The sequence below is a fragment of the Tasmannia lanceolata genome, unplaced genomic scaffold, assembly GCF_043159265.1.
Source record: "Tasmannia lanceolata isolate RefF3 unplaced genomic scaffold, GAP_Taslan_0.1 ptg000020l, whole genome shotgun sequence".
NCBI classification, from domain to species: Eukaryota; Viridiplantae; Streptophyta; class Magnoliopsida; order Canellales; family Winteraceae; genus Tasmannia; species Tasmannia lanceolata.
The window spans coordinates 2,847,584-2,967,548 of record NW_027518697.1 but is presented as its reverse complement, the minus strand read 5'-3'; the positions used below and the strand labels follow the sequence as shown (position 1 = coordinate 2,967,548).

The 119,965-nt window shown below is 38.1% G+C and overlaps 7 protein-coding genes and 1 long non-coding RNA gene across 11 annotated transcripts; all 8 read left to right on the top strand.

Moving 5' to 3' along the window:
• Positions 1 to 22,259: 22,259 nt before the first annotated feature.
• Positions 22,260 to 23,233, top strand: LOC143855025 (uncharacterized). The gene is made up of 2 exons (XR_013237653.1): positions 22,260 to 22,740; positions 22,823 to 23,233. It is a non-coding gene; the product is annotated as an uncharacterized LOC143855025 (long non-coding RNA).
• Positions 23,234 to 26,242: 3,009 nt separating this feature from the next.
• On the top strand, positions 26,243 to 40,109 carry LOC143854440 (NEDD8-activating enzyme E1 regulatory subunit AXR1-like). Of its 3 annotated transcripts, none has more exons than XM_077364422.1 (16): positions 26,289 to 26,349; positions 26,883 to 26,939; positions 27,552 to 27,724; positions 27,808 to 27,971; positions 29,834 to 29,944; positions 30,042 to 30,121; positions 30,347 to 30,497; positions 30,588 to 30,681; positions 31,632 to 31,720; positions 34,380 to 34,453; positions 34,566 to 34,728; positions 37,627 to 37,712; positions 39,062 to 39,145; positions 39,236 to 39,416; positions 39,504 to 39,589; positions 39,945 to 40,109. In XM_077364422.1, exons 1-15 carry the CDS (start codon positions 26,312 to 26,314, stop codon positions 39,585 to 39,587), a joined length of 1,629 nt encoding a protein of 542 aa, XP_077220537.1. In that variant the 5' UTR covers positions 26,289 to 26,311; the 3' UTR covers positions 39,588 to 39,589; positions 39,945 to 40,109. The 3 variants fall into 3 exon arrangements, 1 of the variants encoding a protein (XP_077220537.1); XR_013237519.1 differs by having other exon boundaries at positions 26,291 to 26,349; positions 39,504 to 39,689; XR_013237520.1 differs by lacking the exon at positions 26,883 to 26,939 and having other exon boundaries at positions 26,243 to 26,349; positions 39,504 to 39,689.
• Positions 40,110 to 41,141: 1,032 nt separating this feature from the next.
• Positions 41,142 to 42,887, top strand: LOC143853678 (putative membrane metalloprotease ARASP2, chloroplastic). Its single transcript, XM_077363396.1, has one exon. It carries the CDS (start codon positions 41,227 to 41,229, stop codon positions 42,574 to 42,576), a length of 1,350 nt encoding a protein of 449 aa, XP_077219511.1. The 5' UTR covers positions 41,142 to 41,226; the 3' UTR covers positions 42,577 to 42,887.
• A 137-nt stretch (positions 42,888 to 43,024) lies between these two features.
• Positions 43,025 to 53,495, top strand: LOC143853679 (uncharacterized). 2 transcript variants are annotated; one of them, XM_077363398.1, is made up of 4 exons: positions 43,025 to 50,353; positions 50,454 to 50,532; positions 50,563 to 51,045; positions 53,097 to 53,495. In XM_077363398.1, the coding sequence occupies exons 1-3, from the start codon at positions 50,246 to 50,248 to the stop codon at positions 50,994 to 50,996; spliced, it is 621 nt and encodes a 206-aa protein (XP_077219513.1). In that variant the 5' UTR covers positions 43,025 to 50,245; the 3' UTR covers positions 50,997 to 51,045; positions 53,097 to 53,495. The 2 variants fall into 2 exon arrangements, with proteins under 2 accessions (XP_077219513.1, XP_077219512.1); XM_077363397.1 differs by having other exon boundaries at positions 50,454 to 51,045.
• A 3,730-nt stretch (positions 53,496 to 57,225) lies between these two features.
• LOC143854059 (uncharacterized) lies at positions 57,226 to 67,654 on the top strand. The gene is made up of 9 exons (XM_077363784.1): positions 57,226 to 57,826; positions 59,604 to 59,649; positions 59,756 to 59,837; positions 59,959 to 60,004; positions 60,101 to 60,199; positions 64,515 to 64,583; positions 64,696 to 65,008; positions 65,324 to 65,469; positions 65,546 to 67,654. The coding sequence occupies exons 1-9, from the start codon at positions 57,329 to 57,331 to the stop codon at positions 66,824 to 66,826; spliced, it is 2,580 nt and encodes an 859-aa protein (XP_077219899.1). The 5' UTR covers positions 57,226 to 57,328; the 3' UTR covers positions 66,827 to 67,654.
• Positions 67,655 to 72,397: 4,743 nt separating this feature from the next.
• Positions 72,398 to 74,887, top strand: ATPC1 (ATPase, F1 complex, gamma subunit protein). The gene is made up of 2 exons (XM_077364074.1): positions 72,398 to 72,910; positions 73,962 to 74,887. Exons 1-2 carry the CDS (start codon positions 72,533 to 72,535, stop codon positions 74,703 to 74,705), a joined length of 1,122 nt encoding a protein of 373 aa, XP_077220189.1. The 5' UTR covers positions 72,398 to 72,532; the 3' UTR covers positions 74,706 to 74,887.
• Positions 74,888 to 87,071: 12,184 nt separating this feature from the next.
• On the top strand, positions 87,072 to 89,040 carry LOC143854629 (transcription factor MYB97-like). Its single transcript, XM_077364677.1, has 3 exons — positions 87,072 to 87,403; positions 87,531 to 88,032; positions 88,644 to 89,040. Exons 1-3 carry the CDS (start codon positions 87,101 to 87,103, stop codon positions 88,853 to 88,855), a joined length of 1,017 nt encoding a protein of 338 aa, XP_077220792.1. The 5' UTR covers positions 87,072 to 87,100; the 3' UTR covers positions 88,856 to 89,040.
• A 7,986-nt stretch (positions 89,041 to 97,026) lies between these two features.
• Positions 97,027 to 111,724, top strand: LOC143855158 (aconitate hydratase, cytoplasmic). Its single transcript, XM_077365376.1, has 20 exons — positions 97,027 to 97,539; positions 98,287 to 98,391; positions 98,604 to 98,764; positions 98,841 to 98,933; positions 99,455 to 99,640; positions 99,842 to 100,003; positions 103,237 to 103,381; positions 103,497 to 103,639; positions 103,722 to 103,778; positions 103,867 to 103,946; positions 104,045 to 104,120; positions 104,541 to 104,726; positions 104,921 to 104,988; positions 105,095 to 105,213; positions 105,338 to 105,459; positions 106,911 to 107,009; positions 107,471 to 107,950; positions 109,757 to 109,855; positions 109,968 to 110,210; positions 111,317 to 111,724. The coding sequence occupies exons 1-20, from the start codon at positions 97,260 to 97,262 to the stop codon at positions 111,389 to 111,391; spliced, it is 2,979 nt and encodes a 992-aa protein (XP_077221491.1). The 5' UTR covers positions 97,027 to 97,259; the 3' UTR covers positions 111,392 to 111,724.
• The last annotated feature ends 8,241 nt before the right edge of the window (positions 111,725 to 119,965 follow it).

Below are 119,965 nucleotides of genomic sequence, written 5' to 3'. Positions count from 1 at the left end.
ACCCCATCAGTGACCAAACTCAACTTCTGACGAAGTCTTACCATCTCCTCCTCCTTAGCACCAAAAAAGTAGTCTAAGAAACGGTGTAACAAATAATTCATGGGACTGAGTAATTCACTTGTGAAAATGGGACTCAACAGCACTAAAAGGATAGTCTAACACCTAAACAAGTCGGTGTTTGGTGAGATGTCACCATAACCCACAGTGCACAACGTTACAACGCAGGAGTAGACTGCGTCTACATACTTATTCCCCTTTTCCCCAGACATCCCAGTCATGGACTTGGGATTTTGTGAAACCGCAACAACTCCAACAACTATGTAAATGAGGTAGGAAAACCGTAGTATTTTCTTGATAGAACAGCATGGAGAATATTTGCAATACAAAAGGACTTTATCCCCTGTGCTTGGTTTGATTTATTCATTTTCTAGATTTCCTATTTCAGCGCTATGTGGATTTTCGATTTCTGTGCTCTATGAATATTCGATTTCAGCAATTTCGTGCACTTCGGAAGAGAGAAGGGGCTCGCTCGACATTGGAAAAGATCTTTACGAGAGAAACCTAAAAATTCAAAAGAGAACAGAGGAATGAAACCATCTTTTTCGGTACGAGATTTTTATATTTCCTATTTGGGCGCGTGTGGAGTTTTTATGTAGTGTGAGCCCTTATAAGCCCTTATGGTCCGTCCTTTTCAGAAAGTACCACCCTATAAGATGATCCAAACCGTCCATGTGATGGGCCACAACGTAAATAGGTTGCACCCAAAAAATCATTTCCTTAGGATGATCCTGGCCCACCGATCTAATATTATGGAAACCTCTATAGATTGGAGGGCTAGGATCACCCCATGTAAAGGATTTTTGGGGCACAACCTATTTACATTGTGCCCCACTTTAAATTACACACGTTTTATTTCTCCCAGGCAACCCCCTGGCCGGGATAAAACACCCCCTTTCTGCTACAATATACCACACAACGCTGCAAACTACACTCGTCTTATTTGCCATTTCTTGGCGGATTTCGACAAAATTTTAAAGGGACCTAAATGGGATCCTAACCTACTATAGGGAAAAATTTATAACTCTGATGCACTAATTTATTAGGGTTTTTATTCAAAATGACGGGTTAAGTATTCGGTCAAAATGGGGTGTCTACAGACTCATGGCGGACCTTCCTGGGGCCACGTGTCGACAACTAATTAGCTGCTGTTTTTTGTATCCTATCAGTGACCAAACTCAACTTCTGGCGAAGTCTCACCATCTCCTCCTCCTCAGCACAAAAAAAGTAGTCTAACAAACAGTCTAACAAATAATTCATGGCACTGAGTAATTGACTCGTGAAAATGAGACTCAACAAGACTAAAAGGATAGTGAAATACCTAAAGAAGTCGGTGTTTGGTGAGATGTCACCATAACCCACAGTGCACAACGTTACTACGCAGCAGTAGAGTGCGTCTACATACTTATTCCCCTTTTTCCCAGACATCCCAATCATGGACTTGGGATTTTGTGAAACCGCAATAACTCTAACAACTATGTAAATGAGGAAGGAAAACCATACTATTTTCTTCATTGAACAGCTTGGAGAACATTTGCAACACAACAACACTTTATCCCCTGTGCTTGGTTTGATTTCTTCTTTTTGTAGATTTCCTAATTAAGCGCTATGGGGATTTTCGATTTCAGTGCTCTGTGAATTTTCGATTTCAGAAATTTCGTGCCCTTCGGAAGAGAGAAAGGGCTCGCTCGACATTGGAAAAGATCTTTACGAGGGAAACCTAAAAATTCGAAAGAGAACAGAGGAATGAAACCGTCTTTTTTGGCACGAGATTTTTATATTTCCTATTTGGGCGCGTGTGGAGTTTTTATGTAGTGTGAGCCCATATAAGCCCTTATGGTCCGTACTTTTCAGAAAGTACCACCCTATAAGATGATCCAAACCGTCCATGTGATGGACCCCAACGTAAATAGGTTGCACCCAAAAAATCATTTCCTTAGGATGATCCTGGCCCACCAATGTAATATTATTGAAACCTCTATAGATCGGAGGGCTAGGATCACCCCATGTAAAGGATTTTTGGGGCACAACCTATTTACATTGTGCCCCACTATTAATTACACACGTTTTTTTTCTCCCAGGCAACCCCTGGCCGGGATAAAACACCCCCTCTCTGCTACAATATACCACATAACGCTACAAACTACACTCGTCTTATTTGCCATTTCTTTGCGTATTTCGACAAAATTTTAAAGGGAGCTAAATGGGATCCTAACCTACCATAGGGACAAATTTATGACTTTAATGCACTAATTTATTAGGGATTTTACTCAAAATGACGGGTTAAGTGTTCGGTAAAAATTGGGTGTCTACAGACTCGTGGTGGACCTTCTTGAGGCCACGTGTCGACAGCTAATTAGCTGCTGTTTTTTGTACCCCATCAGTGACCAAACTCAACTTCTGACGAAGTCTCACAATCTCCTCCTCCTCAGCACCAAAAAAGTAGTCTAACAAACAGTCTAACAAATAATTTAAGGCACTGAGTAATTCACTCGTGAAAATGGGATTCAACAGCACTAAAAGGATAGTGAAACACCTAAAGAAGTTGGTGTTTGGTGAGATGTCACCATAACCCACAGTGCACAACGTTATTACGCCGTAGTAGAATGCGTCTACATACTTATTCCCCTTTTTCCCAGACATCCTAGTCATGGACTTGGGATTTACTGAAACCGCAATAACTCCAACAACTATGTAAATGAGGAAGGAAAACCATACTATTTTCTTGATAAAACAGCATGGAGAACATTTGCAACACAACAGCACTTTATCCCCTGTGCTTGGTTTGATTTCTTCATTTTATAGATTTCCTATTTCAGCGGTATGTTGATTTTCGATTTCAGTGCTCTTTGAAATTCTGATTTCAGAAATTTCGTGCCCTTCGGACGAGAGAAGGGGCTCGCTAGACATTGGAAAAGATCTTTATGAGGGGAACCTAAAAATTCAAGAGAGAACCGAGGAATGAAACTGCCTTTTTCGGTACGAGATTTTTATATTTCCTATTTTGGCACGTGTGGAGTTTTTATGTTGTGTGAGCCCTTATAAGCATTTATGGTCCGTACTTTTCAGAAAGTACCACCCTATAAGATGATCCAAACCGTCCATGTGATGGGCCACAACGTAAATAGGTTGCACCCAAAAAATCATTTACATTGTGCACCACTATAAATTACTCACGTTTTATTTCTCCTAGGCAACCCCCTGGCCGGTATAAAACAGCCCCCTTCTGCTACACTATACCACACAACGCTAGAAACTACACTCGTCTTATTTGCCATTTCTTTGCGGATTTCGACAAAATTTTAAAGGGACCTAAATGTGATCCTAACCTACTGTAAGGACCAATTTAAGACTCTATTGCACTAATTTATTAGGGTTTTTATTCAAAATGACGGGTTAAGGGTTCGGTCAAAATGGGGTGTCTACAGACTCGTGGTGGACCATCCTGGGGCCACGTGTCGAGAACTAATTAGCTGCTGTTTTTTGTACCCCATCAGTGACCAAACTCAACTTCTGACGAAGTCTCACCATCTCCTCCTCCTCAGCACAAAAAAAGTAGTCTAACAAACAGTCTAACAAATAATTCATTGCACTGAGTAATTCACTCGTGAAAATGGGACTCAACAGCACTAAAAGGATAGTGAAACACCTAAAGAAGTCGGTGTTTGGTGAGATGTCACCATAACCCACAGTGCACAACGTTACTACGCAGTAGTAGACTGCGTCTACCTACTTATTCCCCATTTTCCCAGACATCCAAGTCATGGACTTGGGATTTTGTGAAACCGGAATTACTCCAACAACTATGTAAATAAGAAAGGAAAATCATAATATTTTCTTGATAGAACAGCATGGAGAACATTTGCAACACAACAGCACTTTATCTCCTGTGCTTTGTTTGATTTCTTCATTTTGTAGATTTCCTATTTCAGCGCTATGTGGATTTTCGATTTCAGTGCTCTGTGAATTCCCAATTTCAGTAATTTCGTGCCTTTCAGAAGAGAGAAGGGGCTCGCTCGACATTGGAAAAGATCTTTACGAGGGAAACCTAAAAATTGGAAAGAGAACAGAGGAATGAAATTGTTTTTTTCGGTACGAGATGTTTATATATCATATTTGAGCACGTGTGGAGTTTTGATGTAGTGTGAGCCTATATAAGCCCTTATGGTCCGTACTTTTCAGAACTACCAACTTATAAGATGATACAAACCGTCCATGTGATGGGCCACAACGTAAATTGGTTGCACCCAAAAAATCATTTCCTTAAGATGATCCTAGCCCACCGATCTAATATTATGGAAACCTCTATAGATCGGAGGGCTAGGATCACCACATGGAAAGGATTTTTGGGGCACAACCTATTTACATTGTGCCCTACTATAAATTACACACATTTTATTTCTCCCAGCCAACCCCCTGGCAGGGATAAAACACCCCCCTTCTGCTACACTATACCACACAACGCTACAAACTACACTCGTCTTATTTGCCATTTCTTGGCGGATTTCGTCAAAATTTTAAAGAGACCTCAATGGGATCCTAACCTACTATAGGGACAAATTTATGACTTTAATGCACTAATTTATTAGGGTTTTTACTCAAAATGACGGGTTAAGTGTTCGGTAAAAATGGGGTGTCTACAGACTCGTGGTGGACCTTCCTGAGGCCACGTGTCGACAGCTAATTAGCTACTGTTTTTTGTACCCCATCAGTGACCAAACTCAACTTCTGACGAAGTCTCACAATCTCCTCCTCCTCAGCACCAAAAAAGTAGTCTAACAAACAGTCTAACAAATAATTCAAGGCACTGAGTAATTCACTCGTGAAAATGGGATACAAGTAGAGTGCGTCTACATACTTATTCCCCTTTTTCCCGGACATCCCAGTCATGGACTTGGGATTTACTGAAACCACAATAACTCCAACAACTATGTAAATGAGGAAGGAAAACCATACTATTTTCTTGATTGAACAGCATGGAGAACATTTGCGACACAACAACACTTTATCTCCTGTGCTTGGTTTGATTTCCTAATTTTGTAGATTTCCTATTTCAGCGCTATGTGGAATTTCGATTTCACTGCTCTTTGAATTTCCGATTTCAGAAATTTCGTGCCCTTCGGAAGAGAGACGGGGCTCGCTAGACATTGTAAAAGATCTTTACGGGGGGAACCTAAAAATTCGAAAGAGAACAGAGGAATGAAACTGCCTTTTTCGGTACGAGATTTTTATATTTCCTATTTGGGCGCGTGTGGTGTTTTTATGTAGTGTGAGCCCTTATAAGCACTTATGGTCCGTACTTTTCAGAAAGTACCTCCCTATAAGATGATCCAAATCGTCCATGTGATAGGCCACAACGTAAATAGGTTGCACGCAAAAAATCATTTACAATGTGCCCCACTATAAATAACTCACGTTTTATTTCTCCCAGGCAACCCCCTGGCCGGTATAAAACACCCCCCTTTTGCTACATTATACCACACAACGCTAGAAACTACACTCGTCTTATTTGCCATTTCTTGGCGGATTTCGACAAAATTTTTAAGGGACCTAAATGAGATCCTAACCTACTATAGGGACCAATTTTCGACTCTATTGCACTAATTTATTAGGGTTTTTATTCAAAATGACGGGTTAAGGGTTCGGTCAAAATGGGGTGTCTACAGACTCGTTGTGGACCATCCTGGGGCCACGTGTCGACTGCTAATTAGCTGCTGTTTTTTGTACCTCAACAGTGACCAAACTCAACTTCTGACGAAGTCTCACCATCTCCTCCTCCTCAGCACAAAAAAAGTAGTCTAACAAATAATTCATTGCACTGAGTAATTCACTCGTGAAAATGGGACTCAACAACACTAAACGGATAGTGAAACACCTAAAGAAGTCGGTGTTTGGTGAGATGTCACCATACCCCACAGTGCACAACGTTACTACGCAGTAGTAGACTGCGTCTACATACTTATTCCCCTTTCTCCCAGACATCCAAGTCATGGACTTGGGATTTTGTGAAACCGGAATAACTCCAACAACTATGTAAATGAGGAAGGAAAACCATACTATTTTCTTGATAGAACAGCATGGAGAACATTTGCAACACAACAACACTTTATCTCCTGTGCTTGGTTTGATTTCTTCATTTTGTAGATTTCCTATTTCAGCGCTATGTGGATTTTCTATTTCAGTGCTCTATGAATTTCCAATTTCAGCAATTTCGTGCCCTTCGGAAGAGAGAAGGGGCTTGCTCGACATTGGAAAAGATCTTTACGGGGGAAACCTAAAATTTCGAAAGAGAACAGATGAATGAAACTGTCTTTTTCGGTACGAGATGTTTATATTTCTTATTTGAGCGCGTGTAGAGTTTTGATGTAGTGTGAGCCCATATAAGTCCTTATGGTCCGTACTTTTCAGAAAGTACCACCTTATAAGATGATCCAAACCGTCAATTTGATGGGCCACAACGTAAATTGGTTGCACCCAAAAAATCATTTCCTTAGGATGATACTAGCCCACCGATCTAATATTATGGAAACCTCTATAGATCGGAGGGCTAGGATCACCCCATGGAAAGGATTTTTGGGGCACAACCTATTTACATTGTGCCCCACTATAAATTACACACATTTTATTTCTCCCAGCCAAACCCCTGGCCGGGATAAAACACCCCCCTTCTGCTACACTATACCACACAACGCTATAAACTACACTCGTCTTATTTGCCATTTCTTTGCGGATTTCGACAAAATTTTAAAGGGACCTACATGGGATCGTAACCTACTGTAAGGACAAATTTAAGACTCTAATGCACTATTTTATTAGGGTTTTTATTCAAAATGACGGGTTAAGGGTTCGGTCAAAATGGGTTGTCTACAGACTCGTGGTGGACCATTCTGGGGCCATGTATCGATAGCTAATTAGCTGCTGTTTTTTGTACCCCATCAGTGACCAAACTCAACTTCTGACGAAGTCTTACCATCTCCTCCTCCTCAGCACCAAAAAAGTAGTCTAACAAATAATTCATTGCACTGAGTAATTCACTCGTGAAAATGGGACTCAATAGCACTAAAAGGATAGTGAAACACCTAAAGAAGTCGGTGTTTGGTAAGATGTCACCATAACACACAGTGCACAACGTTACAACGCAGTAGTAGACTGCGTCTACATACTTATTCCCCTTTTTCCCAGACATCCCAGTCATGTACTTGGGATTTTGTGAAACCGCAATAACTCCAACAACTATGTAAATGAGGAAGGAAAACCATACTATTTTCTTGATAGAACAGCATGGAGAATATTTGCAATACAAAAGCACTTTATCCCCTGTGCTTGGTTTGATTTCTTCATTTTGTAGATTTCCTATTTCAGCGCTATGTGGATTTCCGATTTCAGTGCTCTGTGAATTTTGGATTTCAGCAATTTCGTGCCCTTCGGAAGAGAGAAGGGGCTCGCTCGACATTGGAAAAGATCTTTACGAGAGAAACCTAAAAATTCGAAAGAGAACAGAGGAATGAAAATGTCTTTTTCGGTACGAGATTTTTATATTTCCTATTTGGGCGCGTGTGGAGTTTTATGTAGTGTGAGCCCTTATAAGCCCTTATAGTCCGTCCTTTTCAGAAAGTACCACCCTATAAGATGATCCAACCCGTCCATGTGATGGGCCACAACGTAAATAGGTTGCACTCAAAAAATCATTTCCTTAGGATGATCCTGGCCCACCGATCTAATATCACGGAAACCTCTATAGATCGGAGGGCTAGGATCACCCCATGTAAAGGATTTTTGGGGCACAACCTATTTACATTGTGCCCCACTATTAATTACACACATTTTATTTCTCCCAGGCAACCCCCTTGCCGGGATAAAACACCCCCTTTCTACTACAATATACCACACAACGCTACAAACTACACTCGTCTTATTTGCGATTTCTTTGCGGATTTCGACAAAATTTTAAAGGGACCTAAATGGGATCCTAACCTACTATAAGGACAAATTTATGACTCTAATGCACTAATTTATTAGGATTTTTACTCAAAATGACGGGTTAAGTGTTCGGTCAAAATGGAGTGTCTACAAACTCATGGCGGACCTTCCTCGGGCCACATGTCGACAGCTAATTAGCTGCTGTTTTGTATAGCCCATCATTGACCAAACTCAACTTCTGACGAAGTCTCACCCTCTCCTCCTCCTAAGCACCAAAAAAGTAGTCTAACAAACAGTCTAACAAATAATTCATAGCACTGAGTAATTGACTCGTGAAAATGGGACTCAACAAGACTAAAAGGATAGTGAAACGCCTAAAGAAGTCGGTGTTTGGTGAGATGTCACCATAACCCACAGTGCACAACGTTACTACGCAGTAATAGAGTGCGTCTACCTACTTATTCCCCTTTTTCCCAGACATCCCAGTCATGGACTTGGGATTTTGTGAAACCGCAATAACTCCAACAACTATGTAAATGAGGAAGGAAAACCAAACTATTATCTTGATAGAACAGCATGGAAAACATTTGCAACACAACAACACTTTATTCCCTGTGCTTGGTTTGATTTCTTCATTTTGTAGATTTCCTATTTCAGCGCTATGTGGATTTCCAATTTCAGTGCTCTGTGAATTTTTGATTTCTGCAATTTCGTGCCTTTCGGAAGAGAGAAGGGGATCGCTCGACATTGGAAATGATCTTTACGAGGGAAACCTAAAAATTCGAAAGAGAACAGAGGAATGAAACTGCCTTTTTCGGTACGAGATTTTTATATTTCCTATTTGGGCGCGTGTGGAGTTTTTATGTAGTGTGATCTCTTATAAGCCCTTATGGTCCGTCATTTTCAGAAAGTACCACCCTATAAGATAATCCAAACCGTCCATGTGATGGGCCACAACGTAAATAGGTTGCACCCAAAAAATCATTTCCTTAGGATGATCCTAGCCCACCGATCTAATATTATCGAAACCTCTATAGATCGGAGGGTTAGGATCAACCCATGGGAAGGATTTTTGGGGCACAACCTATTTACATTCTGCCCCACTATAAATTACAAACGTTTTATTTCTCCTAGGCAACACTCTGGCCGGGATAAAACACCCACCTTCTGCTACACTATACCACACAACGCTACAAACTACACTCGTCTTATTTGCCATTTCTTAGCGGATTTCGTCAAAATTTTAAAGGGACCTAAATGGGATCCTAACCTATTGTAGGGACAAATTTAGGACTCTAATGCACTAATTTATTAGAATTTTTACTCAAAATGACGGGTTAAGGGTTCGGTCAAAATGGGGTGTCTACAGACTCGTGGTCGATCATCCTGGGGCCACGTGTCGACAGCTAATTAGTTGCTGTTTTTTGTACACCATCAGTGACCAAACTCTACTTCTGATGAAGTCTCACCATCTCCTCCTCCTCAGCACCAAAAAAGTAGTCTAACAAACAGTCTAACAAATAATTCAAGGCACTGATGAATTTACTCGTGAAAATGGGATTAAACAGCACTAAAAGGATAGTGAAACACCTAAAGAAGTCGGTGTTTGGTGAGACGTCACCATAACCCACAGTGCACAACGTTACTACGCAGTAGTAGAGTGCGTCTACATACATATTCCCCTTTTTCCCAGACATCCCAGTCATGGACTTGGGATTTTGTGAAACCGCAATAACTCAACAACTATGTAAATGAGGAAGGAAAACCATACTATTTTCTTAATAGAACAGCATGGAGAACATTTGCAACACAACAACACTTTATCCCCTGTGCTTGGTTTGATTTCTTCATTTTGTAGATTTTCTATTTCAGCGCTATGTGGATTTTCGATTTCAGTGCTCTGTGAATTTCCGATTTCAGAAATTTCGTGCCATTCGGAAGAGAGAAGGGGCTCGCTAGACATTGCAAAAGATCTTTACCGGGGGAACCTAAAAATTCGAAAGAGAACAGAGGAATGAAACTGCCTTTTTCGGTACGAGATTTTTATATTTCCTATTTGGGCGCGTGTGGAGTTTTTATGTAGTGTGAGCCCTTATAAGCACTTATGGTCCGTACTTTTCAGAAAGTACCACCCTATAAGATGATCAAAACCGTCCATGTGCTGGGCCACAACGTAAATAGGTTGCACCCAAAAAATCATTTCCTTAGGATGATCCTTGCCCACGGATCTATTATTATGGAAACCTCTATAGATCGGAGCGCTAGGATCACCCCATGGAAAGGATTTTTGGGGCACAAACTATTTATATTCTGCCCCACTATAAATTACTCATGTTTTATTTCTCCCAAGCAACCCCTGGCCGGGATAAAACACCCCCCTTCTGCTACATTATACCACACAACGCTACAAAGTACACCCGGCTTATTTGCCATTTCTTGGCGGATTTCGACAAAATTTTAAAAGGACCTAAATGGGATCCTAGCCTACTATAGGGACAAATTTAGGACTCTAATGCACTAATTTATTAGGGTTTTTATTCAAAATGACGGGTTAAGGGTTCGGTCAAAATGGGGTGTCTATAGACTCGTGGTGGACCATCCTGGGGCCACGTGTCGACAGCTAATTAGCTACTGTTTTTTGTACCCCATCAGTGACCAAACTCAACTTCTGACGAAATCTCACCATCTCCTCCTCCTCAGCACCAAAAAAGTAGTCTAACAAACAGTCTAACAAATAATTCATTGCACTGAGTAATTCACTCGTGAAAACGAGACTCAACAGCACTAAAAGGATAGTGAAACACCTAAAGAAGTCGGTGTTTGGTGAGATTGCACCATAACCCACAGTGCACAACGTTACTACGCAGTAGTAGACTGCGTCTACATACTTATTCCCCTTTTTCCTAGACATCCAAGTCATGGACTTGGGATTTTGTGAAACCGCAATAACTCCAACAACTATGTAAATGAGGAAGGAAAACCATACTATTTTCTTGATAGAACAGGAAGCAGAACATTTGCAACACAACAGCACTTTATCCCCTGTGCTTGGTTTGATTTCTTCATTTTGTAGATTTCTAATTTCAGCGCTATGTGGATTTCCGATTTCAGTGCTCTGTGAATTTTGCCCTTCGGAAGAGAGAAGGGGCTCGCTCGACATTGGAAAAGATCTTTACGAGGGAAACCTAAAAATTGGAAAGAGAATAGAGGAATGAAACTGTCTTTTTCGGTACGAGATTTTTATATTTCTTATTTGGGCGCGTGTGGAGTTTTTATGTAGTGTGAGCCCATATAAGCCCTTATGGTCCGTACTTTTCAGAAAGTACCACCGCATAAGATGATCCAAACCGTCCATGTGATGGGCCACAACGTAAATAGGTTGCACCCAAAAAATCATTTCCTTAGGATGATCCTGGCCCACCGATCTAATATTATGGAAATCTCTATAGATTGGAGGGCTAGGATCACCCCATGGAAAGGATTTTTGGGGCACAACCTATTTACATTGTGCCCCACTATAAATTACACACGTTTTATTTCTCCCAGGCAACCCCCTGGCCGGGATAAAACACCCCCCTTCTGCTACAATATACCACACAACGCTACAAACTACACTCGTCTTATTTGTCATTTCTTGGCGGATTTCGACAAAATTTTAAAGGGACCTAAATGGGATCCTAACCTACCATAGGGACAAATTTATGACTCCAATGCACTAATTTATTAGGGTTTTTACTCAAAATGACGGGTTAAGTGTTCGGTCAAAATGGGGTGTCTACAGACTCATGGTGGACCTTCCTGGGGCCACGTGTCGACAGCTAATTAGCTGCTATTTTTTGTACCCCATCAGTGACCAAACTCAACTTCTGACGAAGTCTCACCATCTCCTCCTCCTCAGCACCAAAAAAGTAGTCTTACAAACAGTCTAACAAATAATTCATGGCACTGAGTAATTCACTCGTGAAAATGGGACTCAACAAGACTAAAAGGATAGTGAAACACCTAAAAAAGTCGGTGTTTGGTGAGATGTCACTGTAACCCACAGTGCATAACGTTACTACGCAATAGTAGAGTGCGTGTACATACTTATTCCCCTTTTTCCCAGACATCCCAGTCATGGACTTGGGATTTTGTGAAACCGCAATAACTCTAACAACTATGTAAATGAGGAAGGAAAACCATACTATTTTCTTGATAGAATAGCATGGAGAACATTTGCAACACAACAGCACTTTATCCCTGTGCTTGGTTTGATTTCTTCATTTTGTAGATTTCCTATTTCAGCGCTATGTGGATTTTCAATTTCAGTGCGCTGTGAATTTCCGATTTCAGCAATTTCGTGCCCTTCGGAAGAGAGAAGGGGCTCGCTCGACATTCGAAAAGATCTTTACGAGGGAAACCTAAAAATTCGAAAGAGAACAGAGGAATGAAGCTGCCTTTTTCGGTACGAGATTTTTATACTTCTTATTTGGGCGCGTGTGGAGTTTTTATGTAGTGTGATCCCTTATAAGCTCTTGTGGTCGGTAATTTTCAGAAAGTACCACCTTATAAGATGATCCAAAATGTTCGTTTAATGGCCACAATGTAAATAGGTTGCGCCCAAAAAATTATTTCCTTAGGATGATCCTAGCCCACCGATCTAATATTATGGAAACCTCTATAGATCGGAGGGCTAGGATCACCCCATGGAAAGGATCTTTGGGGCACAACCTATTTACATTGTGCCCCATCACATGGACAGTTTGGATCATCCTATTATGTGGTTCATACAGTATTTTTTGAAAAATAGAGAAATAGTTCCCTAAGTAGTAGGCAGTGATAAATCAACCCCCGTGTATCTTAAATCCACCCCCTATGTGTCTTTCTCTCTCCTCTTTCTCTCCCTAACCCAGAGAGAAAGACACATAGGGGTCAATTTAAGATATACACATAGGGGGGTCAATTTAAGATATTTGGGGGCCGATTTATCACTCTCCTTTTCATATTTATATTTCTTCTTCCGAGTATTATGAGAAAAGGAAATTGTTTTTAAACCAATTTTACTCTATGGGGTGGTTTGGATGCGCTTAGATTACCTCAAAATCCTGGATAGAAGATGAGAGAAGAAAGGTGTTCGTCTGTCGTGATTTCACACCCTTTTTCCATCGAGCCAGGGAACAAGAGATCGTCCTGTTTCCAGGTTTTGAAAATCTCAGGATGTGGGAGAGATTTCTAAAACCTGGATTTCTTACTTAAAATCCTAAAATTTATTTGCAAAACATGATTCTCAATATACTGTAAGCTTACCCTAGCAAACAAGTTTCATAGTGCTCCATTTATTTATGCATGCAAAGCCTTGCTCTAGTGTTATCTTGCGTGTTTTCATTTTTTACTATTTCGACTTGCTCTACTATTATCTTGCGTGGGACCTATATGGTTTCCATTTTTTACTATATCGACTTGGTTCCTGGTAAAAAAAATAATTGATGGCACTTTCTAACCTAAATAAGCCCAATATTTTTGAGAAAATACCTAAATTGCTTTTTCAAAGTGAGATGGATCTAATTATTTCAACTACCCAAGTGTCTCACTTTAATTGAGATGATATGATGCATAATCACATAGAACAATGTTGTATGAATCCAGAGTGCATAAGAGATGTATATGCCAAATGTTATTGCAAACACAATATGTTCCAATACAACATGCATCCGTCCTACATTTATCAAGAGTATTGTGTCATAATAAAGGTTTTCCTAACTATGCGATGTCATATTTCTATATAAATTTCGTCTCAACGAGTTTATATAGCTAAAATATTCTTAATCATCATGGATATGTGCAACCTCAATCCGCACTTGCTTCAAACTAGCGTATCATTGTACTAACAACAACTACTTTTCTCATTTCTACAGAGTAATTACATGGGATTTTAGAAATATTCCGAACCAAATTGATGCAATCCCTACAGAGAGATACGAGCATAGGTTATGAGTGTTTATGTTGTCCATCTGGATATATAGTCAACCCAAAAAAACTCTTTGATATTAAAAATCCACATGTAATGGCCAACCCAAAGCGGGGTCACGTGTGCCACATGTAGGCCAACCCTAAAAAGAGGGGCCACACGTGAGGAATGTTAAAGTATAAAAGATTAAATATCGCCATCTCCAACAGCTCAAGCTTTTCGAGTGATTGGCCGTTTCACTTGGTATCATGGAATATCAAGGCAAAGGTCATCAGTTCAAAACTCCCTGATACCTAATGGCCAACCCAAAAGAGGGGCCACATGTGCCACATGTAGGTCAACCCTAAAAAGAGGGGTCACATGTGAGAGGGAGTGTTATAAAAGATTAAATAACGACTTCTCCAACAGCTTAAACTTTTGGAGTAATTGGTTGCTTTCACAATGAGGCCATTTGTTCCATAATTCAAGCCATTTATCTACTTTGTCTTGTTACAAATCTGTCATAGTTCTCTCATCAAACCATTCTACCAATTTGAATCGTGAAGGTTAAACCATTCATTTTTTAGATTTCCTATTTCAGCGCTATGTGGATTTCCGATTTCAGTGCTCTGTGAATTTTCGATTTCAGCAATTTCGTGCCCTTCGGAAGAGAGAAGGGGCTCGCTCGACATTGGAAAAGATCTTTACGAGGGGAACCTAAAAATTCGAAAGAGAACCGAGGAATGAAACTGTCTTTTTCGGTACGAGATTTTTATTTTTCTTATTTGGGCGCGTGTGGAGTTTTTATGTAGTGTGAGCCCATATAAGCCCTTATGGTTCGTACTTTTCACAAAGTACCACCCTATAAGAAGATCCAAACCCTCCATGTGATGGGCCACAACATAAATAGGTTGCACCCAAAAAATCATTTCCTTAGGATGATCCTAGCCCACGGATCTAATATTATGGAAACCTCTATAGATCGGAGGGCTAGGATCACCCCATGGAACCGATTTTTGTGGCACAACCTATTTACATCCTGCACCACTATAAATTACTCACGTTTTATTTCTCCCAGGCAACCCCCTGGCCGGGATAAAACACCCCCTTCTGCTACACTATACCACACAACGCTACAAACTACACACGTCTTATTTTCCATTTCTTGGCGGATTTCGACAAAATTTTAAAGGGACCTAAATGGGATCCTAACCTACTGTAGGGACCAATTTAGGACTCTAATGCACTAATTTATTAGGGTTTTTATTCAAAATGACGGGTTAAGGGTTCGGTCAAAATGGGGTGTCTACAGACTCGTGGTGGACCATCCTGGGGCGACGTGTCGACAGCTAATTAGCTGCTATTTTTTGTACCCCATCAGTGACCAAACTCAACTTCTGATGAAGTCTCACCATCTCCTCCTCCTCAGCACAAAAAAAGTAGTATAACAAACAGTCTAACAAATAATTCATTGCACTGAGTAATTCACTCGTGAAAATGGGACTCAACAGCACTAAAAGGATAGTGAAACACCTAAAGAAGTCGGTGTTTGGTAAGATGTCACCATAACCCACCGTGCACAACGTTACTACGCAGTAGTAGAGTGCGTCTACATACTTATTCCTCTTTTTCCCAGACATCCCAGTCATGGACTTGTGATTTTGTGAAACCGCAATAACTCCAAAACTATGTAAATGAGGATGAAAACCATACTATTTTCTTGATAGAACAGCATGGAGAACATTTGCAACACAACAGCACTTTATCCCCTGTGCTTGGGTTGATTTCTTCATTTTGTAGATTTCCTATTTCAGTGCTATGTGGATTTCCAATTTCAGTGCTCTGTGAATTTTCGATATCAGCAATTTCGTGCCCTTCGGAAGAGAGAAGGGGCTCGCTCGACATTGGAAAAGATCTTTACGAGGGGAACCTTAAAATTTGAAAGAGAACAGAGGAATGAAACTGTCTTTTTCGGTACGAGATTTTTATATGTCTTATTTGGGCGCGTGTGGAGTTTTTATGTAGTGTGAGCCCATATAAGCCCTTATGGTCCGTACTTTTCAGAAAGTACCACCCTATAAGATGATCCAAACCGTCCATGTGATGAGCCACTACGTAAATAGGTTGCACCCAAAAAATCATTTCCTTAGGATGATCCTAGCCCACGGATCTAATATTATGGAAACCTCTATAGATCGGAGGGCTAGGATCACCCCATGGAAAGGATTTTTGGGGCACAACCTATTTACATTCTGCCCCACTATAAATTACTCACGTTTAATTTCTCCCAAGCAACCTCCTGGCCGGGATAAAACACCCCCTTCTGCTACACTATACCACACAACGCTACAAACTACACTCGTCTTATTTGCCATTTCTTGGCGGATTTCGACAAAATTGTAAAGGGACCTAAATGGGATCCTAACCTACTATAGGGACCAATTTAGGACTCTAATGCACTAATTTATTAGGGTTTTTATTCAAAATGACGGGTTAAGGGTTCGGTCAAAATGGGGTGTCTACAGACTCGTGGTGGACCATCCTGGGGCCACGTGTCGACAGCTAATTAGTTGCTGTTTTTTGTACCCCATCAGTGACCAAACTCAACTTCTGACGAAGTCTCACCATCTCCTCTTCCTCAGCACCAAAAAAGTAGTCTAACAAACAGTCTAACAAATAATTCATTTCACTGAGTAATTCACTCGTGAAAATGGGACTCATCAGCACTAAAAGGATAGTGAAACACCTAAAGAAGTCGGTGTTTGGTAAGATGTCACCATAACCCACAGTGCACAATGTTACTACGCAGTAGTATACTGCGTCTACATACTTATTCCCCTTTTTCCCAGACATCCCAGTCATGGACTTGGGATTTTGTGAAACCGCAATAACTCCAACAATTATGTAAATGAGAAAGGAAAACCATACTATTTTCTTGATAGAACAGCATGGAGAATATTTGCAACACAACAGCACTTTATCTCCTGTGCTTGGTTTGATTTCTTCATTTTGTAGATTTCCTATTTCAGCGTTGTGTGGATTTTTCGATTTTAGTGCTCTCTGAATTTTCGATTTCAAAATTTCGTGTCATTCGGAAGAGAGAAGGAGCTCGCTCGACATTGGAAAAGATCTTTACGAGGGGAACCTAAAAATTCGAAAGAGAACAGATTAATGAAATTGTCTTTTTCGGTACGAGATTTTTATATTTCCTATTTGGGCGCGTGTGCAGTTTTTATGTAGTGTGAGCCCTTGTAAGCACTTATGGTCCGTACTTTTCAGAAAGTACCACCCTATAAGATGATCCAAACCGTCCATGTGATGGGCCACAACGTAAATAGGTTGCACCCAAAAAATCATTTACATTGTGCACCACTATAAATTACTCACGTTTTATTTCTCCTAGGCAACCCCCTGGCCGGTATAAAACAGCCCCCTTCTGCTACACTATACCACACAACGCTAGAAACTACACTCGTCTTATTTGCCATTTCTTTGCGGATTTCGACAAAATTTTAAAGGGACCTAAATGTGATCCTAACCTACTGTAGGGACTAATTTAGGACTCTATTGCACTAATTTATTAGGGTTTTTATTCAAAATGACGGGTTAAGGGTTCGGTCAAAATGGGGTGTCTACAGACTCGTGGTGGACCATCCTAGGGCCACGTGTCGAGAACTAATTAGCTGCTGTTTTTTGTACCCCATCAGTGACCAAACTCAACTTCTGACGAAGTCTCACCATCTCCTCCTCCTCAGCACAAAAAAAGTAGTCTAACAAACAGTCTAACAAATAATTCATTGCACTGAGTAATTCACTCGTGAAAATGGGACTCAACAACACTAAAAGGATAGTGAAACACCTAAAGAAGTCGTTGTTTGGTGAGATGTCACCATAACCCACAGTGCACAACGTTACTACGCAGTAGTAGACTGCGTCTACATACTTATTCCCCTTTTTCCCAGACATCCCAATCATGGACTTTGGATTTTGTGAAACCGCAATAACTCCAACAACTATGTAAATGAGGAAGGAAAACCATACTATTTTCTTGATAGAACAGCATGGAGAATATTTGCAATACAAAAGCACTTTATCCCCTGTGCTTGGTTTGATTTCTTCATTTTCTAGATTTCCTATTTCAGCGCTATGTGGATTTCCGATTTCAGTGCTCTGTGAATTTTCGATTTCAGCAATTTCGTGCCATTCGGAAGAGAGAAGGGGCTCGCTCGACATTGGAAAAGATCTTTACGAGGGAAACCTAAAAATTCGAAATAGAACAGATGAATGAAACCGTCTTTTTCGGTACGAGATTTTTATATTTCCTCTTTGGGCGCGTGTGGAGTTTTTATGTAGTGTGAGCCCCTATAAGCCCTTATGGTCCGTACTTTTCAGAAAGTACCACCCTATAAGATGATCCAAACCGTCCATGTGATGGGCCACAACGTAAATAGGTTGCACCCAAAAAATCATTTCCTTTGGATGATCCTGGCCCACGGATCTAATATTATGGAAACCTCTATAGATCGGAGGGCTAGGATCACCCCATGGAAAGGATTTTTGGGGCACAACCTATTTACATTGTGCCCCACTATAAATTACACACGTTTTATTTCTCCCAGGCAACCCCCTGGCCGGGATAAAACACCCTCCTTCTGCTACACTATACCACACAACGCTACAAACTACACTCGTCTTATTTGCCATTTCTTGGCGGATTTCGATAAAATTTTAAAGGGACCTAAATGGGATCCTAACCTACTATAGGGACAAATTTATGACTCCAATGTACTAATTTTTTTGGGTTTTTACTCAAAATGACGGGTTAAGTGTTCGGTCAAAATGGGGTGTCTACAGACTCGTGGTGGACCATCCTGGGGCCACGTGTCGACAGCTAATTAGCTGCTGTTTTTTTTACCCCATCAGTGACCAAACTCAACTTCTGACGAAGTCTCACCATCTCCTCCTCCTCAGCACAAAAAAGTAGTCTAACAAATAATTCATGGCACTGAGTAATTCACTCATGAAAATGGGACTCAACTGCACTAAAAGGATAGTGAAACACCTAAAGAAGTCGGTGTTTGGTGAGATGTCACCATAACCCACAGTGCACAACGTTACTACGCAATAGTAAAGTGCGTCTACATACTTATTCTCCTTTTTCCCAGACATCCCACTCATGGACTTGGGATTTTGTGAAACCGCAATAACTCCACAACTATGTAAATGAGGAAGGAAAACCATACTATTTTCTTGATAGAACAGCATGGAGAACATTTGCAACACAACAACACTTTATCCCCTGTGCTTGGTTTGATTTCTTCATTTTGTAGATTTCCTATTTCAGCGCTATGTGGATTTCCAATATCAGTGCTCTGTGAATTTCCGATTTCAGGAATTTCGTGCCCTTCGGAAGAGAGAAGGGGCTCGCTCGACATTGGAAAAGATCTTTACGAGGGAAACCTAAAAATTCGAAAGAGAACAGAGGAATGAAACTGCCTTTTTTGGTACGAGATTTTTATATTTCCTATTTGGGCGCGTGTGGAGTTTTTATGTAGTGTGATCCTTTATAAGCCCTTATGGTCCGTAATTTTCAGAAAGTACCACCCTATAAGATGATCCAAACCGTCCATGTGATGGGCCACAACGTAAATAGGTTGCACCCAAAAAATCATTTCCTTAGGATGATCCTAGCCCACCGATCTAATATTATGGAAACTTCTATAGATCGGAGGGCTAGGATCACCCCATGGAAAGGATTTTTGGGGCACAACCTATTTACATTGTGCCCCATCACATGGACAGTTTGGATCATCCTATTATGTGGTTCATACAGTATTTTTTGAAAAATTGAGAAATAGTTCCCTAAGTAGTTGGCAGTGATAAATCAACCCCCGTGTATCTTAAATCCACCCCCTATGTGTCTTTCTCTCTCCTCTTTCTCTCTCTAACCTAGAGAGAAAGACACATAGGGGTCAATTTAAGATATACACATAGGGGGGGTCAATTTAAGATATTTGGGGGCCGATTTATCACTCCCCTTTTCATATTTATATTTCTTCTTCCGAGTATTATGAGAAAAGGAAATTGTTTTTAAACCAGTTTTACTCTATGGGGCCGTTTGGATGCGCCTAGATTTCCTCAAAATCCTGGATAGAAGATGAGAGAAGAAAGGTGTTCGTCTGTCGTGATTTCACACCCTTTTTCCGTCGAGCCAGGGAACAAGAGATCGTCCTGTTTCCAGGTTTTGAAAATCTGAAGATGTGGGAGAGATTTCTAAAACCTGGGATTTCTTACTTAAAATCCTAAAATTTATCTACAAAACATGATTCTCAATATACTGTAAGCTTACCCTAGCAAACAAGTTTCATAGTGCTCCATTTGTTTATGCATGCAAAGCCTTGCTCTAGTGTTATCTTGCGTGTTTCCATTTTTTACTATTTCGACTTGCTCTAGTATTATCTTGCGTGGGACCTATATGGTTTCCATTTTTAACTATATCGACTTGGTTCCTGGTAAAAAAAATAATTGATGGCTCTTTCTAACCTAAATAAGCCAATATTTTTGAGAAAATACCTAAATTGCTTTTTCAAAGTGAGATGGATCTAATTATTTCAACTACCCAAGTGTCTCACTTTAATTGAGATGATATGATGCATAATCACATAGAACAATGTTGTATGAATCTAGAGTGCATAAGAGATGTATATGCCAAATGTTTTTGCAAACACAATATGTTCCAATACAACATGCATCTGTCCTACATTTATCAAGAGTATTGTGTCATAATAAAGGTTTTCCTAACTATGCGATGTCGTATTTCTATATAAATTTCGTCTCAACGAGTTTATATAGCTAAAATATTCTTAATCATCATGGATATGTGCAACCTCAATCCGCACATGCTTCAAATTAGCGTATCATTGTACTAACAACAACTACTTTTCTCATTTCTACAGAGTAATTACATGGGATTTTAGAAATATTCCGAACCAAATTGATGCAATCCCTACAGAGAGATACGAGCATAGGTTATGAGGGTTTATGTTGTCCATCTGGATATATAGTCAACCCAAAAAAACTCTTTGATATTAAAAATCCACATGTAATGGCCAACCCAAAAAAGCGGAGCCACGTGTGCCACATGTAGGCCAACCCTAAAAAGAGGGGCCACACGTGAGGAATGTTAAAGTATAAAAGATTAAATATCGCCATCTCCAACAGCTCAAGCTTTTCGAGTGATTGGCCTTTTCACTTGGTATCATGGAATATCAAGGCAAAGGTCATCAGTTCAAAACTCCCTGATACCTAATGGCCAACCCAAAAGAGGGGCCACATGTGCCACATGTAGGTCAACCCTAAAAAGAGGGGTCACATGTGAGAGGGAGTGTTATAAAAGATTAAATAATACCTTCTCCAACAGCTTAAACATTTGGAGTAATTGGTTGCTTTCACAATGAGGCCATTTGTTCCATAATTCAAGCCATTTATCTACTTTGTCTTGTTACAAATCTGTCATAATTCTCTTATCAAACCATTCTACCAATTTGAATCGTGAAGGTTAAACCCATTCTACCTATTCTCTTACCCACTTACATTTCCACTAAAAAAATATAGGCATCCATCATATAATCATGTAAAAAGAATATAAATTTGCAATTTTTTAGAAGGGGTCCATACTGTCACCCTCATTCTCTATCAGAACACCCCTCTTACGATCTTCAAGTCTTCATGCTTTTGTTGTTAACACCCCTTCCCCCCCCCCCCCCCCGTCTACCCTTTTTCACGTTTGATAGCCACGTATCCAAATTCAAAACAAAAAAGAGGGTGTCATTAATAACTATATAGGAAGCGCCTACAGTTCAAGAATTCTAAAAAAAAGGTACATAAGAACGTTTCATTGATGAATTCTTATAAAACATTCGACCCATATCATTCATACTTCATATTCATGAAAAAATATTTTAAAAATACCTTTATCTTCTAACTGCTTTAAATCCTTACTGTGAAGAAGAACATAGGAAACAGAAAAAAAGCAATATATTGAAAGAAGGAACCTTTTTATTTTTTATTTTTCAGAATTGAATCTAAAGAGTGCATTTCACCAACCACAACCCCTATAAAATTTGAATGCGGATGGACCTGTGCCAACATCCCCTCCCTCATACTATAAATGCAATTAAAAACCACGGATTTGATTCTCTTGGTAGGACCCACTGTATCAACTTTCAATAAATATTCTAACCTCCTCTTTTTCAGTTTGTTGTGGGGTCGTTGAGAAATTAAATGCCCATCTCCTTTTGCTCCCTTCTTAAGTCATGGATATCTCCTATACCTCTCCCCCTCTCTATCAGAAAAAGCCCCAAACCCCTTTCCTTTTCTTTATCACACTTCCTCATTTTTCACTTCTCTTCCACTTTTTTAAATCTTTTCTTTTTGTGTATCTTTGCATGTCTCTTTGTCGATTTTAGATATGTTTTGGTAGCGATAGAGAATGATTTGTTATCTAAAAAATAGCATACATCTTTCCTTGTGCTACCAAAACTAACAACCTTCTATGTGTTTTTACTAACAAAAAAGTTTATTTGTTTAGTTCATGATGTCTTATGTTCATGGCTTAAGGTTTATTTCTCTCCTTTTTTTCCTTTTTTTTTTTTGAACAGATGCTTCGGAGAAAAGGGAAAAAATGTGGGATGGTTTAACGGGATATTGGTCCGGTTCAATTAGAGAGCAGTGCTCAAACATACTGGGCTCTGTTATTTGATTGAGCCGTGCCAATATCACGTACCACTGGTCTCGAAGATTGTAACTTCCCACCATCTTCAGCTATTGATTTTGAGGTGATATTCCATTTTTGTTCTTGTTTTTATTAAGACCCATTTGCCATTTTTGTTGCTTTATACAATTTTCTTGTAATTGCAGTTCAACAGTGTCATTGGTGCAATCAAGGCTTATGGGTCCCATTCTTTCACTAGGCCAGTTTGTGACGATCACGACCGTTCATTTGCTAATCCACCATTTATCTGCGCTTGCAAAAATCAACAATTTCAAGTATCCATCTTTTAGACAAAATCAATGATCAAAGACCGATGTGCGGTGGAGATGCCCCGCCCAGAACAATGTGAAGAGAGAGGCTGAGCAGATGATGGAGCCCAGTTTTTGAGCAAATGCTAACGTCAGTTGAGGGGAAGATTTGCCTTTTGTCTTTCTTTTTTTGAGCAATGCTAATGTCATTTGAGCGGATGGTGTATTTTTCTTCTGCCATCTTTTGTAAGCCCAGCTTCTACTTGGCATGTGCAAATAGACATTGAGATTGTTAATTTTGTAGGATGAGAGGAGAATTTAAATAAATATACATCTCACACCAAACGGATAATCTTTTTTTTTTTAATCTTAGAGGGACATTTTACCTTTTAGCAATTTCTTACAAAAATTAGTTTTTTACTCATACATTTTCTACAAGGGCATGTTGATAAACATTCATCTCACACTAAACGGATAATCTTTTTTTTTTCCTTCATCTAAGAGGGACTTTATTTTTTAGCAATTTCTGACAAAAAATAGATTTTTACTCCCATGAGTAATAATTTTTGTGTTTGGTTGAACATAAGTCGGATTGCGCTTAGGGGTTTCGCTTGGCATTTGGGTGCCACGTCAGTGAACCCCTTTGTTTGGTTGATAATATTGCATTGAAATCCCAGGAGAGTACTACTAGGGATGTCTCCTGCTGCTGACGTGTCACCCCTGTCTCCTCCCAAAGAATCCAAGCCAAAAACCACAAAAAAAAGGTGGAATTTTGCTTGGATCTCACCATAACATTACAATCATATGGGAGTTAAATGGGGTTTGGTGATGTGGCATGGGGAGATTCCACTTCTATACAGGCTCTACCCCTCATTTCTCCATTTTAGAGAGATGGGCACACAAAGCCTTAGTTCAACAAATATGAAAAAGAAAAACTTCATCTTAGATAAGTATTTCTCCTATTTGGATGCTTGTTTTATGGGAAAAGAAAATTAGCATTTCACTTATAATCAATAATAATATTCTATGGTGAGTGAAGTCCATTAGCATTTCACTTAAGAAAATTAGCATTTCACTTAAAATTAGCATGCCTATGTCCCCATGTTGCTCACACATGCACATGCACATGCACGTGTCCAGAAACCCACACACCCAGGATTTCCTCCTTTTCTCATAGTTGGTAAAGAAAACTTTCTCAGAATTTCCTGCTTTTCCATTATATGATTACACATGAAAAAAAAGTAACATATGTAGAACGATGGCTTCAAGTTTTATATACATTGACCTTTACTTTACAATGATATAGCACTTTATTTTATGATTTACCTCTAAATCATGAAAAAAATCTTAAGAATTATCTTTCTTTCTACAATTTAGAGTGAAATGATGTGGTTATGGTTAATTTAGAGGGATATTATCATAAATTGAAGGCCCCTCTAAGTGAACATTGAATACTGTTGGTTTAAGTTATCTCTTTTTTCCAATTAATAAGTATTTTTCTTTCAAAACTTTTCCATCAAATTTCTGCAGTCCAAACAGGGTATGAAATACCTTCAATTTAGGATACTATTCCTCTATATATTAAGTTTTTAACCATAATCATACCGTTTTCCTCTAAATTAGGGAAATAATTCTCAAGAAAAAATTCCGTCAAAAATATTTTTCTTGCAATCCAAACAGGCTGTTATCTCATACATGGGACGTCTTCCAAAGATGGAAGGAACACCATGTGGGTGTCATAATGGTTTTGATTTCACATGGGGATTTTCTTCCCTTTCATTCTCTATTTGCAAAGTTAACCATATGCAGGAAATGATTTCAGCACTCCACTGTTTTCATAAGATGCGCGAAAGCATCTTGTCTTTTAGCATTTAGAGGGCTTGTAGGAACTTTAATATTCTTCTAATAGCCCTTTAAATGCTACACAAGATGTGTCTCGCATCTTATAAAAACATTGCAGTGTTGATATCATTTTTCCCTTTCTAATAGGGATGGGTTGGCTATTGTCCAACAAGGGACTCAAGCACGGAATTAAAGAGAGCATACACACTATTGTAGAAGCTTGAGCTTTTAAAACAAAGAGTGGCGCAGCCCGGGAAACAAAAACTTATACAAAAGACAAGAAACGTATAACACAAAAAATCTCATGTATTAAAAAAACGTGGATGTAGAATTTTTATTCAATCTCTAAAAAAACTCCTCCACCCATCTTTTACTTTCATATTTTAAATAGACCTAAAAACTAAACTTAGCTACGAGATTAGAAGACATTAGTATACGAAGTAACTAAAGTTTGCAAAAATAAGAAAGTGCTAAATAGCAAAACTAAGAAAACGATAACCTTCAGCAAATACTTTCGGAAACAAATAGTTTAGGAAAACTGTGTTTCCCAAAACTTCCAGGGGCCGTTTGGATAGACGGATTTTAGAATCTTGGATTTCCTCAAGATCGTAATTGGAAGACTAGAGAATAAGGAGACCAGCCGTCGTTTCCTGATCTCTCGCCCTTCTTTCCGTCAGCAAGGTAAAAATCGCAAAGGCTGAAGTAATTCAATATAGACGAAAGAACCAGGCCGAAGCTTATTCGTTCTAAAATTCCGAATTACCATTTGGAGCTGCTTTTACTCGCGTTCACCTTAAGTAATTCAATATAGAGTTTTGGAGACTAAATTAACCATGTGGCAATGGCCAGCATTGGATCTATCTGTCTTTGTTTCCATGTTGCTTTTGTAATATTAGATTTGATCATACACATTGTCTTTATTTTTGTGTGTAAAAAGCCTAAGAAATTTAAGAAAATTTTCTCCTTTTCAAACCTTTCTAAAAAAATTCCTACAATCCAAACGGAGCCTTATGAACTCACAAATTAAAGCTTTACAAATACTTAGTAATGATTATTCATTTATTAGTCCGTTGCGAAAATCCGCAACTAGGTTTCGTGAGATGAATCTTTTGATTACTGATATTCACACAACGATGTTTTAATAACTGCACAAAATAAGTTTGTCTTCTCTTTCTTAATTTAGTTCTGATAGCGCTTTTTGGAAACTGTAATGACTTTTAACAACTGTTTAGACAATAAAAGGCAAATTGAGTTCGTGTAATCATCAAACATCTTAGTGTCACTATCAATAACCTTGAATTTCACTTTTCAGCGTGGTAACTGGGAAAGTGGGTAATGGCGCAGAAAACCTTTTCTTGTGCAATCAAAACAGCGGGAAAAGGTTTTCCCTCTAAAGGACTGGAGAATGGAAAAAAAAATCCGATTTTAAAAGACCAAAATACCCTCGCTTGTTTCTTTTAATTAACCAGTGTCTCCTTTCTCTGCGTTTATAACAGGCAAACCCCTTCTCACCATTACCTCGAGCTGTTCTTTCTCAGTACATTCATGGCAGAACCTAAGAACAAATACGATCGCCAACTTAGGTATTTACCCCTCAATATTTCCATCAAATCACTAAACTCTCATTTTCTTTCGTTATTAATATCTCACTTGCCCTAAAATGTACTTCTTTATCCCTCTAAATTTCATACTTTTATACTATTCTTGTGTTTCCAAGGGAGCGATGATGATAACTTTGTTCTGTTTTTTTCCGTAAAATTTGATAATAGTGTGTGTGACTGCTGATTTCGTGCTTCGAACTATGATTTTTTGTTGTAAATACTAATTATCTGTTTGGATACATGAATTTTATAATCGAGGATTGTAAAATCCTGGATTTTATAGCTCAAACCTGAATTTTATAAGTTAAAACATGAATTTTGTTAGGTAAAACCTAGATTTTACAATCCTGAAAATGTACAATCCAGGTTTTAGTTTGTAAAGTTCATGTTTTAGCTTATAAAATCTTGATTATAAAATACGGGATTTTGTTAAGTTAAAACCTGAATTTTATAAGCTAAAACTTAGATTTTACAATCCTGAAAATGTACAATCCAGGTTTTTGTTTTTTTACCAGGAGAATATGGATTATAAATTTGCGGAGATGGTGGAATTTCGTTTACCAGAGATTCCTGTGAGTGAATAGTGACCCTTTACTTTGAAATTGTTCATCCCTTTCTGAAAATGTTCATCTGTAAAGTTGCTCAAGTTATTTTTGTACGAGTCCATCCATCAAATAGCCACAAAAGCTTGGATATTTGTCAGAAATAGGTTAAACTGCCTGATGTTGATCTGATTGTGCCGTTGACTCTACCCATTCTCACGTTTAGGCAGACAATGTCCGAGGCTCCTAGCCTTAATCGTCACTCGCTTTCCATTTTGGCTGCTCCTTAGGTTATATCGACTTCTTCTTTCACTATGTTCTGGTTTTAACTTTATTGATAATTCCATGTTATAGTTTGTGGCCTTGTTTATCCAGTTATCCTTTTTGAACGGTACCTGATTTTTGTGGTAACCGCAGACTTTTTTCTTTTTAAGTTTATTTGAAGAATGTTCGTTCTGTCAAGGTCATACATTTGGTTAGCAATATGTTACTCCCACGTGTGATATGCTCACTAGCGGTAACATGTCTGAAATATCTAATCATCACACACATCGATAACTTTGTTGCTGAAGATTTAGATTAGTTTATCCGATAAATATTTTCTAAACCTCATAGAAGGCTATTCTTTAACTGCGATTGCAGGATATGGGGAGAACAAGGACAGACAGCACTTGAGAAAGCTAGTATCTGCTTACTAAATTGTGGTCCAACTGGGTCAGAAACATTAAAAAATCTAGTTCTTGGCGGCATTGGAAGTATCACAGTCGTTGAGGGATCTAAAGTTGAAGAAGGCGATCTTGGAAACAATTTTATGGGCATGTTATTCCCCCTTTGCTCTCATGTTTTGTTATTGTTACCAATTTTGTTTCTGTACTAATGATGTTTGTGATATGTGCAGTGGATGCACAAAGCATTGGACAATCAAAGGCCAAATGTGTATGTGCCTTTCTTCAAGAGCTAAATGATGCAGTTAAAGCCAAGTTTGTAGAGGAATCTCCGGATGCATTGATTGAGACAAATCCTTCTTTTTTCTCTCAGTTTACTTTAGTAATAGCAACTCAGGTGTGGGACTGTACTAATAGTTGACATTGAGGGCTGCATTATCTTCTGTTTAATTATTATTAAAATTTATTTGCAAAACATCACTCAATATATTTTAAACTTATCCGAGCGAACAAGTTTCATAGTGCTTCATTTTTTATGCATGCAAATCCTTGCTCTAGTATTATCTGGCGAGAGACCTATATGGTTTTCATTTTTTGCTATTTCGACTTGCTTCTTGGTAAAAAATAATTGATGGCTCTTCATGACCTAAATGAGCCCCATATTTTTGAAAAATACCTAAATTGCTTAGTTTCAAAATCAGCTGGATCTAATTATGTCGGCTACCTAAGTGTCTCACTTTAATTGAGATGAAATGGTGCACAATCACATAGAACAATATTGTATGCTTCTAGAGTGCATAAGCAATGTACATGCCACATGTTATTGTAGCAACAATATGCTCCAATACAACATGCATCTGTCCTACATTTATCATGAGATTGCTCATGCTGTAAATTTTGTCTCAACGAGTTTATATAGTTAACATAGTTCTCAATAAGTTTTCAATCATCATGATTATGTTATGTGCAACCTCAATCCGCACATGCAAGTGATTGTTATCCAATTATCATAAGTTGGAGATGCCTCAAATTAATGTATCATTGTACTAACAAAACCAGTTTTCTCATTTCTGCAAGGTGTAATTACATGGGATTTTAAAATTATTCCGTATCAAATTGATGTGATTCAAGAAAATTCCTGACATGCTAAACTGGAAAGTTTTTATTACTATTTTTTTTTTAAATATAGGAATGGCAAGAAAACAATTCTGATGAAATTTTCTTTCTTGGGAAAATTTTTCTTTCCATGATTTAGAGGAAAATGATATGATTACGGTTAATTTAGATGGATATAATCATATATTGAAGGAATTTCTAAATAATATCTAATAGAGTTGGTTCGACTTATCTTTTTCAGTGTTAAAAAAGTTCGAAAGTTTAGAAATATTGTTTCCTTTCCAAAGTTATCCAGAAAATTCCTACAATCCAAACAGGTTCTAAATGCTCTTTTTTTTTTTGAATGATAAGTATAATATATTAAAAAGGGCAAGGGCCCGAAAGAATGTACGAGAGGGAAATACAGCTCAGAAAAACATGAAATCAGGGAGGGAGGAAATCAAATCCCTGTACACTATCCCTAGAAACCCCCTCCTTGGCTAGTTTGTCAGCAACACCATTAGCGGATCTTTTTACATGATAGGCTTGAACATGATAGTCACCGATGATGTCTTGAATTTCATCAAACCATGCAGCAAATCTCCATGGAATTGAGTGAGATCCACAAATCCATCTAATCATATTCTTTGAGTCCCCTTCGATTTTAACTTTAGCGAGGTCATCCTTTGATAATAACTTTATACCGGAGTGAATGGCTCGCACCTCAGCTTCATTTGCATCCGAGATCCCAATAGGACCCGAATAAACCCATATGACTCTTCCAAGATCATCTCTAAGTACGCCTCCAATGCTTAGTGTGATCAATTCCATGGTCATCATAGGGTCTATTGTCTAACTCACTCCAAGCTTGAACTGAATCTGATGACTTTCCTCCTTCCATCAATGTGGGCTCTTTCATATGGTTGCTTCTTTCAACTCAATTTTATGACACTGGTCGTATATGTTAGCCTCCATATTATCTATTTTATATATTTATACTAGACTTTCTATATCCGATCCTATTTAATCAGATAACTCAATTGATCAAATGTTTCGACTTCCATTTTTCTGTTTTTATATATCCCTATGGGTGATAGTTTTTAAATTTGAAATTTTAAACATCTACTTTTATCGTCAATGGAGCTTCTCATGTGTCATTTGCAGCTGTTGGAGAGTTCAATGTTAAAGCTGGATAGGATCTGTAGGCAGACAAATATAATGTTGATAATTGCACGCTCATATGGTCTCGCTGGGTTTGTGCGAATTAGTTTGAAGGTAATGTGATGTAAGTTTATAGTTGCATCACTCACAATTTTGGTTTGCAAAAGTTATTACATGCACAAAGCATCTAGCCACTTTTTGCAATAAGCAGGAACATGATGTGATTGAGTCAAAGCCTGACCATTTTCTGGATGATCTCCGACTTCACAATCCCTGGCCTGAGCTCAAGCGGTATGATAACAGTCGCCTTTTCTCTCTCTTTCACAACATTTATCGTTTTCTCTGGGCCAGTTATTTATACATTTTACGCCCTGTCCGTTTGTGATTGTGGCAGCCGATTGAGATTATTGGACTCAAAATTATAATTTTGAGTCCAATAATCTCAATCGGCTGCCACAATCACAAACGGACCGGGCCTTAGCTTGACATTACTGATTGTATGTTAAATGCTTCTAGATTTGCAGAAACTATTGACTTAAACACGACAGATCCTGTTGTTCATAAGCACACACCATATGTTGTCATTCTTGTTAAGATAGCGGAGGAGTGGGCTAATAAACATGGTGGTTGCATGCCATCGACTAGGGAAGAAAAAAAGGAGTTCAAGGTCTACAGCCAATTTCTATGATCAATCGACCCCTTTCTTCTCTTCGTGATCTGCCAGTGATTTCACGAGCATTTTTTTTTTCCTTTGTAGGATCTTTTGAAATCCAAGCTGCTTGCTTTTGATGAAGATAACTATAAAGAAGCAATTGAAGCCTCTTTCAAAGTCTCTACCCCTCGAGGAATTAGTAAGTCCATTGCTGTCTAAAAGAATGTATACTCTTTCCTTAGGAAGAAATTTTGTTGGAACTTAATATTAACGACAAAAAACTTACAAATATGATGGACCAAAAGGTCCATGCCAAAAGAATACCTAATTCAAATTTACAGGTAAATGAAATAACTAAAATGTGCTTTTCCTTTTATGTCTTCCTTTGATCATCATCTTATGCTTCAATGAATACTTATATGGGTTTGAAATGTGGGAGGAGGGGCAAATCTTTGGTGGCAACTTAATAGATTTTTTTGGGAGCAACATGATAGGGCTGGATCTTTAGTTCACTAGGCGCTTACACGTGATACTTAGATAGTCATAGTTGACTCAATCCAGTTCCTGTAGGACATATATGGATACTTACTGGGAAAAAAGCTGCAAGTAATAGTAGATAGTTTACCTAATTTAATAAAGACAATATATGGAGGATAGTGGTGACTAGCTGAATAATTTAGGATTGGGGGCTAATTCTGGAAATTTAGTTTGAGATCGTCAGTTCTTTTTTCCCCTCTTTATGGTATGAGATACCAACCCTTCCCCCCTGTTACTGATATTTATATATAGTGCTTGCATGTTTTTTTTTTAATGGTATAATGCCTGAATGTTCTTTGTCATGGCGAATAATTGTTATGGGTCCACTATTTATTAGCTTGATTAGTCTTGAATTGGAAAAGAGAATTTATTTTGACAAAATTCTTTTGAACATCAATACATTTGATTGTTATCTATACTTCATCCAATGGGCTCTACCTCTAATTCATCTTGACTGATTGTATCTCAGTCAGTACTGATGTTTGATGGCCTTATGCTCATACTTGGTACAATTATTATTTGTAAAACTCTTGGTAAAAGAGTAGTTGTGTTGATTATGTAGCTACTATTAGAAAAAAATCATTGACTGAGGACATTATTGTGGATTCCCAGGTTTAGATCTTCGTCAGATAGTTGAAGACAGCCTTGCAGAAGTTGATTCTGCCTCACCAGATTTTTGGGTGCTAGTGGCTGCTTTGAAGGTATCCACTTGCTGTTTTAGTCATTCTTAGAACATCCATTTTTGTGTTTCTAGTACTAGTGATATCCGATTCAATTGATTTGTGAGCATATAATAAAGCTCCTTTGCTAGGTATTAATATTTAAGCTTCAGTTTATGTCAATTATGAACCTTTTTGTATTCTTTAGCTCCATGGTTTTGAACATGTATTTAAGTTCCCATGTTCCTGTCTTTTCATCCATGGCTTTGTTACTTCTTTTTATCCACTTTGCTTCTTCAAGACTTTCTGATTCTCGAATTTTTCACTTGGGCCCTGTTTGGATTGCAACAAAAACATTTCTCGTGGAAAAACTTTTCATTGTGAATTTTTTCGTCTCCATGATTTAGATGGAATTGATATGAGTGTCTTATTTAGAGGGATATCATTATACATTGAAGGTCCCTGTAGATAAAGCTTGAACCGTTACCATTCAAATAACATTTATCATTTGTGCTCAGACAGTTGAAAAATAAAAAGTTTCTTTTAGCTCACTTGGTCAAGCTCTTGGCTAAAAATGATTTGAAGACACTCCTCGAGCTACTGAACTTAACTTTCAATAGTGTTTGCGTGAGCTATCCATCTACTAAGCCTGTCTAAGCCAGCCTTAGCCAGTGATCCATACACAGTAGATGATTCATAGCTTCTATACCCGGGTGACCCAGTGATGCAAGCCTCTCCTAGGCTTCTTGGACTAAGGATCAGGAGAGTGACAAACACACACACATGGATAGGGGCTGCATCACCCAGTCACATGTGCTGGCTTAGCCAGTGATCCATACACAGTAGATGATTCATAGCTTCTATACACAGGTAACCCAGCCGCATTTGCAGTAGCTCCAGATTGAGACCTCGATGCATCCCAACCACGTGATAGAAGCTTGGGGCCGCCTCGGCCTGGTGTTATTGATCAGTAGGAAACCAAGAGAAGGAATTGAAAAAAAAACGAGAATGTTTGTTCTTTCCGGGAACTGTTCATTGTTGAGCCGATCGAGCCTTCGGGAGGGATCTGATGCTGTTGGGGAACTCGGTTGAAGCGATTTGTCACTTCCGCTTCTCTAATAGGTTCCCCCTATATAGAATGCAAAATTTGCCTCCTCTCCTCCGAGAGAGAAACAAACTTTTCCAAGAAATTCCTTCAATCGGAATAGGTCCTCAAGGCATGATTTCTTATTGATAATTCATTGATGCTCTGAAACATTATAATTAATGAACAAATACTTTCCAAACACAGTCATATGATATTCTTAAAAAAAAAAAAAGGGAAATGACATATCAGCCCCTTTTGATCACCAGGAACACCCCCTGTCAGTGTATCAATGACTAAAGAGGGGCTGTTCTACTTATGTCAAAAGAATTCAATGCCCCTGATTGCCACAAACACTGATAGGGGGTGTTCGTGGTGATCAAAAGGGGCGGATATATCACTTCCCAAAAAAAAGTCATGATCTTTATTATTTTTTTCCCATTGAATTTCAAGTTTCATCTATTTCTGCATATAACACTTTATTAAGATCGCCTTAAGGAAATAAACCCATGCAAATTTGTGAAATCATTTGCATAAGTATTAAAACAAAACACCCTTTATAGGAATAGCGTTGGACCCTATAAATCAAAATGTGTTAAACCTTAAGAGGCGACAGTTTTAGTATTGCTAGAAGAGGAAAAGGTCAAGTGTTCTGCCAACTTATAGTTCATAGATATCCTGCTTGGCAATATACTTCGTAGACTACTGAAATGAAACATGACTGCGAGTCTATCACTGTTTGGGTGTCCTAATCTAAAATGTCAAAACTTGCAAAGTTGGTTGAGATTTATGCCATCCACATACAGGACAAGAGAACATGTACAAGTAGTAGCAAAATCTCTGTCAATGTTTAAGTAAATGTGTCTTCCACCTATCTTGATCAACCCCAACCCCCCACCCACCTTAATGGAAAGAGGACACTGTGAGCAACCATTAAAATTTTATCCAAAAACACCATCCAACAAAAGGCAACAACTCTTTGCAGAGCAGGCACCCTCCATACCTTCCTGTCTTCCTACCTCCTGACAACCGGATTTCCTTTTTTCGACATTTGCATCGAAGGTTGACGTCAAACCCTATACTCTGACAACTTAAATGAGAAGGCCAATACTTTTGATCAATTCATGACAATTATGGTACCATCAATTCTACATTTCAAAGGTGAGCAATGAGGCAATAAAATCTATCATTGATCTATTTAGCAGGTTTCTGTAACGCTCTTCATATTGCTCAACTCAACAACTATTTGGCTTCCTAGGCAGTCAGTGGATTACTGTATCTTTGAAAAAAGAGTTACAAATATCCTTATTTTGGTAACCTTGTGCTGAAAGATTATCAGATTCTCATTAATTTGTCTTTTATGTCTGACCATTTATGAATGCATGTGGCCTCAATAATAAGAATTTTCTATATCTCTAGCATTTTTCTTTCTATTTAACTAAAAGTAATCACTGTCTCAAGCTTTGAAAATGTATTGATAATTCATACCCTCCATATCTTTTTCCATTGGTTTGATGTCCAGTTTTTCCCAGTTAAGATCAAAGATGGCATTCAATGCTATTTATGCAACTTATTTTTAAACATGCAATGACCCCAGTTTTCTTTGGTGCTTTGTAGGAATTTATTGAGAATGAAGGTGAAGGAGAGCCGCCTCTTGAGGGTTCAATCCCAGATATGACATCTTTAACTGAGTTAGTATCTGGATTTGTTGTTACTGAGACTCATTGATATTTGTGGTTTTGGTTGCTGCTATCTTTTCTTGTGGTTGTGATGGATTATATTGTCATGTCAATTGTCATCCAGATACTATATAACGTTGCAAAGGATCTATCAGGCTAAGGCTGAGGCAGACTTTCTTGCTATCGAACACCGGGTGAGGAACATATTAAAGAAAATTGGTAGAGATCCGTATGCCATTTCAAAGGCAAACATTAAAATCTTCTGTAGAAATGCTAGAAAGCTCACTGTAAGTCCTCTAATCCCTTCGGAATTATAATTTGTAGTTTCCTGTGCAATTAGATAGACTAACAGCTATGACCAGTGAGTCCCTTGATAGAGATGGCAATTTCTTAAATTCGATCGGGCTCGAGTTTTCATGCCGTTTGAATTCTGAATAAACAATAGTTTGATCCATACTTCTCAATAAGTTATATGCAATGCCAATATGTAAAAGAATATCTGGCTTATGTATGCTGGCATTTTTATATGCTTGTGTCCTGATCAAGGTTTTTAATTTCAACCGAAATCCGAAATTTCGGGTTTCGGTCAACCCCGAAACCGAAATTGGGTAAACTCGAAATGTTACAAAATTTCGACCCGTAATTTAAGGAAAATCTCCAAAAAATTTCGATTATATTCTTTATTTAGTATTTTCTCGAAATTTCTTCCGAAATTACCGGTAATTTCATTCGAAATTTTGTACGAGATAAAATATTATTTTATTTGATTTCATTAGATTTCATCCGAAATTTCGGTTTCTGCTAGGAATGAAACGCATTATGAAACCGAAATTTGAAACCTTGGTCCTGATGTGTGAGAGTGAACCTTGTTGCTTGTGCCTGTGCCACCCTTCTGGAAAAAAACTTCTATACTTTTGTCTAACAGTTAATGTTGTTGAATATATACAGCAATGGTGCTTCTTTTTATTTAAAATTCTATGTCAACATGTAATTTAACAAAAAGCAGTATAGCTCTGCTTTCCTGATTCGGTCATTCAAAATTCTGTATGCTTTCATTGGCGATTAGGGTGTTTCGTAGGTGAGACAATTGATATTTGTAACAAGGTTTAAAATTTTGGTTTGTGTTTCGATCGCCATGGAAACGGAAGCATTTCCATTTCGGTTGGCAATTTTGGTGGCAATCCTGTAGAATCATTTAAACGTATAGAAACATATGCAAATGATCGACTTTTAAGATGAAACATCAGGAAATGATTTCTAAGCATCTTGAAATGCATATTGAAACCAATTATATAGATTTCTAAGCATCAGTTCAATCCTTGCTTTTCAATAAAAAATGATTTCAAAGATTTTCAAGGCTATCAGTTGGGTCTCTACACATTTCATAGAAGACTGGCAAAGTTTACGGCCAGCTGCCAACCTGACACTAACCCTCCTCCTTTATCTTGGCTTGGGACAGGCTGTGAAAAACACAGGAGGAGTTAGTTGGGTCTCTACAGGATGGGCATAAATATGGGGTTCTAATTAGTTCCAATGGTGCTCAGTGAGAATAGTGTAGGGATCTTTTTTTGCTCCTTTTCCAAGGCATTGAATTTTTTTATGCACGCAAAGTACATGAATAAGTCCATAATTTAGCAAACATGGTTTGAAAGAAGAATATGATCAGATGAAAGCCAATGTTGGTCTCAAAGTGACTGAAATGTCCTGCCAACATTAATAGTGAGCTCTTCAGGTCTCCATTGGTCATAAAAATTAGCAAGCTTGTTTTAACTACCTGAGGAAGGATTGGTGTTTGCAGTGATCATAAATTATCGTCTTGCTAGCAAGCTTGCTTGACTAAATTTTATTCCCCGGGCCACTACTTTCTAGTGTAAAATGAGTAGTCATAAATACACCAAAGGGGGTAGCCCATGGAAGAAAAAGGGGTGAATACATCACTTCCCTATAAATAATGATGTGTTTATGTTAATCTAAATGCAGAAAGTGATACTAAACCGAATGTAAGAATTAACATGGGTATTGAGAGAGTATGAACTCACTTCTAAAAGCTCTAGTTCTTTTTGCACAATTTATTTGGTCTGACCGTGTAAGTATTTAATCCTCTAGCAAGTTTTTTACTTTTGGCAAATTCCTATTAATTGCTTGCATCTCTCTCTAGCATAGTTAGCAAAACGTGATTCGGCAAAAAAAAAACGGGACGTCAAAAATTCGAGTTTAATACGGTACTGGTTCAAAAAAACGTAGGTAAAAAAAAATGGAAACACAAGAAAATGAGTTTAGAATTTTGTCATTTGCAAAATATGTTGACGGTAAAATTGGAAAGTTGGCAAAAAAAGAAGAAAGAACGTGTTTAAAACGTTTAAAATGCTTTTAAACGTGTTTAAAATGTTTCTTAAAAAAAAGGGAGTTTTATTCGTTGTAAAAGTTTTAAACGGCACACCAATAAAACACTCTTTTTTTTTTTTTCAAAAAAATGCCTTTTAAAACGGATTTTTGCTAACTATGCTCTCTAGCAAGTTTTCTACTTTTGGTGGATTCCTAATCACTCCCTTAGTATGATATTGGCACTGTTCTCTCTATTTTTTTTTCCTATGGTTTGTTGATAGCTCTTAAAGTATAAAAGATTAAAGCTATCTTTGTTCTGGTTTTAGCTAATCATATAGGGTGGAACATGTAAATCTTTCATTGTGAACTTTCAAAAAAAAGTATAAAAGATTAAATAACACCTTCTCCAAAAGCTTAAGCTGTTGGAGTAACTGGTAGTTTCACAATAGCTTTGAGAGAACTTTTTTTTTTTTTTTTTTCTGATGGGTAACCTGGGGTTTAACGGGGACCCTACCGATTTATTAGATATAAAAAAGATATAACAATAAGATCACAAACCAAACCGATTTGAGAGAACTGTAACTGCTAATGAGGAAAGTGTAAAATAAAGGTCGGTGTTGCAAGTGAATTTCAAGAAATCTATCACTAAGATAATATCGTAGCCTTGCTAGCAAAAGCCTTTTTTAACCCTTAATGTGTTAAGCTTTATGCACTGTTTATAAAACCTGTCTTATATGAATGATCTCTTCCCTATTGTTAGACTACAGGAGCACATTTAATATGAAAGAATAATCTTGAAAAAGTCCTTCCCTTTTTTTTCTGAAATAATTGTTTAATTACATGAGTGGTTATGTCTGCAGGTATGCAGATACCGTTTGATCGAGGATGAGTTTAATTCTCCAATTTTGCCTGAGTTCCAGAAGTATTTGACAGATGAGGATTACAGGTGATCCTGTATATCATTTGCTGTTTGCTGCTTCTAGATATGAATTCTCATGAACATTTTTCCTGGGGAAGTAGTTTGAAGAACCCTACTGTAAGATGCAACTAAAAACTTTTTGTCGGGAATAAGTCAAAGGTTGCTTAATCAAAGACAATAAGAAATACTCTACCAGTGTGACTATGAAATTGTAACATATATCATTAGGGAAACCTTACTTTCTTTCTGCCAGGGTTTCACATCTGAGGGATTGGTAATTCGTATTTGAAGACATGTTCGAATTGTATGTTTTTGTTTCGTTCTTTCGGAGTGAGTGTATACAAAAAATTAACACCAGGAGCTAATTCAGTGACTCCTTGCTCCGTATAATGCATCAATTTTCTTACTTCGGGAAAGTATTTGCAGTGTGGCACTGAAACTCATCCCATTGTTATATTTGTAATTGTATGGATATCAAATTGAACACATTTAGTTAATCATTTGACACTAAACTGGAGTATCCATTGGTATACTTATCCAAGAGCTCCATTTCAAAAAAAAAAACTTATACAAGAGCTAGATGTGTAACAAGTATACTTGCACCTCTCTCTCTCTCTCTCTCTCTCTCTCTCTCTCTCTCTCTCTCTCTCTGTGTGTGTGTGTGTGTGTGTTGGGGGGTGGGGTTGGTTTAGACATTGCCGTCACCTGCAATTGCTTGGGCATTTTGATTGCCTTGCGGGCAATCTTGTGAGATACAGTTTTGCCACTCAAGTTAAAGCATGACTCACTTTTAACCAGGATAATATTGAAACCAAAGTTTGAGATTTTTTTGACAATGCATCCATTTTTGCTCAAGTCTTGAAGTCTTTCTGTTTGAATTTATTCAATTCATATGAGAGCTAATTTTGTAGCAGCCGAGTTAGCTACTTAGGTGGTTTATGTGGATGTGCTGATTTCTACGCCTTGTCTTTCAGCAAATGAATTCAATTAATAAAGACAACTTTGGTTTCTAGTTCGTTTGGCTTTAATATGCATATTTTCTTTTTCTTTTTCTTAGCTTCTTCCATAGAATATCCATATAAGCTAAAAGGTCAATCAGATTCATCTTTATGCATGCATTTCTGGTCACCCCTGTCACTAATATCATTTTAAGATAATTTGATTTACTGTTAATAGAAGGTAATAATCAGGTCTGTCTGTAATGCTGTGACTACAATGCTCATGCATTTCAAAAGTTAATGTTTTATAGTTATTTTTAAACTGCAGTAAATGCATTAAGTTTTTTTTTCCCTTTAAAATAATAAATTCCTTAACACATCTGGTTTATTACCCAGCAATCTATTACAGTTTGATTCATTTATGTCTTTCTCTTGCAGTGTTGCTGCTGGGTTTTACGTTCTGCTTCGAGCTGTTGATCGGTTTGCTACTATTTACAATAGATTTCCCGGGTTGTTTAATGGGTATACCTCTGTTATTACCTGGTGCTCTTTTCTTGTTTAGTAAAAGAGAAGCATCTGTTTTTAACCTCACACTTTGGTCAAATCCCACAGTGAGATGGACGAAGACATATCCCGATTGAAGACTATAGCCGTTGGTATATTAAGTGACTTGGGTTGCAATGGGTCAGCCCTATCTGAGGATCTAATCAGCGAGATGTGCCGATTTGGAGGTGCAGAGCTCCATACAGTGGCTGCCTTCATAGGAGGAATAGCATCGCAGGAAGCAATCAAGGTCTGTTTTTCATACCTGCATGGGCTTGTAGTCTTGATTCCATTTTTTTTATTCCTGAGAATTTTCTCGTTGCCTTACTTTCTGTAGCTCATTACCAACCAATTTGTTCCAATGTCTGGGACTTTCATCTTCAATGGCATTGATCACAAGTCTCAGTTGCTCACAGTATAATGGTAACTCCAACAATTGTCTCTGCACAACTCCTTAGGCCTTTTGTTTGTGTTTCACCTTCAACGGCATTGATCACAAGTCTCAGTTGCTCACATTATAATGGTAACTCCAACAATTATCCTTGCGTAACTCCTTAGGCCTTTTGTTTGTTTTGGTTTTGGAGAACAGATTGCAAGTCCAAAACTGATTAGTAGACTCAAATTTACATTGCGAGTCCAAAACTGATTATTGGACTCACAATCAGTTGTCAATATCTAAATCAAACAGGGCCTTAGTTTCAGTGCTTAAAGGAAAGAAGCTTCTGAGTCTTCATATGTTCAATTGGGCTTATGATTCATTCTTGTGTTTTCTTTGCAGATCACTCATCTGCTATTGGGACAGTGAAACCATCCTTTTTCTTTCTTTCATGATGTATACATGTTGTCTTTGGTTTTTGGTCTTGAATAATAGAGGAGGGCTTTTAGTTGTTTACAACAGACACCACATCAACAATCTAACGAAAAGGATGCTAATTTTTTGGGTTTATACCAAAGCGGTGCTGAAATTGTTACAAAAACCGGATGCAGTAATACATATATGTGAGATTTTATATGGTTTGCGCTTGTGAAGTTCGTTATTTTTCAAAAAGTACAGTGAGGTAAAGCCTGTCTATAGAAACATCTATAGATCGGAGGGTTAGGATCATACTATGGAACTAATTTATGGTGCAAGTCCTATTTACGTTCTGGCCCAACAAATGAACGGTTTGGATCATCCCATGAAGTGGGACCCCACTATGTCTAACCAAATTCATCATTCAGTTTGGAAAAGTAAAATCCAAAAACAAAACAAAAAACAAAAGGGAACTTAGAAAGTTTCACCTTAAATAATTTTTGCCTAAACATGAGAAAATCATTTGACACAAACAGTTCCAAGAAAATTTATAAATGGTTCTTAATCATGTCCTAATTTAAACCAAACGAACTATGAACTAGGTGACAGTTTTTTACTTGGGTTTTTATAAGGGGTAAGCCCGTGAAGTCCAGTATTTACTGTACGCCTTACATTACAGGATGATACAAACCTGGCTTACATCACAGGATGATACAAACCGTCCATTTGATGGGCCACAACGTAAATATGTTGTATGGACATGATTTTTTTGGGTACAACCCATCTTTGTTATGGTCCATCAAATGGACGGTTTGGATCATGCTATGGTGTAAACAATACAGCACTTTTTGAAAAATATTGGGCTATACAGGCTTACACCATATAAAATCTCAGTGTGAACCACAGTTAGCAAAACACTTTTTCTTTTCTGTTTCCATTTTTTTACAACATTGTTTGGTCCAATACCGTATTACACTCGAATTTTTTCCCGTCCCAGTACTTTAAAAAAAATGCAGGCCCATACGGGCTCTAGGTCAAAGTTTTTGAGTGTGGTTATCATTAGGAGTGCGGATATCAATTAGTACAAATATGGAGATAAGTGGAGCCTTGTCTTTCGGATCACAATGCAAACACTTCCCCTCCATAGACTACGGATTATCCAAAATCTCTTCACCACAACCACCTCCTTTTTCCCTCTTCAACGGTATTATCTTTCCCACTCTTTTTCTCCAAAACCCAATCCAAATCTATCTGAACATAAACAAAAATGATAAACCTTTCTACTTCTTCCCCAACTTCAAGACTCTCCTTCATCGGATTAATCAACACAAAAACACCCACCTCTGATTTCCCTCTTAAACTCCAAACCCCAATCTCAAAACCCCTCTACTCTTCTCATTCATGTTCTTCTCTTCATTTCAAAACCCTTTATCCAATAAATAGGGGAAGAACATACCCACATAGGAAAAGAGACTCTTTTCGATTATGGGCATTCCGAGGAATCGAATTCCAAAGCTTGGAGAGTGCCCAATCTGTTCTTGAAGCAGTAGCTGTTCTTGCAACTATCATTATAGTTCATGAGAGTGGCCATTTTCTTGCTGCCTATCTCCAAGGAATCCATGTGAGTAAATTTGCTGTTGGGTTTGGTCCAATTTTAGCTAAATTCAATGCTAACAATGTTGAGTACTCAATAAGAGCTTTTCCTCTTGGTGGGTTTGTGGGTTTTCCTGATAATGATCCTGATAGTGACATTCCTGTAGATGATGTGAATTTGTTGAAAAACAGACCCATTTTGGATCGAGGTCTAGTCATCTCGGCAGGCGTAATCGCCAATGTAATTTTCGCTTATGTGATCATCTTTGTTCAAGTAGTATCAGTAGGATTACCTGTTCAAGAGGCATTTCCCGGCGTGCTTGTGCCGGAGGTGAGGGAATTGTCGGCTGCGGAGCGAGGTGGGTTGCGTTCGGGCGATGTTATTTTAGGTGTTAATGGGGTTTTGTTTGCCAAAACCGGGCCTTCGATAGTTTCTGAGGTTGTTGATGCCATTAAGGAAAATCCTGGTAGGAATGTGAGTCTTAAGGTTGAGAGAGGGAATCAGAATTTAGAAATTTATGTTAGGCCCGATGAGAATTCGGACAAAACAGGGAGGATTGGTGTTCAGTTATCTCCGAATTTGAAGATTTCTAAGGTTAGGGCGAAGAATCTTGTAGAGGCTGTTAGTTATGCTGGGAAGGAATTTTGGGGTCTTTCATATAGTGTCCTAGACAGCTTGAGACAGACATTTCTTAATTTTTCACAGTCGGCTAGTAAGGTGTCTGGCCCAGTTGCCATTATTGCGGTTGGGGCAGAGGTTGCGAGGTCTAGTACTGACGGGCTTTATCAATTTGCCGCTGTGCTTAATCTTAACCTTGCTGTGATAAACCTTCTACCATTGCCTGCTCTTGATGGAGGGACCTTGGCTTTGTTGCTTATAGAGGCAGCTAGAGGTGGGAGAAAGATTCCTCAAGAAGTAGAGCAGAGGATCATGTCGTCCGGGATCATGTTTGTTATCTTTCTAGGACTGTTCCTTATTATTCGTGACACGCTTAACCTTGATTTTATTAAAGAGATGTTGTGATGAGCACTTTGGACTTGATTTGGGTTGAAGAGAACTTTCATTGAAGGCAGTGCAATTTCTGATTCGATAAATGCTTGTTCTGTAATCCAGACAAATGGGAGTGACTTCTGATAGATGGCTTAATTTATGATTTTCGGAGCGGGCATGACTCCTCCTGAGGTGCTCTGTTGCAGGTACGATATGGCTTATCCTCGTTCATGGTTCTTTACATCAAGTGTGCTTCTTCCTCATTCTCTTGTAAATTGACAGTATTCTGGTGAACTACTGAAACTTATATTATTTGGGATACTGGGATACATTCTTTTTCCCTACCAGAATTGTGGCTGTGGCATTTGTCAGTGGCTCTTTTTCTTGATCCTAGGACATTGCATGCTGAGACACACACATACATATACATATAAAAGACTCACCCTTTTGGAATCTTTAGATATTAAGCTAGCTTGAGAATTATCTGTTGCAAAAATATCTTTCCATGAAATATTTTATTGGTTGAAGTCGTGGAACTTAATCAAAGCAATCTACAATTCTAAAATTTTCTACTGTTGTGTTTCTTCTGTTGTCCTTTTCTTACTCTTTCTCTTGCAAGTGAATGACTCAATTATGTCATTATTCATGGTCGAGAGCCAATCTGTTATTTGATGCACTCAACTGAGTAGATGGGAATGGTAGATAACTGACACTGAAAACCATTAGAAAACCATTAAGAAAAATGGTAGATAACTAACACTTTCCTGCTTCATACTATTCTTGTATAGGAGCACATTTATATCTGCAATATCTTGTTAGCATATTTGCGATGCTTACTATTGGTGGTTACATGTGTCATTGTCTGTTCACAGTTTTCACATCCCAGTTTATATGTAATAATATGCATTTTCATTGTTCTGCTTACCTTGTAGCTCATCACACTTGTTGTGGGCCATATGTAAGGTTCATTACTTCTTTTCTATCGAAATTTACAAATTCAAGCTATTTGTGAGGAAACAGAAGATATTTCTTACTGATAAATGATGGGAGATGATTTTTTCACCCCACTCCCCTGTAGGATTAGGCGCCCCCCTTTTAAAGGAATTGTGGGCAGACTTTAACGCTTTTTGACGTCAAATCACGTTAAAAGGGGGGGCGTATAATCCTACAGGAGGGGTGAAAAAGCCATCTCCCTAAATGAAAGCAGGATTGTAGGACAGGGATTTCATAGGCGAACTATTGCTATATTATCTAAATTTAATTAAAGAGTATAGTTTTTTTTATTGACGGGGATAGGTACACACAAAATCAAAAGTGCGAAGCTGAAGTAGTTGCATCCCCTATATATAACTCACTTTTTCATCCACCACAGCATCTTATAAGGTCTTGAACCAGTGATTTTGATTTCATCTGCACAGAGGAAATTTGAAACTCTCTAAAAGAGATGAGTGTGAAAGATCTCATTGGAGATATGGGACAAACAAACTCCTAAGAGGAACGGACTTACTTCCCAGGTTTGAAATTTTGGTTTCAGCCGAAAACGAAATTTCTGTGGGAATTTTGGTGACAATTTTGGTTTCGGTGTAAATCTTATAATTTCAGCCGAAATTTTAAATTTTCAGTTTCAGTTTTAAATTTCGGTCCTGGCCGAAATTTGGATTTCGGTATTTCAGCTGAAATTTAAAACCATGCTTACGATTTCCATCTAATCACATTCTGATTCTGGAAATTCCCTCTAGTGACTATGGACATGAGCTTGGACTTTTAGAATCAATTGTAAGACCTTCCTTATCCTTAGCTCTCACTCTCACAAGTCACAACATGGAACAATCAACAGCGATGGCCAACTACATGATAATTGTTGAAAGATGTTTCTAGCCAAATATTTACTAATTGTTGGGCTATAGAAATATCTCTTCTTCTTTTTTATGGGCAAGCTGGGGTTAGGCGGACCCCTACTAGATATATTAAGAAAAAAGCATATTACAATCTTTCATAGAGGGACCCCAAGGAGTCCAAGGACAAGACCTCTACAAGGGAGGGGGACAGAAAATTAGGGGGGAGATTATCACCCTTACAAAAATAATCCTGTTTAGAAAGGATGTCTGCTGCTGCATTTCCTTCTCTCCAAATATGGGAAATTTTCCAAGAGTTTAGATTTCTGAGCTTACTTTGGATCATGGCAAGAGTTTGGATTTTCCTCCAAGGGCATGCTTGGGTACCTTCGATCGCTTTGACGGCATGGATTGAGTCAGATTCAATCCATAAGCTGCGGATGCTGAGATTCTCTGCTAGATTTAGACCGTGAAGTATGGCTTCGATCTCCAGGTGATGAGTAGCTTCAAGGGGGACGATTTCCGAGAACAGGCCAATGGGACAGCTGTGATGGTCTCTAATAAGGCCCCCAACAGATCCAGAATTGTCCATGAGGGATGCATCTCATGGTAGCAATCTTACCAATAAGGCCATCCAAATCTATCCAACATGATGTGGTGTTTTTAGCTATCGGTAATAAGGTTCTTGTATGGATGTTTTTTGGCTGCTGGAGATTGGTTTGTAGCTGAAGGTTGTTTTCATTGACAGTGTTCACAAGTAATTTGTTGTCTTAATTTTTAGTTGACAAGTGCAATACCTTTTATTCCTTTCTTTTATGTCATTTTCCTACTGTCTTCTCCGCTCTTGTTGTTCTCAACCCCATTGTTTCCCTTTATTCATATGCACTCGAGGCCTAATTTTCATACAAACTCGTTCGTTCGCTTGAATTCCCTTTCCAGACTCAGATCTAGCCCAAAACCTTGAGTTGCAGGCCATACGGTTGTCCAAAATAGGACCTTCCTAAACTCCATTTTGCGCTCAAATAAAAATTCTTATAAAGTTCACCGCAAATACCAACGGTTAAAAATGCCAAGGTTTCCATTTTTTAGCCCGATCTAAAATGATGGACCCACCTTCGGTATCAGCAAGCATCATGCTGAGATCATCACTCCTCTCCTTTTCGGCCCCGAAATCCATGTTCCATCCATTTCTTTCTCCTTGTACATGTTCTAATTTCCGATTATGATTTGGGGGTTGCATCAATGTCAATTGGTAGTATGAAGTGTGTTTCTTTTCCATTTTTAGGGTAATAGATCTTTTACGTTTAAACGTGGTGTTACATCTTGCCTGTCACATTCAAGATCCGATGAATAACTTGTTACAACCTGTCAGTCCATTTCGTTTATTTCTTTTAAAACTTGTTGAATTTGCCCAGTTATTTGTTTATTCTACTGCAAAGAACCTGTTTTATCCTAAATCCAATTTAAGGAGCTCTGAACTTTATTTCCTAATCTCCTCCCCTTCTTATTCTGCATCAGTTTGGTATCAGATCTTTGGTAGCAGGATCTCTACTGGAAGGTTTACTTTAGTTCAAAGGGATGAGTTGCTATTAAAAAAGGCTAAGCAATTGGATAATCTGGAAACACCTATGGGGTATTTAAGGATACGAGAACATGGTTTTAAATTTTCTACGGAAACAACTACGAAATAACCAAAATGTATGCATTTCCATTCCCACTGAAACACATACTGAAACTAAAATTGTAAGTGTAATGTAGTATACTATATTAGTATGTTTTACATAATTATATTTATATGAATTGCATGTGAAATGTGGTATATGTATTATGCATAAATATTTATATAAAATACATGTGAAATGTGGCATGTTTTGAATTAGAACGATAACGCATGTCACTGGTTGTTCGCCATTGTTAAACCGTTATGGATAGTTGTCTTGCTTATCTGATGATTTCTAAGTGTGTATTTGTGTTTATTCGAGCATTTCTTGAAGTTTCATATTAAAATTCTATCATTTGCATATGTTTCCAGAGAAATTATATGATGCCCGACCGTCAAGTCACTTGAAGGTGGTACTTCAAAAGTACCACCCTTGATATTTGATCCAACAGCAGCAAAAAGTGGGCTGCTGTTGGATCAAATATCAAGGGCGGTACCGTTTTGACGGTACTTGACGGTCGGGCACCATATAAAAACTCATGTTTCCATTCATTTTCGTGATTTTATAGGATTTCCACCAAAATTTACAACCAATTCAATTTTTTTCAATTTCCGAGGCAATCAAAATTTGGGTGATCTTATGCATATTTAGGTCACTATAGTAAAGCTTGATGGTTCAAATTACCTTGAATGATCTCAATGTACCAAGATGTACATTGGTGAGGGAAACTCAGGCACCTGACAAGCCATGTGAAGCAACCAAAGGAAGGCGATGCACTTTATGATAAGTGACTACGCAAGAACTTGATGTTGATGCCATGACTAACCAGTTCTATCCACCCACATATTAGTGGAGGATATCAGTTCTTAAAGAGTGCTTGGGAGATTTGGAACAAGGCAACACAATGGATGAATTTCACACGTATATATTAGTTGAGACAGGAGATCAAACGTTTGCAACAGGGTGAGAAAGCTTGTCCACATTAGTCCATGCTTTAGAGTCTTTGGGAGGGGTTTTATCAGTATCAGATGTTAGAATGGGATACTGAGAAAGATGGAGAGCAGTATCGGAAATACGTAGAAGAGAACCATATCTTTGATTTTTTGGTAGGGCTAAATACAGAATATAAGATTACTCAGATGTAGATTTTGGAGAGATACTTCTCTCTCTTAATGATGTTTGTGCCTTGGTCTTGAGTGAGGAATTTTGAAAGAAACCTACACAACCAGCTCTCTCTCATGACCACTCGCCGCTTGTTTCATCATCCGTAGCCTCTAAAAGGGCAATGGAGGTAGAAAAAGAGTCAGGATTACATGTGATAATGGTAAATTGTGATGTAATCATTGTGGGAAGACTCGACATACTATGGAAACTTGTTGGGAGTTGCATGGAAGGCTTCAGAAGTTCAATAGGAACAATACAAAGGAAAAATCAGTCCATCCAATTGGCCAATACAGCAGCCTCTGAGTCGACAATACCACCTTCCCAATTCATTTGCTCCATCGTGTGCATCGGATAGTTTCTCTTCATCATAGTTGGAGCAACTTAGTCGCCTGCTGTATCAGTTGGAAGGATCTACAACCTCTTCTGCTTTTTGCTTAGTTCGGTATTCTTTCCACTAATCATATATGTTTGACCTCATCTAATCATTCATGGATTATTGATTCTAGAGCATCAGACCAAATGGATGATATGTCCAGTCTCTTCTCTTCATATAATTTATTTTCTAGCTGGAACAAGGTGCATATTGCTAGTAGTTCCTTATCCACTTTCTTAGGAAAATTAGACATTTAGATTAATGATTCAGTGTTCCTCATTTCTTCATGTTAATGATCACCTGTCTCTTCCTCAGTTCTTTATGTCCCCAACGTGTTGCCCGCTAGTAGTTTAGGCTCCGTTCCTTTCGAAGTAAAAATGGACGTAAAATTTGTTTTACCATAAAACCTGTGGTGTAGTAATTTTTCAAGACTTGGCAACAATGGAGAAGATTGGCAGTGGTTGTGATGCAATTGGTCTCTATCTCTTGAACAAAAGTTCTCCTGCACTTAGTAGTAGTGGTAGTATTTTAGTTCCAACAGGGTTTGGTTGTGGCTAATCCGCTTTCGTCATCTTTCATCCGTGTCTTTAAAGTTATAATTTCTTGTGTTCTTTAATTCAATTGATTTGGGTACTCTTCTATGCGAAGTTTGTCAAATGTTAAAGCATTCTCCTACTTTTTTCCTTCGAATATTAACAAGTGTTTCTCCTTTTGATATTCTTCATTCTGCTACCTCCATGGATGGGTATCATTACTTTGTTAGCTTTGTGGATGATTTTTCAAACAATACTTGGTTGTATTTCATGAAGAAAAAGAATGAAAAGCCGAGAATTGTTATACTATTCTATAAGATATTACTTAGTTCAAAAAGAAGATAAGAAATTGATAATGCAAAAGAGTAGCTTGAAGGAGAAATAGAAACTTACCTTGAATAGAATGGGAAGGTTCATCAAAGTAGTTATGTTCACTCTCCACAGAAAAATCGAATAGGAAAGAAAAAATAGATATATGTGAATGGAAGTTCCTAAATGGTTTTGGGAAGATGCAGCATCGACAGAGGACCATTGTGGAACTCCCTATAAAATCTTCTCCATAGGATGATATTAACCTGCTAGTCAAAAAAATAATATGACCTTAACCTCCCAATTTGTGGAGGTTTAAAATAGACAGACACATTATAAAAAAAACTCTACACATCTGAGGGTTGGGATCACCGTATGGAGAATATTTTCTGGACACGGCCTATCTATGCCAGGGAACAACACGAAGGAAAATAAAACTTAAAAAGAAGGAAATCATGGATAAAATCCACGGATAAAATCCTCTCCAACGCTTTCTGTGAGAATGGTTCTCTAATGCTTTCTCTGAGAATGGTTCAGTGCTTGAGGATAAATTCACCTCCTGACGTTTTTCTTTGCCTTTAAAGCTTAACCAATCATCAAATACTTAGGCCTCGTTCATTTTAAGACCATGGTTTGAAATTTCGGTTTCGGCATATATTTCCGACCTAGCCGAAACCGTAATTTCAGTCGAAATTGGGTAAAGGCGCTAAAAAATTATCCTCAAGCACTGAACCATTCTCTTAAATGAATGTGAGAATTAATATTTGTAAAGAAAATTTTGGGTGAAATTTTGTAAAGGAATACAAAAATTAATATTTTATGTGAGAATTACCGAAATTTTGTACGTTTCGGATATTTTGGATTTCTGTCATTTCAGTGTTAACCGGTCGAAATTTCAAACTGTGTAATTAAGACTTAACGTTGAGGGGGGATTTTATCGGTGAGTGAGGGGAATATATCATTTCCCATTCTCAATTGAAAACTTTAAGAGGCCCGCTTCATCTCCCTTCTGCATGGGTACTTTGAAGGGTCCCGTTGACCATCACATCAAAGGTCCCAATCATCAAATACTTAGGCCTTGTTCATTTAAGATCATGACAGCCAATTGTGAGTGCAGACGTATGATCTTAAATGAACAGGGACTTAGCAAGATGTATCGTGAATAGTCTTCCTAAGTCCTCACACCAACAGGGTCGGGTTTTTGAAAACCCTTGCCCAACCCTGGATCCCATTATCTTGGCCTTGACCTTGAGTCAGGGCCGAAAAACCTCAACTCATTGCCCGTCCTACAGGGCTCAGTGCTGGCCCTGGCCCGCCCTGACTAGGCAGAGCCGGGCCGGCCCTAATTGACCCTAGTGCAAATACCTATTAAGAGTGCCAAAAATAAAGCAACCACTAATCATATAGAACAAAATGATCAATAAACAGAGAAACAGAACAAAATAAGACAATATGAATTCAACAACATGACAGGCAACAGAGACAATTAATAATAATAATCTAAAGAAACATCAATCCAAGATAATAAAAAATATTAGCAAAAGAAACATGCACAGATGGTTCAATTCTATAATAGAAAACTTAAGGTCGGGCCGGATCAGGATACCCAAGGCATTAACCCAGAACCCGACCTGAGTTAGGATCTAAAAAAAATGAACCCTGACCCGCCCTCCAACCCCGACACGAGAGGGCCAAACTTGCACCCCTAGTTTTTGTTGCTTCTTTAAGTAGTCCTCTTGTCCCATCCTATTTAAAGAACGGAAAACACATCATCCAAAACGCCCTCTCTCTCTCTCTCTCTCTCTCTCGCGCGCGCGCGCACCAAAAATGAAATCCAAAAACAGCCAAAAATCTGCAAATCGTCGGACGAAGGAGGCTTTGCCCGAGTGGTTAGAATCAAACCCCAGCTTGGAGGAGAGACAAATAGAGATTATGGTAATGTTCTAAACCCTAATTTTCCGTAATCGCCATTACTGCCGTCAAAACAAACTTTCCAGTTTTCAATTCTCACATTCCTATGCTCTGCTGATTGCAGAACATACTCGCGGAATTACATTCAGATGTTCTCTCACTCGATCCAGACATCGCCGTCACAGAACAAGAATCCGGCGAGATAATCGACGGAAATCAAGAATCCGGCGAGAAAATCAGCGAAATTCAGGAATCCGGCAAAATAATCCTTGGAAGTCAGAAATCCGGAGAGAAAATCGACGGAAATCAAGGATCCGGCGAGAGAATCAGGGAAATTCAGGAATCCGGCGGATCTGATGAGGGAAAAATGGAGAATGTGGAGGTTGAGGTCGTCGTGGATTTCCTTCGCCGTGCTTGTTTTCAGGTCGTGAGTTCTTCCGATCGTGATATCCTATCAAAGAAGCTTCTAGATGCACTCATCAAGAATGTCATTTTGGAGCTCAAACCCTTGGGAGAAGAACGATCTGGATCCGACGAACTCCTCTGGTTGAAAATGCGTATCGGATTGCTCTGTTTTTTCCTTGGGATCATTATTTTGGTTTCGGTCCTTTTGCTCCGGGATTTCGGTGCCGGGAACTCTTTCCCAGGCTCTATTACTCCGACTTGAAGTTGATGATCTACGATCCAGATTAAGTTTCCTGCTCACCAGTACTGAGGTAATGTTGCAAACAGTAGCGTATTGATACGGAGACGTTTTTTCTTACAGTTCTCAAGTGATTTTCGCTTTAAGATTTCTTTTCTACTCCTAAAATTCAACATGGAAATTGAAGAATAGAGAGATGATATACGCATTATGCTATTTTCGAATTAAATGTGAATTTCTCAAATTAAATGGAAATTTTGAAAGCAATTCTGATTAGGCTACTGGTGTTTCCACTCACATATTTGATAGTTGCACTCATTCATCTAGTCTTTGATTATTTAAACACCTGCCAATGGTTATTACTTATTAGTATTACTGTTCCCAAAAGCTCTCCAAGCTAATTAAAAAAGAAAACAAGTGCTGAATTTGTTGAATTGTTAAAACATGGTGATGTTGTGAAAATTAAATAAAAGACGTTGTAGTGGCAACTCAATGAACTAACTACCTAGTTTGAGTTACTAGTATTCAAATTTGGTCAAGTACTTCCAACCCTCTCTCTCTCTCTCTCTCTCTCTCTCTCTCTCTCTCTCTCTCTCATTTTCTTTCGGCACCCATACAAGGGAAGTAGGATAACAAACTCTACCGGTAGCTTTGTGGATTAAAAAATGGCCCAAAAGGAGGAAACCCTCAGCAAACTCCCTTGAAGCAAAAGATCAAACACCAAACAGAAAAAACCCAAAATGCTTACCACTGTTTGCAGAGGCTTTTTAATGGAGAAAAAGAATGTTAGATCTTCACGCCACTTGACATAACAACCCTAGTAATTGCAACTGCCTTCCATTTCCCCTTGAAAAAGAGGTTGCTATCTTTTGTGTTCACTTTGGCTGACATCTGGGTTGAAGACGAACAGCAATATTGTCTTCCACTCCTCACCTTGGCTGCCCTGGCAGACGTTTGGGATGAAGACGAAAAGAAATAAAAAGTTTAGCCCAGGAGAGGCTTTGATAGCATGAAGGAGAAGTGAGAAAGCTTTGTGTGAAAAAACACAAGGAATAGACTAGAGCCCCTTTGCCTTATATTAATCCATATAGGCTGTATTGTTCCCAATGAATAAAATACCCTTAATGATGGACAAAGAATAAAATGACGTGGATAACCCTTTCATGCAACCAACAGCAATGCGATTATTTATGAAAATTAGACCATTAATTGTTTTAGTTTCTGATTTCAATTTTATGTCTCTTGGAAACGATTATTAGGTTTTGAGTTTGGGTTAGATTAGGATTTATCATTGTATTCAAGTTGGATTCAATTCTATTTCTAGAGAGTTCGAGCAGTAGTTGATTTATGCAACTGATTTTTGTGATAACAAATTGTGTTCTAGTTGAAAACAACTTTAAGTCTAATTCATACTTGATGGGACTCTATATACATGATGTTACTGGGATGAATTTTAGAATGATCATTGGATTTAATTTCAGTGCCTTTTACCTTTTGATGTGCAAACACTCCTGTTTAAGTATTGTTCAATCTATGTATTCTTCCTTACTCCTATTTATTTTCTGCTTTGTGCATTTTCTTCCATCTTTGACTGCATGACATGTTCTGCTAATGTTACCTATAGAGCACCAAAACAGTACTTCTTTCCACAAATTTAATGTTACCTATAGAGCACCAAAACAGTACTTCTTTCCACAAATTTCCTATTTTTTTCCATCTTTTTTTGTTCTTTGCTACTAATTACATTTTTTGGGGTTTAAACTTTTCTTAAACTCTGGCATGGGTGTGAACATGTTTTGCATCTTTTCATTATGTTTGTTGCCTTCTGTTTTTGTTTTGGAAATGCATTGACCAAAGGGGAATATATGGGCATGTAAGTATTGGATATGAGAAAGACTAAACCTAGTTGCAGGCACAAATGATCCGTCACAGGGGGTCATGCTCAGTTTGAAATGGCCACATCACCTAAAATACAGGCAACCTGTTTGTATACCCTATCACATGGGTATACAAACAGGGGGTCCTGAAATTCACTGCTGCTGGCCGAGCTTCTATTGCCCATATCATTTGTCAGAAAACATGGGGTCCTGAAATTCACTCCTTGCTTGTGTGTTTTATTTTCAGGACATGCCACGACCTTTCAAGAAAATGAAGGATCTCGACATGGATCAAGTCATTTCTGACATCATTGAGAAAATCAAGTGAGGGCACGGACACCTTGCTCTATACACATTGCTGTACATTTTGCCTCATGAAATTTTTTGGATATGGAACTGGCCTTCAAGAATGTTAATTGGGTTTAGTATCTACGCATTATCTGGTTTAATTGGAACTGTGACCAACCTCTTTTCTCCAAATTCATTTTGCTTGTATTTCTATGACAATCTGTCATTGGGAAAACTGGATGATGCTGATACTGTCATATTTTCAATCGATTTAATCGACACTGGTTGCTCTTGATTGCTTTTTAATGTTTTTCCTTGTATTAAAAATACATTTCAATTTGAAATGTTACCCAGCAAATAGCCTTATGGTCATTATCAATAAAAAAAAAGAGCCTTATGGTCATGTCATTCATATGTTATATGCAACATGTTGTATGGCTGTACGTCCCTAGTAAAGAGAAGAATAGGGATTTGCTAGGCAATTTTGCAAAAACCCATTTAGCGGCTCGCTTTTGCAAGAGAGATCAGCCACCTCAGATGAATGAAAATGAATAAGACAAAATCTGAATAAGCCACACAGGTTCACTTTTAGCAGATTTTGTCCTGTTGAGTTAAGTCATTTGAGGTGGCTGTTCTCTCCTGCATAAGTTAGCTGCCAAATGACTTACTGCGGAATTGCCTATGAAAAATCTGGGGTGCAACTCGGGCCGATTTTTCCCCAAATTGGGTTGGGTTCGGTTGGTTACAATTCATTTTTTGGCAAAAGCTCAACCCGATCCCACCCAAGTTGCGCCCCTAGAAAAATCCTAAGAGAACAGATCTATCCATATCTATATAAAGCTGAATGTGGTAAGATAGGGTGTCGCCACGTGGCACCTCAAAATTTAAAAACGCTCACATTCTATTATTTAAAAAAACGGTTTATTTTAAAGATAATACCGCAAGGAATTCCAAAAGTTACTCTTTCTACACGGCATATTTCCTAATGCCTTAATCAATAAACTGAATGTGGTAAGGTGGGGTGTTACCACGTGGCACCCCCACGTGACACCCCGAAATTAAAAAACGCTTCCATTCCCTTATTTAAAAAATGTATTTTTTTAAGGATAATACCACAAGGAATTCTAAAAGTTACTCTTTCCAAATTACATGGCAGGTTTACTAATGCTTTAATCAATAAATTATCGATATTTATGTTGTTGATAATTTATCTTTGACCGATTTGGTTAGACAACCCATCTTATTTTTCTCCGTTACGTCTCAAACACGTTTCATATTCCTAAGCAAGAGTCAAAACCCAAACGACACTTATCTTTTTCTCTATCTCAACGAATACACCCGGGACTTGCAACTAGTGTGATAGTGAATGAGATACAAATGAGAAACTTCCAAGTTTTAGGAAGTGGAAGTAGTAGGCGTGGTGGTGTATAGAAGTGATTGGTGAGGTAAATGAATTATTAAAGTGCTCATCATCATATAATTGAACCCGACAAATCGGTTCATTTGTTTAGACCAAGCTGAATACGCACAATTAAAATACAGAGATTAACTTGTCACATTCTCATCAATTAGTTCACAAGACTGGAGATGGAACATTTAAAACTTAGGTTATATTCGGAAACCTTTCTTTACTGGGTTTTTTTAGGTGTTTTGAATGAGAAAATTGAAAATTCGAGAAATGTTGTCCGAAACCCTGCTACAAATATTATGGCGGAAATAAAATTTGAAGACCAAGGTCCAGTTTAGATTGCAGGAATTTTTTGGAAAAGTTTAGAAAGGAAAAAATATTTATAAAAGATTCTTCCTTTTTTACACACGAAAAAAGATGGGTTGAACCAAACCTATTCAATTTTTATATAGATTAACCTTCAATTTTCACTGATATCTATTTAAATTGACCACAATCAGATCATTTCCTTCTAAATTGTGTGTCCAAGAAAAGAAAAATTCCATCAGAAAAGGCCCAAGGAGATTTTTCTAGTCAGTGACCACTGACCACCACATGTTCTTGATGGTTTTAAAATATCAGACTAGATTCTTTCCTTGAGAGCTGATGAAGAAGTGAGGGGAAGAAGTTATTTTTGCCTGCATCATCTTGAATATCTGCCATTTGTGCAACAACAACAAAAAAATGAGATTATTTTCTTAGATGCAAGTCGCATTCAGTTCCAAAGATTTTCATAGGGCAGTGATATCCCCCAAGTCTACAACCAATACCCCGACCCGGCCCCGGCCGCCCCCCGTTCAAAACATGAACAGTTGGTGGGCCAAACAATTAATTTGTTGAAATCTCTGAACAAGGTTGGCCCCACCTATATTTTTCAAAATGAACTGTATGGCACACACCGTAGGATGATCCAAACCGTCCATTTGATGGGTCACAATTTAAATAGGATTTGCCCCAAAACATCATTTCCATAGGGTGATCCAAGCCCTCCGATCTAAGTAGAAACTACATATTATGGAAACATCTATAGATTGGAGGGTGGCGATCATCCTCTGGAAATGATTTTGGGGGCACAACCTATTTACGTTGTGGCCCATCAAATGGACGTCTTGGATCATCCTATGGTGTGGGTTGTACAATAATATTAAGGCCCAATTGTAGGCTTCACCCATATTTTTCAAAATGAAGTGTAAGGTCCATCAAATGAGGGCTAGGATCATCCTATGGAAATGAAGTTTTGAGGCGCAACCTATTTACTTTGTGGCTTATCAAATGGACGGTTTAGATCATCCTATGGGGTGGACCGTTCATGAGAGAGACCGGTTTGGTCTAGTTGTGCCGGGTGTAGACCGGAGGGAGAGAAGAATGAGAAACATTCCACATTTCCACGGGCTTTACTGTGAAGACGGATAGTAATTGATGTTAATGAGGTCTGCTTCTACGGAGCTACTGATGGGACCTACCTGATATGATATGAACGGGGCACCCCCTCCCAACATTTTCATTTTCATGTATCCCACCACTTGGATCTATTTTCTCTTTCAATAAATGCTAAAAAACAGAGCGGGCCCACCCAACCATTTATTAGTTGAAATGAATAAAGATGGGTCCCACTATTTGTACAACATGAGCCATTCACTCAGTAAATAAATTTGCTAGTCCTACGACCGGATGAGAACGACTTGTAAATCACTTTTACCATCAATGGTAAGAGGTAAAATTTTGGGATCCTGCAAGGTGAATAAGGAGCATGTACAAGAGATCCAAACCGTTGATGTGGTGGAACATCATGAGGCAGCCCACATGGTCTTTTTTTTAAAATTTTTGATGGGTAAGCTGGGGTTAGGCATTTCCCTTGATATTGTCACTGTGATAATTCCACTAACACAACTTGTCATTTATTATTGGGATAATTACATTTACACCCCCTCTAGTTTCTGACACATCCACTTCGACCTCTATAGTTTAAAAAGTGACAAAGATATCCTCTCTAGTTTCGTTTTGTTTAAGGTTTGCCCCCTCAGCTGAGGGTTTGTCCATAGATTGAAGGGTTAGGATAATCTGATGGAGCTGATTTTTTGGGCACACCCTATCTATGTAAGGACCCATCAAATGAACGCTTTGGATCATCCAAATAATGTGAGCCCATACCCGAATCCAAACACTACCAAACGCTTTGGATTCGAGTATGGGCCCACAGTATTTGGATGATCCAAAGCGTTCATTTGATGGGTCCTGACATAGATAGGGTGTGCCCAAAAAATCAGCTCCATCGGATCATCCTAACCCTTCAATCTATGGAGGAACCTTTAAACTAGAGGGGATGTTTTGTCACTTTTTAAACTACAGGGGTTGAAGTGCATGTGTAAGAAACTGGAGGGGGTGTAAATGTAATTATCCCTTTATTATTTAAACACCTCTTCTCAAACGTTCTTACAGTTTTACAGTTCCCAAAAAGCACTGAAAAACCAAACCAGAAGAGAAAACAGCAGCTAATTTCGTGCAATTATTAAGACAAGGTAGTGCCAAAATCAGTACCGTATAAAGCGTTCTTAATAATTTGAACTACAGTACTACACTGAACTGAGCTGACAAATAAATAATCATTCCCCTCTCCCAACCATCAATAAAAAAGCACCAGCGTTTGCGTTGGCAGTAAAAAAAAAAAAAAAAAAAAAGGCAAAACGAAAAGGTAAAGTATCAAAAGCAAGAAAAATAGAGAGAGAGTGTGGTGAAAGACAGAGATGGGTAAGATCGCGGTCTGCTCGGCGAAGAAAGGGGAGAAAACTCAGACGAAGACGAAGAAGAAGAAGAACTCAACACCACCACAACCAAAAAAGAAAGGCCGACCTTCTCGAGCCGATCTCGCTCTCCGGCGACCGGAATCTGACACATCTCGACGGAATCTCCGTCGCCGACGAGAAGAATCCGAATCAGAATCCGAATCCGAAAACAGGAGAAAAAAGAAGATCAAGCTCGTTTTGAAGCTCCCTCCTTTCTCACACTCATACAACAAAACATCACAAGTATTAGAAGATAAAAAAACAGGTTTTGGTAACATTCGGTCTACTGTGGCCCACCTCAGAGCTCAAAAATCATCTTCTTGTTCTTTTGAGTATGAGAATGGAAATAAGCCATTGAAGAAGAGGAAAATCGAGGGAGATGGTGACGTGGATGGTGATGATGTTGATGGTCATGATGGATCTGATGACATTGATGATGATGATGATGATGATCTCAAGGTAAATATAAACATGGTAGATGATTGGTGAATGGGAGACCAGTCCAGCTCATACTCTGTCACTGATTTGAAAAAAAAAAATGTCTTTTTTCTCACGCTATGTAGTCAACTCTGTCAAAGCCAAAAACACACTCACATGTTTCTGATCTCTCTTCACCTTTATCTTTACTCCTCTCTCTCTCTCTCTCTCTTGTTCTCTTTCTATATGTACTTTTCTTTTATTATCTCTCTCTTGATCTGATTCTTTCTGATTTGTTTTGGTCCATTTCAGAATAAAAAAGTGATTCTTTCTGATTCCTGTATTTTTTCTGTTTTGTGAGGGTTTCATGTTACATTGATTGTTTCAAGAGCTCTTTTGCATTTCCATTTGCTGATTTTGAGGCCATTTCAGAATTTATTTATTTATTTTCTTTCTGATTCCTGTATTTATCTGTTTTGTGAGGGTTTCATATTACATATCGATTATTTCAACAGCTCTTTTGCATTTCCATTTGCTGATTTTGAGGTCTGGTTTACTTATGTTATGATACATTTCAGAAAAAAAGTGATTCTTTCTGATTCCTGTATTTTTCTACTGTTTTATGAGGGTTTTATATGACATTGATTACTTTTAGAGCTCTTTGCATTTCCTTTTGCTGATTTTGAGGTCTGGTTTACTCATGTTTTGATCCATTAAAAAAATGATTCTTTCTGATTCCTGTATTTTTCTGTTTTTTGAGGGTTTCATATTACATTGATTGTTTCAAGAGCTCTTTTGCATTTCCTTTTGCTGATCTTGAGGTCTGGTTTACTCATGTTTTAATCCATTTCAGAAAAAGAAGTGATTCTTTCTGATTCCTGTATTTTTCTGTTTTGTGTGGTTTTCATACTCCATTGATTACTTCAATAGCTCTTTTGCATTTCCATTTGCTGATTTTGAGGTCTGGTTTACTCATGTTTTGATCCATTTCAGAAAAAAGAAGTGATTCTTTTTTATTCCTGTATTTTTCTGTTTTGTGTGGGTTTCATACTCCATTGGTTACTTCAATAGCTCTTTTGCATTTCCATTTGCTGATTTTAGGTCTGGTTTACTCATGTTTTGATCATTTTCAGAAAAAAAATAAATGATTCTTTCTGATTCCTGTAATTTTCTGTTTTGTGTGGGTTTCATACTCCATTGATTACTTCAATATCTCTTTTGCATTTCCATTTGCTGATTTTAGGTCTGGTTTACTCATGTTTTGATCATTTTCAGAAAAAAAAAATGATTCTTTCTGATTCCTGTAATTTTCTGTTTTGTGAGGGTTTCATATTACATTGATTACTTCAAGAGCTATTTTGCATTTCCATTTGCTGATTTTGAGGTCCATTTCAGGAAAAAAGTGATTCTTTCTGATTCCTGATTTTTTTTGTTTTTTGAGGTTTTCATATTACATTGATTACTTCAAGAGCTCTTTTGCATTTCCTTTTGCTGATTTTGAGGTCTGTTTTACTCATGTTTTGATCCATTTCATATAAAAAATGATTCTTTCTGATTCCTGTATTTTTCTGTTTTGTGAGGGTTTCATATTACATTTGATTACTTCAAGAGCTCTTTTGCATTTCCTTTTGCTGATTTTGAGTTCTGGTTTACTCATGTTTTGATCCATTTCAAATTAAAAAGTGATTCTTTCTGATTCCTGTATTTTTCTGTTTTTTTGGGGTTTCATATTGCATCGATTATTTCAATAGCTCTTTTGCATTTCCATTTACTGATTTTGAGATCTGGTTTGCTCTGTTTTAATGCTGTATTTTTCCAGGGAAGAGAGGGAAATGGAATTCCGAAAGAAACCGATTCTGTTCCAGGTCTGTTTAATCTCCTCTTCTCTTTTGCATTTAAGTCTCTTTTACTATGTTTTCTTCTTAATTTTGTCTGTTTTCTCAATGTCTCAATGTTTTGCAATTGTGTCAGGCACGCTGGCTGAATCCCCCTCAGCCACCATGCCTTTCCCAGAGAGGAAATTATTGGAGCTCATTCTCGACAAGCTTCAGAAGTGAGTGAATACATTCTATCAGTTCTTTAGATTCTCATTGCCTCGGCATTTTATTCCTTTTTTCTCTTTTGAGCTGATTTTCTCTGACATTTTATCTTTTTCGTTCTCATCCGCACTGTAGGAAAGACACTTATGGTGTTTATGCAGAGCCTGTGGATCCAGAAGAGGTATTTCAAGGGCCAAAACTAATACTAATTTCCCGAAAAAACAGAGGTTATATACATTCTTGTGGTTTGTTTAGTTGGTCTTTACTTCTTTTCCAGCTTCCTGACTATCATGACATAATTGAGCATCCAATGGACTTTGGCACCATAAGGAAGAAACTTTCAACTGGTGCCTACTCTTGCTTGGAACAGTTTGAGGTCAGTATCTTATGTGATTTCAACGGGATATGTCTGTTTTGTCGTTCTTCTTTGTGGATACGACTATTAATTGTTTTATGGGGTCTTGAGATTCTATTTGAGTTCATAATTTCAATTTCATATGTGAATTGTTTTCAGTTAGGCTATGTACTGCATCTAACAGTGTCACAACTGATGAAAACCTATAAGGAAAGAAGCATAAGTTATTGGAGTGGCCACAAAGAAAAATTATTGTTATGTAAAGAAGTTGCGATGGCAAAGTGTTTACTGCAACTTGTGCATGAGGGTATAATCATTCCTATGGAACGCTAATTAGTTAAGACAGGAAGAAGCTTGATCTATCATGGTGTAAACCATTGCTAAACAATTGTTAATCCTTTTGCAAATAAAGAAGTGCATTGAAGATATTGAAAAACAAGGCCTACGCCTATTACAAGGAAATCATCGAGTAATAATAATCGTCAAAAGCATAAACATGCAGTTAAAGAGGAATCAAAAGCATAAACCTGATAAGGAGAAATTTATGCAACAAGCAAGGCTTAAAAAGCGTCAAAATCCTCCAATGCTTATGTGCTTATGCTATTCTTTTCAGTGTCCTAAGGCTCACTAAGAGATGGTAACCATGATATATAATATGCATGAAGTTCATTTGAAAGGCACAGATGAAGTTATTGGGCAAGGAGAAAAAAGTTTCAAAAGATTTGCATTGATAAGATACACCTGACTAGTACTTAGGGCTTCTACAATGGATGTTGGGTGGACAAATGTAAGGAATAGTCAAGGGATTAATGTTGTTGTTACGTACAGTCAGGGAGAAATACTTTCGTATGCGGCAGAATTGCTTTCACTTAAGACCGAATTTTGTATTGTACCTTTACTTTTGAAAGCTATTAAGGTGAGATCATTTGATGTGGAGACCAAATTTGTTCATGTTCTGACTGAAACACTGCAAATTGCGTACAAGCTAAAACTGAAGTTGCAAATGTTACATACTTCCATCTATTGGTTTTTTGCATGAATTGAAGTTTCAAAGGTCCGTCAAAAGAGTGAAAATGTTACATGGGCATCTATAATAAAATGCAAGGAAATTGTGATATATATTGTAAATTATACAAATGCCTTGTTTATTTTGAGACCTGATCTAAATTACAATTATTGGAATCAGTAAAGAAAGGATTTTATTTGCATTTTGTAATCTTGAAGTGGTTTATGGATGTGATATATAGCCTATTAAGTACAATAATATTTGATTCTCGGGAATAGTGAATTACAAAGCACTGTTAAATACAAGAGGTGCGGGGTAAAAACCAAAGTATTGGTTACTAATGGCAAAGGTAGGGTTTTTATAAGATTGATTATGGAAATCACATGGCCCATCTACAAATTATTAAATTGACAGAAAAAATTGTGGTCAATACTAACATATATGAATGTTTGAAATTTATGCTTGGACAAATTTAAGATAATCCACAAATATGTGTGGAGTTTTGAAGCATTCCATATCTTCTTCTTTTTTAATGGTAGCCAAATTCATTGATAAAAGGATCGAGATGGTCAGTACAGAAGTAAGAGAGAAAAGAAAAAGAAACTGAACGATGGTAAGGGAAAAGGATGAAAACAAAACAAAAATACTCAACGAAGAAGGGAATCAAATAACGCCAGCTCCTCTTTGGAGACCCCCTCCCTAGCAAGGCGATCAGCCACCTCATTAGCATATCTTTGAACATGCTAGAAGATAATGGATGAAAAACCCAAATGATCCCTAATCTCATCAAAGAAGCTGTCAAACGTCCAACGGTGTTTGAGGGATCCCTTAAGCCACCGGATCACGTTAAGAGAGTCCCCTTCCACAACCACCGACTCTAAACTATTTTTCTCCAACAATTTAATACCTCGAGCTTCAAAAACACATGGGGCCCACATTTGTGGGATGATCCAAAGCATTCATTTGAAAGTCGGCCCTTACATAGATAGGGTGTCCACAAAAAATCAGCTTCATTGGATCATCCTAAGCCTTCCATCTGTGGAGGGAAAAAATGGGCATATTTATGGAGAAACAGTGTCTGTCCATTTTAACCTCCACAAATGGACACCCTAGGATGATCCTATGGAGCTGATTTTTGGTACACACCCTATCTATGTAAGGACATTTCTAATGAATGCTTTGGATCATCCCCAAAAATGTGGGGCCCATGTGTTTTGACGCTCGAGCGCATATAGCGGCGCACAAACATTTTTCTCATATTGTAATAAAAATAAGAAAAATTCAAATAGAAATTTGAAATTAACAAATTTTAAATCTACTAAACCACATAATTCGTGTTTTCCTTGTGTTTCATATATTTTTTTCTATCGTTTCTGAAACGCATCTAATGCGTTTCCTGAGATGTTTCTCATACGATTTTCTATCACTTTCTCATTTCCCCTATATTTTTTTCACGCGTTTCCGTTTCATGTCTCGTTTCCTGAATTTGTTTCCCACCCTGGTAACTATGAATTATCCACATTGTAATCTATATTCATTTATGAATCATCATGTCTTTGATTTGCTGTAAATCTATGTGAGTTTATAGACAACTTTCTTAAAGATGCGAATTGAACCACTGATCTAAAGCTACTGAATAAATGAACCAAGGGAAAACAACTTAACCAAACTAATATATGATATGAACCAAAGTGGAGTGAACTCGAGCAAACTAGACTCTTGAATGAAGAAACTACAAAAACAAATTACGGATTGAATGTTGAGTTGCAGAACACGGGTTCAAGTTCAAACCAAGCTAACTGGAGAATCAAATCATTAGGATGAGAAGGATGTTAAACATTGCAATCTCGGCAACAACAAAAAAAATGGAAAAAAAAAATCTTCTATATTTTACATATTTTAGACTCTCCTTAAATTGTCAAAGCATTTCTTCAAAATTTTCAGTCATTATTATTATTTTTTTGAATGGCATACAATCGTTATTGAATACACCATTTTTTTTTTACTATCTATTTATTTCGTATATGGGTTGTGTATTTTCAAATACAAGTTTGGAGTGAATATGATGAGATCTGTGCACATATGCATTCTACAAAAAGTATAATGTCAACAGTATCAAGAAGTAAAGTATGCAAGTATTCTATGATACAGCTTACAGTATTGTTTTTTTGCAATATTCATAGCTCTATTAATTAAGTATGGGGTTTCACTGTGATGTGATTGAATTTTGCAAAGATAACCGTCAGGTTTCATTTCGAGGTTTGTGGCATTAAGCATTCATGGGGATAGAATGTTGCATTGATTAGGGTGTTAGAGCGGTGGATTTTTGGATGGAGTAAGGTAGTAGCAAAGGAGTTATGGTACAAACCTTGAAGCAATATATGAATCAAGTTATGTGAAAGAATATCGGTGATGAGAATTCCCATTAGGTTTTAGATGAACTGACAATGATAGATTACCTGAGATAGCTTCATGAAGATATGGGAAGATAGATGGGCATTACTTGAAGAATCGAGGATCTTTTGTTAGGAAAATTATGGAGGCTTATAGTGGAGGGGTATTCTAGTAAATAGTAATGCTATTACTTGGCATCAATGCTTTTATAGGTTGTAGGTTGGCTATGCTCCTTGATGAAATGTGGGACTTATCTTCTGGCTTGGGGTTCTTGAGTATATATTGAGGGAAGCCAACATAGAAGCATAAAAAGTGGAATTTGAGATAATCTTTGAACTGGTCAATCTTTGCCCCGTGTGTAAATCTTATCAGTATGCCTAATCAGTAACCTATTGGGGGTGGGCAACCTCCGCACTTTTGCCTTTTTCATTCTTCTGCAGTAAGTTCCATTATTTACCAAAAATAATACCGGAAGCAACCTCGCCTTGATTGCATCAGCTAGTATTATGTAAAATAGTTAAGACTTAATAGGGGTTAACGCCTACATATGGTTTGGGAAAAAAGTAAAAAGAAAACAGCAATGGAGACAATTCTTTCTGTTAGATGTGGGCTAGGTTATTGGGGAGCAGATTCCTTTGTAATTTTTGCCATTTGTTCATGAGGTCGCTCCTGTGCTGTGCTTTTGTTGTAGATGCAAACCATCTTGCTTGTCTTTTTTGTCTCTTGAGGCCTACTATAAAGGCCAAAATTGCAATTTTGTATGCCACACTGTTTGTTTTCTATACTATTCTGGTACATTGATTTAGTTTAGTTTTTTTTTTCAGAATGGTACATTGATTTAGTTTAGTTGCATCACATATCCTTTCTTGCATGCACAATGGGAGGATGTGTTTTCATATTGTTATGCAATGAATTTTTGGGTGACTCTCCCTGCAGAATGATGTCTTTCTAGTTTGCACCAATGCGATGCAATACAATGCACCAGAAACCATATACTTTAGACAGGTAAGTTTTAAAATTCAGTTATTTTTCCTTCTAACCCACTATTTTATTGATTTCATATTTTGTTATCCTGTTCTTATCATTATTGGTCATGTCATGAAATTGTTCTGGAAAGGCACGTTCCATTCAAGATCTAGCAAGAAAGAAATTTGGGGAGTTAAGAGGGACCGAAGTAGACCTCAAGTCTCTCCAAGAAACAAGATCCACCTTAGTTTCAAAGTCAATAAAGTCCTTGTGTAGGACTGTTCAGGAACCTGTTGGCTCTGATATGGACCTGGATGCCACTCTTACCACTAAAGGAGATGTGTGCACCAGGTCAAATACAGCACAACCCGGTGATTTTGAGAAGTCTGGCAATGTTGATAGCCCCGCTGATGGCAATTCTTTCATGACTGAAAATAAGCTGGAGAAGGAAGAGGAACTTTCAGGTATACAAAATTTCCATTTAGATCTAATTCCCAAAATATATGGATATGGGCATGGGCATCCCTATGTAGCACATTTATTTCTAAAGAAACCATATAGGATGCTTAGGGGATGATTGCAACCATCTGAACCTAGAAGTCACACCTAAAAACATGTCTAATACTAATCCATTTCTTTATCATACACCAGCCACATGGTTACTTTGACCAAATGAAAGGTTATCCTATCCTAGTTCAACTTTTCAATTCTGTCCTCTCCATGGTTTTCAGGATAATGAGTTAATGACAATTGTACCATTGATTGGTGTTATTTTTCAGTAAAAGGGTCCCCGTCTAAATCCGGGAAGAAGCTATCTGTGCTAGTTGAACATCGCCGTGCAACTTACCATGTATCAAATCAACCTGTGGCCAGAACTGAGTTGGTCTTTGCCACCTTTGAAAGTGAAATGAAGGAACTGGTTGCTGTATGTAACAAATTATCAACTTTTTACGTTACAATTTTGAATTTTATTCTCACCAGATTTCAATTTTCTGAACCAGGTTGGGCTTCATGCAGATCATTCCTATGCAAGGAGTTTGGCTCGCTTTGCAGCCACTCTTGGGCCTGTTGCTTGGAAAGTGGCCTCGAAGCGAATAGAGGAGGCATTACCTGTAGGGTACAGATTTGGTCGTGGGTGGATTGGGGAATATGAACCACTTCCAACATCTATACTATCGTTTGAAAACCATACCAAGATGCAGCCATCTTACAATGCACACTTGCGATGTGAGGCTGAGTTCAAAAAGAATGACAATGGGGAGAAGTGGAGGACTGTACAAGAGGGTGGTCCAAAGAATGTCAAATTGGGCGTCAAAACTCCTTTGGGTTTAACAGTGGAGAACGCTGTTAGGAAGCCTGCTAATCCAAAGGAGAGCATCTTTGGTGGTGTTTCTGGAACCAAGTCCATTGCAAATGTCATGTATCGGGAACAGAAAAACTCTCCAAACATGGATTTTGCGAAGCCTAACACTACTTTCTTGAAGGAAGTTGATGCAAGTGACTCATCTCCTGTTACAAGTGTTCCCACTCGAGGGTTGCCTAATGGGAAAGTTGTGAGAAGTTCTGAGAGTGGTAGAGTGGCTGTTACTTCATTGGATTTTGTTTCTAATCACCAGACAGGAGGTCCAGGCTACTTCCCCCAGGTTAATAATGGGCAAGGTTTGGATGATCCCGTGAAATTGATGAGAATGTTTGCTGGAAAATTGCCAAACCAGACAAAATATTCAAACTCAACAACAGTTGATGGTACACAGATTATGTCATCCATGCCATTATCTAGAAGAGATGATCCCAATGCTAGTGCCACTGCCGCCCGTACATGGATGTCCATTGGGGCTCCTCTCCATCCTGTGAAACCTAAAGACAGTTCAGACATACCCAAAATGCAAATTTCAGCTGCATCTCTTTACAACCCAACTCGGGAACTCACTCCAACAGTTTCTCAATTTCATGAGAATGCTTCTCGGACTTCGCAGTCTGAGAAAAACTTGTTTGCCCCACAAGCACTTCCACAACCTGTCCATGTTTCTCAAGAACCACTGGTTCGAAACGTTAGACCGATGGTTTTCCCTCAACTTGTAGCAACGGACTCCAACTTGTCAAGATTTCAAGTGCGGTCTCCATGGCAAGGCCTTGTCCCACATACCCAACAAAGGCAGAAAACCGACATGCTTCCCCCAGATTTGAATATTGTCTTCCAGTCATCCCCTGGATCTCCAGTTCGGCAGTCTTCCAGCATTCTGGTTGATTCCCAGCAACCCGATCTAGCTTTGCAACTCTGAATATTGACATTGGACCCATTGCTTATGGCTTCTTTGGAGAAAAAAAAGGAGACAGTGGGAACCTTACTGAGTTGTAAGTTGTAAGATAACTGTCTAAGGAGAGATGCGAGAGAAGTTTCTATCAGCACGGGTTCAAGATTCTTGCAAGGCACTGTTGGCTTTTGCTCTCAAGAAGTAGACTAGTTCCATCTCCCTAAAGACTTGCATCACCTTAAAGCGATAAAGCATTTTGAATTTATCTTCTGCCATGATCCCACTGCCAACCGCCTCATTGGCACAGTCAACTTCGTAGTAACCGAGTACTGCTTCGGGACCGAGATACATGGTTTTTGTCTGTCTTTACCAAAGGTATACCCACTAAAAAGAACAGGTTACCTCTCTGTGATCGAGTTTTCATAGGTGATGGGGTTCAAGAAGATTGACTCTCTGAGTGAAGATAAGAGACTGATGGAGCCTTCATTTTAGTTGAGGATAATGACTTATTGCAGTATGGCTATATTGTTGTAGTCATATATCATCCATGGGAGTGCTAAAGGCCAAGCAGAATCATATAACATTATTCAGTGAACATGTAAGAGATGGTGGTGTAGAAATTCTTCTAGTCAGGTAATCTACTTGATAAGCCTATCCGACTTCATTTCTTTTGAATGCTATGTATATTACAAAACAAGGATAATGATGTTGATGTATCACACGTGGCATGTCGTCTTGTAACTGCATTGATAGTTGCATGCGTTATGTATTCCTGTACTGTTATGTACATTTGGATATAATAAATCTATAGAATGGAATGCAGTAGCTCAGCTGAAGGAAAGCAATTTATGTGTACTTTTTTGCTTGATTCTGTGACTATCTATCAGCTTTTTAGAGATAGCTAATTCACTCTGTTTAAGGAGCTACTACTATTCTACTTAAATTGTACTGGTTACAAGATCATTATATTTGAGATTATTTGTTTGATCATGAGCAGGCAGCCAAAACCGACTTTACCAAAAATCAGAGAATGAGAAGCATTGTCGAACGGGGACTAAGACTAACTAAATCAATAATTGATGAAAGCACAAAGAATCTTGTCCTGTTGCCTGTGTGATGATCCCATTCTCTTTGGCCAAACTGCCTTGAACTGGGTTGATTGGTTTTGATAAACTCACATTTTACCCTGGCAAAGAAATAGAACTAAGTACGAACATTTGTTGGAACCATGGTTTAAAATTTCGGTTTCAGTCGAAATTTGATAATAATTAAAAAGCCTATTTAATTCATTCCGAAATTTCGGACGAAATTTTGAAACATTTTTTTTTTTTTTTTTAAATTGCATTTTCTTGAAATTTTGGACAGAAATTCTCGAAATTCGAAATTTCGCCAAATTTCGGTGGTTTTCCTATGTTCATCAAGTTTTGCATCACAGGGGAAAGTTTTATAAGACAGCTCGGAGGCCAGCCATACTGTACGGCCCAAAATGTTGGGCCACCAAAAAGCAGCATGTGCATAAGATAAGTGTAGTGGAGATGCGAATGCTTAGATGGATGTGCCACACAAGGTTAGATAGAATTAAAAATGAAGACATTCGTAAAAAGGTGAGGGTGGCTCCAATCGAGGAGAAGATGAGAGAGCACCGCTTAAGATGGTTTGGACATATCCAACGTAGGCCTTTGGATGCTCCGGTGAGAAGAGGTGACTCGTGCCAAATTGAGGAGTAAAAAAAGGTAGGGGTAGACCAAAAATAACATCGGTAAAAACAGTGAGGAAAGACTTGATAGCTAGGAACATAACAGAGAACATAACTTTAGATATGATAGAATGGAAGAAAATGATCCACGTAGAAGAACCCAACTAGAACCAGGATTAGAGCCGGGTAGAGCCCTTTTACCTTCTTCATGAATTTTTTTATAAAGGATTCATTTAGCCGACCCCAACTAGCTTGGGACAAAGGCTTTGTTGAGTTGAGTTGAGTTGAGTATAATAATAAGCAGAAGAATGATATAAACTTTAGTAGAGATAATTTTCATGTCATGTATTGACCTTGGATATGATAGAATGTAAGAAAATGATCCATGTAGACGAACCCAACTAGTGTCAGGATTAGACTTAGTCAATTTGAACCGGGTAGATCTGTTCACTTTCTTCATGAAATTTTTCTAAAGGATTCATTAGCCGACCCCAACTAGTTTGGGACAAAGGCTTAGTTGAGTTGAGTTGAGGGGTATTTTTGTCATTTCCAATGTGTCTCATTTGCCAAATTTCGGTTTCGGTCTCCCAAATTTCGGTCCAAAATTTCAGATTTCGGTCGAAATTTAAAACCATGGTTGGAACTACACCGACGATTGTTGACTCAATCGGGTTGACTCAGTGACTCAATGGACTAATGACAGAAGTTGAAGGAAGTAAAAGGTTACATGAAAGGCAAAAGGTAACTAAGGAAGCGAAACTGAAAGTTTATGGAATTGATGTCATTTTAGCTGTAGCAGTAATATTTACCATACTCCACTTATTTTAATGGCATCTACCCTAGTGTATGTTTGCTAATGTATATATATAAAGAGATTCAACTCTACTGACAAACATGATTAAAAGAAGCACATTTATCCTAAAAATGGAAGAATCATGCTTTCAAGTATAAACAAAAAACTGTATAACACGTAAACTAATTCAAAACAAAAACAATAGAAGAATTTGAGCCTCATGCCATTGCAACTAGAACACTCTGTCACTACTCTGAATTTATGTGTTCAATCGAGGCCCTGCCGGAGCTTACAACCGAGAAAGAGAGAATCCTCCCACTGGGAAATGAGGAGCTTGAAGCGGAGGGTCGCCCTTCGTTATGTTCTCTTATTTCGTGAGACCAATGGATCGACACTTGCTTCGATCGGGCAGTGAGCAAGAGTCGCCATTACATACAACACCTTTTCGATCATGGAAGCAGCTTAAAATGGTGGAGAAGAAGAAGCTTAAAATGGTGGAGAAGAAAGCCATGGAGATTTGAAGCTCTCACAGTTTAAACACTCCCTGTATGAGAATGCTGCTTCTTTTCATTCTTCTCTTCGTACTGTAATATAGAATTTCTTATATGGTGCCCGACAGTCAAGTACCGTCAAAATGGTACCACCCTTGATATTTGATTTAACAGCAGCACACTTTTTAAGAGGCTGCTGTTGGATCTAAAATCAAGGGTGGTACGTTTGATGTACCACCTTCACAGGACTTGACGGTCGGCCACCATATAATTTCTCCGGTAATATAGACTAACAACACTTTTATTATGATACTGGTAATGTTCTTTGTCTCCCCACTCTTTTTCGAATCTCACTCCAACTTTTTGTCAAGTCAAGAAAGTGGGCACTAAACATGCTTATTGAAAGGGAGAAAATATGCAATGGCAACATTCTAATGAGAGCCTGTCATTGACCAAAACTCTTCTATTTTAAAATTTTGTAAAATTTTGTACAAGATGTAGGAAAAATGCTAAGAAGCTTCGCCTGTTAGACAAGTCGCACATGTATATGATATAAGCATCATGTAGTACCTTATAGGCGACCCCACTGTCTTGATGGCATAATTGAAAGTCTCTTTGATAAAAAAAAATTATACCAATGATTCAAATTCAGGGTGGGGTGGGACATCTACAAGCTCCTTGGGTGGTTCATTGCCCAAAAGTCGTTACGATGTACGTTGGAGCTCTAATAATTAATGCTCCATAGATTTATAATCTCTTTATATTTTATTGCTTATACAAGGAACCAACAATTAATTTATACTCTTTATTTCTAATATAAACTCAACTCAACTAAGCCTCTGTCCCAAACTAGTTGGGGTCGGCTAAAATACAGAAATACAAAATCTGCCGGTATAAGATATTAGTACTTATAGGTGAACAATAATGTTTTTCTGGTAGGTAAGCTGGTATTGTAACTCTGACCTCACAGTTAACAGACAAAGGCTTAACCAATGAGCCAGAAGACTAAGCTCAATAAACAATAATGTTGTTCAAAGTACATATCATATGTAAGTAGATAATGCATGCAGGACATATGAAATGTTGTTCGGTCTCTTTAGTGGAATTTGTTGTGGTGGTAAGCAGTGGCATTAACACCAATGTTAGATATGCAAACATAGAAACATCATTACAGTCCAGTCTAGCAGTAACGGTAGTAGGATGTAATTAGATTTTTTTTTATTTATTTATTTATTTGCAAGACAGACGGGTATAAAAAGTGATTAACAAGAAAGATAGTACAAATGGGGCGAACATATCATTTCCCTTTCTCTTAGGTAATACACATGAGAATATTCTCAAGAGAATATATCCCCCAACTTCCACTTAAAAAGACAAAATTGCCCTTGTCTAAGTAGGAAAGTATTAAGGCAAATTTTTTTTTTTGAAATTAAGGCCTTGCAACGAGGAACAAGATAGCTAGACACGTGAGAATATTCTCTTAAGAATATATCCCCTAACTTTTCACTTTCCCTCTTTCTTTCAATGTAAATTGGAAGCAAAACAAATTTTTTGCTCGTTTTCTAGTGTAAACATCGGTGTAAAATTCATTTTTACCCCCATTATAGGTTGAAAGAAACGGAACTCACAAAATTACCATTGTCAAAGTAGGAAATTATTAAGGCAATTTTTTGGAAATTAACGTGGTGTATATCAATCACCCACTTGTGAATTGTGATGACCAACAAGATATCTAGAAAGATATATTTGAAACGTAAGAATATTCGTCCTTGGGCGGCCACTTGAAAAGACAAAATTACCCCTGTAAAAGTCTGGGAGCATTAGGCAATTTTTGTATAATTTAATGAGGAAAGTGTTCCTGCGCAGCTGCACAGGGCCTTCACTGCGCTTAAGTGGCTTAAAAAGCCTCCCATTGGTTCATATAGCAGATCCACTTTTGCGGGTCCACAAAAAGTGACCAATGGGAGGCTTTATAAGCCACTTAAGCGCAGCCCTGCTGTGCCGGAACACTTATCTCCAATTTAATACGGTGTATTTGTACAGAAACGGCAAGCAACCTACTTGAACAGCAAACTGAGAGAAAAATAGGAAAACATCTATAATAAAAAGATTGGCTACTGATATTTGCACTACCATGTTTTGATAATTGCACTAACTCACATTGACTTCTACTCCTTAACCAGCTGTCATTGGTTATCACAATTACCAAAGAAAGCTCTCATAAGGAGATTAAGAAAGAAAAGACAAAATGAGTTAGTTCAAATATCAACAAAGGGGTAGTACCAATCTCAGTAACCCAAAAATTAAGTTACTGAATTCATTGTCTTTTCTTTTTTATATAGCTTATGACTGCTTTGGGGAACAGTAATAAGCTTTGACAACTGTTTACATTATAAAAGACATGGTGAGTTCGTGCCATTATAAAAAATGGTAGTGCTAATATCAGTAGCCAAAGATTATTTACTTCATTGTCATTTAAAACATGATAAGGGGCATTCCTGGTAAACAAAAAGATACAATAAAACTCATATCACAAGGGGGAAATCGCCGTCCACACAAAAAATCACCATAAAATCCTTATCCCAAATCCAATCCAAACCCCTCTTTATTTCCCTCCACCCCTTATGTCCAAATCAAAGAAATGAAACACAAGAAAAACCCAACACCCACAATACCAGAAAACTTCACAAATCTCTGATTCTGCAACAAACCCATCAAAACTACCCAATTCTCAACCCCCAAATCTATCCACAATGGCCTGCTCAAATCTAACAATGTGGGTCTCTTCAAAACCCTCTCTCTCAGACTTAAATTCCCTATCTTCACGCTCAATCCTTCTCCCCTCTCGTCTACCTAATTCAAACTCTTCAATCCCCACTCGATCCTCTCCGAGCCCAATTCAATGCAGTCTTCGCGAGCTCCGTGAGCGGATTAATTCAGTGAAAAACACCCAAAAGATCACTGAAGCAATGAAGCTCGTGGCTGCAGCAAAAGTCCGGCGAGCCCAAGAAGCCGTCGTGAACGGACGTCCGTTCTCCGAAACCCTCGTCGGAGTTCTCTACAACATCAATGAGCAGCTCCAGACTGAAGACATCGACGTCCCCTTGACCAACGTCCGGACTGTTAAGAAGGTTGTGATAACTTGTGAAAGTTTAAAATTTTCAAAGTTTAAATTTGAATGTGATAGACACCAATTTACTCCAAAAGCTTAAGCTGTTAAGAGTTTATTTTATCATTTATATTTCAGCTGATTATTGTTAAGAATCTGAACATAGCAATTGAATGGTTGAGACTTGCTAGGACTCTTCAATTGTTGTTATTTTATTGTTTACTTCTCAGATTAAGGAAAAGACTGAATTTGAACAAAGTAAAAGCAAAGGTGAAATCTCTAATAATGCTATTGTAGAGTGGATATTTTGTTAAAAAAATGAGGTATATTTTTTCTCAATGAAGAATTATATGCTTTGGAAAAATATGTAAATTTGTAGTTCACAGAATTGATCAAACATACACATAAGTTCTCAAAAGTGCATTCTTTTATTCAGGATTTTTTTTTAATGCTTACCAGCATCTCTAGGTAATTACTGCAATATAGAGAGATATTCTAGCATTACTAAAACCCAATAATTCCAATGAAGCAATGGGCCTTTCCATTATGTTGATTCTCAACCCATTTATGGAAAACTTGATTTGAAAGTGTTAGAATATGTGGGAACCAACGGTTGGATTGGGTTAAAATCACACCGTTGGATCATCACGGCGGTAGATTAGGCAAGTTGGCTTAAGGAGGAACCTTGCTAGATTAGGTACCTAGATTAAATTAGTAACTAGGTTAAATTAGAATATTCTAGTATTATCCCTTTCCATTCTTACCATGATCTTCTTTCAATGTTCATCATGTAAGTGCTCCACATAAGCACCGTTGATTCTCTTTGTAAATCATCCAAGTTTAGTGGAAATTCTCAAAATTTATCAGAAAGCAATGGGTATTTCCTATTGGCTATTAATATCAAGGAGTTGTTGGGTTTTGAACACTACAGTAGGGCAATACCTCTGATACCATGTGAAACAACCGATTACTCCAAAAGCTTATGCTGTTAGAGTTGTTGTTATTTAATCATTTATACTTCAACAGATTTCAAAATTTTTGAATTTAATTTTCTTTAAATTATGTGTTTACAGGTTGCCCTTGTAGTCGTTACTGGCGACCGTGGCCTCTGTGGAGGATTCAACAACTTCGTTCTCAAGAAGGCCGAAGCACGCATAGCCGAATTGAAGAGCCTTGGCCTAGATTACACAATTATCAGTGTCGGCAAAAAGGGTGGCACCTATTTCCTCCGACGACCTTATATTCCTGTAGACAGGTACCTAGAAGTAGGGTCTCTACCCACGACGAAAGAAGCTCAGGCAATTGCGGACGATGTGTTCTCGCTGTTTGTCAGCGAAGAGGTCGATAAGGTTGAGCTTCTTTACACGAAATTTGTATCTTTGGTTAAATCTCAACCAGTGATTCATACTTTGCTTCCCCTCTCACCCAAAGGGGAGATTTGTGATATAAATGGTAAATGTGTTGATGCCGCCGATGATGAGTTGTTTAGACTGACAACCAAGGAAGGGAAATTGACTGTGGAGGTGGAAGCGGTTCGCGCTCCAACTAGCGAATTCTCGCCCATTTTGCAATTCGAACAAGACCCAGTTCAAATTCTTGATGCTCTGCTGCCACTTTATTTGAACAGTCAAATATTGAGAGCATTACAAGAGTCTCTTGCCAGTGAGTTGGCGGCGAGGATGAGTGCGATGAGCAGTGCTAGTGATAATGCTAATGAGTTGAAGAAGAGCCTTTCGATGAAATATAATAGGCAGCGCCAGGCAAAGATCACAGGTGAAATATTGGAGATTGTTGCGGGTGCTGAGGCTCTTATATAGTTGGGTTGTTCTGTTTATTCTCGTTTTGATTCTTGTCTAATTCATTCAAATATGCTTGTTTAAGAACTCATGAAATAGACAGCTTAGTTATTGTAATGTATGGATTCTGAAATGTTAATTTTGCAGCATCCAATTTATACAATGAGAAATGTATCATCCGAATAAAGAATGTTTCATCTGAATATGCCTGTTTTCTCTCTTTCTAATACTTACATCAGTTTGGTATTTTAACTCCATGAATCTGTCACTTATGATATGTTCGATAGATGTATGAATAATCTCTGGAAAACTTTCACCTTTCAGTTATGTTGCTTGTGTTTTAGGCCACTATGTGGATTTCTTATGGTGAAACTCCTCAAAGGCAGTCTAGCACCAACATCATCTAGATGAATTTGTTAGTATCAACATACAAGCAGGCAATGAACTAAGAATAGTTTACCATTACAAGTCTTGTATACTGTGTCAATGTAGATAATCCAACTCAAACAGAATATAAGTTTTTGTATATGTTATAAATGAGAATGGAGAACCCTTCTTCAATTTTGATGTTCTAGTTTTCTTAGTTTGGTAGAATAAAAAACCCCTATTGACTGGTTGCTGAATTTCATATTCCATGTTTAGGACCTCTGACTATGCTTTTATCTAAATAAATTACATTTTGTTTGTCGATATCATTATTCAACCCATTATATTCTCAGACATGCCCATTGATTGATTGTGTGTGCGTGCACGTGTGCGTGTACTGGCTCTTTTATATTTGCAATAGAATCAACATGCACTGGTAATATTTTCTCTGAGTTAGTTTGAATTCTGCTCGCTTTCCTTAATTCAGGTATTACCAATTATGTAACTAGGACTTTGACTTTTGTTCACTTCTTATTCCTTTCCAATGACCTTGACTTTTGTTCACCAAATGCTATTAATGGAATAGGAATTAACGGAAGAACATCATATGAATTATAATGGAATGAAATTATTACCTTTAAAAAAATGAAATCAAATGTATGTGTATATATGACACACGCACACACACGAATGCTAAAATGCAGTTGGGATATAGGCTCTAAAATTACACTTCCAGTATATAATGGCAAGTTGCTAGAGAGTCATGCTCAAGCTGCTAGTTTGCTAGCCTGTCTGCCTGGAAATTTGTCACTCGATAGGTATGGGAAATGAAATCTACAAACTAACTAGGGAGTATTTGCTGAAATTGAAGAACACCCAGGTTGGTGTCAATCCCTTCAATTATCTGACAAGATCGAGCTAGTCTGCGTCAACCTTTGATTCCATGCCAGAGCAGCATAACTTCACCGTCTAGCATGTACGAGTTCTCTGATGGGATGATATGACTGAAAGTGACATTGCCTGCCTTCCTATTGAAGGAAACAGAAAACCGACCTTGCCAAGATTTTCTTTTGCCATTGCCATAGATTCAGTTCATTCCAGGCAACTGGAGGCGAGGGAAGAGAAGCTATCCCAAGCACCCAGGTAGTTGATCCTTAGTTCATAGAAGTGGCAGAAAGCTGCAGCAACATAATGTAGAAAATAAGTTACTTTTGGATCCAAAGCATCTAGTAATCATGAGAGTCCAAAGTGGGAGTGATGCCCTATCTAGATGAGTTTTGCAACCACAAATCCATCAATAGGTGATTGTTCTAGGGAGTCCTAAATTTTATATCATATTGTAACTAGTTCTTATTGTATCGGCCTCAAGACATCGCTAGTTGATCATCTGTTTTGTCAGGCGCTGTCTTTTGGACTTTGAATAACCCATGTTGCTAGCCAAAATGGATTTGGCCTATCTGGAAGGAGGCGAGTCTAAGACGATTTCTGAACTAGTTATATTTTCTTATTCAAATGAAGACTGCAATGAAGACTCTAGGAGGGATTAAACTCCGAACTAAGGCAGGAGCATAGAGGCACTGTGAATCTCATTGCACATTGATTAGTTACCCATGGAGTTTCTATAGATGTCTTAAGGAGTTGGGCTACGTTGCTTGCAGGTCTATTTCCATTATAATTGGTCTCTGGTCCTGTTTTGTCCGATTAGGTATTGTACTATTGCTTAGCATGGAAATTTTATGATTTCTTTTCCTTTCTTTTTCACTGAGTAACATTTATTTATTGATAAAGGAAAAATTAGAACTAATGGTAGGAGTGATAAAATAATAGGAAAGGAAGGAAAGAGAAGCAAAAACTATTGAAGATCTAGCAGTAGTGGGTGTCCCCTCCACGCGAGGGAGTTCTTGGGGGCTCTAGTCTTGCCATTCAAGTTTAAGTCTCCCTGAATCAATTTTTGTTCCCAACGAAAAAAGAAAAGAAAGGGAAGAAATAAGTTGGAGATGAGTTTACAACTTCACTTCGATATAAGGGGATTTCTAGCTAACAGGTTGTGTTTTGATCATGTCAGACTTTTCATGGGTTGGTTTATAGCCTTTGTTCTTAAAGGACAATGGTGTTGGATAATGATGCTACTTCCTCAAGAGTTTCACTGTGATGTTTTTAGAAGTGTGAGAAAAACACTCAAGTTTCACCCCAACTCCCTTAAACATACACGCACACGAGCATAGTAAAGTATGAAACGTAACAGTCTGCAACAGTTATCTGCTCGCACATTTAACTTGGGGAAACATGAGCTTCCATCAAACAGAAGGAAGATGCCAACAATAGACTTCAGAGTAGGATTGTTTTTTCTAACTACAAAGACAACAATAGGCTATAGATACACACATTTAAGGTATACTGACTAGACAATTGCATCTCATTCTCCCTTATGTATTTGTTGATGAATTTTTAAGTTTCACATGGAGCTTTCTCTTGGGTTGTAGACACATGAGGACATATACACCAAATATTAGAACTTGGGAAATTGCACCCAAGAGATGCCTTGAAACTGGAAGTGATGCCTTGAAACTCCATCTTGTTGCACAATGTTGGTTCCTCACCAACATGAAATAAACACCATCCATTCCAAAAATGTTCTTGCTAATGGAGAATTTAATCCATGGATACACAGTCAACCGAATTGGATGCAATGGTACACAAGTACGCCAGATCATTCGTGGTTATCTTTACTAGATACTCCATTACCTGTTAACAAGTCTTGGTAGTAAGAAAAAGATGTTCCTTTGATCAAGAAACCTCAAATGGTGCATGAACTCTGTTTCACTCATAAGCGAGTGTATTAAGAAAAAGAACAAATTCATCGTTGAAGCTAATTCATAGTTCTTTCAATTGATTCGCAATTATTGTCATGTTCATAACATGTTCATGAGTTTTCGTAATATCATCATGTCTCAAGTAGGGGTGTTCATTATTCGGTTATAATGAACCGAATTGGTTTGGTCGATTCGGTTTGGTTTCGTTTTTTTTTTTTTTTTTGGAAATTCGGTTATTCGGGTTCGGTTATCTCAAAAAAAAAAATTCAGTTAACCGAATAAACGAAATTATGGATAAAAACCATTATTTTTCCAAAAAAAGTGCTATATGGTCACTTCGTAGGATGATAAAAACCGTCCATTTGATTGATCACACTTAATTAGGTTGTGCTCAAAAAATCACTTCGATAGGATGATCCTAGCCCTATGATCCGAACCAAGATTTTGCTTTTTTTTCCCACTATTCGCTTATTTGGTTGTAACCGAATTTTTAATCGGTTCGGTTTTTGGAAATTTCGGCTCGGTTTCGGTTATTGAAATTTGATAACCGAAATTATTTCGGTTATCAAATTTCGGTCAATTCGGTTCGGTACGAACATCCCCAGTTGTAGGAAATAGAAAGATCATCCTCTAATGGAACATGAAATTTATGGATTGCTAACGGAGTTCTCAACTCACTTCTCTGATGGTTAGAAAGTTCGAATAACAAAGACCAAAATACTATGAGGAAACTTCAAATATCATGTTGAAATGCACAAACTAAACAAATAAGCAATCCATGACAATCAAACTTGATTTTGTTTGGGATGAATAAATTTTCTTGAGATCATTAGTGAATGCATACTCTTGGTTATGATTCTCTTTAGCTCTTGCAAAATCCACCACGTGAGTAATACAAATTCCTAAACGGTTATGCTGACCAAAATATCCTACTAAGTAAACATATGGATTTCTTGATGGGTAATGTAAAAGGCATATATACCTTTGGGAATTGTACCGTTAAAACTAGGGTTGTAATCATGGTTTTAAATTTTGGTTTCGGTGCCGAAATCCCGAAATTTGGTATAAAGTTCCAAAATTTCAGTTTTCTGGGCCGATTCGGCTGAAATCCTGTAAGGTAAAAAAAAGGCATTTTTTCCCGAAATTTCCAAAATTTTGGATTTCGGCCAAAATTTAAAACCACGGGTGTAATTCAGTTGGGCAGGTTGGGTTTTTCTGAACCCTACGCTAACTGAGAAACTATGTCGGGTCAGGTTTTTTTATGGGAAAATATGGGATTCATGACCCAACCCTATCCGATATAGTGTCTTTGGTCTGGTCACCTTTTTAAGCAATGAGTGTTACTCCAAGATTATTAGGCATCATCATCCCCCGCCCACCCCACCACGATTATGACGACGATATCAACAATACTTGGGTCTTTGCTCAGTAGGTCATTCTCTGGAAAAATTTCCTTTCAGCTACAATAACTTGGATGCAAAGGAATTTGGTTGAGTTCTGAATGCTTGTTCATATGAACTCGATCGATCGATCGACCATCCATCTACATCTATAATATTTCAACTCTCAATTTGTTTTAGTCCTCCCAGACAAATTATGTTTCCCACATGAAAATGCCAGTCTCAAAGGATCATTTTCAGTGCTTGCCTACACGGCTCATTTTTTACAAGACTATCATTCTTGCCAATCAAACATAGCAGTTAATTAATCAATTCATGAATATTATGTTCTATCTAAAAAAGAAAGCATAAAGAAGACAAGATTATATTATGTGTATCATTCAATTACTCAAATAACTTTTTTTTTAATGGCAAAGATGTTCATTATACAGAAAAAGACCGAGACGGTCAATACAACAACACAGAAAAAGTTGAAGAATATACAAGACTAACAGTAGAGAACATCTCCATCAACTGAGGCAGTAGAAAGAGGTCAGAGAGGAAGAAAATCATAAATCTCCATACCCACTTTAAAGACACCATCCCTATCCCTAGCTAGCCGGTTGTCAGCGCTATTATCCAACCTCGTCACATGCCGAAAAGATATCCACGATCCTACCATTGTATCTTGGATTTCATCAAAGAACGAAGCAAATCCCCATGGGAGAGGATGGGAACCACTAAGCTAACGAATCATGTTGAGCGAGTCACCTTCTACCACAACCTTATATGAAACTCCTCTCTCTAGAAGTTCGATTACCTGATGGACAGCTTGCACTTTCGCCTCGCTAGAGTCTTCATCTCTGAAAATACCCCCAATTCCTGAAGGTTTAAGATTCCCCAAGCTAGATTCATCAAAATTGAAGTTTAGAAAACCAATGGTGGGCGGCATCCAATCCTGCATTATCAAAGGCCTCTGCTTCAAACTGTTAGACACCACCCTCCCTTCATGTCAAAGATCAAAAGCCGACACAAACATGAAACAAAACAATATTTTCGCCAAAGAGATTGTTAGGGCGACCACTTTAGAAAAAAAAAGGGACAGCTAGAGACTTAGAGCGTCCTTTGAAGACTCAAGCATCACTCTCCTTCCAGATCACCCAGATAACTTATTAACTGCAAGGAAAGAGATGTTCCATAAAATCTTGCCTTTCTTCCTCCAAGGGACCAGCAACCAACTTTCCAGATGGTCTAAAAGATTCACGGGAAAAAAAACCCATGATATGCCAAAACGACCAACGAGCTTACTTCAAAGCTCCCTGGCAACCATGCAGTGCAATAACAAATGATCGACTGTGCACAAAGCACAATGATCTATGATCAACATTTATTTCTCGCCTTCGGAAGAAATCCACTGTTTGGATTCTTTGAAGCAGGGCAGCCCAGCCAAATACACAAACTATAGGCAGTGTTCCTCTGGCCTTTTGGCTTCTTTTCCTTCTTCGATCTTTTATTTTAGAACACAAGGTTTTTGTGTTAGTAAATCTTTTGCTTCTACCTAAACCCAGACCTTGGTAGAAATTTTTTTTTATAAAATTCATTTGAGTGCTTATTAAAGTTGATTAAAAAGAGATAATTATTTTTAGAGTAATACCCATCTTGCTTTAAAGTTATACAATAAAGTTACTACGGATTTTGGGTTTTTTTCTTTAAAATTGACACGACTCCAGATTACTCAATGCTCCTCATTTTGACAAAAAATTGTAAGGGACCGACTGATGTCTCCCCGACCATGTTTTGAGTTTTGACAATGGGACGAATACCATGTTGGTGTTGATGAGAGCATTTTGAGAATTGTAATTGCTATTGACACAGCTGGTTAAAAAAGTGAAAAACAATGAGATTCGTCCCATTATGAAAACATAATCGTGCGTATATCACTCCCGTTAAAAAGTGTAAGACAAAGGAAGGAGTGCCATTATTAAATATTGAGCGAATTGAATACCCATAAAAAGCCCATCTACAAAACACGTGTCAACTGACTAGAAACAGACATGGAGCTCTCAAAGTTCAAGTTCCCCTAATCCCGCCCTTTAATTTCAAAAACACCCCCCTCTTTCTCCTCATTCCCCACCTTCCCCCCATTTCTTCCCGCCTCTCTCACTCCTTAAAACCCCCCCCCCTCTCTCTCTCTCTCTCTCTCTCTCTCTCTCTCTAACAATGAATCGGAGACTGAGACTCGTTATCAAATCATCAACAAAGAGAGAAGAAAGACTCCACAAATACCTAAAACCAGGAGCACTCGCTCAACTCAGAGATTCAAGAATGAGTTCCAAATCCCACAAACCCTATTCCCAAAACCCTAATTCACAACCTCGCATCTCTTCTCCCTCATCTCCAACCGTCAATAACATTGTGACCCAGATCGACGGCTGTCCTTGCTTCTCAGCCCGGATCTTCGGACCCAAATTTCTGCAGAGGAAAAAACTCACTGCTTCAAAGTCATTTTTCATTATCCCATCTAGTCCTGACTCCCCTGATTCTCTCATGGATGTATTTAACTCTGATGTTCTTGTTTCTCATTGAATAAATCATTAAAATCCCCATCTGGGTTTTTGTTTGTAGATCTGTTTGATGCTGTAAGAATGTTGTTCTCATTTATTTTTTCTTTTAATTTTCTTGATAGATCTGAAATTAATACTCTAACACTGTAACAAGTTTCCTTTTTTTCCCCATCTTTTATTGTAGATCTGAAATTAATTTGTTTGTAGATCTGAAATTTATTATGCATATTTCTGGGGTTTCTTTTTCATTCGATTATCTGGATCTTTTTGTTTCATTGTTATTTTTAGGGTTTTACTGAGAATTTCTGTTCTAGTTGGTCTTTAGGGTTTATTTTCTTTATTTTTCTATTTTTGCAATGCCATTGTAATTACCATATTTTTTCTTCTTAGAAGTTTTTGTTTTAGCTTCTGTTGTCATTTATATAAATACTAAAAATGGAGAAATGGGTTTTTCATTTTAGTACAGATTTGTTCAGTCATATGTTGGCATGGGTTTCAGTAGCTAATGGGAAAGGTCCGGTTAGGGATCTGAAATTATGAACTAGATTATAGATTTTAAGACTCGCTTGTAATACATTGTTTCGATCTTGTGTGGAAATTGTATGTAAGATTTCCTTCCCTTGGAAATGTTCATTTGTTCCCTATTTTTGTGTAGTCCGTGATTGGAAGCAGTGATTTTTATGCCTTTTTATGAGATTTTAACATCGTTTTTGCTCGTCTAGGGATTTACTTTTATCCCAACCAGTTTATCATCCTAGAAGCATTCGATATCTTCAAGTTTGTTATAATCTGACCTATCTTTTAAAGTTTATTCGGCTGCATTGCTTATCATGAGTAGCAGTAGACACATAGATGGTCATATAGATCAATATCTTTCTTAGTTTAAGACTCTTTTCCGAGCATTTTTTAATGTCCCAGAACTCTTCTGTAACTGCCCTGATTTTGATGGCCTTTAAGATTCAGCATTGAGGTGTTGTTTTTAGGCCATGAAATTGCTTTTTTGGATCTGATTCATATTTGTTGTTGCCTTTCTAAGCTTAAATTCGTTCTTGCATTTTCATTACTTTAATTTGGCCCTTGTTATCAGTTTTTTTGGTTTCTACTTTATTTGAGGTTCCTTCTAGTTTCATTGGAAACAAATACAACTCCTTTCACAGATCTTTACATCAATTGGTTTCCTGAATGAATTTTCTCAAGTGACCATACCAAGCTAGTGGCTTTACTTCTACAATTCAGTCACTTCAAGTTCTAAGTCCCCTTATTTTCAATGTTCTAAGCCCTTCTCTGATATTTCATTTTCATCTCTTTCTATTAGTTTTTGTTTCATCAGTTCTCTTTTCTAATTGGTTCTCTGATGTTGTTCTTATGAATATCATAGTGACATAGGGTTAAATCAAGCTTGTCTCTAAATGTAAAATTGAGGTTTGACTTCATGAAAGGTTTTCCTGTGATCATTTGTTCTACTACCTCTATCTTCTTAGTTCAACTGCATATGAAAATGGGCACTTGCTGATAGGTGAATTTGTCTCATCTTCAGCTCTTTCCTGACTTGTGTCATTTTATTCTTGATTCTTAGTTCTACCACGTCTTGCTTCTTAGCTCAACTGTATATTAAAATGGGCACTTGCTGATAGGTGAATTTGTAGAAATGCCATGGAATAATTTGTCTCATCTTCGGCTTTTTGCTGACTTGTTTCATTTTATTCTAGATTCTTAGCTAATAGATCCAATTATTCTACCATTGCGCATCATTCAATCGTTTCTTTTAACTGGTGAACCTTGTTCGAATGCAATGCTCTTTGGAGGAAGATTATTTATAGCAAATATAGGGAGCCCATGGGCAGGTGGGTGGTGGGTACAATAGTTAGAGGTCGAGACTCGAGAGTATGGAGGTCAGTTTCTGTGGTGTCAGGTGATTTTAACCAATGGATTAGGTTTTGAGTGAGGGATAGAAAGAGAGAAGGGTTTTCGGGTGACGTATAGTTTGGGGTCTATCCATTGGACAGAGTATCCCTCCGCACGGCCATGAATCTCATTAATCAACTCCACAAACTTCTATTGGTGAGATCGGCTAACGTCCATCCATCAAATGATGTTGAGATTTTGATACCCTGAAGAACCTACCATCAAACCTCCATTAGTGCTCAAAGTCTCCACTGAGCACTATTGTCATCGATCCCTGAAGAACCGCTCTCACTTCTGCCTGATTGGAGTCCTAGACCCCAATGGGTCCTGAATAAGCCTATCTAGTTGATCCCTTCTTATCTTTATGTAGGCCTCCAACCACTACTGGCCCAGGGCTTCCAAAGCTGAATCCATCAAAGTTTAATTTAAGCTCACTATGATCAGGCAGACTCAATCTAGGGTTTACAGCCTCCACCCTTTCTGAACCAGAGGATATATCCTTCCAGCACCTTCTGAGATCTGTGCTAGAATAGAGCCTGAAGCAAGGAAGAACTAACCTAAGCAATAATGCTGTTAATGATTCTTCCACTGTACTTTTGCTAGGGAGGTATGGTGTCCCATTCTTGGAAGATTTTGATTAGTGTGGGTGAAGCCTCTTCACTTGGTTGACTTGTTGGAGAGTTGGTACTTTGTGCCTGGTCCTTAAAAGGGAAGATTCTTTGGAGGGTGGAGATGCTCGATACAATCTGTTTAAGCTACATTCTTTGCTTATTTGTCATTATGGGTTTTGGATCTCAGTGTTTTTTCCTGTTTTGCAAGCTTTGCTTAAGAGCCTCTACTTAAATGGTTAAACTTCAAGTGTGTTTTAGATTTATTGTCATTATGGATTTTTTTAGTTGAGTTGAGTTGAGTTTGGGACAAAGGCTTAGTTGAGTTGAGTTGAGTCTTATTATTATGGGAGTTTCTCTTTAAGAACCTGTGCTAAAATGGTTTGACTTCAATTGTGTTTGTGGTTTATTTTCATTATAGGCTTTTGATCTCTCTTTTCCTTTTTTGGGAGCTGGTAAGAATCAGTGTGTTTAGTTTTCTTTTTGCTTTATTAGTTATTATTGGTTTTTGATCTATGTCTTTTCATGTTTTGGGAACCTGGGTTTAGCACTTGTGCTTAAATGGTATAAATTTAGTTACACCTTCTGGGATGTAGTAATGTTCTTTAATCATGAGTTTTATAAAAGGGTTTTTCATGCCTACAACCCTAGATGTTTCTCATCATAAATTGTAAAGATGCTTTTACCCTTTAAATTGTGGTGAAATATGTAGGCCGCTAATGTGTAGACTAAAATTGTATATTGATTCATCGAGGCAGTTATTTAGATTATTGATGGTTTATTCCCTTAATTCTAGTGTTGAAATCTATGATTTGCTTACAATGAATAATAGAACGTGACTTAAATAAAAATTTGAAACCAGCTGGCTTCATTGAGACCTTATATTTGTGTACCGAGGTTATATTTGCTTGTTGCAATTACTGAAATCTTGCTAGGGTCTTTGTTGATTCAGTTGGCCTTTGGAGTCAACAATGAGACTCATCTGGTCAATGAAAAAATTAGGCTGTAACCCATTGCGGTTTGGGAATCCTACCTAGTCTTGAGTCTTCTAACATTGGTTTAGCGGTTCATCTTTTGCAGATAATGTGACTTGGTAATCTTTATGATAATGTGTCTAGTAGATCTATATATATATTAATGTTTGAAATAATTTCGGATCGCGACCAGGAGATAGGTACAAGATTCGATGGAGTGTTCTAGATTCAAAATTCAAGAAGAGAGGGCACCAATGTATGAAAGTACCCTTCATTCTTTTGTTCATGTAAGTCTAATCACAAGTGGTATTTTCATAAAGTCTAAAATCCCAATTCGGTAACAAAACATGGGTGGATCCAATCCGAAGTGGGTCCATTGAACTTAAGCCCAGTAATGGCATGGTTGTGGTTCTTAGTTGGGCACCACTTTTATAGTTGGGTACGTGATGTCCACCTAAGGTCCCACCATGTGAATGGTAAGGATCATTCCGATCAACTAAATCATGACTACTTTCACCTTATCAATGATAACTTGGTGAGCGGGCCCACGTTAATAGATAATGTGAACCATTAAATCCTTTGATTCGATGAGATTTGTTGTCCCGATTTTCGAAATCGAAGGGTTTAGGATCATCCAACCCAGCTGCCTCAAATTAGTGAGTGCACCAGTGCACCATATAAAAGGATTACTAATTCACCTGCCATAGAAATTTGTATGGGTTCGTGCATTGCACGTTCCCCGAGTTGTCCAATGAAATTGCTCCGAAAGTTACGATTTCACAGGACAGGGAAGTAAATTGAAAAGCCTAGGCACAAGATACAGGAAGAAGCGGTGGTGGAAATATCAAGGTAGTAGCGAAGAAAACGCGTAAAAAAAAAAAAAAATGTTTACTAAGGCATCGGCGGAGTCACCGCTGCCGAATGAAAGCTTATGCCTCAAGTATTTTGACTTGAATATTTACAACTCGTTGGTGGGTCCCACCCACCTCTCTCTCTCTACCATTTCTTTTCATTTTACCCACTCTCTCTCTCATCCATTGTCATAAATTCACCCCCTTCTAGGATGAGTTCACCCCGTATTTTTCACAATATGCCCCAAAAATCATCTCCATAGGATGATCCCAGGCCCCATAGGATGATCTAAAGAGGGACTCACATATAGAAACTTCTATAGATCGGATGTGCGGTTGGGAGCATCCTGTGGAAATGATTTTTGAGGCACAACTTATTTACTTTGTGGCCCATCAAATTGACGGTTTGGAGCTGGCCCATTTTGACAAATATGGGGTGAATTCATCATACATAGAAGAGGGTGAATTTATAACCGCCCCGAAATGAATTGTGTATTATCCCTAATTCTATCTCTTAATCTTCTCTTCCCATTTTCTTAAATAGTTCACCCAACTGTTAAAACTTAAAACCCGCACTCTGAAAACCTAGTCCATCGCAAAGGGAATTTCACGGCTGGTTTGTCGCAATTCAGACCACCCACCTCATGAATGGAGACAAAAACTGTTGTCTTCATTCACGAGGTGGCTGGTTTGACATGCAAGTGTGCAACAGACCAGATGAGAAATGTCTTTTGGCGATGGACCCTAGCAAATCCCTTAACGGTAAAATATTTTGTTTTTCATTTGTGCCAAAAAAAAACAAACCAAGAAAAAGAAACCGCGTATCACCCTCTCTCTTTCGGAAGAAGGAGGGAGATGTCTCAAGTAAAGCGAGAAAGAAGACAAATGAAGAGTATAAAAATACAGCACAAACAATCCTAACAAAAACTCAGAGCTTCAAACAGAGAGAGAGAGAGATGAAGGACAACAACAGAGGAGAAGAAGGGACTTCGATGGGACATAGTGGATTAAAGAAAGGACCATGGACAGCGGCAGAAGATGCGGTTCTCCGGGAATACGTGAAGAAGAATGGGCAAGGGAATTGGAATTCTGTTCATAAGAATTCCACTCTCTTTCGCTGCGGCAAGAGTTGCAGATTAAGGTGGACTAATCACCTTCGTCCTAATCTCAAGAAGGGCTCTTTCTCCCCTCAAGAAGAACGTCTCATCCTCAAGCTCCACGCGAAGCTCGGTAACAAATGGGCTCAAATCGCCTCTCAGGTTTTCTTTCCATCTTTAATTTCCAGTCATTTTCATTCATTCATTCCTTCCACTCCAATCCCCCTCTCTCTCTCTCTCATATTTATTTCTTGTTTTTCTCCTTATTCTTCTTCTTCTTCTTCTTCAGTTGCCTGGAAGAACAGATAATGAGATTAAAAACTACTGGAACACCCGAATCAAGAGACGCTCTCCTGCCCGATTGCCACTCTACCACCATCAACAAAAAACCCATTTTTCTTCTCCTAATGATCCAATGAATTTTTCGAGGATAAGTCCTCTTCTCACCCATTATCACTACCCTTTTCTCCTTTCTTCCCCAATTCACCCATTCAAGTGTCCTCCTTTTGCCCCTCCTGCGGATTTGTTCCATCAAAATCTCTATAACCAAGTACAACAACAACAGATCCAATTCAATCCAGAGAATTTCAATCTTAATCCTCCGATTTTGCAACCACCTTTCGAACCCGGCGAGCTTCCTTCAGCCACCCCTGCAATCTCCATGAAATTGGAGCTCCCTTCAAACCAATTACCACAGCCTGTCTATGGCTCGGATGATCACTATTACAAGAACACCAATTTGGACCAGACAAATAGTGGGCTTTTGGATGATTTGCTGAACGAGGCCATGGGTGAGTGTTTTAGGCAAACTTTTGCTTGTTTTTATTATGAACTCTCTAATTTCAATTGCTCAATTTCCATGGATTCCAGATGAACGAATTCGGCTTCTACACAATTAGCTCTCTATGATTCATGCTGTTAATTTAAACTTTGCTTATTTCACTGTGAATTGTCCATTTCAGTTAATTTCCATGGATTCCAGATGAATGAGTTTCCCTTCTAATTAATTCGCTATCTAGGCTTTATTCTGTTAATTTACAGTCTGCTTATTTTACTGTGGTTTTTCCATTTCAGTTACTCAATTTCCATGAATTGTAGACGAATGAACTCATCTTCTATATAATTCGTTCTCCATGCTTCATGCTGTTAATTTAAGCTCTGATTTTCCCTCTAATAAATGATATTAGTTTACTTTTTCTGCTGTTCATTGGTTGGTGGTATACATGCAAGATAACCCAATTTATACTCTGTCCATGTTCTTTCTCAGCATTTCTCCTCAGATTCCTTCAGTTTTAGTGCCGTATATAAGTTTTGGTGGGGACACCTTATATCATAAAAAAAAACTCCAATGGTTTCAATCTGGATTTTTTTTTTTCTAAACTAAAGACTGCTTGATCCACAGGGTTTAAGACGCAGAAGGAACCAACAGGCGAGAACAGTTCGGCCGATGAGGATTTATCCACCCTCCTCCGCATCATTCCACAGGCGATGCACGCCACCATTGGAGAGATGTCGAACGGACAATGGAGCTTGAGGGACAATGAAATACAGCAGTTGGTGACATCTCTCTCTGCAGCGGAACACGATTGGAGCCTCATGCTGGGAATTTGCTGAATTCTCCAGTAATTCTCCCCTGCTACTAGGCCTGCACAGCTTGTGAAAATGGTGGGTAGAGATCCAAATGTCTTTAAACCTTTGTTGGTGGTATGTAGATGAAATGAGTGTGTAATGTTTTTAAATTTACTTAGAGTGACCTGTTTGTTATTAAGATTTATATAATTATAGTTAGTATTGTTACAGTTACCCATCTTATGTATGAGATTAAAGATATATGTGTGTACATGGTGTATTAACCGTTGACAGCTCTAAAAGTAATAAAGGAGATGGGTTAGTGCAATTATAAAATCTTGGTTGTCCTGATATCATTTCCTTAATCACTGTAAAAAAAAAAATCATACCAGAGTTAGTTCTACAATAGATGGGACATTAAAATTGATGTGGGCCCTCTTTGACTCCTATACGAGTGGGGGGCCCACTTCACATATCTGACCGTTGATTTGATTGACCCATACCTGGAATTCCATGGGGTGCTGATTGAAACACCATCACAGTGAAACTACAAAATGTGAAGAAAAAGAAGCTACTTTCAAAAGCTTAAAAATGGGGCATCTTTCGACAGCTTTGTTCCTACTCTCTACACAGATGATAAGGCAATGCAACACCAGAAGAATGAAATTATGGAAAAGGAATTCTGGTAGATATAGAGGAAACCCGGGAAAGTGTCTTTGAGATTCCAATCTAGAACCCAAATACAGCAAAATAGCCATGAATGTTACTAAAATTTAGGCAGTGGATTTTCACCCCTCCTAAACTTGAAGATACCATGCATTTAAACTTCAAGGTTGAGATATTAGCTGTTAAAATGAGGGAATTTGCTTGGGACCATCGCAGAAGGCATTTCATGGCTGGGCTATTTTCATGTGAAAGCAGCCACCTCAGATGAATTGAAGGAATAAGGCAAAATCTGTTGAAAAGTAGACCTGGCAAACGGGTGGGCCGGGTCGGGGCAAACGGGTGGGCCGGGGCGGGTTTGACCCGACCCATACGGCTCTTGGTCAAAATGACCTGGAAAATTTTACATGTCGTGAATCTTGGACCCGCACCCGGGGCCAGGTCGACCCGCGGTTCACCCGCATTTTTAGTAAATTTTTGGTTTTTCTTTTTTTGTTTTTATAGGTATTTGCTAGCCACGTTCTCCAAAGGCTACTTCTCGCCCATCCTTTGCAATTGTATGTGTTAAAAGATTTGTCTTATTAGAGGTGGTGAAAACTGCACGGAAATGCTATTTCTGGAAAGGTAGCTAGCAATAATAATCATAAGGTACTAAAGTTTTGGAGGGAAATTATGGAAAAAGTGTTGAGAAAAATTATGGAAAAAAGTACCGAAAATGGCACCTTTATATAACAATTATGGAAAAAAGTACCGAAAAATGGCACCTTTATATGACAATTACGGGAAAAACTACAATATGGCAATTACGGAAAAACTACTTTGTTTCACTTCTACGGGCACCCGCGGGTCAACCCGGACCCGCCCAGTTTTGACAGGTTGGGTTGACCCATGGGTCAACTTAGAAATGGGTCCCAAAATGTTGACCCAGACCCAGAAATTATGAGCGGGCCGGGTTGACCCATGGGTCTGGGTCAATTCTTGCCAGGTCTATTGAAAAGTGAGCCTATGTGGCTGCTCTCACATGCAACAGCCCAGCCGGAAATGCCTTCGGCAATGGCCACTAGCAAATACATGTTTCCTATAATTAACTTCTTGCTCTGAAATAGCCTCTACTTTAGGAGATCACCCTTATACACAGAGTTGCAACATATTTCTCTCTCTCTCTCACTCTCTCTCTCTCTCTCATAAACACTTCTTTATATGAGTATGCTGTTTTTTCCATCTTTTTTTTTCTTGTTTTGTTGTAATATATGCTAGTTGATAAAGGGAGTCATTTGATGTGAAGTCTCCAAAAGCCGTTTGCAAGCATGTTAGAAGGAGGGCTTATTTATTTAGGGAAATGATTTAAACGCTCAAGTGTTTTGATAAACATGCGCTCCACTTGTTTGTCGTGTAGTATTTAAAGAGTTTTAAGAGCTTTTTGAGAACCATAATATCCTCGACATTCCTTTAAATACTACACGACAAACAATTGGAGGGCAATACTACACGACAAACAATTGGAGGGCAAGTTTTTCAAAACTTGAGCGCAGAAATCATTTCCCTTTATTTATTATTTCTTTTTTGAAGATTTATGGCACAAGGCATTGAGATTGCATGAGCAGAAGACAAATTGCTCATGCAAAGTACTTGGATGAGTTACCCATCCCCTTATATATGCCCTTGATTACTCGACTAATAATTATTTAAAACCAACATCACTTCAGACTTGATCACTTCAGACTTGATCACTTCAGACTCTCTCTCTCTCTTTCACACACACACATTTATATAGAAAATTTGATCCCTTTTCCCATGAGACCCTTTTCTAAATACTCACTACCCTCCAAACATGGCAAGGAAAAGGTATATTCTCCAATTCTATCTCTAGTCCTCACTTGGTTCTATGTTTTTTCCTACCAACCCATTTCCCAAGTGATAAAAAATGGAAGAAAGTCTGTTAGATGTTATACTCTTTAGGTGATGATTACAAGATAAAGGAGGAACAATGAGGCTTGGAACTGGATCCTTGGATATATAATAATGAGGCTTACAGTGGCGCAGTTTGATTAATCTAAAGTCCATACTTGGTAGGTCTAGAAATCACATTATCATAAGAGCTTTCCAATGAGAGCATGGTGCACATTTAAAGTTCAAAAGTAGAATCTCTTTTACTTTGGCCAAATTTTTGTTGGACTATGCATTTTGCCCTACAAAGTCAAACCAATTAAACTCCTGATCAGACTCCAGAGTTATGTCCACCATCCGCGTCAATCAAGTTCTCAATTGCATCATCCGAGTTCTTGATCGTGTCACACTGAGTCGACTAGGATTTGCTTTAGTCGTACAGCCACCTTTGATAAATTAAATGAAAGAGACAAAATTTGTTGAAAAGTGAGCCTATTTGGATGCTCTCTCATCCAACAGCCCTCCCGTGAAATGCCTCGTGTGGTGGTCCATAGTAAATCCCCTATCTATAACATATACTAAACGTGTTTCTCACCTTTGTCATTTGTTTTCTTTACATTGAAATTTTTTATTGGAAAACTTTTTTCCTGTGGTGGGCTTTTTTTCTGCATGCATAGCATGGGTGAGGCTAGTTATTTTACAAGGCCTAGCATTTTACACCATGTTTCGAACATGAAAGCTCCCAAGCAGTGGGAGGAGAGTTGGATCTCTGACTGTGATGATATAATCTTCTTGGAAGACAGAGAAGTATGATAAAGATTGGTCCCAGTAGCAAAGATCTAATCTTCCAAAAAATTCACTATATTTTTTTATTTTATTTATTGATATATTCCGTATATCATACTAGATAGATATCATATTCATGGAATACAATTCACTTTCAACATGCCTTGATGGTGAAATGGTAGACACACCCTCTATCTCCCATCTAAGCCTTAGTGTCTCTCTTTCTGTGAAAGAATTGGGACCTCTACCCAAACTCATGCATGGGTGGGACTCATCATTTCCCGTTGTTCCTCACATGCACAAGCTAGGTCGTTCCACTGCTCTTCATCCACAACACTAAGGTTCCAACTCACAACCTGTTGGGCTTGGGGTTTAGCATGTCCTGAGAAGCCAAACCCCTTAACGAGTGTAGGCAACTACCCAAAATTTTACCTCTTCTTTTGATGGTGTGGGTCCCACGATCTCCACGCAAGGCCATGCATAGGGTGGGGCCACCATTTTACACAGCATGTCTTGATGAGGTGGGACCCTTATATTACACCCAAGCATTGCATAGACCCAGAAAGCCACCTACCCCAATTTCAAAAGAAATGAATAAAAAATCAGAGGAAGTTATTCTTAACGTGTGAAGAGGCTATTTGTTCGGTTCAATTCTCTATATATTCCCAATTCGGTTACGATATCATCACTATCAGGCACACAAGCACCTAGATTGTATAAAACCTCACTCAATAATTGTAATATTAATCAAGTAAATTAATGGTAGCTTGGCTTTCATGGGCATAGCCCCGTAGGATACCTGTAAATCTCTTTTCTGTTGACATTAAAAACCTTACATTGCAAATAAGAAAATTTAGAGAATGTATATCTCTAGATACGTATATGCAATAATGCTCGCCCACAAAAGATAAAGAATAGTGGGGCCCAACTATTTGAAGAATTTGAACTATTCATTTGTTGGTCTCTACTGTAGATAGGACCTGCCCCCCAAAACCTTCTTTATTAGGTTGATCCTAACCTTCTCATATATGAGATTTTATATTGTAGGCGGCCGTGTACCTAGGAAAGTAGTGGAGCCCACAAGCATGATCTAAACCTTTCATTTTTTTTTTGAATGGAAAAGAATTATATTGAAAAGAAACATCAGACAACAACCCATGAAGGGAAAATGAAAAGAAAAGGAACAAGACAATCCACATCATGGCAAAAGGAACAGGACAATCGACATCAAGAGGGGAGAAAATCGAACAACTCCAATGCCACCCTGGAGGCTCCCTCCCTCTTCTAGCCTATCCGCCTCATTGTTCGCCGATCTTCTAACATGACAGAGAGAAATGGAAGATCCCTCTACTCTATTGTGTGAACCGCCAAGAATAGGAAGAAACCCTTTCAACCATTTTATTACGTTCAGTGAATCCCCTTAATACTTCGAGATTAGGAGGATTATATATTGTGCTGTCAATTTTAAACCTTACAAATTGAAAGGTGAATTAGGATCATCCTATGAGACCCATTTTGGGGCATGGCCTATATCTTCGACAGGAGCTAACAAATGAATGGCTTAGATCATCCATTCATATGGGTCCTACTGCACACTTTAAGGGGCTGCACGACCGCCCATCATGAAACAAATCTCCCCATATATTTGGAGTAAAATGGATGGCTAAGAAAGTTTAAAATCAATGGTACATAAAGCTCGACAAATCAAAGGGTTAGGATCATCCTATATATGGACAAGATTTTTGTAGCACAACCTATCTACGGTGGGGACTTGTTAAGATTACTCAAATAGATAGGGCCCACTATTCTTTTTTGTGCACTCGTATTTTCATTATATCTTACATTACAAAAGAAGGGAACATTTCAAAAATATTTATCTATATTTTCATTCTTCCTCTTCTTAATCTAGCAGGCATCTGCGTCGCATGTGCGCTGTTCTTGTACTATATACAATGGGAAAACTTGAGAGATTACTTAAAACCTTATAAATATAAAGTTTCCTTCAACTATTACACACCTTATAAATATAAATTTTTTTGGTAGGTAAACTGGGATTGAACATCATACACTTGGCGCTTGTAAACTTTTCTATAGCTATTGAATACATTATTCATAACTATTAATACCTAACATTTTAAAGCTGCCGCACTATTTTTGCCTCATAGAATTGAAGTCATAAAGCACATATTTTTCTCATGAATATAATGTCCGCACAAATGTTTTCTTGTACTCCTAAGGCATGTTTGGCCACGATGAAAAATTATTCAATGGAATATTTATAGGCCCAATTGTAACAGATAGGCAGCGAAGGTGGGAGAGGGGACTTAGAGGCAGGCGTGGAAAGAGCATGAAAAATACCTAAAAATGGTGCAAAAATGTACCTTAAATTTGAGTTTTTTTTTTTTTCCTTTTTTTTAGGGGCTTATATCGTGCTCCCCTCACACCCAAGAATCTCATTCGCCTGCGTATCTCTTACAACTAGACACCGCAAATATTCCATGAAATAGTTTTTCATAGTTGCCAAACATGCCCTTAAAGAAATTCTTATACTACAACAGTTGCGAGTGGCATGTGCTGATGAACTTGATGATCATGAGCATATGAGGAAACTTGCCACTCATTGGAATATTCCCAACGAGCTTTGTTTCTTAGACAAGTTAGCCCATTAATTTAATTTGGCAAACAATGAGCTACATAGGTTCCATTGATTATGGTATAGTAGAATGAGTAGATTTCAATTTGGATCAATCCTGTGTTCAGATGTAAATTTCACTTTTCTCTTGGATCAATCAAGTGGAAGGAACGATTGCATTGGGTTGGAGGAAAGTATTTTTCAGACAGAAACAAGTGGCACACACAACTAGGTGAAGTTGTGGACAGATATCTGATAGAAGTAGGAGGGAGAGAAAGGTTGTGCTCTCATATGATCCTAGAAACAAGTGGCACACATAACTGGTGTTTTTCCCCCATATGATCCCTCCTCTCCCTCCTCTCTCATTCTGAGACTGGGTTTGGAAAACTCTAGATAAAAATTATTTGGAGCTAGCCTATTCTCTATTATCAAAGCTCACGCTTTAAGGTGGAGTGATTTGAGAAAAGTAAATGATCAATGGTTAAAAGGTGAGTTGTGGGTTGTTTTAAAAGGCATTTGGCTGGCTTATGGTTGCTGTCAGGATGAATGGATGTGATCTTATAAGAGAAGCATAACTGGGGCCCAATAAGTTTGGCATAGTTACAGGGGAATAGGAGATCCATATCTATGCCTATCAAATATATCAATCAAAGATGGGACCCACTATGGCGTAGTGAGCACACAACATTCTATTACAATGAGGTCGTGCCCTACTGAGGCGTTCCTCTTCCACTGTAAATTTTAGTAGAGAGAGGGAGGGTAGTGGACCCACCTTTGATTGATCTCAACCGTAGATCTTGTAGAGCCTATGTTGGATCTCCATCAACCAAAAAGAGTGGGCTCCACCATGTTATAGTTAAATATCACAAAATCATGTCATTCTCTAAGTAAATTTATTTATATTTCTTGACATCTTTCGGCGTCTTTTAATTCTAAATTTCTTTTTCTGCCATTTGCCATAAAGAAGACAAATCTTCAGTTTTCTAGAAGCGGCACCCAACCCTAGGAAGTAAACATTCCGATATCGTGACTGGGCCCTACCAATATGTCCACTTGGCACAATCCTCAACAAGGAATGCTCATTAATATAAGTGGGCCCCACAACTACTTTTATCTTCCCAATTTTCAAATAAAACATAGCAGAAAGTAGGGCTGCAACTCGAGCCGGGTAAAACCCGACCCGCATCGACCCGACCCGAAAATAGCCTGGGTCGGGTTCAGGTTTCATGGGTTTCGGGTCGAGCCGGGTTCAGCATTCAAAAGCCCGCATGAATCTCGGGTCGAGCCGGGTTTGAAGGGGCCCGACCCGACCCGACCCGAGTTACATAAGTTATAGTATATACATTTTTTTCTATTGTTAGTTAAAAGTTAAAGGGATAATTACATTTACACCCCCTCTAGTTTCTGACACATCCACCCCTATAGTTTAAAACGTGACAAATACACCCTTGTAGTTTCAATTTGTTTAAGATAGGCCCCCTCAGCTGAAGGTTCATCCATAGATTGAAGGGTTAGGATGATCCGATGGAGCTGATTTTTTTGGCACACCCTAACTATGTCAGGACCCATCATATGAACGCTTTGGATCATCCAAACAATGTGGGCCCACATTATTTGAATGATTTTTTGGTAGTGTTTGGATTCGGGTAGGGGCCCACATTATTTGGATGATCCAAAGCGTTCATTTGATGGGTCCTGACATAGATATGGTGTGCCCAAAAAATCAGCTCCATCGGATCATCCTAACCCTTCAATCTATGGACGAACCTTCAGCTGAGGGGGCAAACCTTAAACAAATTGAAACTACAGGGGTGTATTTGTCACATTTTAAACTATAGGGGTGGAAGTGGATGTGTCAGAAACTAGAGGGGGTGTAAATGTAATTATCCCAAAGTTAAAAGTGAAAACCCACGCACCCACTGTTACTGTATGTGAGTGTAATTTTTGCTTCTATGAGTTGAGTTGATTCAAGTGTTTGATTCAGCATTGTTTGATTGTAATTACAACATTGTTTGATTACAGCATTGTTTGATTCAACTGTGATGTGAGTGTAATTACATCATTGTTTGATTCAAGTATAATGTGAGTGTAATTTCTGCTTCTATGAGTTGAGTTGCCTTGCCAAACAAGAATTTTCCTTAAAAATTTGCGTCAACGTGAAAAAACCCGACCCGACCCGAACCGACCCAAGATTTATCATGGGTAGGGCCGGGTTTGGGAATTGTGGGTTTTCCGAAAAAAAACCCGACCCGACCCGACCCGAGATATTTCTCGGGTAGGGTTGGGTTCTCCAAAACCCGACCCGCCCGACCCGAGTTGCAGCCCTAGCAGAAAGCACAAATTCCGCTCCGTCCAACGTCAAAAAAGCCCGTCATCAGTTGCAGAAGAAGCCATAAAACCCTTGTTCATTTTCTTCTGCGAAATATTAGGGTTAGGGTTTCTGACAAATCATCTCTGCTTATCCATTGATGATCGATCGTCATGTATATAACTGCATCCTCAGCTAAAATACTCAGAGCTTCTTCATCTGGGCCTAGGTTTTCCTCTGCCTCACTATCAAAAACCCTAATTTCTCATCCTCCTCTGATAAATCACCGATCCTTGAGCTTCTCAAGATCCGGTGCCGCCGTTTTTAGGCCGCTGAGATCGTCTTTTTCTTGGAGCCACGGTCTAGATTGGAGATCGCCTATCAGTCTTAGGGCTCAGATCAGGAATTCTGCTGCTGTCATCGAACGATTTGAGCGAAAGATTTCAACCATGGGTATTTAAGCAGTAATTCTTATTCGTTTTTTTCTTTTTGTCTTTTTTTGCTCGAGAGGCGGTTTTGATTGAAGAAATGTGTCGTCTTTTGCATTTGAATTTTTAAAATGAACAGAGTTTTGTATTAAATTGATTTAAACGAATGTTTAGAGCGGAAGATTGCGGCCATGGGTATGTATTAACTAATTCTTGTTCATTTTTTCTTTTTTCTCCACTGATTTTCTGTAGTGTATTGGAAAATTTTGTGGTTTTCTGCTTGAGAGGCGGTTTTGATTGAAGAAATTTGTCGTCCTTTGCATTTGAATTTTTAAAATGAACAGGATTTTGCTTTAAATTGATTTAATCTGGAATGAATGAAATGATTTTTTTATGAGTGTGATTTTATTGTTTAATTAGTGCTTATGGATCAGACCAGTACGCTGATTTTTGTTTGTTCTGGAGGAATTTGTGTTTATATAGTTTATTTACTTTTTCTGTGTCTGACTAAAATAAAACATGATGTCTCTTATCGAATAGTCTGTGTAGAATCTTTTTTGTTTTTGTTTTTGTTGAATGGTAAATATTATTGATAGAAAGAGACCGAGAAGGTCAGTACATATAGATAGGTGAAAAAACAAAATATATATCACAGAGTAAAAAAAATCAAACTGCTCCAATCTTGCCCTGGAAACCCCATCTCTGGCTAGTTTATCCGCTCCTATTTATGTAGAATCTTTTAGCTTATTTATATTTCATGTTGTAATTTCAGCTTCTGAGAATGCATTCAAGGGCATATTCACCAGTCTCCCAAAGCCTGGTGGCGGCGAGTTCGGGAAGTACTACAGTTTACCTGCTCTTAATGATCCAAGAATCGGTAATGATTACTTTTTAATGTTGTTGCTCATCATTTTATGTGAGAAGTCTTGTTTTGCACAGAATCGATTCATCCATAGATTAAGAAAACTGTCACTTTTCAGACTTTTGACCATTTTGTACAAGAAAACATATCCATCCTTTGTGTTATTGACACAGATAAATTGCCACACTCTATCAAGATTATTCACCTTTCCCTTGTTTATGACACAGATAAATTGCCATACTCTATCAGGATTCTTCTTGAATCGGCAATCCGTAATTGTGATAACTTCCAAGTTACCAAGGATGATGTTGAGAAAATCATCGATTGGGAAAAGACTTCTCCAAAGCAAGTTGAAATCCCCTTTAAACCTGCTCGTGTTCTTTTGCAGGTGAGTTACGAGGCTAGTCTATGTTGTCGTTTTGTAAGATGTTTTGTGTACCTATAACCTTTGATTCTTTTGCCAGGATTTTACCGGTGTACCAGCTGTGGTTGACCTTGCTTGCATGCGGGATGCTATGAACAACCTTGGCAGCGATTCCAATAAGATCAATCCCCTGGTGTGTTTGTTTCCCATTCTTCTTATGTTAATTCCTGGGAAACTTAGGTGCCAATTATGTTTTTAAAACACAAACATCAAACCACCTTCCTGCTCATAGTGTTTAACCACTGGCTCCAACTTACTTCAACCAGTTATACTTATCATGATATGATGAGGCATAACAGAACAAAGAACTCAAATTCCTTAATTGCATAACCGTCTTATTGGATATTTACACATGCAGGCATACATGTCATTCCTTACTAGTTTTAATGCACTTTTTATTTTCAGAGATGTCTTCTGTTTCTTTGGAGCAAAGTTAGTTTTCTTAAGAACTTCTAGATGCTTATATCTTATCATTGAGTAAAATTAGGAACTCCCGTATGCTATTTTTTCCTCTCTCTCTCTCTCTCTCTCTCTCTCTCTCTCTCTCTCTCTCTCTCTCTCTCTCTCTCTCTCTCTCTCGCGCGCGCGCGCATTTACGTCATTCTTTTCAGTCATTTCGTATATTATATATTTTAAGATGATATTTTCATGCAGGTTCCAGTAGATCTTGTTATTGATCATTCAGTTCAGGTCGATGTAGCAAGATCTGTAAACGCAGTGCAGGCCAATATGGAACTTGAATTTCAAAGAAATGAGGAAAGATTTGGTTTCCTTAAATGGGGATCTACAGCTTTCCAAAACATGCTTGTTGTTCCTCCAGGCTCTGGTATCGTGCACCAGGTATTTGAGATTATCCATTGGAAGTAACCAAATTTTTCTTTGGTAGGGAATTTTGTATCTCAGGTTATGTGTATTCTTTATGCTGAATTCCAAAATGTCGGCATTGTCTATGAATTTTATTTTATGCGATCTTTGCAGAATATTATTGTTTTATGTAATTTCTGTATCACTATCAAGTAAATTACCGTGATGAAATTTCAGGTTAATCTGGAATATCTTGGCCGGGTTGTGTTCAATACTGATGGCATTCTTTACCCTGATAGTGTGGTTGGAACCGATTCCCACACCACTATGATTGATGGATTGGGAGTAGCTGGCTGGGGAGTTGGAGGAATTGAAGCAGAGGCAGCGATGCTTGGCCAGGTAGTATAGGGTATCTTCATGAACTGTTGGTTTCTTTTTGTTTCTTTGAAGATGTCAGAATGTTTTTGTTTTCCAAGTTGACTCATAGTCTGCATGTTTTTGAACAATATAGGCTAAGACAAGTTGTTGCTTTGTATAGTTGAGTGTAATAGAAACAAATCATTTGCTTATAAGCTTCGTCATGGTTGAGATTACAATTGGTTGTTTAATTATGCTCAAAGTATGGATGCTTCATTGTTTAGTCAATAGGCGTCTACCTCCAAGTTCCAACTGTGATACAAACATGGATTTGAGGACACCTATTGATTCTGGTATCATGTACGATGTGATATGACAGAAGTCATGTGAGTAAAAAATTACAAAAATGAACCAGATTTAACTTGGGAAAAGGCGTTAATATATTGAAACCACATGTTTATATTGCCAAAGGGAATATGCCACATCTAAAATCATACAGAGTGCTGTTGATGTGGCTACTAACTACTAAGCTATTTCTTTGTAAAGCTCCTACTGTGATTAGAAATTCCGTGATAAATCTGGTTCGTGATGGAGAAAGCACCCATTCAAATTGAATGGGTGAAAAATGATGTTACTGCAAGAAGAGGTATCATAAATTCTCACATTTTCATCCCAAAAGGCATTAAGAGACTGAACAAGATAATAGAGAAGTCACGGTTTTGTATATCAGCAAGTTGGCCAATCATCTCTTGGAGATTCTCTGAGGATGTGACTTCCACGACATAAGAATGTACGACATAAGCAGCACTCTGCATGATGTGGAGGAACGCTTTGAGATGAGATTGTGAGGTTTGCAAAATAGAAGTTCCGAAATAGAGATTTGAGTTCTTTATTTCTTGAGATTCTTTCATATGAAGTTTTCTTATAGAATCTATAACTGCCTCTGGTTTAGGCAGGCAGCACTTGATTGGTTACTACTAGTATCTTTCTCAAAGGAAGAAAGGCCTATACTCTACTCATAGGAATAGGACTACTTGTATCTTCATGTTAAAAGAAAAGATATTTGTGTGAATTAAATTTATCATCAGAAAATATTTGTGTTTTTTATTACTGCGATCTCGCACCATAGTAACACAATAATATTGAGATAGTTTTGTCGTTTCTTATGTTGGTAAACAATGGTGTCAATTGCAGTTCCATTGTTTCCGTTCCGTTCTTCTTCTGCTTGGAGACAGTTGCCTAGTCTTTTTTTTTCCTACTTTTTTTCCTGTATTATGCTTTTGACCATAGTTACTAGAAACTTCCTAGTTGGATGGGAAGCTCAGTTGGAAGCTAAGTTCTTGCTTCCCAAATTGAGGGGACGCACGCTTCCCACACTTCCTATGTGTTTTAAGAGTACGCAATTTATTTTATATTTTTATTTATTCATTTTGTTATTGCCAAATGAATGTATTTAAAAAGGAGTATTTAAAACCTAAAAACTCATCTTAAGTTGCTAATGAACCTTACATAGATCATTTTTCAGAAACGTAACATTAAATCTACATGAATAAAACATATGAAACTATAAATGCCTAAAACTTGTGATTCTAGTCAATTGCGAGTCCTTCTTTACTACATGTAATCCTTACCGACATTAACCATTCCTCCCAAACCTTCTATTAACTAGACTCTTTCTATATACTTGCTTGGTTCTAATGAGGCTTATTACATGCTTCATAGTGACTTTAATGACGCTTCCCACACATTTCCTCTTTATTGTCTTTAGAGCTTTTCACTTCTGACACTTTCTATTTTCCAGTGTTTCAAAACGCGAATGGGGTCAAAAAGGTGGCCGAAGAAAATCCTAGTCGACTCGGCACGACACGGTTGAGTACTCAGTTGAAGCGGCTAAGTACTCGATTGACGTGGTCATAACTTGGGAGAGTCAAAGAAGTTTTTATTTATTCTATAGGCCAAAACACGAAACGTGGCCAAGGGAAAAGGGAGTCGACTCGGGGGAGTCCACGATGATGTAGGGGAGTTTTAAAATTATGCTCTTTTCTAAACCCACTGCTCTTTTGCTTCCGCTTCCTGCATTGCTTCTCGCACTTGCTTCCCACGGTAGCAAATATGTTGTTGACCATCTAGGTCCCTTAGCTGCTGCTTGGTTTTGTTTGGTTTGAATAATGATGACTTATCATTCAGAAGAGATTTTTTTTTAATAATCATTGACAAGAGATATTATGTATTTCTAATGCTTTTTATTTTTTTATTTTCTGCTATAATTTTGAGATATTATCCTGAAAAAACTTCAAAATTTGAAATTTTCCCGATAATAGCTAGGCTGGTAAAATCTTGAGAACATGTTTGTCAAATGTGGTTGGTAATTTGCAGCATTCTGTTTCAGATGCTTGCAAGAATATGGAAGGCGTAAGAACCTGACGTACTTCCATTCAAAAGAAAAAAAGAACCTGAAATACTTTTATCATTAACATTCCACTGTGTTCTTACCCTAATAATTGCATACAATTTTAGATATTATGGTAGCTGACTCTCTAGCTAGAGCTGGGTTTTAGATATTATGGTAGCTGACTCTCTAGCTAGAGCTGGGTTTCGAGGATGGAGGTGGAGTTGTTTGATTTTCTCCCTCCTTAAGTCCTGTTTCTTTTGGGTTCTTATGTATTTTCTGCCCAAGTGGGGTTGTCCTTGTCTGTTTCTTATTGTTCTTGTTCCTTTGTAAAGGCCTACTCGGTCTTTTTCTCTGAATGAAATTTATTCTTACCATTCAAAAAAAAAGAAAAAGATATTATGGTATTCTATCAGTCTCATTCCCCTGTATTGGCACATATATACTTTTCTGGCCTTTTATGTGCCTGGATCTCATGTATGTTCATGCACTTGCATCTTAGATATCATAAGACTAAGTATGCTCGAACATTTGTTTGGTAGGAGATTTCTATTATTCGCATTTCTGACAGACTAAGATCTTCAACTCTTTTTTGTCCTTCACCCAAATGGTAAACAAATATTTTTTTCCCGTTCTAATCAGCGGGGACTTCTCTCGGTTATTATCTGCTTCTATTTAAGATAATTTGCTTCTATCACATTCCTGTTACTGGAATTTGTTATGTTATGCTTGTTTGCCTGTTGTTTGCCTGTGCATGTTGCAAACTATTGCTTGGAATTGAGTAACAGAAGAGCACACATTTGCTCTTCAGCATGCCAAATCACATGTACTGGTTGATGGTTCTTCACAACATTTTTTCTTATAGTACTTTTTTTAAACTTGACAGCCCATGAGCATGGTGTTACCGGGTGTTGTTGGCTTCAAGTTGTCTGGCAAACTACGGAATGGTGTCACAGCAACTGACTTAGTTTTAACTGTGACTCAAATGTTGAGGAAGCATGGCGTCGTCGGCAAGTTTGTTGAGTTTTATGGTAATCTCAATTTTTAAGAAGTGGGATGAAGTAGAACACAACCTTTCAGTGGTTTTTATTTGTTATGGCTTATATTTGAACTCCTAAACGGCTAAACCTTTTCTTTTTAATATAGGTGAAGGCATGGGTGAGTTATCGCTGGCTGACAGGGCTACAATTGCTAATATGTCGCCCGAGTATGGAGCAACCATGGGCTTCTTTCCTGTAGATCATGTGACTCTACAATATCTCAAGTTGACAGGAAGAAGTGATGAAACTGTAAGTGTTTTTCTTTATCTAAGATGGGTTGTGAATTGGAACGGTGGTTTATAATGAAGTTATTTAATTCTTTATATAATAGGTGAGAATGATAGAAGCCTATCTGCGAGCAAATAACATGTTTGTTGACTACAATGAGGTAAACCTGTTTCCTAAATCCTAACTACTTAAAAGTTTTACTGTGCAGTTTGACTCTGGGATTAACTGATATGTTTTTGTGGCTTCAGCCCCAGCAAGAAAGAGTGTACTCATCTTATCTACAATTGGAACTTGAGGATGTTGAACCTTGTGTTTCAGGGCCAAAGCGGTGTGTTTATTTTTTAAATCCCTTACAATTTTTTCACTCGACTTTACATTTTACTGTATCTTTTATTCATCAAAGGATTCAATTGTTTATCATGACAGGCCTCATGACCGGGTTCCCTTGAAAGAAATGAAGGCAGATTGGCATTCTTGTCTAGATAGCAAAGTTGGATTTAAGGTGAAATACAGAACGTCCAATTCTGATATATTTGAATTTTGTGGCTATATTGAAGGGTCTACTTAAGTTGGTTTACTTTATGTTCATGTGTCCAGCTGCTTCAATTTGTCTATTTGGAAGTACTTAAAGAAAGCGTATAGTTACCGACTCACGTCAGTGTGCTTTAGTTGGCCTATTTGGAAATACTTCAAGAAAGCATGTAGTTACTGGCTCACTTCAGTGTATTTTTTATTGATAACTCACTTCAGTGTATCATAGGTTGATCCCCAATAATACAGTTGAACAAGAACAAAGCTATGTACAAATTTACATTTAAATGTGTACTTTGATGTCGAGGAAAAGGTCATAAAATTTGGACATTTCATAAATCTAATCATTCAATGCAAGCTCATTTCTGAACTTCTAAATTTAATTTCACAGGGATTTGCAGTACCCAAGGAGGGGCAAGACAAAGTTGCAAAATTTTCATTCCATGGACAGACTGCAGAGCTGAAGCATGGTAGTGTTGTCATAGCGGCCATCACCAGTTGCACAAATACCTCAAATCCCAGTGTCATGCTTGGGGCTGCCCTTGTTGCAAAGAAGGCATGTGAACTTGGTCTGGAGGTTAGTTGGGAGTAAACATGTATTTTACTACCTTATTTCTGACCATTCTCAAACTTGATTTATCATTTAATTATTACTCTGACCCCTCCTCCTCCTCCTCCTCCTTGTTCGACGCTGGTTGGAAAAAACCAGCAGTTATATCAAGGTTTTCTAGCATTTTTTTTTTGTGATTTAAGGAGTTGATTATCTACCAGGTTAAACCATGGGTTAAAACAAGTCTTGCCCCAGGTTCTGGAGTTGTTACCAAATATTTGCTCAAGAGGTACTACCTTGTATTTTGTGCTTGGAAACATATTTTGCAAAAATTTCGGTGTATTATTTTGTCTCCATGAAATACTGAACCTTAGCTTTGGATTTGCTATACATAGTGGTCTGCAAAAATATTTGGAACAGCAGGGTTTCCATATTGTTGGGTATGGCTGCACTACATGTATTGGGAATTCTGGTGATCTTGATGAGTCAGTTGCTTCTGCAATTACAGAAAATGGTAGTGTTATTATTGATGCCTTCAGAATTGTTGTGTTGATTTTTTTTTCCTTTTCATTTATCAATTGTATCTACTATGCATTTTGCGTTGTAAATTTAGTGTAATAGTGGTTCCCCTTTTGCAGATATTGTTGCTTCAGCTGTGCTCTCTGGAAATCGAAACTTTGAGGGTCGGGTGCATCCCTTGACTCGAGCTAACTATCTTGCTTCACCTCCTCTAGTCGTTGCATATGCCCTTGCTGGGACGGTATGTCTTGGTTACAAGTTGGCATTTTACATTCTTCCTTTGCTTCCATGAAATAATATAGAAAACCATGGTCAGAAGTACATGAACATGAAAAGAATAAAATGTTTGTCTACAAAACCTGAAATTAATCTTGAAAAATAATTGGTTTCTGTATTCTTCAGAACAGAAAAGATTGTGTTGCTGTTCACTATTTTTTGAGTTCACAAGGCGAGCTTAAAACAATGGTTAACACCATGAAAACTTAGGTCTCAAAGAAAATCTCAATAACCAAATGAATTTAGAGTGTTGACACTCATAATCTTGAACCTCAATGGTCCATCATGGGGTGCCAGTTCTTCTCTAATGATTTATAAAAATACATGTTCTGAAACATGTTACATTGAGGTTTTCAATTCCCTAGTGTGCAGGGCATGTTACATTGTTGAAGAGATTGTGTCTCATCTTCTTTTGCTCTAGCCATTTGCTATAGAGGACTAATACTTCGTTTGGACCTCTTTTGCATGGAAGTGTCTTATCTTGATCTCAATTACCAATTATCCTAATCTTCAGTCTCTTCTGAAACAATAATGGATGAATCTTGGATGTGGTTTCTTTTTATCTTTCAATGGTATGAATCTCGGATGTGTTGTAACCTATGTTAGCAAAACTTGCATTTTCTTTAAAAAATGATATGTTTTAGACTTTTTTTCTGGAAACAGAGTTGTTTCATTGTTGAGGGGCAATATCTGCCCATCTTGTATTCTATTTCTTAATCGTTTTTTTTTCATTATTTTTTGCTAACAAATGTTTGTATATTAACAATAATATCAATGTTTTCTCGGAATGTATTGACTAGAAAAGCTACTAAATAAAATGATCAACATTAAAGTATTCAAAATCCAAACCCAACACCTAAAATCTTAAATAATCGTTCAATCTAATATGGATTGAAAATGACTATATGTATGCTCATTTTTTTCATAGCATTTTTTTTCTGGTTAGGGCTATATAAAAACACTTACTTTCATCTATCATCACTTTTTATCCTTCTTGTTGTTTTGGGCCAAAGACACCTTAAACTTATATTTATGGATTGTCATGTTTTTGCCATCATATTTTTTTACTAACATAGGTTGCAACTATTATTTTAAAAGACCAAAAGCAAAGTGAAGTGGCAGGATGAAAATGAAGCAATGTCTAAGGCTTGAATATGAGGCAAAAACTTCACTTTAAAAGGCGTTCTAGTGTTGAGATTATGGAAAAATTACAGAAAAAAGTAAAATAAGTAATGATTAGGAAATCCAAGAATAAGAACAAGAACAGGTAAATTTCTATCAAGTCTAAGAAGATATCAATAATATAAGCTGCATCTACAATCATTTACATTATTTTCTGATGTTGGTCCTTGATACCACAAACAACTTTACACTTGCTGCATGATAGGCATTTCTTTGTTATGGTGTCCTTTTCAGGTTGACATTGACTTTGAGAAGGAACCGATTGGAACGGGGAAAGATGGCAAGAGTATCTATTTCAGGGATATATGGCCATCCACTGAAGAAATCGCAGAGGTAGGACATTGCCAATCTTAGACAATTGCGACAAGTGCATCTTTCATTTGCTTCATGTTTATTTGTGTATGGGCATGTGTTGATTATTGAGGCGTACCTAAAGAATCTTAGAGAAAACCTATTTTATTATTCTTTTCCAGGAAACAGACAACTGCTAATATATTCTTATTCTCAATTAATCTGGCTGACCTTGCGACTAAAACTTCTAGAAATTTCATTCTATGTAAGCCATGTTTTGTCTTAAATGAATTTCCGTATCATGTTCTTAGAAGAAACGTTTTTCTGTTATCTTGGCAGTATATTTCATTGTCTAAAGTCTTCTGAAACACATATTAAGCAATCACATATATTTGGTCTAGCAATATAGATGAGCATTTGTCTATTTTTTCCTATTTTCTCAATGCCAGGGTAATTTTCATGGAAATTTTTATTTTAAAATCTCGGAACGTTCCACGTTTCAGGTTGTTCAATCCAGCGTGTTGCCCGATATGTTCAGGAGCACTTATGAGGCAATCACCAAGGGCAATCCGATGTGGAACCAGTTATCAGTCCCGGCCACCACTCTTTACTCATGGGACCCCAAATCGACCTACATTCACGAGCCCCCATATTTCAAGAACATGACCATGTCTCAACCTGGTCCTCATGGTGTAAAGGATGCCTATTGCTTGCTCAATTTTGGTGACAGTATTACAACAGATCATATTTCACCAGCCGGGAGCATCCACAAGGACAGCCCTGCTGCAAAGTACCTCCTTGATCGAGGGGTGGACAGAAAGGACTTCAATTCCTATGGCAGCCGTCGAGGCAATGATGAAGTCATGGCAAGGGGCACCTTTGCCAATATTCGCCTTGTCAACAAGCTCTTGAAAGGAGAAGTGGGTCCAAAGACGGTTCACATTCCAACAGGGGATAAGCTCTCTGTATTTGATGCAGCAATGGTGAGTTCCTCCATGTCAAGTTAATGGACCCCTTTTGGGCTTCTCTAAATCTTTGATTCTGTATTACTTAGGGGCCGTTTGGATACGCGAATTTTAGAATCTGGGATTTCTTAAAAATTGAAGCTAAGAGACAAGAGAAGAAGCGGACCAGCCGTCGTTTTTGACTCGTTTTGACTTCTCGCCCTTCTTTCTGTCAGCAAGAGAGTAGCAGATCCTCCCATATTTCGAGGTTTTAGAAATCTTAGGATGCAAGAGAGATTTTTAAAACCTGATTTTCTCACTTAAAATCCAAGAAACGCCGCGAGGACAGCAGCAGCAGCCTGATCTTGTACCCTCTTTTACACTGTTTTCAAACTAAAAACCTGGATTCTAAAATCCGCGTATCCAAACGGCCCCTTGATGTTCTTAAACTGGGTGAACCTTAGGTGAATCTTTGATGTCTTAAAGGACACCCTTGTTTTAACAATATTAACTAAAGATGGAAGTTTTGAGTAAGCTGCTCTAGAGAGTAGAGACCATAGATCTCTTGAAATGGATCAGTAGATCCATTACAAATGCCCAATTAGTTTCTGTAAACACCATAATTTATTGAAAATAGCAAAGGTTAGCTAAGAAATTTGAGATTCAAATCTGCGTCTTTCTTACTAGTAACTACTATTAGTGGAGAAAAATCTTTTTTAAATGGTCACGTGAGTGTTCGGCATGGACAGACCACCATATTATGGTGATCAGGTCCATGAATCTTGTTAGCCATCACATGTTCGGTTCATGACCCATGGGCCCACCCTCATCAGATGATTTATGCCCTTTGATCAGGGTGACGAAAGTGATGTGTTTTTAAGTTGTCTTCAAGCTGTTTATTCTTTGTCTGCTTCAATCTTGCGGATGGAATCTTCGTTCAACATGGGATGTGGACCCACTGGGTTGCTCACCGATGGCTCTTCAATCAATGGTCCTGATCACAAAATGCACTTGCCACATGTCCTTTGCCTGGCCATGTTCATTAATTGAAATGATGTCATCTTGCTAGTCAATTTTATTATTATTATTGAGTGAAATGTTCTCTATTCTTGAACAATTTTGATATTCTAATTCCTACTTTGAGAGGATACTGAGAACTAGCCACACGAACAATCCTTTACTTTTCTGCTTAGACTCTTTAGAATCGCAACGACTATTATTGTTCTCTGAAAATTTATTGCTCGGTGCTTATCTGGATTATTCAAAATCTATTGTTTTCATTGGGATGATCACAGGAAATAACATGGAAAATAATAGGCAGAAATAGTGTACAAAATTTAAATTTATATGTAACTGAAGGGGTGTCAAATATCGTGATGCTACCACGATAATAAAAAATTTGTGTATTTATCGTGAAAATTTGTTAATTATCTGATATCATTTCAAATAATTATTGTGACATTATTGCAATAAATTGAAATTATGTAGATAATTGTTACATAATTTAGAATCTGCTGAATTTTTCAAAAAAATAATAATAATAATTTAATACCTGCTGCACCATCAATTGGAAAAATCTTATTTTTATATAGAAAAATCATTTGATGGATGCAATGTGCTTACTTTTAGTTATTTTTCATACATTAGGCCATTTTATTATCTGAGACAATATTTTGTGTCGGATAATATTTTTGATACATTAGGCCATTTTATTATCCTAGAGACAATATTTTGTCCTTAAGATGCAGGGCCATTTGGTGTATTTTCCTTAGCCAAACAGTCTCAGAAAGCATTTCTGACAGACTGCTATGTTAGTTACTGAAACTGTTCTTATGACATTTCCAGAGATACAAAACTGATGGACATGACACCATTGTTCTGGCTGGAGCAGAATATGGAAGTGGAAGCTCTCGAGATTGGGCTGCCAAGGGTCCAATGTTGCTTGTGAGTTTACTTCTTCTCTAGTTGCTTTCCATTTCCTGTGTGTTTCCATGCTAGAAATACTTTGTTTTGTCATGGGTTTTTTGTTTGATTTTTTTTCTGTATCATGTTTTAGGGAGTGAAAGCAGTGATTGCCAAGACCTTTGAGAGAATTCACCGCAGCAATTTAGTGGGAATGGGTATTATTCCTCTGTGTTTCAAGCCTGGGGAGGATGCGGAAACACTAGGCCTGACGGGTCATGAACGTTACACTATAGACCTCCCTAGCAGTGTTAGCGAGATTAGGCCTGGCCAAGATGTAACTGTTGTGACGGACACTGGAAAATCTTTCACCTGTACAGCTCGTTTCGATACTGAGGTAAGTTTATTTTCCTTTTTTAGTCGGAACAACTATTGAAACAACATTTCACAGTGTTAACATGCTCCAAATATCAAAATATCAGTTTATTATAAATGGCCAAAGGTCCCTCATGAATTTTGAGTTCGTCCAACTGGCCAAACCATCCTTGTGCATTAAATCCACATCAGAAGCTCATGTGACCTAGCCTCGTTCTTTTGAGAAGAAGCTGACCTCTGTAAATATCGTCCTACCCCCGTGCTATGATTGTACATTGTACATTATCAAAGACCCTGCACTCCCAAGTTCAGACCAAATTATTGATTTGAGCCCTGCACTCTCTCTTTAATTTGAACCGTCCTGTTACTGCAAGTTTGTAACAAAATCTCCTTCGCAGAGCATAGTGTTCTACTGCATACCACCTGCCTGTCAGCATTACTAGATGGGAAAGTTGTATCAGCAACCAAATCAAACTTGAAGTTCCGTCTCCAAATTTAGGGGTGCAACTCAAGCCGATTTTTGGGAATTCGGCTTGAGCTGTTACCCTAAAATCGGGTCGGCTTTTGGTAGATTCCAATTTCAATTCATTTTTTTAGCAAAAACTTAACCCGACCCGACCCAAGTTGCACCCCTTTGATGCCACTGAGAAAGGAACTTTTGCAAACCTCTTGAACTTAAAAATGACGATCTTTCATATCTTTGATCTGATTTCTCCCAATATTTCCCTACCAAATTAGCTGTTTATGTAGCTCACAAGTTTTGAGCATTTATATTTCTGAGTCAGTGTTCATCGCTATTATGTGCTCAGGTTGTTTCCCCTACTCTCACATGTTCTGAGTTTCGGTGGATTTCTTGCCTTATATTGTATCATCTTTCTCTTTATCAAATAAACCGGTAGGGGTTCCCACCAAACCTCAGCTTACCCATCAAAAAAAAAAAAGAAGAGTTGCCCTAAATGTAAGACTTGACGAAACTGTAAAAGGTTTTTTTTTCTTCTATGGCTCTAAACAAGAAATGTTCGGAATTATTTAGTGTCTAGTATACTATGTCTATAATTACACACCAGTTTACTGTTGGTTTTCTCTTCTGCTTATGGCTGTTGACTATGAAATGTGGGGAATATATAGGTGGAGCTGGCATATTTCGACCACGGAGGCATTCTTCCATTTGTTATCCGGAATCTGATCAACGCAAAGCAGTAGCCAGTCGAATTTTGATTCTTAGCTTTGAGAAATAGAGAGCTTGGACAGGATAATAACTGGTGTGTTCTCCTTTCCATCCCTTGGTACTTATTGCTCAAGGAAACAGAGCCCAATGAGATTTGCTTTTTTTCTGTAACAGAATAAAGGGATTTGAAATAAAATAGTAGCAAACAGCCTCTTCTCTGAGGGACACACGAATCAAACTCCTGCAAACATGCAGACTCGATCCTTTTTTCTTTTTTTTTTTCAATTGAAATAGATTCAGACTCAATCCATTACTTAGTGAAAAATCACAATGAAAACCCTTAATATAATTTCTTGCTTTCTTTGTCACTGCATCTACTTGTTGAGCTTTTATATGAGGGATATGTCAAAATAAGGGAGGGAGTGCAGATATCATTTTCCTGTTCCCTCAAATGAAAGAGTTTAAGTTCGTCCATTGGCCCTCATTTTCTTGGGAACAGCCTTTTTTTTAAAATTGCCAATTTTATTCAATGAAGGGTGGGACCAGTTGTCCCTGCCCATGTACAGAAGTGGATTGAATCCGAGTACATTTTAGAGGGGGGTTATAATTGAGAACCTCTTACAATCTTTACTCAAAAGCGAACTACATAGATGTGAAAATTGTAGTCTCCTCCTTTAGCACTCCCGCTTTAGCAAGAACATATGCCTCTTCATTGGCTGATCTTCTCCTATGCTCAATTCTTGGTCGCAGAATCCTCATAAGATCGAGGACTTCTGCTACTGTATTCTGTTGGTGCCAAGGTCCTGGTCAACTGCCTGAAGCCCTTCCTACCGCATTTGTTGAATCTCCTTCCACAATCAAAGGCCCCAAGTTCTTCTCAAAAGCCCATCGTAAACCGAAGAGTAAAGCCTTGATTTCCACCTCGTTCACATTGCACTGTCCTACTGGACCTAAAAAGGACATGATGATTGTTTGCTTGTTGTCTCTAATTAGGCCTCCAATTCCTTCCTTTGCCGGATTCCCTACCGAGCTTCCATCAAAATTGAATTTGAACCATCCTTCCGGCGGAGCCATCCATTTAGGTTTGGGTTTAGTTCGGATAGTTCTTTCTCAAATGATTGCCCACCAATTTCTTATCAAATCACTCACCCCATACGATGTCTTTCTTTTGTTCCTTGTCCATGAAATCAGCTCCATTTTGGTATTCGTAACCACTCGCCCTATCGATCTTTGTTGATCTTCAAATATTCGCCTATTTCGTTCCTTCCAAATATTCCAGACAATGGCATAAGGGATAGTGTCCCATAGTATTCTACCAATCTCTCCAAAAGGGCCTCCCCTCTAGTTGATGAGCAGCAAACTAATAGAGTTCGGACAGACCCAGCACATTCTGAAAGCCCCAATAGCCCGAGCCCGGATCTGATTAGTGAAAAGACAATGCAGCATTAGATGATCCAATGTTTCCTCGTGGTGATGGCAGAGAACAAAAACACTAGCAAGACTAAAATGTCTCTTTTTCAGACGATCACGAGTTTTAATTTTCCTGTGAACAAGCATCCACCCAAAAGCTACCACACGCGAAGGGGCCAAGGATTTCCAAATACGCCTTTTGTTCGAGTAAATCCCTGAGTTCAAGTCAGTGAAGAAAGATCTGGCCGTGAAAATCCCCCTTGATTCCGGAGCCCATACTAGTTCATCATCATTTGAATTGGAGCAGTACATCGGTTGTAGTTGCAGCAGTAATCGTTCAAAATCTTGAATTTCCTCATCCTTTAGGTTTCTTCGAAGACGGATGTCCCAAAAGCCTCTGCCAGTAACTCCTTCTCGTATAAGATAGTCCGCCACCAAAGCTTTTTTATTTACCGCCACCTGATATATTCTTGGATAGTCGTGCACAAGTGGCATATTTCCACACCATAAGTCTTTCCAGAATCTTACTTTGTTCCCTCTACCTACTTCGGATCTGATCCGCTAGTTGAAATCTTCACTAGCCGAAGAAATCGACCGCCATGGACCCGATCCCTTTCCATGATATAGACTCTTGATAGTCCAGTCTTCTTCCAACATACCATATTTAGAGTCAACCACGGACCGCCAAAGAGCCTTTCTTTCTTTGCCATATCTCCAGAGCCATTTTCCGAGTAGAGATTTGTTGCGCAATCGAATTTTTCCAATACCCAAGCCACTATCTATTTTGGATTTGGTCACAGTATCCCAATTAATCAAGTGGCGAATCTTTTTAGATTCCCCGCTGCCATCCCAAAGGAAATCTCGTTGAAGCTTTTCAATTCTTAAGGCCACCTTTGCTAGAATCTTGAACATCGACATAAAGTACACTGGCATGTTGCTTTAGGCCGCCTTAATTAATGTTATTCTCCCTCCCAAGGACATATATTTTTTCTTCCAAGTTGCCAGCTTCCGTTCTACTCTTTCAATAACGGGATCCCACTGAGATGTTGACGGAATTCCAAACCCCAAAAGGTAGTCCTAAATATGAAGTCGGAAAGGTCCCTGCCTTGCAGCTCACAGATTCCGCCAAACTTTGTACCCGCCTCTGTTCCATATTGATTCACAGTAACGTACTTTTTGCCAGGTTGATTTTGAGACCCGAAATGGCCTCAAACCACTTAAAAACTCTTATGACATTAGGAATAGCCTGAGGTGAGAATTGCAAGAAAATCAGAGTATCCCCTGAGGTGAGAATTGCAAGAAAATCAGAGTATCATCTGCAAATTACAGATGGGAAATCGAGTTACCCTGTGGTTCAACTGGTAAGCCATGAAAGAGTCTAGACGCCTCTGCTTTTGTTAGCATAAGACTGAGAGCCTCCAAGACCATGATAAAAAGATAGGGGGCTAGCGGATCGCCTTGCCGCAACCCCCTAGAGCTCTTGAAAAAACCTATTGCTGAGCCATTAATAAGGATGGCAAAGCTGTTATTTGATATTAACGATCTCGTCCACATGCGCCATTTATTTTCAAATCCCATTCGATCTTGGATAGCATCAACGGCCTCTCAATCAATGTGGTCATAAGCCTTTTCAATGTCAACCTTAATCAGTTTCGCCTCTCCTTCTCACTGAATCAATGATCTCAATTGCAATGAGGATTCCATCCAAAATTTGCCTTGACTCGACGAAAGCTCCTTGGAAACGAGAAATTATATTACCCATACAAGTTTTAACCCTGCGAGCAAGTAGTTTGGAGACAATTTTCGGGATACTGTGGATCAGGTTAATAGGTCTGAAGTCCTTTGTTCCTAGGACCCCTTCTTTCTTGGGAATTAAGGTTATAAATGTTGCTCGAGCTACTTCACCGATGATTCCTTTCTCCTGAAATTTGAGAAAGAAAGCCATAATATCCTCCTTCGGAATGCCCCAAAACCTTTGGAAAAAAGCCATTGGAAAACCATCCGACCCGGGTGCTATGATGGGGCCTTAAAAATGAATGGTTTATATCATCCATTCATATGGCCATGCTCGCCTGTTAGCATAACATTTCATCTCTTGCATTTTCCGCCGAAGTAGTGTGGAAAATGAAATGTTCAAGCGAGAAACTTAGAACACCTTATTTTGATTATGACACTCTTGCACAGAAAAACTAATTTGTTGGGGTTGGCCCTGTAACTCAATTGTTGAGGCTTTGTTTCTCAACCTTCGCTGGTTCGAACGCAGCTTCTTCTTCTTTTTCGGGAAAGATAACAGATTTCATTCCTCAGAAAATAAAAGATACAAAGAAGGGGTCAAGCTGTCCCCACAAGCATGATACAAGTCGAACATGGCCTGCACGATGCAAATCCTAAAATCCGAAGAATCTTCAAGTTGCTACCAAACAATTAACCGCGTGGGTGGTGTAGAATCACATCAACCGATTCTAATTCGACACCATCTTTTGCCAAATCTATGCAATTGTTATCCCCAATATCTGCATATGTTGAATTCTGATAGAAATTAAGCGCACCTGGGATTATAGGGGGTTAACCCTGGAGATCAGGTTCCTGATGAAGTCCCGAATATCTGCAGTTGTATTTTCAAGCTTACAAGGTCCCCGACATTTGTTCTACGCCCATGCTAATGCATTGGACGAGTCGCCTTAAAAGATGAGAGGGCCCAAGTTGGTTGGATACTGACACTTCCAACTTCACTTCACTTCACTTCACTTTACTTTTATTTCTGTAGACAAATACCCATATTTTTCATTGCCTTTCACATTATATACATTCCAGCACATGATCTTGGGAAATCAATGAAGAGAAATATGGTTTCATACATACAAACACGGTTTCAGTTGGAAATCATACCTGTGGCTGTTGATGTCATTTTCCGTTTGGTTTTCACTAGCGATAGCCACCATTCAATTGAGTATCAACACTCCAGTTGTGGTCTTCTTGTCCGCGTTTTGAAACACTGGGAGGAACCTGGTGTTGCTCAGGCACCTGGGAGTCATCTTTCTAGAGTTGGATGGGAGGGAGACTCCCATCAGTTCTCTCCTCTCCTCTCCTCTCCAAACTCCTCTCCCACTCTACCATTCATAGATAAAACATTGGTTGTGTTTATTTCGTCTATGGCTTGGCACAGTAAAGATTAATGGCTCGGATCATTACTCAGGCCAGTAGGCCACCATAGGCGTCATGTGCGACCCACTTCACTTCATTTTCTAGGATTGAAACCAAACAGGTCCATACGTAGTGTTTGAGAAAAGATTTTGGAAAATGTTTTCCGATTTTTAGAAGGGGAATGATATTTTCCCCACCTTAAACGGATAAGAGGGAGGGGGGGATTTTATCCGTGGGGCGAAAATATCATTTCCCTTGTTAGAAATGAATAAATTAGAATCTATCCTAAAAAAAAATCAATTTTAGCTAAACTGTCGTTTGGTAAGGCCATGTTCGATTTTGGATTTTGAGAATTTGATTTTGAATCAGTTTTGGGCTCACAATCAGTTCTCAAAATCCAAAACAGACAGGGACTAAACTCAGTTTTGAGTCCAATAATCTGTTTTGGACCCAAAATCAGTTCTCAAAATCCAAAACGAACAGGGCTAATACACTATTTCATGGTTGATTGATTGCAACCAACCGAGAATTGATTCTGACTGGTCCAACGATCAAAGCCTAAATTCACAAATAAAACGTGTATTTCATGCAAGAAATTACACGCATCACCCCGTTAGGTAAACGAAGGCTAGAAAAGATACGTGCACTCCTCGTTTCAATAATGGCACTACTTTCTTTACTCTGTAATTAACCATTAAGGGCTGTTATAGTTTTCGAAAAGCACTTAACAGTGTGAGAAATGTTAATAATTTAAGTCCCATAATCAAAACAAGCAAGTGAAGATATCATATCATTTCCCAAATAGCTTCTCCTAGACAAGACCCCTCAACCAAATGAGCTCTTCTTCTCACTTTTAATGACCAAATGAAATTTTTGTAATTTCCACATGCCTTTAATCCAGCCATTTGAAAAATTGAAGCAACCATGACAAATAGATGAGAAACAATTTAAGATACTTGAATCAAAACAAGCAAATCCAGGCAAAAAAAATATCTATTCTCTTTTGTCAAAAGCAAGTCTAAGTGAAAAATAGCCACTGTCTTTCCACCTTCCAATACATCAACTGCAATTATACTCTATGAAGCTAAAAATTTGGACCTGTGACACAATCTGTAAATCCCATGTCCTCCATTCCAAAAAACCTTCCATTTCCATTTTTGTATTACAGAGGCTGCTTCTCACTAATTGACCAATGGGTTTTTGGCTATGAGTGTTGCAGTCACTACAACTTCACCTCTGTGCCAAAACCAATGACCATGACCTTGCATGTGTGCAATAAACTTGAACCCCAAACCTGATGTAGGAAGAATGCACTCAAAGCTGAAACAACTCAGAGCTTGTAGTTGGAATCCTCAAAAGAAATTGCGACAACACTCATGAGCAGAATTCTGCCCATGCTTTGGAAGCTCTCCATCACTCTAAAAATTTCAAAGAAAATTCCTTAAATGGAAGCTCCCAATGACCAATCCTCAGCGGTAGTTTCATTCAGACATTGACACAACAAAGTCTTAATCTCCAAGCTCAATGGACAAATAAAATTTCACGTTCAACGAACACTTTTCAAGTTTCTGATCCAACAGCACAGAGTTGGGTCATAAATGGATCGGTTTCAGCGTTTCCTGAATAGTTGGAAGCTGGAAGCTAGGATTTCTTCTTCATAACAAGCAAGAACTCAGGATAGTGATTCCCAAATTTCAGTTCACAAATTCAAATGTCAGAACTTAGAAGCAGGAACCTCCTTTCGAGGTGCCGCTCCCACCTCGGAACCTCGATTCCGCTCTCCTTAGGAAGGAGCATCCAGGGAGCGCGACCCCAGAGAGACAGGAACTGCTCTAATGACGCTCACAGCTTGCTTCTATTACTCTATAAGTCCCACGATCACCAACTTCCTTATATCAAACTCCTCCAACTCTTCAAAGTAATTCGTTGGAGAAAGCACAAAGGCTTGTGCATCTTCAGAAGACACGAGGAACGAGTGCACACAAATGAAGATGGTGAAGATGGTTAGAAATTAGCTTTTAGATGTACTTAAAATTTGAAAGATACCTATGAAAATGGTTAGAAACTATTATTTTTTGATGTGCTTGAATTTTGAAAGATATATAAAGAAAATATTACACACACGCTCCCATGGCGCTCCCAAACTTAGACTCTTATAGAACTCACGCTTCCCCGCCCCCACTTCGTGCTTCTAAGGGTTAGAAATGAAAATGAGGTGAAGGTTGGCTTTTATAGCCAATTACAACAAAATTATTTCCTAAACTACCCTTGGGCTATTAGAAAAGGCCTAACCTACCCTTGCTAAGTGGCAAAGACATACATGGAAACTTGTCAACATTACAACTACCACACCTTCATTAGCAATGGAGAAAAATTAAACAAATTCTACACTAATGAGCATTCAAAAAGGCCGACGTAAACATTCTAGGGGATGCTCCTGCATGAAAACCCCAAGTCAATCCACACGAACAACGTTAATGGAAGTTCGTGGAAATCTTTTTCCTTGAAAGGTTTTAGCTGCATCCATACAGCCTCTAATCATGTAAAAATCGATCGATCAGATGATTAGAATTGCTTGTTGGGTATGATATTGCTAGTGCAGCTGCTCAAACTAGGGCCTACAAAGCTACTTAAGTGCTTATGTATATAACAAACAAAGTTCTACAAAGATTCCACAATGTTAGGGTAGAAAATTCCTACTTACCAAAGACTGCCAAACTTTTGGTAGAACTTCAGAAAATCTCCATTTTTGCATTGCTCTCAGATATTTCTCAATGAGTAGATACAATTTTCCTTGTGTTCATGTACAGAATTGTCAAAACCATAGAAATAGCAAACTTTAGTATTACAGGGTGAATAAGTGTCTTAATATTTTCACATCCATCAATAAGGCACTAATCCAAGGTCTCTATTCCTTACCATGTCCAGTCTTTTGTTTCCCTTTGATTTATCGTCATACATTCTAGCGATTCTTAGAGAAGCATATTTCTATAAATTTGTTGGTGTTGACTTCAAATTGACTTGTTCAGTTTAGATTCCTGACTTGAACTTAATTAGAAATTCTCTAGTTAGGCAATATCTTTTAAGGGTCATACCATCATATCTACTAATGTGCAAGTTTTTAAATTTCGGTTTCGGTTTCGACTGTGACTGAAATAGAAGCGCTTTGACTTCAGTGAAAATATTGAAAAATCACGACAACGTATGGAAACATTTTAAATGATAGAGCTTTAAGATGAAACTTCGGGAAATTCTAGGATAAGCACAAATACACAGTTAAAATCCATCAAATAAACCAGACGGTCATCTATAATGGTTTAGTAACAACTGATAATTCATACATGCCACATTCCACATTTAATTATTTGTATATAATACATACACCCCATTTCACATGCAATTCATATAAATATAATTATGCAACACCTACTAATATATATATTAGTAGTAATACTACCAATGCACTTATAATTGTGGTTTCAATATGCGTTTCGGTTTCAATATCATTTTGGTGGGAATAGAAACGAAGATATTTCTAACGCTTCGTATCAGTTTCAGTGAAAAATTAAAACCATGCTAATTTGGAGGTCCTTCATAACATCCGTATGTAGAGCACTAGCCAAGGATGCAATCTCAAAGAAAACGGAAAATGTTTGATATAGTGATCCATTTTCTAATGGGTTGAAAAGTTTAATTTCTCCTTACTGTGAAGGCAATCTAGTTCCAATAAATCAATAATAGTTTCACATCTACAGTTTCGATCTTCTACTCACTCTTTCATGTCTACCTGCTTGGGGAATCATGTCTACTTCTCTGGCACTCTTCTTGTATTATGATACTCCCCTTCTCTTGCCTCAGTAGAAGGAAACTCACATAAGGAACCCACCCAGTGCTCTACATGAGGTCACCAAAATCTCAGCTTAGCATATATGTCTCTAAGAGCTGAGAAAATCTTCCCATGTCTTGAACATATCAAGTACGCACTTGAAGCCTCATGAGAATCTCTAACTACTATAACAATGTGTTGTCTAGCTAATATCAGTCCAAAAGCTTCA

Coding starts and splice junctions, on each gene's coding strand:
- LOC143854059 (XM_077363784.1), top strand. CDS start 57,329: ATGGGTAAGATCGCGGTCTGCTCGGCGAAGAAAGGGGAGAAAACTCAG. Junction 59,650..59,755: donor AGAAACCGATTCTGTTCCAG/GTCTGTTTAATC, acceptor CAATTGTGTCAG/GCACGCTGGCTGAATCCCCC. Junction 65,470..65,545: donor AAATGAAGGAACTGGTTGCT/GTATGTAACAAA, acceptor TTTCTGAACCAG/GTTGGGCTTCATGCAGATCA.
- LOC143855158 (XM_077365376.1), top strand. CDS start 97,260: ATGTATATAACTGCATCCTCAGCTAAAATACTCAGAGCTTCTTCATCT. Junction 103,382..103,496: donor CAAGTTTGTTGAGTTTTATG/GTAATCTCAATT, acceptor TTTTTAATATAG/GTGAAGGCATGGGTGAGTTA. Junction 104,989..105,094: donor ACCAAATATTTGCTCAAGAG/GTACTACCTTGT, acceptor TGCTATACATAG/TGGTCTGCAAAAATATTTGG.
- LOC143853679 (XM_077363397.1), top strand. CDS start 50,246: ATGAAATCCAAAAACAGCCAAAAATCTGCAAATCGTCGGACGAAGGAG. Junction 50,354..50,453: donor AGAGACAAATAGAGATTATG/GTAATGTTCTAA, acceptor TGCTGATTGCAG/AACATACTCGCGGAATTACA.
- LOC143853678 (XM_077363396.1), top strand. CDS start 41,227: ATGATAAACCTTTCTACTTCTTCCCCAACTTCAAGACTCTCCTTCATC.
- LOC143854440 (XM_077364422.1), top strand. CDS start 26,312: ATGGCAGAACCTAAGAACAAATACGATCGCCAACTTAG. Junction 34,729..37,626: donor GAAATGCTAGAAAGCTCACT/GTAAGTCCTCTA, acceptor TTATGTCTGCAG/GTATGCAGATACCGTTTGAT. Junction 39,146..39,235: donor TTTCCCGGGTTGTTTAATGG/GTATACCTCTGT, acceptor CAAATCCCACAG/TGAGATGGACGAAGACATAT.
- ATPC1 (XM_077364074.1), top strand. CDS start 72,533: ATGGCCTGCTCAAATCTAACAATGTGGGTCTCTTCAAAACCCTCTCTC. Junction 72,911..73,961: donor ACGTCCGGACTGTTAAGAAG/GTTGTGATAACT, acceptor ATGTGTTTACAG/GTTGCCCTTGTAGTCGTTAC.
- LOC143854629 (XM_077364677.1), top strand. CDS start 87,101: ATGAAGGACAACAACAGAGGAGAAGAAGGGACTTCGATGGGACATAGT. Junction 87,404..87,530: donor GGGCTCAAATCGCCTCTCAG/GTTTTCTTTCCA, acceptor CTTCTTCTTCAG/TTGCCTGGAAGAACAGATAA. Junction 88,033..88,643: donor TTTGCTGAACGAGGCCATGG/GTGAGTGTTTTA, acceptor CTTGATCCACAG/GGTTTAAGACGCAGAAGGAA.